General features: G+C 34.8%; 1 protein-coding gene across 1 annotated transcript; it reads right to left on the bottom strand.

Moving 5' to 3' along the window:
* Nucleotides 1–43,285: 43,285 nt before the first annotated feature.
* On the bottom strand, nucleotides 43,286–87,146 carry LOC149565026 (uncharacterized). The gene is made up of 3 exons (XM_089818571.1): nucleotides 86,511–87,146; nucleotides 76,104–76,233; nucleotides 43,286–43,868 (listed from the first exon to the last, which is right to left on the bottom strand). The coding sequence occupies exons 1-3, from the start codon at nucleotides 86,961–86,963 to the stop codon at nucleotides 43,651–43,653; spliced, it is 801 nt and encodes a 266-aa protein (XP_089674697.1). The 5' UTR covers nucleotides 86,964–87,146; the 3' UTR covers nucleotides 43,286–43,650.
* Between the last annotated feature and the right edge of the window lie 57,033 nt (nucleotides 87,147–144,179).

Raw genomic sequence — 144,179 nt, 5'->3', positions numbered from 1 at the left:
TTCTTTACAAAAATTATAATAAATGTCAAATATCTTTATTAAGTCCTAATAAAAATGTGGACCCAATGATTTTTCCCATATAGATCTTTTGCTACTTAATTGTTCATTGGATAGTTTCCCTACTATCTGGTCTATCTTGGCTTAACCAACACACTAGAAGCTTTGACTTCTTCAAGTGGCTAGTGTGGGGCCTAGTGATATTTCATCCACTTCTTACAAATGCATGTGTAAGGGGTTGTTGATTCACAAGAAAAAAAATCTAAAGTTATAATCCTATGAGGAAAAGTTGGGTGGGTACAAGTGTGGAGTAAGCAAGGCATGGTGCTGAGCTAAGGAGTATCCAATGGGGTTATGTCATGTGCTTGGTTCACATAGTTGTGGCATAGGATCCTATCATGGGATGGATCTGAGGTGTATCCAATGGGTTTATGCTACATTATGTTCCATCTAGCATATTTTTGGTGTAGGCATGGTGTGGAACCAAGCTGAGGTGTAACCTGGGGTTGTGTTATGTGATGTTCCCACTAACATGGTTGTGGTGTAGGTGAGGTGTGAAGATGAGCTGAGGTATAACCAAGGAGGGTAAGTGTCAGTGTGCATCAAGGATGGCTTAGGTAGTTGACTTCCCTCAAGAGGGACAAAGAAGAGTAGTCCTTCCCTTTAGTCTCTAGATGAGATAGAGGTGATGCATAGTTCTAGGAGCAACGAAGAGTATCTCTACCTTATCATGATGTGGTGAAGTTTGGGAACAAGACAAGGGTCCCTAACTTAGTGAAGTGGAGTAGTTGAGCCAATCTTGGTGATGACTCAATGGGAGTTGACTAATGTCTAAAAAGTTGCAAAAGCAACGTACCCAGTCTTGTGGTAGGAGGAAAATGTTTTTTTCTAATTAGGAGCATTGGGGGCTTATGGTGAACTATGTGGGGGATGTGTTCTGGAGCCAATTATCTATGTAGAGTGGTGTCAAAGGGGTGTTGCACAAGGCACACATCTAGGTTGCTTGGTTGCTTGGGTTTACATTGGGATTAAACATCTCAAGGACCATGTTGGTCTAGTATGGCGATCGAGATATGGTATTTTGCAAAAGTTCTTGTGGTGATATATGTCATAAGACATATTTGTGTCAAGTGACTAAAGAGGTCATTATGGGACATGGCTTGAAGTGTCATGTCATGAGGGATGGATAAAAGTGATGGCTTGTAGTGCATGATTGAAATGTGTGAAGTGATTCATAGGTGAAGATATGGTGGCATAGTCGAGTTGGAAATGGAGTACAATGTCCAAGGGATCGAGTGGATCATGGAGCCAGGGTTTGGAACTCAAGTAAGTCTTGTATTACAAAGGAATTCATGGGGTGAGTAAGATTTTGTGTGTGCATGAAAGGTTGGTTTGAGTGTAGTGGTTACACAAGGAATAAGATGTTCACTGATGAGGGCACGTAAACATAGATGTGGTGTTGAGGAAGTCAGGTCTTAGTGTGTGGAATCAGTGTTTAGCTAAGGTAGTCAAGGCTTCTAGGTTTATGGTGAGCTAGGAGAGATCAACAAGTGATGGAGTGTCATGGATCCAGAGGCATGTTAAAACATATCATGAGAGTTAGGACTCAAGGACTCTAAGACATTCCAGGGTGCTAAGGTAGTGTTGAGTATTCTTTGGTAGTATGTGTAGTGAGAAAGTGAGGACTCTGTTGTCTAATTCACTCAAGTTGAATGCAATGTTTAGTGAGGGAGACATGGTGGTTCTTGGTATAGTGGTGTAGTTCTTGTCTTGGATAGTTGCCATAGTTGAACTAGGAGAGCTTTGGTAGTTCTGGGCATTTTAAGGAGTTTCATTATGGAGATAAAGGGGTGGTCAAGAGACTTAGGGAGTTGAGATCTAATATGGTTGGTGTTAGAGTAAGGTCATCTTATAAGGGATGTCGAGGCAAAGATACCAAAGGGCTAAGTAGGGGTTTAGGATGGCTTGAATAGAGGTAGAGCCTAGGGCTTGAGGATTTGTGCATGGAGCATCAAAGGAGTAGAACCATGGGGATTCAACATTCGCTTCTATTCCACAAGAGTGTATGTTAAGGTAGTTAGGTGTCTGGGCACTTGATGAAGTTTAAGGGTAAGGTGTAGTCTGGGTGAACGAAAATGGTTGAACCAAAAGGGGAGTTAGAAGTCATGATTGCCAGTGTCATGCATGGTTAGAGATCCTAAGGAAGAAGGCTCAACCTAGGCATGAGCTAAATCTAGCCCCGTGATAGTTGATATCAGAGTATGATCTTGGAGAGATTGGGCTTTGGCTTGCCCCAACTTTGGGAGAGTGGTACCAAAGTGGGATCCAGACAAAGAATGGCTTTTATTTGTTCTAACTTATGGGGAGTAGACATTAAATAAAGATCTTTGGTAGATTGGCTTTGGGTTGTACCACTAATTCTTAGAGTTGGCATCAAGGATATAAAGGAGATGGCCAAACTGATATGCAGCTTGTGGAGAGTTGACATCAACATTGTTAGAGGTGGTTTCATTAATGGAACTTGGCTATGGAATTTGAGATGTTGCATGGTGTCACAAGGACATAATCTAGGAAGATGGAAATTGGGAAACAAGATGTTTTGAGTTTGTTGGAATACAACTTAAGTGAAGTTGACAGTGTCAGGTATATTTAAGATAGATGTGCAGATGGGTTGTTAGAGGCAATGAAGTGTACAATTTTTTTGACACAACTCTAAGGAGTAAAGAAGTTGGGTTGTAGGGTGGCTTTTTTGGTTAGTCTCAATGGAATGTACTAGTGTGTGGGACATTATTTGAGGTGAATTCAAGGGGCTACATGGAGTAGATTGGATAAAGGGTTGTATGGTACAATGAGGTATAGGGAATCATTTGGTATGAGGCCTAAGGAGAAATAGTTTGGGCCACAAGGTGTGATGTGGTGATGTAGGAGCATCTTGGGTTTTTCGGTGGATGCTTTGGAGTTCATGGGAGGAGGCTAGATAGTTTCTTTGGAGGGTGCTTGGACTGATACTCAATTGAAGAAGAGGTGCTCAGTAAAGGTTACTCAGTCATCTCTTGGCAATACTTGGTTGAGAACTTGGTGGATAAATGGACTTGGAAATCTTGGAGATACTTGGTTGTTGAAGTAGCTCAGCATAGCTTGGGGCACTCAATTGTCGTAGGTGCTCACAATGCTTGCAGGAACTTAGCACACACTAGGACCTCGGTAAAGCTTGGTTACAATGTCTCCCAAGTTGCTCGGTCTTTGAAGAAGTTCAGTTGCTAGAGGAATTCGATCTGTGAAGGAGTAGAACTTGGCATATACTAGGGAGCTTGGTTTACTACATGGTTTGATTGTTGTGTTGATTGAGTACCTCGGTCAATGAAGGGGCTTAGTTATGCTTGGTGGAATGGTTGATACTCGGTGTGGTTTCTCTAATGCTTAGTTTGGTCTTGGTTCTGTGTTAACTAAGTTTCTTGTTGGCTAACTTGAGCGTTTAATTTTGGTTGTAGGAATTTAATATATTTTGCAGCTAACTTGTGGCTGGCATGGACATTTAATGTAAGGGTTTATTTAATTTTTAATTGCTAGGCTAACTTGTGGCTTATTTGGGTATGAGTAAGGGGTTCTTCTAGAGTCTTAAGGAATTCATTCAAGGGAGTGAGTCATTATTAAGTGTTGGATCCAACATGGAGAAGATGGAGTAGCTGAGTAAGTGAAGTTTTCCTAACTGTGTGGATAGAGAGCTGAATGTGAGGCATTTTACTCCTGGATCTTGGGTAAAGTTTGAGAAGGGTTAGTAGTTGAGGCTTGGGAAACAAGGAGATTACTTAGTGGGCTTGCGAGCACAATTTTAGATCTTCCTTGGAGGATTCTACTAGAGTGTGGAATAAGGACTAGCTAGTGTTTGGGTTGGATCTTTAGGGATCTTGTAGAACTATTTTTGTAATTGTTATTGTATTTCCTCATAACCAGGAAGGCCTTACAAGCTGAAACATTTCATATAAATAGTTATTTTATGAATAAAGAGTTGTGTTTGGTATCATATTTTGTACCTTTTTGTTTTGTTTCTACTATGTGGTTATTTGTTGGGAGATATGACATCTCCTTTGGGGATTCTTCTTCCTTGCACTACGTCAGATGGTATCAAATCATCATTATTCCTAAGTGTGTAGATAGATTGTTGAAGTTGAGGCAATTTGCACCAAGACGTTGGGTTGGGAGGAGTTGATCTAAGAAGATTTGGATTGTTCTTTCTAGAGGCCTAGATATCTTGGTTGTGAGGTGGTAGATCATGGTTCTCAATTGCAATTGTAGAGGACTTGAAGATGGATCAATGGATACAAAGATGGAAGGTTAATCTTGTTGGAGCATGATAGCAGAGAGTTTGTGTGATGTGTATTGCAGATCTATATTCTTGGACTTTTGATTTTTTCCCGACTGTTCATGTGAGGTGGTTGGTTATGATCTAACTTGCAAACAATTTGGGTTGTCACAAGGTGCATAGGAAATATTTGTTGTAGATGGTTTGCAAATATCTTGGAAGATGTCTCTGAGAAGATTGGACCCTGGGATGATTGTGGAACTCCATAATGTGGTGGAGAAGAGTTTTTCAGAGATGTGAGCTTGGTTTTCAAAGATAGATTGACTGATCAAGTTAAGGAAGGAATGGTTAAGTTTCATAGATGTTTATGGAGATGGAGTCTATCAATCTAGAAGAGAGTTGTTTGGCTAGTTAAAAAACTTGTTCAAGAGAGAAGATGACATAGAAAGGTCAAGGTGGAAGAGGTTAGTTTTTTTTATCATTTTAAGGGGTCTGATGCAGAACCTACAGAGCAAATTGATGTCATTGTTAAGGGTACTCTTAACCTTGTTGATGTTGGTATGGAGATTGGTTTTTATGATTAGTTGGTTAAGTCTGACATAGAAATTGTAGAGCACTATGGATGATCAGATTGTTGTGGATGATGAGTTATATGTTGTAGAGCATCTTATTATGATTAATGAGATTATTGGTGTTGCGAGTTTGGTATGTGTTAATGGAGATCTACATATTTCTATTGATGTGGAGTTTGTTCATGCTAGTGTAGATTCACTAGTTGATGATATGGATGGATGTGATAAAAGTTGCAAGTTGATTGGTTAGTGGTGACTCATATGCTTCTAATGTTTGGATGGCTAAAGCAGATCTAGATGATGTTCAGAATGGTTTTCTTGTCCCTATTGGAGTGGAAGCCTTTTTTGAAGATGAAGATGGTTGTAGATCTTTCTTTGGATATCAAAGTGTGGGACACACATTTTTATTTACCTAGGGAGTCTAATGCAGGAGCATCTTTGGTTTTCTCAGTGGCTACTTTGGTGTTCATGGGAAGTGGCTTCGTAGTTTCTTTGAAAGGTGCTTGGACAGATACTTGATTGAAGAAGACGTGCTCAGTAGAGGTTACTCGCTCATCTCTTGGCATTTCTTGGTTGGGAACTCAATGGATAAATAGACTTGGTGATCCTAGAGGTGCTTAGTTGTTGAAGCATCTTGGCATAGATTGTGGCACTCGATTGTTGAAGGCACTCGGCAATTCTCGTGGAAACTTCGCACACATTGGGAGCTCGGTGAAGCTTGGTTACAGTATTTCCCAATTTTCTCGATCTTTGAAGGATTTTGGATGCTAGAGGAACTCGGTATCTGAAGGAGTAGAACTTGGAATATATTGGGGAGTTTAGTTTACTACATGGTATAGTTATTGTGTTGACCAAGTAGCTCAGTCAATGAAGGGGCTTGGTTGTGCTTGGTGAAGTTATTGATACTTGGCATGGTTTCTCTGATGCTCAGTTTGGTCTTGGTTCTATGTTAACCGAGTTGGCTTTTGGCTGACTTGAGCATTTAATTTGGGTTGTAGGTATTCAATATGTGTTGCAATCAACTTGTGGCTTGCATGGACATTTAATGTAAGGGTTTATTTTATGTGTAATTGCTAGGTCAACTTGTGGTTTAGTTGGGTATAAGTAAGGGGCTCTTGTGGAGTCTAAAGGCATTCATTCAAGGGAGTGAGTCATTATTGAGTGTGGGATCCAGTATGGAGATAATGGATTAGCTGAGTAAGGGAACTTTTCATAACTGTGTGGATAGAGCACCAGATGTGAGGCATTTTACACCTGGATCTTGGGTCAAGTTTGAGAAGGGTTAGTTGATGAGGCTTGGGAAACAAGGATATTGCTTGGTGGTCTTGCAAGAAAAATTTTAGATCTTCCTTGGAGGCTTCTACCAGAGTGTGGAATTACACTAGCTAGTGTTTAGGTTGGTCTTGAGGAATCTTGCAGAACCTTTTTTGTAATTGCTATTGTATTTGGTTGTAATCAAGAAGGCCTTACAACCCAACACATGGCATGCAAATAGTTATTTTATGAATAAAGAGTTGTGTTTGGTATCATATTTTGTATCTTGTTGTTTTGTTTCCACTATGTGGTTATTTTTTGTAGGCTAGGACATCTCTTTTGGGGATTCTCTTGCCTTGTACTGCATCATATGGAGTAGGATCTCTATGGTGTAGATATAAGGTGCAACAATTGGGATTCTTGGAGGTGTAGAACTTGTAGGGTGTGGATTCAAGGAGAATGAAGTAGCTACATGGAGCAGTGAAGTCGGGGCTTACACAAGGTAAGTCTGAAGGTGGTAAATATGGGAGCCATGTGGAATGGTGTGGTGTAGGGTTTTTAACATGGAAATATGAGGAGTATGTTCTCTAATGGTGTGGTAGGTTAGCTTGGAAGCTATGGGAGCAGTCTAGGTAGTACTGTCATATATGAATTAGTGATTTTGGGAGATGTGGTATCGTGTGGTGTAGGTTTATGTGAAATGCATTGTCTGAGGTGTAAAGTTTGGGCTACCAAATAAGTGCATAGAGGTGTAGGGTTGTGGCTTGTAAAAGAATGAGTTGAATCTAAGGACAAGCAACAAGTATTGAGAACTCACAAGATTCTAGAGGTGTATTGGTAGACAAAAGTTGGGTACATTCTTGGTTGAGGTGTTGAGGATGAGTAGATGCAGGGCATACTGAAGGTTGGTCAATAGTTAAGCAGAATGGTGCAGTGGAAGGCCTGGTGCCAAGGTTTAATGTGATGACTTAAGAAAGTGGATTTTGGAGTTGTTAGGTACAGTTTAGTGTAGGATTGTGTTAGGTGCATGATCTGATGAAGGTTTGTATAAGTAATAGGGTTAGCACAATGTTTTGGAGGTGAATTGGTATATGCATGTTGGCAATTATTTTAGGTTGCAATGTTGGAAGCAAGTTGGGTGTAGGGCACACCAAAGGGTTCTTCAACAAGCCTACAAAGTGATACAACAGGAAGTCAAAGAGGCCAAATTTGAACATGTGAACATGGGAAAGCAATGTTGGGGCTTATGCATCGGGGATGTGGAAAGCTTATCTTTTAATGGATGTCAGGAATGGTTCCTAGGGCAGTTGAAGGTGGAAGACAAAATTTGGGCTATCAATGGATGATAAAAGGGTGGTTGAGTGGAGATGAAGCATTTGGGCTGTAGTTATGAAGGTGTCATTTGGTATGGCCAACTTAGTTGGAGTGAGACATGAAATGGATTCATATAAGTGGCTCAGTATTTGGGATGTTGACAACTATTTTGTGGAAATAGAAATGGTGCAAAGAAGTTGTAATGGTGAGGATGACAGTTAGTGTTTGGTACACAAGGGAATATGTAGATCTATTTAACAAGTTGTGGTAGTGGATGTTAGTGTCGAAGAGGTCACCTAATTTAGAGTGGGGTAGGATGTAAGGGGTTGTTGATTCACAAGATGAAACTCTAAGGTTATGGGCCTTTGAGGAAAATCTAGGCACACACAGGTGTGGAGTAGGTGAGGCATGGTACTGAACTGAGGAGTATTCGATGGGGCTATGTCGTGTGTTTGGCACACATAGTTATGGCGTAGGATCCTATCATGGGATGGATTTTAGGTGTATCCAATGGGGTTGTGATATGAGATGTTCCCTTTAGCATAGTTGTAGTGTAGGCACGTTGTGGATCCAATCCAAGGTGTAACTTGGGGATGTGTTGTGTGATGTTCCCACTAGTATGGTTGTGGTGTAGGTGAGGTGTGGAGCCGATCTAAGGCATAACCATGGAGGGTAAGTGTTGGCATACATCAAGGGCAACTTAAGTAGTCGACCTTCCTCAAGAGGGACGAATAAGAGTAGTCCTTCCCTCTCTAAGTCTATGGATGAGATAGAGGTGACACATAATTTTAGGAGTGAAGAAAAGTAGCTCCATCTTATCATGATCTAGTGAGGTTTGGCTACAAGACAAGGGTCCCTAACTTAGTGAAGCGGAGTAGCTGAGACAATCTTGGTGATGACTCAACAGGAGTTGACTAATGTCTAAAAGTTGGAGAAGTGGTAGGAGGGAAATGGTTTGTCTGAGTAGGAGCATTGGGGTCTTATGGTGAGTTGTGTGGGGTATGTGTCGTAGAGCTAGTTATCTATGTAGAGCGGTGTCGAAGGGGTGTCACACTAGATGCACATCCAAGTTGCTTGGTTGGTTGGGTTTGCATTGGGATAAGACATGTCAAGGATCATTGTTGTCTAGTATGGTGATTGGGTATGGTGTTTCGAGGAAGTGTTTGTAGTGAGCTGAGCCATGAGGCAAATCTATGTCAAGTGACTAAAGAGGTCGTTGTGGGACATGGCTTGAAGTGTCACATCATGAGGGATGTCTAAAAGTGATGAGTTGTGGTGCATGACAAAAATGTGTGAAGTGATTCATAGGTGAAGCTATGGTGGCATAGCCAAATTGGAAATGAAGTACAGTGTCCAAGGCATTGGGTGGATCATGGAGCCAGGGTTTGGAACTCAAGTAGGTCTTGTATTGCAAAGGAATCTATAGGTTGAGTAAGATTTTGTGTGTGCATGAAGGGTTGGTTTGAGTGCAGTGGTTTCATGAGGAACAAGGTGTTCACCAACAAGGGCATGCAAACACAAATGTGTTGTTGAGAAAATTGGGTCTTAGTGTGTGGATTTAGTGTTTGGCTAAGGCAATCAACAATTTTGAAGGAACATTGTTGCACTTCAAGGTTCATGGCAAGCTAGGGGACACCAACAAGTGATGGGGTGTCATGGAGACAGAGGCATGTTAAGGTAGCATGCAAGTTTGGACTCGAGAACTCTAAGACATTCCAAGGTGCTAGGGTAGTGTCATGTATGCTTTGGGAGTATGTGTAGTGAGCAAGGGAGGACTCAGTGGTCTAAGTCACTCAAGGTAGATGCAGTGTTCAACAAGGGAGTCATGGTTGTTCTCAATGCAATGGTGTAGTTCTTGGTTGGGGTAGTCAATGTAGTTGAACTAGGAGAGTTATGGTAGTTTTTGGAATTCAAGGAGTGGCGTTATGGAGATCAAGGGGTGGTCAAGAGACCCGGGGAGTTGAGATCACATATGACTGGTGTTGGAGTAAGGTCATCTTATGGGAGACGCTAAGGTAAAGAGACCAAAGGAATAAGTAGGGGTTCAGCATAGGTTGAATAGGGGTAGAGCATGGGGCTTGAGGATGCATGTGTGGAGCAACAAAAGAGTAGAACCATGGGGGTTCAACATGCACTTCTATTATGTAGGAGTGTGTGTTAAGGTAGTTGGGTGTCTAGGCACTTGATGAAGTTTGAGGGTAACCTGCATATTCTGGGTGAATGAAAATGGCTTGACCAAAGAGGGAATCAGAAGTAGTGATCGCCAATGCCATGTGTGGTTGGAGATTCTAAGTGAGAAGGCTCAAGTTGGGCATGAGCTAAAGCCATCCATGTAACAACTTGCATGACTTGTTAGTATGATGCCTATCTTTGTTGTCACCATTATGTATTCTCTTTAAAAATATAATGTGTTTGGGCTAATAAAATTTTTAAAAACAAACAAGTATATTCGTGAGAAGAGAAAGGAAAATAATACCATATCAGTTACAACTAACAGGCAAAGCCTTTCCCAACTTGACCATTTGATTTTCTCATTAATATGGACTTCTATTTTTTTTATTTCTTTTTCTGAATTGTTCTCAGAGTAGTAATAGTAGATGTTTAACCACTATGGTTACAACGGAGGTATTAAAAATAGAGGTATTTATTTTATGTTCATTTTTCCTTATTTTATAATTTTATTTAAAAATATGCTACAAAAAAACCTCGTCCATGGAAATTTAAAAGTAGATTGTTTATTATTATTATTTTTAACAATGTATTATCTAAATTTTCTATAAAATTATCATATTCATTAGCACTTTTTTGTGCAAGAGTGATATAATACACATGTATAAATTCAATATTCATATAAAAATCTAACATCATATTATTCTTTGTTAAGTAAAATAATTTTAAAATTAATTATTATTATTATTATTATCATGTGTTCTAATTAATTATTATTGTTTAGGCAAGAATCTATAATAATTTTAAGATATTTATAATTTTCTTTATAAAAAAAAGGTTTTGGATTCGAATTTATTTAAGATATTTATAATTTTCTTTATATAGAAAATTATTAATCAATTTAAAAAAATGTTAATCTAAATAAATTAAAATTACATTATATAAATGAAAATTGTAAAACTTACTAAATATTTAATTTATCTTAATTATGAATTCATTTAATATAATTAGTTTGCAATAATTATATTTTACGTAGCTTTAGATAATTTTGATAAATAAATAAAACAATTCACTAGAATAGTAAGATGCTTAATATATTACCTTTCTCTACTTACATTTCATGCTTAAAATATCATCATTCCCTAGTTATTACGTTAGTTTAAGGAGAGGGGTTGTATAATTTGTTTAGTATGATTTGAAGGAGAAAGGTTTAAAAAACCTATGTTTAATTTGATTAGTATGATTTGAGTAATATTTAAATATAGACTACATAAATAATTATTTTTATTAGAAATCTTAGAATTAATAAATAAAATAATTCTATTATAAAAATTATATAATTGAAAAATCTATAGAATAAAACATGTTCTGTGATAAAAATTTCATGTAGTTCTTGTGAATTTCTGATTAACAAATACATAGAACAATAAAATAACTAAGGGTCCATTTGTTTGCAGGAATATAAAAATGGGAATAGGAATACCTATTCTGGAATATTTATTCTTGAATAGAAATTGGGGTTATGTATTCTTATTATTGTTTGGTTAATCCAGAATTTGATGCGGAATACACAGACACAAAAATTTATGTTTTCTAAAATTAAAAAAAATTGAAATAGGAATACCTATTTCTATTCCAACTATTTAGGTGGAATAGCAAATCCTCATTTTTGGGCCAAAATTGAAATACGTATTCCAATTTAATTCCTATTCCAATTCTAATTTGATGCATCCAAACAAAGAATTCAAAATTTTAAGAATATACATATGTGTAATCCATTTGTGTACATAAAAATAATTCAAAAGACAAACAACCAAAGTCTAAGAAACCTTTTCCAAACAATAAAGAAATATTCCACAAAAATAGAGGAACGTTGGGTGAGAATGCTCTTGGCAAATCCTCAATCGCCTGTCAAGTGTAAAAGACAAAGACATGGTTTACTTTCCTTGCTCCTCTCATTAACATACTTTTTTATTATTTTTATTTTTATTTATTTTTATTTTATTTGGACATGCATTTAATCTTTAGCGGCAGACCATATATTTGAAGAGAATACATCATGGTGACAGAAGCCATATCGTAGATGAATCCTCAATACATATTGTTCAAGGATTATTATTATTAAATATCACTATGCTGGTTAAGCCAAGCCGTCTGGTCTGAACCATATCAATTATCACCAACTATGTTGATTTGATGTCTTCCTTCTCTTGTTCTCCAACTGTAGTTATTTACTATGACTGTGTTGGGATGTTTTCTTAGTTTCTTTCTACAATTGTGTTTAAGGCAATTTTATTTGATGGATCATACCAGTTTTTAACTATTTAACACCTTTCTCTTTCTTTTTCTTTTTGGCATAAGAATCAAGTTTTAGTATATAATGTTTAAACCATCAGAACTTTTAAGAATAAAGATAATATTACTCCCATATATGAAATATCATTGATGATCAATCTAACCTTTAGAATGATCTTCTTAATTGATATGTCTGATGACCAGTACTATGTGCTGCTATGTATTGATTTAATTAGACCATAGATAATTCCTACTATCAAGAGTCAAATCAATCCATTCTATCCATCTATTAGGGCTTATTTGATTGTTGGAATAGAAATAGGAAATTAGGAATATGTTTTCTATTTTTCCTTTGCGCGTCAGTTGGAATAGGAAATAGGAATACATATTTCTATTTTACCTCTAAAATGAACTTATGTTCATTCCAAAATATAGTTGTTATTTGAATAGTCATTCCTATTTCCAATATGTATTCCTATTCTCAGTTTTTATGCTTGCAAAGTTTCTATACTTGCAACCAAACAAACTCTTAATGATTTGGTCACACCGTGAATCTCATATTGTAAGTAAAATGGAATCTCATATTGTAAGTAGAAGTTTGTCAAATACCTTTGATGTGATATTTTATTCACCGCTAATTCATTGTATACTCTATGCTTTTTCAACTGTAAATTCTCTCCAATAGAATGATCTAAGTAAAGAAGTTATGGTCGGTATCTCCTTGTATGTAGGTCTTCCCTCTCACACATTCTCCCATCTTTTTCCTTTCTTATATTTCTAATGCCACCTTAGGGCTGCTAGCTCTGTGGTGTCCCTTGAAGCTATTGGAATTAATTGCAGTTGATGTTTTCCCCTTGAGCCAAATGCCCACCTACCACCCCTGACAGATTGCAGAACAAACAAAAAACATGAATGTGGTAGGTGAGTTTTCAAATTTGGAAAAGAGGGGGAAAATATTTTGCCAAAGAAAAAAAGGAATATTTGATTCATTCATTCAAAGAGACAGAGAAAAAAAAAGTTCAGCAAAGCAGAGAAGCAATTAGAAGTTGCAGAGAGGAAAAAAGTGATCAGCAGATCTAGTCATCAAAGTGTAGAGATAGAAGGAAGTTCATTTCATGCCTATAGATGCACGTGTTTCTTCTCTAGTCATTCTATAAGTTTATTGTTTGTTGAGTTCGTCCTATTGAAGCAGTGATTTCTTCAAGCATTATTGTATGCAACTATTAGAGTTGCAAGTTTAAAGTTTTTGAAGTATTGAAGTTGTTTAAAGTTTTAGGATTATTTTAGGGTTTTCTGGTTGAATTTGAATGCTCCCAAATTTTGTAATGGTTTAATCAAAGTTGAATAGAAAACAAGGAGGCATACTAGAATACATTGTTCTTCTTCTATTCATTGCATTTGAGAAATTTGTTTGGAAGTTTCAAGTTTTGGTTCTCTAGTTTTAATGGTGGAAAAGTTCACGTTATAGTTCTGTCACTCAGTATTATCTTTGGTAGAAGTCATTTTTTGCAGTGGCTACCGAGTTCACTTAGTACCTTCTTCTATCAAGCTCCACCCTCCAGTGGCTACCGAGTTCACTCGACATCCACACTACCGAGCTCACTCGGCATCCATTGTTGTTGAGTTGTTCTTCATCTACCGAGCTCACTCGGCATTCATTATTGCCAAGTCATTTTTTTTCATCTACCGAGCTCACTCAGTACACTCTTGCCACTCAGTTTATTAAGGTGCCAAGTAAATCTGGCACTCGGCAATAGTTTTTGCCGAGAATTATTTAGGGTTGTGAAATTAATTTTTAGGGTTGGTAATATTGTGAATTTATTGGTAATATATTTATTTACATGGTATCAAAGCTTTGAGGTCCCACATCCAAAGTGAGTTAGGGCAATTTTTTCTTAAGATATTTGACATGGTAGGAGATACAGGAAAGATATGGCAGCAGCCACCACCCTTCAATGGAAAAAATTATGATACATGGGTAAAGAAAATGAAAACCATAATGGTTGCAAATGATTTGTGAAATTTTGTGATTAATGGGTTAAATGATGTGATAGAACCAACTCAGTATGCTGGTCTCACAAATGCACAGAAGACTCGGTTGAAAGAGTCAAGGAGGAAGGATGCTAAGGCATTAAGTTTGATTGAGGCAGCAATGACAGAGACAGTTTTTTCTAAAATTGCAACAGAAAATTATGCAAACGAATCATGGGATATCCTTGAGACAAACTTCAAGGGGACTGATAAAGTTCGTACAGTAAAGCTACAGAATATAAGGAGGGAGTTTGAGAACCTTCAGATGAAGGAAAATGAATCAGTTGCAGATTTTAGTTCAAGGACCTCCAATGTAATTAACCAACTAAAGTCAAATGGAGAAGACTATCAAGAGAAGAGGATAGTGAAAAATATATTGAGGAGTTTACCTCATAAATATGACAATTTGGTCATGACCATAGAAGAGGCAAAAGACCTCATTGTTTTGACAATGGATGAGTTGATGGGTATTCTTCAAACCCATGAACATAGAATCAACAGATCTACATTTTATTCTTCCCAAGATCAAGCATTCAAAGCTCAGTCAAATCCAAGAGGAAGGGGGAGAGGAAGAAATGGCTCAGGAAGAAACTCTAGAGGAAGAGGTTGAGGTAATAGAGGACAAAAGAATGCTGCAGCAAAAAGTTCAGGAAGAGCAGATGGAGCAAGTAGCTCACAAAATACTTCAAGAGGAGGTAAGAAAAACTACAACTCAATTAGGAGTAATGTAGAATGCTACTACTGTCATAAATATGGGCATTATGCAAGTGAATGTTGGAAGAAGCAAAATGATCAATCAAGACAAGAAAATGTGGCTGATTTGAACATGGAAAGTGGAAACAATGTCACTGCCTTCATCATGTGTAATTTTGGTGAAGAAGGAAGCCTTGAGGTTTGGTACCTCAACAGTGGATGTAGCAACCACATGAGTGGTAATGAAACCTTTTTTTCACTCATTAACAAGAGTTACAAATCTGAGATTAAAATGGGTAACAATGGAACCCTACCAGTTGTGGGCAAAGGATCTATTATGGTCCACACCAAGCAAGGTGAGAAGAAGGAAATACAAAATGTGTATTTTGCCGCTGGTATGAAGCACAATCTTATGAGCATTGGTCAGCTCATTCAAAATGGATACAAAGTGTTGATGGAGAATGACAAGTGTGTCATTCATGAAAAGGATGGGAGCAAGAACTTACTTGCAGCAGTTCAAATGACAAAGAACAGAATGTTTCCCTTGAGGATAAAGACATGTTTCTCATCTCAAATTGGTGCTCCACCTCCCACACAATCAACTCTAAGGAGTGTGATTGAAGACCCTTCATGGCTATGGCACCTCAAGTATGGTCATCTTGGCTATGTTGGTTTAAATTTGTTATCAAATAAAAGAATGGTAGAAGGTTTTCCACGAATAGGAAATTCATGTGACAAGTGTGAGGCTTGTATTTTGGGTAAGCAACATAGGCTTCCCTTTAATTCTAAAAATTTTAGGAGGGCTAGATATCCATTAGAGTTAATGCATACTAACTTAGTTAGTCTTATGCAAGTTACTTTCATTAGGGGGAGTACTTATTTCATGACATTTATTGATGATTTCAATCATAGGACATGGGTTTATTTTTTGACGTCTAAATCTGAAGCATTTGATAAGTTTCTTGAGTTCAAAGCCCAGGCTGAAAGAGAATGTGGACACTATATCAAAGTCCTAAGATCATATAGAGGAGGGAAGTATACCTCCAATTCTTTTGTAATTTTTTGTAGAAAACATGGCATAAAGAAAGAGCTCACAACTAGCTATACACCATAGCAGAATGGAGTGGTTGAAAGAAAGAACAAGACCATTGTTGAAATGGCAAGAAGCATGATGAAAGAGAAAGGTCTCTCAAATAAATTTTGGAGAGAGGTTGTGGAAACAACAGTTTACCTAATTAATAGGTGTCCTACAAAGGTAGTCCATGATAGAATTCCAATGGAAGCATGGTCATGAGGAAGATGGACAGTTGAACACCTAAGGGTGTTTGGATGTGTTGTATATGCACATGTGCCTAAAGAGCAAAGGCAAAAATTAGATGAAAAAGGTGTGAAGTGCATCTTCACAGGGTATAGCTCAGAATCAAAAGCATACAGATTGTATGACCCATTGAACAACAAGATGATTCTCTCAAGAGATGTAGAATTTCTTGAAAATCAGTCATGGTATGAAAAAATTGATGAGTCACCAAGCACTTCTAGTAAAGAGCCAATTATGAGGGAAGAGGAAGCTGATGAACAACAAGAACAAGGAGCAGATAGAAGAAAAGGAAAGCAACCTCAGTCATTGCTGAGCTCCTCTAGGCATGACTGAGTGTCAATGCCAAGTAACAGTGTAGACTGAGCTAGTTGGCAAAGTAGCAGCAGTGAAGATTCTGATCCTACACTCTCCTCCCTGTTACCAAGAAAGACCAAAAGTCTTAAGGAGATATACCAAGATGAAAGGTATGAAGATTATGATGAGAGTGTTAATTTTGCATTATTTTTTCATAGTGATCCAATATATTTTGAAGAATTTGTTAAGGAGAAGAAATGGTGTAAGGCCATGGATACGGAGATAGATGTTATAGAAAGGAATGAGACATGGGAGCTAACTGAATTGTCTCCCAAAAGACAAGTGATTGGAGTGAAATGGGTCTATAAGACCAAATGCAATGCTAAAGGCGAGATTGATAAGCATAAGGCAAGGCTAGCAGTCAAGGGCTACAAATAGCAGTATGGCAGAGATTATGATGAGACATATGCCCTGGTTGCAAGAATGGAAACCATGCATGTTGTCATAGCAATTGTAGCTCAGCACAAATGGAAGGTATTTCAAATGGATGTGAAGTTTGCTTTCTTGAATGGTGTATTGAAGGAAGAAGTCTATGTGGAGTAGCCACCTGGTTATGAAATTTTAGGTGAAGAACACAAGGTGTATAGATTGAAGAGAGCTCTTTATGGGTTCAAGCAAGCTCCAAGGGCATGGTACAATAGGATTGACTCATATTTGATGAGCAATGCCTTTAGCAAAAGCAATGGTGAGCCTACTCTCTACATCAAGGCAACAAATGGAAATGTATTGATTGTTCTCTTGTATGTAGATGATTTAATTTTTACTGGTAATGATAAGGCTCTAATTGGTGATTTCAAAGAGGTCATGAAAAATGAATTTGAGATGACAGACCTTGGTCTCTTGAAGTACTTTCTAGGCATAGAAGTAAAATAGATGCATGATGGCATTTTCATCTCTCAAGAAAAATATACAGGGCAGATCTTGGAGAGATTCAAAATGTAGAATAGTAAGCCAGCCCCCACACCAACAGCTATAGGTCTGAAGTTGAGCAAGGAAGACTCTAGCAAGAGAATGGATCCAACAATATACAAGAGCATGGTTGGAAGTCTGATGTATTTGACTGCAACTTGGCCAGACTTGATGCATGCAGTAAATTTGATTTTCAAATTTATGGAAACACCAAAGGATTCTCATTAGCAAGCGAGAAAGAGGATCTTAAGGTATGTAAAAGGTACTAAGGGATTTGGAATTTTGTATACTACAACAAATGCAATAGCATGTGAAGCTATTTGGTTAAGAAGGATCTTGACAAATTTGACTGAAAGGCAAGAGGATGGAACCACAATTTATTGTGACAACATGTCATCTATTGCATTGTCTAAGAATCTAGTCTTCCATGGGAGAAGCAAACATATAGAGATTAGATATCACTTCATCAAAGAGTTGGTGGAGAATGGAGATATCAAAATAGAATTTTGTAAGTTTGAGCAATAGCTAGGAAACATTTTTACCAAGCCATTAGGCATTGAAACTTTTGTACACCTAAGAGAGTGTCCTGGTGTAGTTGATGTGGATCAGCACTAATCCTTGTTTGTTTGGCTCAGGAAAAAAGGGGGAGTGTTGGAATTAATTGCAGTTGACATTTTCCCTTGGAGCCAAATGCCCACCTACCACCCCTGATGGATTGCAGAACAGACAGAAAACATGAATACGGTAGTTGAGTTTTCAAATTTGGAAAAGAGGGGGAAAATATGTTGCCAAAGACAAAAAAGAATTTTTAATTCATTCATTCAAAGAGACAGAGAAAAAAAAAGTTTAGCAGAGCAGAGAAGCGTTTAAAAGTTGCAGAGAGGAAAGAAGTGATCAGCAGATCTAGTTATCAAAGTGCAGAGATAGAAGGAAGTTCATTTTGTGCCTACAGATGCACGTGTTTCTTCTCTGGTCATTCTATAAGTTTATTGTTTGTTGAGTTCATCCTGTTGAAGCAGTGATTGCTCTAGGCATTATTGTATGCAGCCATTAGAGCTGCAAGTTTAAATTTTTTGAAGTATTGAAGTTGTTTAAAGTTTTAGGGTTATTTTAGGGTTTTTTGGTTGAAGCCGAATGCTCCCAAATTTTGTAATGGTTTAATCAAAGTTGAATATAAAACAAGAAGGCATACTAAAATACATTGTTCTTCTTCTATTCATTGTATTTGAGAATTTTGTTTGGAAGTTTCAAATTTTGGTTCTCTAGTTTTAATGGTGGAAAAGTTCATGTTATAGTTTTTTCACTTGGTATTATCTTTGGTAGAAGTCATTTTCTGCAGTGGCTACCAAGTTCACTCGGTACCTTCTTCTACTGAGCTCCACCCTCCAGTGTTCACTCGACATCCACACTACCGAACTCACTCAGCATCCATTCTTTTCGAGTTGTTCTTCATCTATCGAGATCACTCGGCATCCATTGTTGCCAAGTTGTTTTTTTTTCATCTACTGAGCTCACTCGGTACACTCCTGCCACTCGGTTTATTAAGGTGCCAAGTAAATCTAGCACTCGGCAATAGTTTTTGCCGAGCATTATTTAGGGTTGTGAAATTGATTTTTAGGGTTGGTAATATTGTGAATTTATTGGTAATATATTTCTTTATAGAAGCTACTATTAAGCTTGATACAACTGTAATGTCTCTTCTTCTTTTTTCTTAGATTGATCCTAGGTTTTTCATTCTTTTATTTTTATGTATCTTTTTTATATACATATGATCTAATCCCAAAATGAAAATGATCTATATACTGAGAAGAGTAGTGTCTTTTCTATTCATTTTTATATTAAATACATTATCAAAGTTATTTTAATGTTAGATGATTAAATATATAATATTATAATAAAATATTAAATATATTAATTTTTTATATATATTTATATATTGTTAAAAATATATCATAACAGATGAGGCTGAGATGCATGGATGTTCCTTAGTTCTTGACTCTAATATTATTATTATAATAAATAATATTTATTGTTATTTTTTAATTATTATTGTTATAGATTTTAATATTATTATTATAATAAATAATATATTAATATTAATCTTATATTGGTTATTAATTTGTTTGCTTATTTATAAATAACATTTGTACAACACAATGATAAGCTGTAAGTCTCTCATGTTGGAGGTTTTGAGTTCAAGATTGTTCGAAATTAACACAATTAAACTTAATTAGAACAAATAATAATTTTGAAAGGAAAGGCATGACATGTCCACTAAAATAGTGTGTAACTAAGAAGAATATGAAGGCAAGACACATGAAAAATGAGCATGATTTTGGCTTATCTATGATGGGCTAGTTAAATTTAGATCAACCTTTATTTCTATTACTATTTGATGTAAGTCTCTACTTCTAAGGTTAAGAAAATCTTTGGCTTCCATTTGAAATCATAATATAGCATCAAACTTGCCAAGGTCAAAAATTCAATTCTTTAAAAGCTTTAAATTTCTTTGGGATCTACAACAAAAAATATATTCTCCTTTCTGAAAATCGTAAGCTTTAATACCATGTAAAATTTTGTGTTTTTCTACCAAATAGAATTTTACTAATCCTTCAAATATTAGATCTAGCTAAAAAGAAAGAACAAACATGTTGTAAAAGAGGAAGATTTACAATAAAAATAAAAACAATAAACTCTTTCTTATTAATTTGCATATGAATAAAATTACAATATAGATACTTTCTCAAAGAAAAAAGTGGACAAAAAATAGAATAAAATTGAAAATTTAGAAATATTCCTTAGTTAGCTAAAAAAATTAGCAATACCAACTTTATCCAAGAAATCAAGGATAAAACAAGTTTCACAAATAACTATCCTTGAAAGTAGGGATACAAAACCAAAGATTGCTAATTTTACTACACCAATAAACTTATTTTGAAATGAGGGACATCACATCAACTCACATCATTTCAGGGGTTAATAATTTAGATTGTTGACCATGGGTTCAAATATTCGCCCTAAATATTCACATGGATGTTGGGCCTCTAGGCCAACTTTTGGACCCATTCGACTAAGGCATGTCTCCAATGGTGATGTTTCCTTGGGAGAATGATCCCAGATTTGATTTGGGTGCCAAGGATGTAGGATGAGTGGAGGATCCTTTAGATTTCAATTCTTGGTAGAATTAATCATATTTAAACTAACTTGTGAGTATCATCACTAAATACTATTAGAAATTTTGGATAATGCCCATATTTCCCCACATATCAAATCTCATAATGGATGGTAGATTTAATGTTACTTGAGTTTGGAAATGATCTACCTGAGGTTCCCCCATATCTTTATCCATATCAAGATTCTCTAGCCCCAACCTGATCAATTTACTCCTCCCCTGAACCCTAGTGCAAACTCCCTATCCACTACGTAACTTTAATATAGTAGTTCTTATAGACTTATCCACAGATTATTAGTAGTATTAATTATGATCATATTAGAACCAAATTATGTCTTGGTTTTTTGGTTAAAAATATGACTTAGGGTGATCATTTATGGAAACATATACCTTGTATGAAAAGGACAAAACATATTATGAAGTTTTGTAAAATAAGACTTAGAAAATTGTCTAAGGACAAAACATATTATGAAGTTTTGTAAACTAAGACTTAGAAAATTGTCTAAGTGACATGAAGGGAAACCATAAATAGTCACATAGATTGTTTCAAATGGTATGCTTAACTTGAAGCACTTGAGCACATATGCTCTTAGATAGAGATAATGCGGATAGTACAGAGCACATCTTTGAAAGCGCTTAAGAATATGTTTTCTATATCTCAAGTTATAGCCATTTTACCAGGTACAAGTCAGATAGACATAAATGAGTAAAAGGCATAATAGATGCATTTTGGTTAAGGGATTTTTTTGGTTTACCAAAACAATAAATTAATAAGTTTAGGATGACATCCTACATGTTAACCCATACATGGAAAAAGATAACTCAAAAGATTTAGTGAAGTATCAAGCAGCAAGGCCAATACGATGAAAGTTATTTTTTGGTCTAAAGGGAGAAATTTTTGTTTGTAATCAAGTGTGACATTATAATGGAACAAAGACCTATTGGAGACAAAATAGGGATTGCATATGGTGAAGGAGAATCGTCTAAAGGATTTGAAGTTACTGAAGAAGAAGATCTAGTGAATCAAAACTCTAACCAGTAAGAAGATATGAACAAAGAAGTATCTAATCAACCTAAACAACCCAAATAAGTAGAGCAAAAAAATTAATGGAAGATACTTTGCATGTAATCAACTTGGACACATGAAGAAGGACTTTATAGGTAAGTATACTAAACCATTTTCTAGTTATTTTTATAAGTGCTTATGGACATATAAATCTAATGACTATAAGAAACCAGGATATAATAATCATAGAATGTATGGAAGTACTAAACTTGCATCTAGTAGACCTTTTGGACAAATAAATGTCATAATAAATGGAGTTATGTGTTATAAGTTGATGGATACACAAACAAAGACTAGAATGAACACACAAGAAAAGGGAAAAATCTTATTATCAATGAAAAATGCCCTATGGGATTACAATAGTATGATTCTGGAGAAAGAAATCCTCCACACAGTACCTTCTCTCTCACTCCATTGAGAACTACCTTTAGATTACCAGAAGTGTTCTTAAATAAGCCCCAAATGATTTAGGGTTAGGAATACATTCTAGAATATGCCAGTTGGCATCCATTGCCAAAACAAAAGGTTCCAAAAAATCAGGTTAGAAGTTGGTGTAAAATTAGAAGAATTTAGAAACAGTAGTCCAACTTCTAGGAGGCATAACTTTTGAACTATGACTCTGATTGACGAACTGTTTACATTTTTGAAAAGCTCTCAAAGCGCTCTATAGCCCTATGGACCATCTTCCCTCATCCCCCATTTTTTGGCCCTATACAAGGCCATTTAGTGCCCCAAATCTGAATTTGAAGCACTCTTAGGAGGTCTCCAAGAAAATTAAAATTGCAATAACTTTCTAACCGTAAAACCTTTTGACCTGATTCTTTTTTTGGAGCACTTTAAATTATAAATATAATAATCCCTCCAACTTTCACCCTCTAAACCATCATAATTTTGGTTCAATTACAAAATAACTCATTTTCTACATTTACATGTATCCCAAGGTGCTTAAAAATTCTAACCCATAAAACTAATAGTGAGAGTTGGAACCTTTATTTGACCCAAATGGGTATCCAGAAATGAAAACACATTAAGCAGAAACTATCTCGAAGCATTTTTTTTGGGTGATATAGGATATCCCTTACACCACTGGATGCTCCTGCATCAAACACCTAGGGTAAATTGAAAAGTGACCCTGTCACTTTATGGTAGAGGAAAACTCAAATGGGCAACCTCCGCTACTGATATTCAAGTTGAGTCCTCTATTGGTCATCCTTTCCACTTCACCAAGTACTCTTCATATTGCCTATTTCTAGTACTCCTACCCACATGACTATCCAGAATCTCTTCTATCTCCTCCTTCTTAGAAGTAGGAATTGGACATGGCTCCAGCATCAACCCCTCATCTGCACCATCATCATGATATTATGTTAATTTGCAATGTTGAAGATAGGAGAAATGTGAATCCCATCTGGAGACTCCACCTCATATGCATTTTTTGATTCATGTTTCTTCAAAATTTTGCAAGGGCCAAATTTCTTCATCTTCAGCTTGTTGTAAGTACCCACTAGAAACCGTTCCTTCTGTAAGTGTACCATAACTAGATCCCCTACTTGGAACTCCTTATGTCTCCTCCTTTGATCTGCCCTAGCTTTATACTATTGATTCATCTTGGTAATGTGTGCATGGACCTCCTCATGTAGGCTCTTGACATGTTCAGCCAATTCTTCTGCCTCAACACTTGTCATGTCCCCTTGCTCCATCTTCCTTAATTCTGATGCAGTCCTTGGGCTACTCCCATACATAATTTAGAATGGTGATCTACCAGTACTCCTATTTACAAAATTATTGTAAGCAAATTATGCTTGTGGTAAAATCAAATCCCATCCCTTGGGCTTATCTCCCACTAAACACCTTAGCAAATTGCCTAGACTTCTATTTACCACTCCTATTTATCCATCAGTCTATGGATGATGTATAGAACTGAACTTTAATCTTGTCCTCAACTTCTCCCATAAAGTCCTCCAGAAATGCCCCACAAATTTAGTATCTCTGTTGAAAACAATACTCTTAGGGAGGCCATGTAGTCTCACCACCTCTCTAAAAACAAATCTCTGCAATATGCACAGCATCATGTGTCTTGTGGCATGGAATAAAATGTGCCATCTTGAAGAACCTATCAACCACCACAAACACTGAGTCATTACCCCCTTGTTTCCTTAGAAATCGAAGAAAAAAATCCATACTTATGTCCTCCCATGGCTTCGATGGAACAGGCAATGGCTGATAGAGTCCAGTATTGTGACTGAATCCTTTGGTTGCTTAACATACTTGACAACTCCTACAAACTTCTTCACATCATGTGACATTTGAGGCCAAAAATAATGTTCTCTAAGAATGGAAATGGTCTTATCTCGACCAAAGTGTCCTGACATCCCCCCACTGTGTTTCTCCTTAATCAGATTTTTCCTCATGGAACTCCTTGGAAAGCACAATCGACTGCCCTTGAACAACATACCATCTTCAAATAATCTAGCCACCTAGTTCTATCTATAGCAACATGTTCTTTACAAGCCTTCCATGCTTCAACAAAATCAAGATCCTCAGGGTACAGATTCTTGAGTTCATCAAACCCAACCACTTCAACCTGCATTACTGCCAGCAACAATTGTCTCCTACTCAATGCATTTGCAACCCTATTAGACCTTCCACTTCTATGTTTCAACACAAATGTATAGCTCTGCATGAACTCTACCCACTTCAAATGTCTCTGGTTCAATTTACCTTGGCTATTTAGGTACTACAATGCTTGGTGATTAGTATACAAGACAAATTTTTTTGGCAATAAATCATGCCTCCATTTCTTTAAGGCCTGAACGATTGCATAGAACTCTTGATCATAAAAAAAATACTTCTTCTTTGCACCATTCAATTTTTCACTAAAATATGCAATAGGCTTACCTTCTTGGTTCAATATAGCCCTAATAGCACTGCCACTAGCATCACAATCTAGCTGGAACACTTTATTGAAATCAGGAAGCGCCAACACAAGTTGTTCTATCACCTTCTTCTTCAACAATTCAAAACTCCTTATAGCTATTGTAGTCCACTTGAACTCTTTCCTATCCCCCCTTACTATTTTAGTCAGGGGTGCACATATGCCACTAAAATTATTAATGAACTTCTTGTAAAAACTAACTAGACCATGAAATGATCTCACCTTAGTTGCTCAGACCTTGGAGTAGGTCATTCCAAGATGTCTTTTACCTTCTCTAGATCCATTTTGAGACCTTCAGATGATATAACAAACCCCAAGTAGACTAACTGATGATATAAAAAACCCCAAGAAGACTAACTCTTTTTTCACAAAGCTACATTTCTTCAAACTAATCAACATTTTCTCTTCTCTCAACCTTTCAAGGACTCTACATATGTGCAATAAATGTTCATCCAAAGTCTTGCTGAAAATTAAAATATCATCCAAATAGACAATAACAAATTTTCCCAAAAAATTCTTTAGTACCTCATTCATAAGTTGTATGAAGGTGCTTGGCGGGTTGGTCAGTCCAAAGGGCATGACTAACCACTCATATAGACCCTCTTTGGTCTTGAATGTAGTCTTCCACTCATCTCCCTCTCATATCCGTATCTAATGGCAGCCACTCTTGAGATCTATCATTGTGAAGTATTGAGCTCCACTCAAGCAGTCCATAAGATCATCCATTCTTGGCAAAGAGAATTGATACTTGATGGTTATTTTGTTTATAGCTCAAGAGTCTGTGCACATTCTCCACTCTTCATCCCTCTTTGGTGCCAGTATTGTAGGTATTGCACATGGACTCAGGCTCTCTCAAATCAAACCCTTCCGTAATAGCTCCTAAACTTGTATATTTAGCTCCTCAGTTTTAGTAGGAGTCATCCTATGAGTAGCCTTGTTAGGAAAACTAGCTCCAAGGATTAAATCTATCTGATGACTGATCTACCTTACTGGTGGAAACCCTTTTGGAACATTATCAAAGATGACATCTCCATACTCACTTAATAGGCCTGAAACTTCACATGGAATTTCACTATTACCTTCCTTATCTCTTCTAGGAATCAAAGCATAACACATACATTGATGTTTCATATCATCCAAAAAATTTCTTCCATCAACAAGACATATCCTAGCACTACTGCATACCTTTTCACCTCCCTTTACCAAGGGCTTCAATTTGTGGCAAACTCCATCCTTTGTCAGAGAGTATGTATTTGCATGACCATCATGTACAACATGCCTATCAAATTGCCATAGTCTTCCCAACAATAAATGGCAGACATCCATTGGAATAATGTCACAAAGAACTTCATCATGGTAACTCCCAATTTTGAACTTCACTAAACATTGTTCACTGAACAGGACCTTATGATCATCCTTCAGCCAAGCAATCTGATAGGGTTGAGGGTATTTCTCCCTCTTGAGCTTTATCTTAGAGACCATCTCCTTAGACACCAAGTTGTCAGTGTTGCCACCATCAACAATCACATCACAACACTTACCCTCGCACTTGCACCTGGTACGAAAAAAAATCCTCCTCTATCCAGGTTTGGTCTCACCACTTAATAAGACCCTTTCATTTACTAGAACCTCTCCTCTTTCTACATCCTCAGAATGCAATGACTTTGCATCCTCATCCACATGAGCAACCCTTGCTTGACCATCAGCTCTTCTATCTATCCTTCCTTGTTGTTGAGGGCATTCAAATGCATGATGACCTTCTTCATTGCAATGAAAATAGGTACCATAGAAGCTTCCTCTTCTTGATCCTTCTCCATGTCCTCTACCTCTTCCTATCTAATCTCCAAAGTTTTGATCACGGGAGCAGTTGAAACCCTTGTTCCTATGGCTCCTGCTAGTACCCACATCTTCATTTTTCTTTTAAAACTCATTTCGGCCTCCAGATGACCTACTATTGCCCCTTCCTCCTTGACCACGCCCTCTTTGCCTTCCTTCAAACTTTTTATTTAGCTTCTCTTTGACTCATAGGGTAAACTGGTATCCCTCTTCAATGCTAGGTTGTAACCCACTAAGGTAACGAGCAACCTTCTCCTTATTTTCTTTTGCATGCCCTACCCTAATAAGAAGTCGATAAAATTTCTTCATATATTCCTTGAAAAAATTTTCTGCTTGCTTTAATCCTTGCATTTTCTTGTACAAATCAAGCTCGTAATCAATAGGAATGAACTGCTTCTTTAGTTTGTCCACCATGCAATCTTGTCTTGTGATTTTCTCCTTTCCTCTTCTATTTCTTTTCACCTGAATTTCTTCCCACCAGATTTTGGCATGGCCTTTCATTTTGGTCTTCGCAAACTTAACCCTATCTGGATCCCCAATATCCTCATACTCAAAATACTCCTCTAGTTCATTGATCCAGTCGATCAACTCATCCAGGTTTAGATTTCCTAAAAACATATCCACATCAATTTTAGGTCTTTTTTCCAATCTTAGAAATGGCCCTAAGAAGCTCTCCTCTACTTGATTTAGGACTTCCCCTTCATCTTCCCCTTCCTGTCCAATATTTTCTTCTTCTTCATTTTCTTCCTCACTTTCATTGCCTGCGAAAACATTCAGTCCTGTATGGATCTCCTCCTTCAATGCTTGAACTTGTCTCTAGAGGGCTCTAACCTCAAGAGTAACAACTCTGGCCCTTCCACCACGTTCTCTTCATGGAGGCATCTTCTTGTCTCAAACCCACAACCTCATAGTACGGGTGCAAACTACCTCACAGTCGGCACTCTATCTACACACTCAAGAAAACCCTACTCTGATACCACTTGATGGATACAAACAATCTTATTATCAATGAAAAATTCCCTATGGGCTTACAATAGTATGATTCTGGAGAAAGAAATCCTCCGCACAGTACCTTCTTTCTCCCTCCACTGAGAACTGCCTTTACAATGCCAGAAGTGTTCTTAAATAAGCCCCAAACAATTTAGGGTTAGGAATACATTTTAGAATATGTCAGTTGGCATCCACCACCAAAATAGAAGGTTCCAAAAATCACGTTAGAAGTTGGTGTAAAATTAGAAGAATCTAGAAATAGTAGTCCAACTTTTGGGAGGCATAACTTTTGAACTGTGACTCTGATTGATGAACCGTTTACATTTTTGAAAACCTCTTGAAGTGCTCTACAACCCTATGGACCAGCTTCACTCATCCCCCAATTTTTGGCCTTGTACGAGGCTGTTTAGTACCTTGAATTTGACTTTGAAGTGCTCTTAAGAGGTCTCCAAGAAAATTAAAACTATAATAACTTTCTAACCGTAAAACCTTTTGACCTAATTCTTTTTCCAGAGCACTTTAAATTTCAAGTATAATCATCCCTCCAACTTACACCCTCTAACTCATCATAATTTTGGCTCAATTACAAAATAACTCATTTTTGCATTTACACATATCCCAAGGTGCTTAAGGTGCTTAAAAACTCTAACCCAAAAAACTAATAGTGGAACTGTGAGAGTTGGAACCTTTATTTGACCCAAATGGGTATCCAAAAATGAAAACACATTTTTAAAAAACCATCTCTAAGCATTTTTTTTGGGTGATACAGGATTGCCCTTACACCACTAGATGCTCTTGCATCATAAGTGCAACAATTATGGCCATGTTGCTAAAGATTGTAGATTACATACTAATAAATTTGGACTTAGATATGGAAACAATGTTGTAGTATGCTAGATTTGCAACAATTTGGGAAATACAACAAGATTTTGTAGAATGAATGACATGAGAACACCTAATATGAGATCACAGAATATGAACTTTAGAAGGAATGATAACAACATTGTAAGAAGGAATGAGAATGTAAAAAGAAAACAAGTTCAAAATCTTGATAAAATATTTTTTATAGAAGGAACACCTATCATCAATAAGGTATGGGTAGAAAAGACAAAAGACACATCAAAGAATAAGTTAAAATAAGTAGTTGTAGTTGAGAACTCTTTGTTAGTTTGAGAAATCAATTTATTAAGGAAATAGGAGATTATGCATTTGAAAATTCATCAAACCCTTAAATAATAACATAAAATTTTGTGCACTTGGGAAAAGCATGGAAATAATATTAGAAGGCTATGTTTAAAAGTGCATAAAAGAATATTATTGTAAGTGACCGTGAGAAAGAAATTTAGCCTACTAGATACAATATCATCTTTTTGAGTTATGTGTACATGAACAACTGATGCAGATAAGAATAAATGTAGATTTAAGAGTTTAAATCAGATTAATTGATCACCATTTGATTGTTTGGAGCTTCGAGAAACTTGTGAGAGAAATTTTAAGGAATTTTTTAGCAATTTGGAAGTGAATTCAAATAGATTTCTATCAAGCCCTAATTTCATGATATTGAGGTATTTAATCTATCATAGAGGTTAATTTTTGAAGTCAATTTGAGGTTAAGAATGGATCGTTCATTATTGCATGATATTATGGAAAGACCAAGATATAAATTCAAAAGGAATCCAATTGCATATTTGGAATATGACATACCCGATGGAATCTTAATTATGAAAGATTATAGGGCATACATTCACTATAAGTTTGAGACCATAGGATATTTTGACATTATGAGTGAATTTGAAAATGTATATTGTTGAAAATGAAGAGTGTAACTGAGAGGGGAGGGGTGAATTAGTTACCACAAAAATAATTCCTTGTCCCTAGATGTCAAATCAAACTTTTCACTAATAATGCAATATTGTCCAACTTAGTTAACAAAGAAATCTTGTTCCTATAAGTCACTTTTTCTTTAGCTTGAATTAGACATTGTTGATGAGATCAGTACATGTGTGGATGATTTCTCTGCTACTATCACTATCTTTCATTTTAGGCGTTTTTGGCCCTCTCTCTCAGATTTGCATGCCTAGATCTCCAAATTTTGGGAACCAATCATTTCAAATTTAGTTTAGATCTACCTTGTGGCAAGGGTTTTTTTTATTGTGAAATATGCTAATGTTGATGATAGGAATTCCATCCTATTTCATGGTTTCTCTTGGGAGGAATGGTTGCCCCTGATGGCCAAACCTTGGTATCCAGTATTTAACCCAACTACTAAGTCCTTTAATAAAATTCCTCTTTGGGTTAGATTACCAAATCTTTCCCTTCACCTATGGTAGGACTCAGTATTGGAGGCAATGGGGGAATCCCTAGGAGATTTCTTACTAGTTGATTTGATTTCCTCCAATGTCTATAGGATAATGTATGCTTGCATCCTGGTGGAGATGGATATCTCAAAGGTGCTCCCTGCTATGACGAAGTTGGCTTCTTCAAGTGGTTCTTGGATTCAGCTTCTTGATTATGAAGTTATTCCCTTCAAATGTAGGAAATGTCATAATATTGGCCATCTTGTTGCTCAATGCTCCTTTGATAAGGTTAGATTGAAGAAATCACCTTCTTGGTGGTTGGAGGTTTCAGATGATCACTATATAGTTCAAAAAGTTGTTTCGATTGTGGATGGGTTGGATAGCTCTTCTCATACTACTCTCACTTTGGATGAGGATTCTGTTGATGTCTCTAATGTTGTGTATGTTGTCCCTACAACAGTTTTGACTCAAAGTGTTATTGAAGATTTGTCTCCTGTTGACTCTATAGTTCCAGACCATTTGGCAACTTTGAGTCATAATTTTGTCATTGTCCCTTCTGTTGTTGACTCTTTCCAAAAAAATGTTGTGGACTCTTCTACTGCGGAGGTTTTGTGGGTTTGTGGGGATTAGCAGAAAGCTATGGGGAAGGCAAAGGATGGTTGGACTTCAGTTAAAGGGAAAAAAAAGAAAATTCTCTAAACCTTCATTTGATATAGCTTTACGCTCTCGAAAGAATGGACCAAAATGTAAATCTTGATGGTCTGTATTTTCTTGGGTTGTTTGCCCTCTTGTTGGGAACATTAGTGTGTCCCTCTAGTTTGATAGCTGGTTCTCCACGGTTGTTTTAAGATTCTCATTGTTATATCTTTCTTGTCCCTTTGTACAAGGTTTCAAGTCCTTTCAAAACCTATTTTTACTTAATCAAAACAAAGCAATCTTGTGAATATTAATCTATTTTAACCTTTAGTAACTTATTTGTAGAAACATAAAGCATGAACTAAATAACATGAACATAAATGGAAATGATATTTAACGTGGAAACCCAATTTGGGAAAACCACCACACAACTGGTCACAATAATTTTCACTCTTTTGAAGTGAGCCCTATTAGGAGCCAACCCTATTAAAGGTTACAAAACATATTGTTAAGTACGACCTTGTTAGAGGATTTAGATCACCCTATTAGGAGTGGCTTGGTCAAAGGTCTTCAAACACTTAAATCTTGAAATGTCACCTTGTAAGAGGATTTACTATATGATTATTAAGTTAACTCTATTAAGATATGTCTTTACTTCTACAATGGTTAGAAGGTAATAACAATTTGACCTAATTTATGAAGCAACTATATTTCTAGGTTTAGATCTTGATTCTGGCTTGATCTATGGATCCTTACTGATTAGATGTTCTTTGTAGCTTATCTTCCACACTTTCCTTCTCTACCTTTTCTTTCGCTCACATATTCATCTTATTTCATATTCCATTTTGTTTTACATCTTATCCTTACAACTGGACCTTTCTTATTAATCATGATCTAGGACAAGTTGGCTTGAATACCCTTCCAAATAATCAATAAACATCCAAATAGTCAACATCAAACAATTAATTATTTGACAATTGCATTATGTTGTCACTCAATCAATACTAAGATTGAACACTTGGTTAATATTATGAGTCCTTTGATGCCCGACCACTCAGTTAATACTGCAAGTAGGATATCCTTCATTAACCAACTGCTTGGTTAACACTGAAAGTTCTTCTTTATTTGACTTCTCAATCAATACTCAAATATGCAAGGTTAATACTGAAAACTCTTCATTTCTTGGTTAATACTAGCATTTTTGTAACATCAATGACAAAATACATTTGAAGAATTATTTCCAACAAACTCTCTCTTTAGCATTGATGGAAACACAACATTTCAACATAAACTGATAAAAGTATGAGCAATGAGATAATATCCTTAATTTTATTCTAATTCTCATCCATACAAATTCCCTTTGTGATTCTACTTTGATTTGTCTCAACTACATCTAAATGAATTCTCCTTCTTACATTAGTCAACACTCTATTGTGTACTTTAGTCATCTCCTCCCTCTTTGTTGTACATTCCATCATCTACATATTTTCCTTCTTAGATACAAAACTCTCCCTCTTTTTCTTTGACATCAACTCTCTCTTGTTGACACTAAACTCTCCCTCTTTGACATCAAATGCAAAAAGATAAAAACTTTGAAGTTATTATGTACCTTTTGTATTGATTCATATGCAATATGCTTTGTATTTCAAACTTGAAGTGTGGCAATCTGCATCAACTTGATAGATCTTCAATGGGACTTGGTTGATGCTTCACTATATTTTTCTCTAGTGAGCATCAAATAAGGGAATAACCCCTAGTTTACCTCTTAGATACATAAATGCATCCTTAGGTAAAGCCTTAGTAAATATGTCTGCTATCTACTCCTTGGTGTTCACATATTCCAAACTCACCTCTTGTCTACCATATTTTCCCCCTTATTTTTGTTACAAATTCCATAAACATATCTTTACAAGGTTATACCAAAATGATTGAGGAAAATTAAAGACGTAGCTTTATCCCAATTTTCCTTCAATACCTTCAAAATGTGCAATTCAATTTGAAGTTCGGTTGATAACTCCATCATGAGATCTAGAACTGAGAACTTTGTGTCATGAACTAGTGTCTTTGCATGTGCAAGATGTTTTTGCATCACATCCATGTGAGGAAGTATCATAGGAAGGATTTGAGAACCTAGGGAAACTTAAGGTTGCACAATAAATATTTCATCATGAATTTGACAATGAGGAATGGATAAGGATTATTCTGACCTTTGTGTATGACAACAAATTTCGGATTGGAGATGAACCTATTGAAATTACCAGTGACCAATTCTATGAAGTGATAAGACTGAGCAACAAAGGAATAATTCCCATTAATGAAAAGAATGTGAAAAATACTATACAACAAAACACAAAAACATGATGGAATGGAAGAGGAATGATGTTAAGAAAATTTTTTTAAAATGATGTAAAAGTTTATCAGTAAGATTTTGGCATATCAAAAGAAATATATTTCTAGAGATGATGAAGTGTGAGCAAGATTCATCAATGCAACCTATAAGATGTGTGTAGACAAGAAAGAAGTGAATCTTTGTGAGATTTTGAGACAATTACTAGTTGATAATCTTGAGAGGATAAAGAAGAATAAGTTATACATCAGAATTGTTCTGGAATTTGATTGTGTCTAAATTTTTTAGTGCAAGAGAAGAGAAAAATTAAGTAGCAGATTGGAGAAAACATGGAGATATAAATAGAGGAAGAGAGAAAAAAGGGGGGGCACAAAGACCAAGAGGGGAGATGACAAGATAAATAAGGAAATGGGTTTAAACTTAAATCAAAGAAAAGAAAATCAAAAAATGAAAAGCAATTAAAAATAAATAAAAATGGACAAATAGACTAATAACTAAAGAACAAAAAGAGGTGAACAAGCCAAAATAAAAATAAAAGAAAACCAAGAAAAACAACCAAAAATAACAAGTAAAAACCAACATGCCATAATATATATATATATATATGAATAGTGTGTATGCATAGTATGTATATGTATTTTTGTATGAAAATTTTGTGTGTGTGTGTGTGTACAAATATGTATATATGTGTCTGTGTGCAATTTTTTATAAAAAATATATATAAATATGGATGCATTATATGTATGTATGTATGTATGTATAATTATTATTATTATTATTATATTTATATATATATATATATGAAGAAAATAAAAAATAAAAATCAATAAAAAATAACATTTTAAATATTGAACTAAATATAAATATAATGAAAATAAATAACTAAACATAAAAATAATAATAATAATGATCTAAATACGCGAATCTATAAATGAATAAAATGTCAAACACATAGACACATATAAATATATTGAAGAGCAAGGAAACGACAAAATAATCAAAGAAATGGAGCATAGGTGGAGAAAAAGCATAAGCCAAAAAAGGATAGCCTAGGTAGAGAGAGAGAGAGAGAGAGAGAGAGAGAGAAACAAAGACAAGGGAGACCTAGAGAGGGAGAGCAAGACAACAAAGAAAATTAAAAATTGGTCAAGAGAAAGAGAAGCACAACCATCAACCCAAAAACCACCACCAAGGGAGCAAAGACGAACAAAGAGGCAAGGAATGACAAACGAGGAGGGAAGAGCACAAGACTAGGATCATTGGCACTTAGCTAACATAGGAAGCCATGAAAGTTTTAAGGTCCATCCATCATCTCTATTGAGGTTGATGGGGTGACCATTGATTTCTACTGATTCCTTAAGTTTCCTTTTGAAATAGTTATCCTCCTTGGATAAGATATGAGCATCTTCCAGACAAATGTGATGCTTAGTAGCTGACGAGTGCTTAGCTAAGGTTGACTTTTGAACCTATCATGCCTAATGTCAACACTATGCTCCTTGATTCTATTTATATCTCTATATTTTCTCAAGTCTGCTACTTAATTTTTCTATTCTCTTGCACTCTTCATCCTGATGATGGATCACTGTGTGTGATCTGAAACATTGATGCTAAAAAAATTAGACGCAATCAAATTCTAGAATAATTTTGATGTATTGCTAATGGATTGTGGAAATCAAATGGCATTAAAGAATAAGTATGCCACTTTCATATTTTAATCACTACTCACTTATCTATTCTTTCATGTTTTGAAGAGATGTTCTAACATGTCTCAATCTAATTGGAAATTTGACAAGTGCACTATGGAGTTAGTAAGCCACCACTTCAAAAAATATTCAGAGGAATACATGACCACATGTATAATTAATATGATGAAAGCATTTCAGTCAGAGATGAAGAAGAGAGTGAGGTTACTTAAGATTGCAATAGAAAAATACAAAGAAGAAATATGTTTCATGATGGAGACAAACAAAAATTACATGGAGGTTGTAGAGCCTAGAGTGATGTTCATTGAACCTTTAGGTTATGAAGTTACAAAAGATATGATAGATGGATATGAAAAAGAAATTTTCGAATCTGATATGGATGATGGCAATGATAGATGGCGTACAACAGAAGAAAGATAGGTAGAAGTATAGAAGCTACTGATATCTAAAGCAACAAAGAAGAAAGTGGACAAAGTAGTAGAGAAAATGTTTAAGGGCACTCAAATGTCCAAGGAGGAATATGTAGAAGCTAAGCATATAGCATTAGAGATGAAAGCAAGTGGACAAAGTAACATTTTATTAATTCAAGCATTGTTTATGGATCCTTCATCAAACACACCACTTGCAGTTTCACTAGCACCAACTACACTTGCAACACATTTAGCTACAACAAATCAGCTTGTAAAAGAGGTTAGAATTATTGATCAACCTACACCTTCTACAAGAAAGTCTTCAACGACTTCAACTAAAATAGTACTAACACTTAAGGATACAATCAAGAAAGAAAAAGAGGAGGTAGCTACTAAAAGGTCAAAGAGGATTAAAGAAATGGCAACAGGACTAGGTCCTAGAAAGAAACCAAAATTAATAGCGACTAATGTTAGAAAAAAGGATAAATCATAGGAAAAGGAAGAGACGCCAACAAAGAAAATGAGAGGACGCATATCTCCACCATTGGTAGACCCTCAAGCTAAACCTCAACAAGAACAGGGAGGTTAAAAGAAAAAGAGAAGTTGGAAACCAGAGATAGGTAGAATGAACTAGATGATCATAAGGATGGGAACTTGACACAATTAAAAAAATATTATGATTTGTAAGATCCTTTACTGAAAATGCAATGATTAGCTATATGATAGATTTTAAACAACTATTCTTACACTTGCATGGAAACATACCAAATAAATTTTATGAGAGATTGAAAGTAAAGCAGAAGAGAGAAAAAGAAGAGGAAAAGAAGATAAGAGAGAATGTCATACAAAAACTTTGTATTATAGAAAATGAAAATTAACTTGAAGTTATCAAGAAAAAATTGGAGACTTTATTGAGAGAGAAGACAAAATATATACAAATTATGGGAGGCCTATATGAGAACGTGACAAAAGAAATAGAAAAAGTAGTTGTGAAAGTAATGAAAACAATGGATGACACTCTTTCAACAATACAATTAGATAACATAGTTATGGACACCAATGATGCACCAGATGAACAAGATGACAGTATGGTGATAGGGGGAGAAACAATCACAATTGATACTAGTGAGGACCCCTTTGCTAGCACATCTAAGAATCCATTTGTAATACAACAAGATTTCATTGTTGGCAATCTGGTTACCAAAAATATTGTAGATTACTCCAACACTGATGATAAGGATGAGAAAGATGGTAAGGAAAAGAACATTGAAATTGAGAAAAATATTTAGTGCAATGATCAATCAATTCAAGGACCATCTCTAACTTGGCCACAACCAAGTTTGACAACAGTAACACCAACTATTGAGAGTATGGAAACTAGTTCCACACCACATGCAGAGAAGGAAGAAGAAAAGAGAGAAGAGGAGCAAGAAAGGCAAGGTCATATGGATATATAGGCGTCGCAGATGCCAATTGAACAGAGATCTTAGCAAAAGGATGGAATCAATAAGGAAAAACATATAGCAATATTGCACAACAGTAGAGACGACACCTAAAAGTGCTTTAGAGTCACCCTTAAAAGAAAATTTCTCAAATTTTCCACAAGATACAACAAGTATGTTTGAAGGAAGTACAAACATACAAAACTATATTCAATTGTCAACATTCTCAATTGGAAAGATCGCTAAAGAATCAGGAAAGTTGTGCAAGAATGCACAAAATCTATTAGAGATTTCTATTGAGAAATTGCAAAGCACTTTACCTTCATTAGCGCAAATAAATGAGAAAAACATTAGAAGAGAACTGAGAAGGTTATAAAGGCATTTGACAACCATTATGCTACACTTGAAGAGGCAACAAATTCAAAGGCGAAGATTGAGCATGATGCAAACTTGTTTGACATAGTATGTGGTAATATCACAAATGATCTTACTGCATTAGATATATGAATCAAAGAAATAAGAAGTGTGCAATCAAAAGAAAAGGACCTCTATGCAAAGTGTGCTCTTGCACACAAGTACCCAAAAGAGATCTCCAAGGGCATTGAAGATAAAGCAAATGAGTTGGAGAAAGTTGTGAATAAATTAAAGGATCCAAAGGAAAGCAATCTGGACATTAAATAAAAAATTGGTTAGATCAATGATAAGTAGAGGACCCTTGAGCTCAAGAAAGAAAGAATCATAAAAAGATTCTCATTATTGAGGGAAAATCACACACTGAAGCTCAACATTGTGAAGAAATTGTTGGATATTTGCCTCGAAGAAAAATAATCATATTCTATCTTTTCTTGTTTCGACCTTCAATTAGCAGAGGTAGCATATTATGGACAGTGTGCCTTAATAAGCATAGCTAATGTAGTAAAAGATGCATGGGACAAGGAATTTGCCAGCTTGAAAAAGAATTTTGCAAATAGCATCACTTTTCTATCCACCCAATCAGCTTGAAGACATCAACGTAGAAGAAAAATTTTGACATGTATATACCATTGTTTTTACTCACATTTGTTATTGATGTCAAAGGGGGAGTGTTGGACAAAAAAATTGTAAGTATAATCTATTTTCATAATAGTATATAGAGGGATCTATAAGTTAAATAAATATAATCAAGGGGGAGTGTAGTATATAAGATGGTATAACTTTTGAATGTGATCCACAATTTTGAAATTTTCACAAGACCACAAATTTTGAAGATGTTGACACTTAGCTAATTTTTCCATATGTTGCCATCAATGCCAAAAGGGGAGATTGTTGGCAATTTGGCTAAGAAGATGACCTAGGGTTGTCATTTATGGCAATGTATACCTTGTATGAAGAGGGCAAAACATACTATGTAGTTTTGTAAACTATAACTTAGAAATTTGTCTAAGTGACATGAAGGGAAACCATGAATAGTCACAAAGATTGTTTTGGTGCACTTCACTGAAAACACTTGAGCACATGTGCTCTTAGATAGAGATAGTATGTATAGTATAGAGCACATGTTTGAAAACGCTTAAGAATATTTTTTCATATAGCTCGAGCTATAGCCATTTAACCAAGTATAGGTCAAACAAACAGAACTGAATAAAAGGTAGAATAGAGGCATGTTGGTTAAGGGATTGTTTTAGTTTATCAAAATAATGACTTAACAAAGTTCGGATGACATCCTAGATGTTAACCTGTGCATGGAAAAAGATTTAGCAAAGTATCAAGCAACAAGGCCATCAGCATTAAAGTTTTTGAAATAAAGGAAGAATTTTGTGTTTGTAATAAAGTGTGGCATTATAATATAATGTTATAATGTTAATTTTGGCGCACTATATGATTGTAAAGGGTGCAAATTTGATGCTAGAGAAGTGCAAAGATAATAAATGTATATTTTTGTGAAGTGGAACTCAAAGGACAAATTAGAAATTGCAGATATCAACACAGTCATAAAGGTTTTTGTTTACACACCTTTGCATACATATTATATTGTTGTATAAGCATGTTTGGGCAATGGGCTCAACTTGCTCTTTGTATTGTAATATCAACTCCTAACAGGGTTGAGACTTCCAATAGAACCTAGTCCTCTAACAAGGATAGATACACTATATTCATGTAATAGACTCCTAACAATGTCAATATCTTTCACAATATACTTTTGATTAGTAGATCATTTTGTGGGTAGCATCCCCATTGGGGTTTTCCCTTGGCTTAGGTTTCCCTTGTTTAAAAATAATGCTGTTATGAGTTGCATTGTGGTATGGTTATGTTTACTTTTCAGTTTGATCATATACGTTAATTTAAAGATTGCTAATAATATTCATAGTTAGGCAAAAGTTTCAATTTGTTGTGAACATTTTTGGTAGCCCTAGCCAATTCACATTCATGTATGTCTCTTTTGCATTTGTTGTCATCTGATTGTTATTGGGAAGAAGACAAAAAGTGCAACATTTTGATCATTATTGTATTGTCATGTTTTTTGGCTTCTTATGTTGAGGGAGTTACCTAGTTGTGTTAGAGGTATTAACCATTTGTTAATACCATGATTTAAGGTGCATGTATTTTGCATACTTTGTTAGCATGAAGTTAATCAAGTAGTCGGTATAGGTAAGTCTCAATTTTGCTGACCAAATTTATTAAAACATGCAATCCACAATTCTTGTTTAAGCAGTGGTTTGATTTGTATAAAGCATGATCCTAATACTATCAATGATTAATAAAATTCCATTGTTCATCAGCTCTGTTTTATTTATTTTTCTTCTTTTTCTGTAGATAGATCCATGCAGCCATACCTGCCAAATTTTACAAGTTGTGTGCTTGTATGCATATCAGGAGTTCAGTGCTTGTGTGTACATCAAGAGCTCCTTGATTGTTTGTCTATCACAAGCAGCTTCAATATATTTATGTATTTTTTAGTATTACAAAGATTGATATATATTGTAACTATATATAGATTGATGAGTAGGAGATATTTTCCACAAGAAGTCAAATTCTGATATTGCCATCAAGATTTAGATTGTGGTGTGTTTAGCGTATCATTTTTGTAACCATGTTATTCTTAAGAGGCTGACAATTATTTGAAGAAAATTCAAATAATGCTTATTAATTGAGTGAAACATTATTCAATCACATGCAAGTGGTTTTGCTTTATGTGTTCAAAGATTTGAATAAGAGAATAATCTTTTGCAAGCTAGATTGTTTCCCTCAAGAGGGGGGGTTTTCCCATGATAAAGTTTTTGTGTTGTGTTTTAAGTTTATGTTTTTTTAAATTTTTAAAAGACTTTATCGATCTTGTTGATCCAATTGATCCTATAAATACTTCTATTCGTCCAAATAATATTTTAGCTAATAAGAAGAGACCATTGTGGGCTAGGCATACTATAAAGCGGCTTTAAAAATTGCAACCCCTCATGACACTTTTAAAGAGAGAAAAAGACCTCATAAGTTTACAAGATATGTAGCTTTCATGAGTCACATTCTGGCATCTGAGCCTTGTTGTTTTGAAGATGCTTCAAATCAACAAGTGAGGAAGGATGTCGTGTTGAAGGAATATCAATCCATCATAAAAATGATGTGTGGAACATTATTCTTAGGCCCAAAGGTAAACATGTTGTTTCTTCTAAGTGGTTATTCAAAATTAAACATGCAGCTAATGGGAGTGTAAAAATATATAAAGGTAGATTTATAGCTAGACTTTTTTCACAAAAGGAAAGCATATACTATGAAAAGACTTTTGCACCTGTAGCACATTACACTTCTATCAAAACCATTATAGTTGTAACAAATAAGCGTTTGAAACTTCATCAAATGGGTGTGAAAACAACATTCCTGAATGGCATAATTGAAGAGGAAGAATACATTGAACAACCATAGGGTTTTGTTATTCATGATAAGGAGTCACATGCGTGTAGACTGAAAAAAGTATTTGCATGGCCTTAAACAAGCTTCTCATACTTGGTATGAGATAATTGATCATTATCTTTGAGCCTGGCTTTCTAAAAAATGATGTTGATCCACATTCACATTTCAAAGTAAGTAATGATAAAGTGTTGATCTTCCTACTTTATGTTGATGATATGTTTCTCACTGGTGATGATGACCTCGTTATGAAATGTAAGGAGTTAGCTTCTAAATTTGAAATGAAAGATCTTCGTCCCTTAACCCTACTTCTTTGGACTTGATGAGTGGCATAATTGAAGAGGATAATTGAAGAGGAAGAATACATTGAACAACCATAGGGCTTTGTGATTCATGATAAGGAGTCACATGCCTGTAGACTGAAAAAAGTCTTTGCATGGCCTTAAACAAGCTTCTCATACTTGGTATGAGATAATTGATCATTATCTTTGAGCCTGGCTTTCTAAAAATTGATGTTGATCCCCATTCACATTTCAAAGTAAGTAATGATAAAGTGTTGATCTTCCTACTTTATGTTGATGATATGCTTCTCATTGGTGATGATGACCTCGTTATGAAATGTAAGGAGTTAGCTTCTAAATTTGAAATGAAAGATCTTCGTCCCTTAACCCTACTTCTTTGGGCTTGAGGAGTGGCAAAGACCGAACGAAATTATATTGAATCAAGGAAAATATGTTATTGAAATTTTGAAGATTTATTCAGTATGTTAAGAGTGTAAATGTATGGTGAACCTTATGGAAACTAATCTGAAAAAGTTACATGAAGTTGCAGCCACTTCATATTTACTTGATCCTCCCGTATACCAGCAATTAATTGGTTCTTTATTGTATTTGATTAATACAAGTCCTAATGTATATTACGTTGTTAACACTTAAGTGAGTTCATGTGTGAACTAAGACATTCATCTTGAAGCAGCCAAAAGCATACTGAGATATGTTAATGGTATAGTGGGATATAGTTTAAAATATCCTTTTGTGTGGAGGTGAACTTACTGGATAGTCTGAGTCGAACTGGACAGATTTCATGTTTGACAAGAACACTTCAGGATGTTGTTTCAGCCTAAGTTCAGCTATGATTTCTTGGTACAGCAACAAACAATCATGCATTACAGAGTACAGCTAAAGCAGAATATGTTGCAGCTTGTGTGTCTGCAAGAAGAGTTGTGTGACTTCGCAAATTGCTTACAAGATTACTTGGGCAGCCTTAGGAACCTACAATGGTTCTTTGTTATAATCAAAGTTGTGTCAAACTTTTGGCTAATCTTGTTTTCCATGATAGAACTAAATGTGTCAAAATAAAATATCATTACTTAACTTTAAGAGATATGGTTCTAAAGAAAGCAGTTGAGCTCGAGTATATTTCTACAAAGGAGCAAATAGCAGACACTCTCACCAAGTCAATTTCTAGACTGAAGTTCAATTACTTTCGAAATAAGCTTAGTATTATGCAGAATGATGCTCTTGCTGAGAGAGTCTCAGCTACAGTAATATTATGCATATTGTTAATGAGTTCTGTGTCTGATGAAAAGGTTCGAGGTGCAATCTCTTGTTAATGAGTTCTTCTTTACGAGAGAAGTTTGAAGTGAAATCCTTTTAGTGCATTCTTCTCTGTCAAAGAAGTTCGAGGTGAAATTCCTTGTTCCACCCTCTGGGAGCTATGGTGGATCCATGCTCTGGTAGTGGCCAAGGTGGAGGTCATGTATGAGATTCCATGGCTTCGCTTTCTACTTTTTTGTTTCACCGCTGGGAGTAACTATGGTGAATGTTATGCTGAGATAACAATTTTATATTGAGAAAATTTGTGATGAGATTTTTGTTGACATTCTTTTTGGTTCCAGCTATATGGTTTTGTCATGTGATGACATATTAAAGACCTCTCACTTGCTAAATGGGAGTGTTGAAGATGGTAGCAGCATAAGAGATCTCCGGACCTCTGTTGTTTGTCATGTGTTTCTCTACTGGTGGCGTCTTTGTCCAAATGATAATTATTTTTGTGATTGGTTCCTTGTGATAATCAAGTTCTTCATTTATATTGTCCGCTCGAAGAGTTATGTTTTTGGCATCACTTTTGAATGTCTTTGGCGTCATTACCTTGTGTTGCTGAATCACTTCCGACTTGGCATCCAGCTGGGCATCTAGCATGATGACAGTTGATATTCTGCAGTGAACAGATTTGATGTACATATCAATAATGCTCTTAATGGCATCAGCTCTTTCCTAAGTTGCACTGAACAATTTTTCTAACGCTCACCAATTCACATTTGAGTATGTCTCTTTTGCATCTGTTGCCATCTACTGCTATTGGGAAGAAGACAAAAAGTACAGGAATTCCATCATTCTTCGTATTGTTAGATTTTTGGTTTCTTATGCTGAGCGAGCAACCTAGTTGTGTGCATATCTGGAGCTGAGAATTTGTGCGCATCCCCAGAGCTGCCTGATTGTTTGTCAGCCATGGGCAGCTTGAGTGTATTCTCATATTGGTTAGTCTTGCACAGATATCTTTTGATCAATATATATTCAATTCGCATATACACTGTGATGTGCTCTGAGTATCATTTTCCTAAATCTCTTATTCTTAGAAACAGTAATTTGAAGAAAACTCAAATAATGCTTATTGATTAACTGAGTTATTATATAATGCTTACTGATTGACTGGGATATTATTCAATCATAAGCAAGTGGTTTTGTTTTCTGTGTTTGAAGATCTAAATAAAGGAATCATCATTTGTGGGCTGAGTTGTTTCCCTCAAAAGAAAGGTTTTTCCCAGGATAAACATTTTTGTTCCGGTGTTGTGCATTTTTAGTTTCAGTTCATTATTGCATTCTTATACTTTGGTTCATAAATTTAACATCCTGGACTTGTCCCACTTTCAGCTGTAGATTTTTTTTTGAGATCTCTTTTATAGGAGCGAGTAGTATATTCTATGCAATAATGAGCACTGTATTTATCATGATGCATGCTAACTTTGTATTATTATACAAAACGTAGAATTAAATCCAAGTTAGCAAAAGTCAATTGTTCTCTATAATTTTGAAAAAATCTTTAAAATAATTGAGGATTCCAAGATGTTGAAATAGAATTGTTTACTTCAATTGCAGTGCCATTTCAACAACATTGTAAAGATGGTTTCCTTGCATTTAAAATATTAGAAACTAGCAGCTTACAAACCCAAGAAATCTCTCATAACCCATTAAATTACCTGCTTTATAAACTGGAAAATAAAATTTTGACCTTTAAAAAGCATCTTACGAATACAAATTCAAGAAAATTATAGCCAGCCTGGTTTGATTATTACAAAAAAGCTGAAAAAAAAGGGGAAAATAATATTTTGGCCTTCGAAAAGTAACTTGTGAATACAAATTCAAACAAATTATAGCTGGCCTGGTTTGAATGTGACAAAAAACTGTACCCTGTGAGCGAATTGTAAAATGTGTGAAACCCTAGATTGGGACCATTAATTGTCTAGATGCTCAAAAAGTCATGCTTGATTTCAGATAAGTTAGTTTAGGGGAAAATAGAATTTTGCTGACATTGTATCCATGGATATAAATATAATTGTCACTTCCCAAATGATATTTTGCTTGGTAGGGGGTTACTATCATCTACACAACTAACTCTAATGATAGCTCCAGCAGATGCAAACCAACAAGCTACAATCCAGCTTAGGATCACGATTTTAGCGCCTTATACCTTGATCCCATTATTTTACATACAGGTGCACTTCCATCTTGTTGAATTAGCTTTAAAAAAGGATGGACTTTAAGATCGTGCATTAGTATCTTTTGGCCAATATCCAGCTCACTCAAGTCCACGTCAATATATGGAGGAATAAGATCAGGGGGGCAAAGGTACTTCACAGTTCTCTTTATTGTGTTAAGATATCCTCCTGTCATTCAGAAAAAATAATAATAAAAGTGCTGTTATGAAATAAAACCAATGGAAAACATCAAACTCAAACTCAAGACAATCAACTCTCAATTTTAATTGATATTTCATGCATCATAAAATTCATGAAGTTGATCTATTTATAATTTTTGTTGTCCTTAGCCAGGGTCCACCCCACTTGCAAGATACCAAATATATTGCTATGCATATCATTAAATAAACAGAGCAATGCACCTTATTTTAATTGCACGCCCTGTTTGGTGGGATTAAAAGGAACGTTCTGCTGTTTTTGAGGACAAGACTCGTAATGATATAAAATTGCAAACTACTAACATGTTGGCTGAAAATCAGAAGCCAGGTAGTTCAAAATACCTTGGACATGATGAATACTACAACAGAGAAACTATAAGAGATAGTCACAGTATCCTATATAGGCAACATGTGAAACTACACAAACAATGCCAAAACAGTTGATTCATTAGGCCAAACCCCATATCAAAATCCACAGAAAGTTTAAGCATGGCACTTTATATTGAGAGCCATGATGATGCATTTATCACCTGTATGTACTAGACTTGTACATCAATATATTTTACCTTATCCATAAAAATTAAACAATTTTTTTGGGGTTGGTTTTTGTAATCTATTTGGTTCTCTACCTAATTTGGAAGGGAAAAATAAAGAAAGAAAGAAGAAGATTTAGGTTGCTTTTTTATATTGATTTTCAGAGGTGGAAATGTTGAATGATGGGTAACCAAAGGAATGAAAATTAGAACTAATGCTTAACCTAAAGTGTTCACTTAAGAGAGAGTTCAACTTTCTCTCTATTGTACATACAACAGAAACAAAACAGATTACTAATGATGTTCAAACTTGAAACACTCTAACCTGATTTATAACAGCAAGTACAACAGATAGAAACTGGAACTTGAAACTAAAGAATAAAAACTGAAAAATAGGTTCAAGACACCTGTCAGAACAGAGAATGGATACTGGAAATTAACTCAAGAAGTCACAAAGCCCACAGTCAATTTTCAGCGGATTCTGAGCACTTCTGGAATCAAGCACTAGCGACTAAGAAAGATGGGTGTTGCTGCATGATAGGGTCAGTCTTGACTAAAGATACATTTGCATGTGTTAGGTTGACTCCAGCGTATGTTGAGGCAATTGAAAAAAATTATTTATATAATCATATGTGGAAAAAAAATGATAACCGAGCACCATTTTGGGATTTTGGCTTTGACCAGAGATTTTATTGTGAAGTTTCGTGACCAACAGTCCTCCAGAGGATGGCCGTAACTATGGAAATATTTTCCCAACAGTTCTGATCAGTATAGCAGCAAGAATGAATAATATACATGTCAGCATAGATAATGAATCAACAGTCCTACAGATGACACTGCAATGGATACAATATGCCAGCATAAGTGTATGGTAGTGTAAATAATAAATGAACCAGCAGTTCAGGGAATGTCAACAAAATAAAGTTGAACCCAGTCACGCGGATGGCAATCTGACTCAGATATGAGCAGCCCAAGAGTCCCACGAGGGGTGGTGGAAGGACAAGCTTGCAGTCCCATAAGGAGTGTTCACAAGAACCAAATGTAGATATGTGCAGAATGACTTAAATGGATGATGAATTAATTCAAATAGTTATCAGTATTGATTCACTAAAAGGATAATGAATTCAACTCAAATAGTTACTAGTGTTGATTTCACTCAATCTTGTTGTATAGCCAACTGATGGAGAAAAAGCTAGATGTAGTCCCCAATCAGTAATAGATCACATGGGCCCAGAATAAAAATTACAGACATTACAATGAAATCAGAGGCGATTTTTTGTTGTGGAATAAATTAAATTGACACTCTAGACCGAGGGTTTTGAAATTCAGTCAGTGCACACTGTATGCTCTGAGAGATGCCTCCCAGTTAAGGTGGCTAAGGACCCTGTGGCCTTTCTCTCTTGTGCATTGTGAATTTGAAAATCAAGGAACAGTCACCAAAATTAAAGGAACAAGCAGCTATAGAATTTGAGAATTGCCAAAAACAGTGAAATGTCAGACAATAAACCTTGCTGACATATGACCACCAAAAATACGAGCCAACCAGTGTTTTCACCATAAATGGTTCACATATGGTTCATATGAGGATATGCATTAATTAGAAGATAATGCGGCACCCCTTTCATTAAACATTCTCAATTTACTTTTCACATAACAAAGATGTGATGAAAGTATATAAAGCTTTGTGAATGCAACACCTGGATAAGTTACATTGAAAATAATGGATTTTTATTTAAATAAACATGTGATCTTATGTTTTAATAGGTATGTTCTGAAACGGTTTAAGTTATGGTCTAACTACATCTATGGGTCTATGTGGATGCAGGAGATTTCACTACCCTCCACAAGGAGGGGGAGAAAGAGGAAGAGTATGATTGAGGAGAGGGATGCAAACATATGAAGAGGTCAACATTGTCATGGACACAAAAACTTCAATCCCTCAGGAGGTAAGATAACCTTGATAGGGTTTCCATCAATGCCAAAATCCATGCCCTTTTATGATAATGTTAGAATACCTGGAAACTCAAATTAAAGACCAAATAAAACTTCACAATGCAAAGAGAATCGACACAAAGTTTATATTTCATAAGTAGTGAACAATATGAAACGTGATGATATATATTGCACAAGGAACCAAATTTAAACAAGATGCAAAGGGAGATACGGGTACAACCATCACCAACTACCTCAAACAGAAAATCAAAAAATGCACTAACAAAGTACTAGTAACTAATTACTAATTTACTAATAAATGCAAACATGTTGGCAGCCTAAGAAAACATTAAGTAATTACTAATAAATGCAAACTATCTCTTGTGTCATTTCTAGCAACTTTGTTATTCCTTTAATTGTTGTTTATCTTAATTTCCTGTGCAAAACATTTATCTATCTTAACAGCAACAAAGGAGTCTCTTTTGATCTTTAGTCCGTGCATCTATTTCAGTTTTCTATTTCATAGGCAATCTATAAGTGTTGAAATTCTGGTAGCTGCAAGTCAGATTATTCTTCACAACTGTGTTTGATCCTTCTAAGATATATATGTCTGCAAAGAAGATAAGTCAGCATGCATCAAAGACTTTAGTTCTGATTATGGCAAAGTTCTCGTTCTCTGCTGTTATATGTGCCTATAGCTTCACCAACATGTCATGGTTCATATTATCTGGCATCTACGCATAGTTAGATGTGAAAAGTCTCAGTAGTGAACTATTTATTATATGAAATATCACATTCCTTTAAGACTACAAAGAGCCTTTAGCAGACGGAAGTCAATGTCAATATGTGGCAATGGGGGATCAAAGAGTCTGAGGCTTGTGCAACTGTCGGTGGTATTCATTAAAGACAAAGAAGCATTTCATCTCCAGCTCATGGCTCATTATCTGTAATGGCTACCAACTCATGCCATGGTGATTATGGATTAGTTCATGTTACATCAGTTTTCAACTAAGCGTTTTCCTAAGTATCAGTCTCTACTATGGAATTTGAAGAGTCGCCACTATGCAATGAACATTATCCTATAGAGTTGTTTTGGGCATATCATGGTGCCATGTATTGCTAGATGATTTTTTTGCTCCCAATCATAAATTATGCCAGGGTGATGTGATTTTGTTGCTTGCATTTGCAGGCTTTCATTGATTAATGTATATAATCATTTGCAGAGTGTACGATCTGCTTGCTGAGGTAGCAATCATTCTAAGACTAGCGTTTTTTATTTGTGTTGAAGCAGTAGGTTTGGCCAGAACCAAGTCCTGAGATAGCACATGGTATTATACTTCTCTGGCACTAGAAGGTACATACCTGCTTGTCCATTACCTTGAGTTCTCAGCAGAAGATGTTAGGAAATTCTCTGTCGAAATTTTATAATATTGTTGAAGATTTAAGGTCCAGGTCCCTATATCCCTCGCAGCAGTTGCAGGACAAAAACTGCAGGAGCATCAAAAAAAGCACAAACATCTGTGCCTCTGATTCTGACAATAATGAGGACAATCAGTTCTACAATGCCATTGAGGAAGCGTTATCTTCTTATTCTTTATCGAGATGCTATGGAAAAGAAAACATCGACAGTTCTTTTCATGCCTTGTATTGAGCATTTATGTTGTAGTCGTCTTCATGTGATGTTCAGTTACGTCAAAGATTTTTCTTCTTAATGTTCAACTGAGATTGGTCAGAGGCTAGAGTCTGCAGAAATAGCGAATCTGAGATGTTGCCTGGATATTATGATAGGAGAGGAGTTGGAAGGGATAACTGTGATGTAACTTTACAGAAAAGTGGTGCCTAAGATGACTGAGAACTTCCAGGCACTTTGCACCAGAGAGAAGGGCATTAGCTCTCACACTGGACATTCACCCAGTCGTGTTTGAGTTATGGACTCAATACGAAGTCTATCACAGGAGCATAAAGATTCCACAGCTTGCTTTGATCAAGGTTGTCCTACGATTTTGAGACAGCCTACACCTTCTTTGCAAGGACATGTGGACTTATTCTGAACACAATCTTGTTAAGAATGGTGGATGACTATAACTCTATGTTTGGTCTAAGGAATTCTAGAATGGTTTGGTGAATCAGTTATGGAGTTCGAGCATCCCAGCATCTCCGTTAAGTTGGGTCTGTATTTGCAGTAACAATGTCTCCAAACACGATAACTGCTAGACAGCTAGAAAGCCCTGCTCTACATCTGGGCCAAGAGAGGTTAAGTGTGTATCTTTGATAATGGAGCCGGACTTACCAATACATAGCTGGGTGTCAAAGCAACAAGTGCATAGCCCATAGCCCCATACACATCGTGTGTATAGAATGAGTTGAGTGGACATGAGTGGCAATGGGGATGGAGATGGGCACATGCACCACTTGTGAGGGATCATCTTCCTTGGGATGGCCGCTCGGCAAGTCTAACTTGTCTAATTCCGGCTCTTCCACACCACAAAAATATCACTTTTATTGATAATGAAAATGTTCAAGTACAATGCTTTTCACTTGATACAATATATATAAAGAATAGAGAGACTCTTCATTACACAAGTGAAGGTCTCTTTATTCATCTTTATTTCCACTACTCCTTTGTTCATCTTTATTTCCTATGCAAAACATTACTAGAGATAAAAAAAATGCACTAACAAAGTACCATAGTAACACGGAGACATCCCCCCTCTTTTTGCCCCACATCTTGGAGACGGGGACGCACTAGGGACTTGGAGACTCTGTCCCATTGTCCCTGGCGACACCACCAAATTCTACCACCTCTGTTGAGGATGGGGGAACGTCCTACTGTTGACTATTTGTTGAGTTGACTATTTATGTTCAATTTTCGATGTTCCAATTCAACGCAATGTTCAAGTATTTACTCTTTTGCAACTTTATATCTTATATTGCAATACATCTTTTCATAACTAGCGTTTTAAGTACCATATGTATAGTGTATACAACTCCCCTATCCACTGCCAATGTCCCCCTGTCGTCCCCAAATTAAGACCCCTCTATCCCCCCGTCCTAGAAACTTGTCCCCCCACCGTCCCCCTACCCCTCAAGGCAGTGTAACTATGCAAGTACTAGTTACTAAATGCTAATAAAAGCAAACATGGCAATAGCCTAAGTAAACTTAAGCATATACCAACAAATAAATTGACTTGGGTTTATTGTTGTTGGTCTAGTGCCTAGTGTGTAGTATTAGTAACTTGGTGTTTTTAGTGTCACAGCCTTGAACTGAACTATTCGACTCATTTGAAATCATCACCATTTTGTACCAAACATCTTTTAATATATTATGTAATTCAACATGTTACTATTTCATATCTCCTATCATCAATACAAATATGAATAGAAGAGATATGCATATATGCATATGCATGAACTTCCTATATACATGGAATATAGATGCAAGCATGTGTATATACTATATACGTATGTCAATAAAAATGCATATGTATATTGATGATACAAGGAAACAAATATTTCAAATTTAACTAAAAAGAATTTATAATTATTCCTTCTAAATTAATAACTAATAAGAGCTCAACTCTAGACCATAGAGTGTTCAATGACCTATGTATGATTGCCATGAACTGAAATTATAAAAATAGAGAACACACAAATTATCCTATGACAATTACGATAATAGATAATTGTCTATTATTAGTTAATGGTAATCTATTGTAAATATCTAGTTAGCTGTAGTTTTTTTCGCTTTCTCGGTTAGAATAGAATGTTTCTATTCTTTACAATCCTTTCTTAAGGAAACATCATTCCATTCTTTTGTATATGATGACCTCTCGGTCTCTGTTAATAACAAGCAAGTATTTTACCAATTACTTCGTAATAGTGACAAACCCTCCTCGCCAAGGGAAACAACCCAGCCCACCAAACTTGAAATCTTTATTTCAAAATTTCAGTGACAATTACAATATAGATGCTTATGATTGAATTCAACACAATGAATCAATCAATAAGACTGAGAAAAAAAACTTCTTATCAGTTTTTCACAACTTATGACATATGTTAACATATAAAGAATTTCCACAAAAATTCTTCTCAAGAATTACTCGACCAAAATACTATCAAACTCAGACTTATATATGACAAAGTAAAAATTCCAATAAAAGTAACAATTTTGGTATTGTTCTCAATACTTTTTATACTCATCCACTATGCACCAAAATGACATCCTATACTTTGAATGAAGCAAGGAGGAGAAATAGTAATGGGTGGAAGACCAACCAACCGTTGTTACAAAACAAAAACGGCACACATAGTAATGGAAGAGACGGTGACATGAGAAGACCATCATTTATTGCCTTTAAAAAATGAACAATGCTGACAACTATGCAGAGCTGGAGAAATTTCAAAGAATGCCTCGAGATATTGACAGTAAACAATAATATCAGATAGTTTGCAGTGGTGAAGACAGATTTGATCATCATTAAATCATAAGCCAATTGTTCTCAGAAGAGAGTCGATCACCATCATGACTGAATCAAGACCGAACAAAACTGGCAAACAGACACATCCAAGCTGAAGGAAGCTAATGGAAAGAATGGCCGATAATACTTTCAGCAGAAACCAAAAACAACGGTAGACATAAATAACAATAATAAACATTTAGAGAAATAGAAGAGCAATAACGAGGAAAATTAACTCTGAAAATGGAAGAGTGAAGTCTGACTGTAATAATAATACAGAAGCTCGAACACAGTCTCACAAAAACATAATTCTGAGATTTATTTCAGCGACAGAGCAAAGGTACGAAGATCTCTAATGCATCTACCAACTTCAACACTCCCTCTTAGCAAGAGAGAAATCTTCAATATGACATCTCATGGCAAGAGCACATAGCTGAAACAAGAAGAATGTCAACAGTAATATCTTCTCATAAATTTTTTCATATAAAAATTGTTATCTCAGCCTAACAATATTCACCATAGCTACTCCAAGAAGGTGAAATAAAAAAGCAAAAAAATAATGTCATGGAGTCATACGCATGACTTCCACCATGGCTACTCCAGAGGGTGGATCCATCATAGCTACTCCCAGAGGGTGGAACAAGGGATTTCACCTCGAACTTCTCTCACAGAGAAAAACTCATTAACAAGAGATTGCACCTCAAACTTTCACTCACGGAGAAGAACTCGCTAACAAGGGATTGCACCTCAAACTTCTCGCATAGAGAAGAACTGACTAACAAGGGATTGCACCTCAAACTTCTGTCGCAGCGAAGAGCTCATTAACAAGGGATTGCACCTCGAACTTCTTAGGTTCATGGATCTTAGGCAAATGTATATTCAGATTTGATTGAGGCAGATATTACTAATGTTTACTGCAGGTCCAGTCCTCTATATTCAATCTTGGATGATTAATAATATCTCTGCTATGTAATTCGGAGGAAGTTGAATGCTTGGAAGATCAGACTGCTGTATATGTGTGTCATCCAAACTGCATTCACAAACCTTACATATATCCTATCTAGAGGGTATGTCCCTCAAGGGACATAACCCTTGGCATTAACAAACAAATTGTTATCCCCAAGCCAGCGATCTTTAGTAAATAAATTAGTTATGACTAAGTTAACCAATAACAAAATAAGGTATTTGTCTAGAAATCACCGGCACCTTTAGAGACAATATATATTAATTTGAATGCCACTCATTAGGAATATATGTATAGAAAAGCAGGTACAGTCTGTACCATTAGACCTGTAGGTTTATCTAGGTTATATTCTTAACACTCCCTCTTAACTTGATAATCCTACAGAGAGATATCATAACTAGCAACATCAATATAGATGTTTAAGCAAGAATTAATACTCTATATCTGTCTGTCTCTTCTTAGTACGTGATATCATAGAACACATGATACAAAGTCATATTACTAAATCTGTAATATGACAAATAACTGCTACTAGTGATAAGACACATGTTGTGACTCATAGAAACTGGTACTTCTATATCACAATGAGATCCCAAGTTTAAGATCTACCAGAATACAGGATAAACTTGGAGAATTCTAAGATTCTTCCTTTATCCAATTTGTGACCCATGAACATAGCAATGTCAATGTCACAATACGATCTAAAACTCATCTGAATCTTACAGTAAAATCTACTGTTTAGTACATTATCCAAGAGCTCGTCATCTCTCATAATGCCTTTTACACAAGTATTCATTATTTCAGAGATTGTCACCTCTTTAAATAATGATTACACATGGTGGAGCGCACAACAGTCAATAGCCTGATAAAAATAAAATTATCATAAGAATACAAAATAATTCAATCATACCTGGATCTTTCCTGAGATAATCACTCTCAAAGAGGTTTAATAAGAATATCTGCTTTCTAATTTCCAGTACTTAAGGATGTAGTCTAGAGAATAATTAAATTCTCTCTTTATCCAAGTTGTAATGCATAGACATTGAAATGTCTCTTTCACAACACAATCTTGAATCTATTCAAGATTTGTCAGTAGTCCTCTACTGATTTAAAAACACCATAAGATCATTTGCTATCACATCAAATTCGTACTGGAAGATTCTTTTCTATTATTGCAAACTGATGCTACAAGACTGTTTGCTGAAAAATGCTTCCACACCATGATGTTTATAAAGGTAGGCCCATCAGATGGTTGCTCACTTTAGATTTTCAAGACTCCTACTGGATATCAAATCTTCTGAGCTCCTTATTCAAGGTTGCCTTGATGAGATGTTAGACTCCCTTTGAATCCAAAATTCTTTCCTACAAGAACATTCTTCAAAAAAAAAAATCAAGGCATATACTCTTCTTATATAAAAAAAAAATACGAATAAAAGATATTATAGACATAAGGTAAAAGAAGAGCTCAAGTACAATAGATACTTATCTTTCCATCATAACCTTGATGAAAGCTTTTGTACTTTATGAGTGTACACCATCTTGACATGGTACACTCAGTCTGAGTTTGTATAACCTAGATCTTGGGGAGTCAACTCGATCTTCTAGGTACTCTCTCTGACATGTAACCTTCTTATAAGATGATACTTATGATTCATTGCTACAAATTCTTTATTACTCGGGAATCAATAAAGCATGGTCTTACTCCCTCTGAGTCAAGTTTCACCATTGCAGATCATTTAGCTTCTCCTTTTGTCAGGAAGGCATACCATGGTAATGATCTTAGTGTCACAGCATGATGTCACTTTATTCCCTCCTTTCTAAGAGAACCAATACTAATAATCTGAATAGTCATAAGGTTATATAGAATGCATCTTTTCTAAGTCCACAATCATTAACACTCCCTCTTGGACTTGAGGGAAGATCAGAAATGCCTTGAGTAAAATGTTTTGATATCGCATATGATATCATGAGTATTGGCCTCCTAGAATATCAACGATATTCACCAAATACTCTTTGAGTAATGGCCTTCCAGAACGGTAGATAGTCACCAAATATTACAATGAATTTTGCACTTGACTATAGTCTCCAGCAGCCTGATGTAACCTCCTTTAATATTCCCGACCTGACAAAGTCTTAAGCAATGTATCTCCCATCTAGAGATCACAACCTTCATTTCTGGCCAATACCATAGAATTAAATATGCTAGAATCTGATTTAGCTAATTTCAATACTCCCTCTTAGCTAGGGAGGATTCAAAACATTCAAAATATTCACATAATCACTATGGCATTCTCAGAGGGTGATATTGAACATCATGGACTTTCTATGATACCATCTTGCATACTCGCAAAGGATGGATCTACCTAGCATTGCCCACAGAGGGTGGGAGATACAACTAAATGTATCTATGAAGCAGTCTACATATCTCTCATCTTCCCATTGCATTCTTCTTATGAAAAGTAATTGCTCCTTGGTAGAAGAATACTTAGATACATCTGGTACTCTAACCTTGGTGCCATCCTGAAAGCTTTTCACCAAGATTAATAACAATCCAAGAGAAATATCAATGCTTGAATCATTCATGATTCATTATCCAAATAATATAGCATGAATTAATAACAACATGAAGGATTGAAGAACATTATTCAACCATAAAGAATACTTATCTCTTTGTACTTCTTGGTCCGTCCGCAGTCAACAGATATAAGCATTCAGCAACATACAAGTCAGACTAGATCACATGCTTAAGTCCATAGTATATTCTGAAATCCTTTACTCATATTGATCTTGAAGTAATTTCAAGTGCAGACCCATCTCAGTTCATTATGTTTCCATTAAAATGTAAAGTGTTGCTAGTCAAAGTATTCAGACTTCCGAGAATATCGAAGCTACCCCTCATTTGTGACCCCTGCTGCCTATTGACATTCAAAACTTGCAAACTGCTACTATTCTGAGATTGTTTGTGAATTTACAAATGTAACAATCAAAACATATGGGTCAAAGGGTTTCACGTTAGCTGCTTCAAGAGTCTCTAATATTTCATAAGCCAAAGGAATCCTTCCATCCAAATGAATTCAACTTCGAGGTTAATTTGAATCCAGATTGGATCAGGATAGGGGAACCAGAAATTGTTCCTTATCAACCACAAGCAATATTTGGCTTGACTAGTGATTTCTCAAATATAGCTGCCTAGTTATCTAGTCATCTCCAAATATGGAACTTATTCAAAGAAAATTCTCAAGTGCATCATGAATGACCATTCATTGAATGATCTTTTCCTTCAACTTGCTTTCTTTCAACGTGTAATGTGAAAGCCAAGGCACTTTCTCAATACATTTGTATCCCTTACTGAATGATAAAGTCATTCATGTTGGTTTCTTAGGATTGATTGCAGATGTAGCTTTTTTAAAGGCTCATTTCTTAGTTCAAAACTTTCCTTACAACATACCGATGGGACCCATGGTTAATGAATTTCCTTTTATTTTGATGCACAGTAATCACACCCCCATTAACGTCGATGCTTGTGCACATCTTGACCTCTTACTTGATCAATCATGATATATAGGTTTGGTCTTTTCTATCAATATAGCCCTCCTTTCTTTTAATATTGTGCATGTACAAGACCGATCTGTTATATATGGCATGTGGCAGTGACTTAATGTTTAACCTCTATCCACATCACCCTCCTTGCCAATTACCCTCAATAATGTTTTCAATGTACTTTCGGTTCCCTTTTGAAGGTCCATTATGTCTTCTTATCAGTCTAGTTCTTATTCCTTACCTTATTTTAAAAAGGTTAATCGACGTGATGATTTCTTCACCGACCATTATGTGTTTTCAACCTAATTTCAAAAATAAACTTTGCATTTTATTTCTGAACGCACTCTACTCTTTCGTCTTCCCTATACGATGTCCAATTTTCCCGACTTTTCTCAAGCTGCACAGTATGCATTTGCTAGGCACTGCAGTCACTTGGTTCATCATGAATATGGAATCTACAACATCATTCTCTTTCAGAGGGACATGCATAATCCGGTGAGTTTGTTGGATGATGTATTATGGGTACCTCGTGGAAGAAGTTTAAGATATAGCAAGAGCACAAGCTCATTGCATTGATTCCAATGATTCCTAGGTACTTGTCCGCCATATTCCTAGTGGATCAAATTTGGAGGTCTAAGATTCATCTCATTGGGTTCTTCTTCATGCCAATTTTCTTCTTTGCCCTGGACCCAATACAATATCTTTCATTGTGGCCATCAGATTATTTCATGCCTAGCTTCCCTTGACTTGCAACGGTATCTCTGTAGGCGCAATAATTGAAGTAGTTGTCATCATCTATGTCGTCCAACCAGAGGTACTTCACAACTCGGGTGACCTCTCAATTCCCTTCTCTTCGCATTATCATTTTCTCTCTATCTACTTACATTTGCAGTCTCAACCTGGCTCTGATACCATGTTAAGTTCATGGATCTTTGGCAAATGTATATTCAAATTTGATTGAGGTAGATATTACTAATGTTTACTGTAGGTCTAGTCCTCTATATTCGATCTTGGATGATTGATAATATCTCTGCTATGTAATTCGGAGGAAGTTGAATGCTTGGAAGATCAAAGTATTGTATATGTGTGTCATCCAAACTGCATTCACAACCCATACATATATCCTATCTAGAGGGTATGTCTCTCAAGGGACATAACCCTTGGCATTAACAAACAAATTGTTATCCCTAAGTCGGCAATCTTTCGTAAATAAATTAGTTATGACTAACTAAGTCAACCAATAACAAAATAAGGTATTTCTCTAGAAAACACCGGCACCTTTAGAGACAATATATATTAATTTGAATGCCATTCATTAGGAATATTTGTATAGAAGAGCAGGTATGGTCTGTACCATCAAACCTGTAGGTTTATCTAGGTTATATTCTTAACAAAACTTCTCTTGCAGAGAAGAACTCATTAACAAGGGATTGCACCTCGAACTTCTCTGATGGAAAAGAGCTCACTACCAATAAGAAATGAATAACTGGAACTGAGACTCTCTCTCAACAAGAGCATCATTCTCCACAATAAGCTTATCTCGAAAGTAGAAAAACTTCACTCTCGAAAGTGGCTTGGTGAGAATGTTTGTAGTTTGCTCTTCTATAGAAATGTACTTGAGCTCAATTGTTTTCCTTTGAACCATATCCCTCAAGTAGAGATATTCAATTTCTACATGATTGGTTGTGTCATGAAAAACCAAGTTAACCGAAAGCTTCACACAACTTTTGCTATCACACATGATCACAACAGGTTCCAAAGACTACCCAAACAAATCTGCAACTTACAAAGCCGCGCAGCTTCTTTTGCAAGCATACATGTTGCAACATACTCTGCTTCATTTATACTCTGAGTCGCACAAGATTGCTTCCTGCTGCACCAAGAAACCATGGTTGAACCTAGGCTGAAACAACATCCTGAAGTACTCTTCCTATCAAGCACAAACCCTACCCAATCTCAATTAGAAAACCCCTATAAGTTCATCTTTACAAATGAAGAATATTTTAATCCATATGCCACTGTACCACATGTGTGTGTGTGTTTGGTTGCCACACAATGAATTTGTCTTAGCTCACACATGAAGTGACTCAATGTATTAACTGCATAACATATATCAAGCCTTGTATTAACCAAATATATCAAGAAACCAATTAGTTGTCTATACATAGTAGGATCAACTAAATCTTAAGTGGTTGCATCATCATGTTACTTTTTTAGATTTGCTTCCATAAGAGTCACCACAGACTTACACTCCAACATGCCAATTTTTTTCAGAACATCAATTGCATATTTACCTTGACTTAATATGTTTTCAATGATCTTTGCCATACCTCAAGTCCAAGGAAATAGTGAAGCAAAGAGGGAAGATATGTATCATTATATATTTATTATGTAGAATATGAATATGAAAAAACTAATGTAAGAATTATTATATTAATATTTCAAAAAAAATTAAATATGTAAATTGCGTTGATAGATAGATTGCATTCTAATATAATTTAACTAAAATTAAAAATATTTTTAAAAATAATCTTATATGCTGATAGATAAGTAAGAATACTCATTTAAATTATATAATTTTAAAAAAAATTAAACTATTTTTTAAATAATAATAAAAAGTTTAAAATTTAAATATTAAAAAAAAAGTATAAAACATTGAAATGGAAAAATTAGAATAAGAAATTTGTATTAAAATAAAAATAAATAAATAAATAAATATATATATATATAAATTCAATAAAATTTTAATGTAAAATTGATTTCTCTCACATTCTTCTAAATAGATGCATATATGATATCCCCTATATTGGTGAAGGAAAATAACGCACTTGAAATGAGCTGATTATTTGTTCTAGCGGCCCAAAGTATTCCACAAAGGATGCACAATGATCCTATTAATCACATCCATTGATAGTTTACATTTTATTCACTCTAACATCTTTCCAGGCCACTATCATTGATAGTGACAATTTTTTGTAGCATATAAAAATTGTTTGAAATGTGCAAGATCCATTGCTTATTTAGCCCATCTTTACCATTTTATCCATGTCAAATCCCACTCCTATTTCCAATGACCTTCCTTACCAAGTTCAATGTTTCTGATCTTGCAAAACAAGATACATGGATGGCCTTATGGTTATTTGGAATTTTGAACCATAACCACCTCAAAATTATTGGATCTTTTGGTGGGGCAACATGATTGATAGGTGTGTCACTTTCCTTTGTGACTATGGTAGGAGAGCAGCTGCAAAACATCATAGGCTTGAGAAACCACTTAAAGGACAGCTTGAGTATGGGCAGTCACTGTTCGCCTTCAGCCCTTGTAATACCTCCTTACAACAAGATGTGGCCAATGCTGAAGATATGCTCTGAAAATTGGATGTGTATAAGGGTAAAGGAGTGACTAGACTGCAGTGGATCAAGGAGGGTAACCATGGGTCTAAAATTTTCTTTCAATATCTTAATCCCAAGCAAAAAGTGAAACATATAACTGCAATTAAAGTTGTTGATGGTTCACTGCAAACCAACCATTATGGATATCTTTTATGATCACTTCAAAAACCTCTTCAGTAATGACTCGGCCAATGACATTCTCCTCCCCATTCTCGAGGAAGGTATTGCTAGTTGTATTTCTAGAAGAATCGACCCTAAGCATAGTAAATATCTTGATCACCTACTTTTCATAAAAGAAATTGATGTAGGCATCCATTAAATGGCTTTAGATAAAAGCCCTGGCATTGATGGGCTTCTAGTGGAATTTTATCAAGCCCTTTGGCTACATATTCAAGAAGACTTCTATAATGTTTATCTTAAAAAAATTGAAACTGGAACATTGGGAAGTGTGGTGAACCAAGGATTGATGAAACTAATTCCTAAAGGTAAAGAGGAAAACACCATTAACGAATGGCAACCAATTACCCTCCTTAATACTTCATGTATTTCTACATTTGATAATTTTGCGAAATGTTTATAATGTGGGAGTAGTTGCTAGGCTCAAAATATTGTACTATCAATTTGATGATTGATGCCCTTTAACTACTCCTAATTTGGATTTAATCGGCATGTCTCTGACCCCTTATTCCGCTTTGATAAGTAACTTTCTTTTTTGCAATCACATTAATACTAATTGCTTATCATGAATGCTAATTTTCCTATATCTACAGTGTTCAAGTTTTGGCTTCCATCTTAATATACCTATGGTCTCGTCATTTGACTTCTTAATGACTTATATGAATTGCAAGCCTCCATGATCACTGAATACTTGGTCTCTAATCAATTTTGATTCAGAATAAGGTGCTTCAACAATGTGTATAGCTATTGTATAGCTCTATACACCATTGATTGTTTCATCTTCATCAACTTGAATTAAAAAAACAAATTAACTAATTTTGTTAATTTACTGACATTAATTTGGAACTTATACACAGGTAGTGGTCATTTTTTTTTCTAACCCTCCTTGTCTGGACATGGCTACATGTTGGCTAACAGTTTGTCCTCCTATTAGATTTTATAACCTAACTCTTTGATACCCAATGTTTTGGAGAGACAAAAGGATGTTTACCAAGAAATGCGTCAATGTATGTATTCTATCACTGCCTTCTGAATTATTAGGTACAGCTCCCTATGATTTGCAATGATATGCAATGAATATGTTTTTATGAGATCAAAAGTTTTGACATTATAAGCTCTTAATCTAAGAGCAGTAAAGGATAACTGAATTGTTTGTAGGCACAAACAATTCCAACGAGAAGGATTTGAATAACCTATCACACCCAATGGAATGATTGTAGTAGATTATCTTGAGATTTTTGACTCTTACTTCTATTCTAAATGCAAATTAACCATCTAAATGCAGAAGAGGAATGAAGAAGATATGCACATGAGGGCAAATGGAATTGCTTTCACTATCAGCCTTGAATGAAATGGAATCCAACCAATAACTAATAGATTCATACACATTCATCTTTCATTTCCCAATGAAACTATCTAACATGTTATAAAACTAACAAGAGAAGAAACAGAACCATATATGAAGAAAGTAAATGGAATCACTATACTACAAACATCAAAATGAAATGGAATTCATCTGATTATTCACAAAATCATACATGATTGTCTTTCAACTCTTAATGCAGAACTAATCTATGCACGGGCAACAAAACATGACAAGCAAATAGGTTAAAATGGAATTACAAACCAATTCACCATCAAGTTTGCCAACCCTTGTATTATCAAAAGAAATTGCATTTATAGTTTCTTGTCATCCCTCAGTTCTAGTGGAGCAACAATCACAAAATAGAAAGAAAATATGAATAATACATAAAAAATATCTAATCTTCAACATGGTATAGACGCGTGACATCATTCTCAGCAATATCCTCATCCCATGGCACCTCTAAGAACACCTGGAAACTATTCATCTTCATGCGGCTTCAGAAAACCCTGTTAAACTCTTTGTTTCCTTCATATTCTATTATTGGCGCCAAATCCATATAATTTGTATCACAACAATCACAACGATTTTGAATTTTGGCCGTTGATCTTAAAACAACGATCACGATTAAAACCCAATCATTTCCCTTTATGACTTTATCCGCGAGTCCACCTAGGTACACATGTTGAATCATCGTTATGTCGCTATAATTAACGTTCAGGCAACTTTCCATAGCGACATAACGATGAGCTTTGATCTCTTTTTGATCTGACAATGGTGATAAAAGATATTAACCATGGTTACCGGGAGACCCGTCTCCCCCCTAAAAGTCACGTCTCAGAGACCGAGACATGTCTCAGAGACTTTTCACATCTCCGGAGACCTCAAAAAAGGTTGGAGACTTCATGACAAAGTCTCCTAAAGTCTCCCCGTCTCCTAATCCAAAAAGTAAAGTCTCCCGGAAGTCTCCTGATAAAATATAAATGTAAAATATAATATTAAATAATTTTATATATTTTAGCCCTCATTTAAATGTTTTTAATGCAAAAATTAAGACCACCGATAATTTAAATGATTAAATCATTTAAAATATTTTATTTAATAAATTAATAACTTTAAAAACATTAGAAACACTTTTTAAAAATTATTTTTATTCTAAATTCCAAATGAACCAACAATAATTAGAAATATTTGAGAAATAATTAAAACCACTAAGAACAACCAAAAATATTTAAATTTTTAAATTAAAAATGTAGATATTTATGTTGTGATATTTCTATAGAAATTTATGTTTACAAATATCCGATTGAACTTCCAAGATATTTATATTATAATTTATTATATCTCCTACTATTTTGGATTCTATCACGAGGTGATACTCCTGAGTTGCAATCATTTGCAATAAGATTGTTGTCACAAGTGGCTAGTTCTTCAGCTTCTGAGAGGAATTGGAGCACTTATGGTTTTATTCATTCATTGAAGAGGAACCAATTGGGATCAAAGAAAGCAGAGAACTTGGTGTACATTCATAGCACACTCCGCCTTCTCTCTCATGTTGATCCTACATATATGGAAGGTCCCTCAGCGAAATGGGATCAAATTGCACATGATGGAGATGTTGCAGCCATGGTTGAAGAAGCGGTTGACCCAAATGGCCTTAATGATTTGCCCCCAGTTGTACTACCATCAGAGGAACCTGAGTTGGAGAGTGATGATTTTTTGGTGAGCATGATAGCTGAAGACCTTGAGATGGATGATCACAACCTTGTGGAGTAGATGATAGTACCATTGACATACTAATACTAGATATATTTCTGTTTTTTGTTTATTGTATAAAGTGTTCATTTTTGTTTGCATATCGGCAATTCAGCATCAAACTATACTATTTTGAATTTAAAATTTGAATATGTAATGATAATCTCAGCGATTATCAATCTGATATGATGGTGATCATATGCAATATTCAAAAAACAAATGTCTATGAGATACAATATTGTGATCATGTGAGTTTTGAAATCTTTGACTCTATGAATCTATTTTAATTTTTAATGTGACAACACTATTATTATTTACTTTAGTCTTTTAGTCTTATAATCCTACTATTTTCAAGTTTTGTATTTACTTTTAGAATTCGACTCTTTAAGTTTAAACTATTAAAAATTTAATTTAAAAAAAAAAAACAAATTGCGGTCTCCTATTTGAAAAATTGCCGTACCAGTACTGGAGACCTTGAAGTCTCCCCATCTCCCGATGACCTTGATATTAACTCTTGTTTGGTTTGCAATGCAGGTCCACCATTCAACTGTGTACGTCGTGGCAGACAGGTGGCACTATTTCATTGCCTAGAGGATCTGACGTTGACCTAGTTTTACCTCGTGGTTAGGTTCTAACTATACCTCATGGAATGTGATGGCCCCAGTGGGACACATGTTGTCCTGTCATTATGTCGCATAAATTAAAAGTCGAGCAACTTTCCATGGTGATATAACGAAAGTGTTAATTTCAAGTCAGATCTACGATGATGATTCTTTTGGCAATCTTACTCTCAATTGGGTCCCACAGATAGGTGTCAACTCATCGTTATGTCGCCATGATTATCAATCATGCAACTTTTTTAACGATATAGTGATGACCATCGATTGATCCGAAGATCAACGGTGAAAAGAATCTCTTCATAACCCTGACTCTGTCTCGTATAGAACCAATCAAATAAAGACACTTGTCACCTCATCTGACATCGTAGAAGCCGCAAAAGAAAATGACCCACAGGAACATGTGTCGATCTATCGTTATGTCGCTATGATTATCTTTTGTGCAACTCTCCATGGCGACATAATGACGACCGTGGATCTTTGTGAGATCTAACAGCTGAGGAGATGCATCATTGATTACTTATAATTTCATCTTAAAATGTCATTCGTCGATCTGATCTTCATCTGACGATCTAAATTTAATCCCTGAGCCATTTGACTTGTCAACTTAGCTACGTAAACGTGCAGATTAAATATAAGTCATCGATTGGATTGTAACAAGAGTCATACCACCTTTGACCTAGTTCTTCGCCATTTCTACATCTTTCACTGTTCACTCTGCATCGAATTCAACTGATATTGTTTCTGGTTTGTTCTCACAACCTGCATATCATCTTTTAAGCCTCAGTCCTCAATGTTCTCTATTGTCTTTTGTTATGAATATGAGTACAATCTTCCCTTTTGATGCAGGAGCATCTTGGTTGTAAAAGCAATCTTGCATCACCCCAAAAATATTTGTATTTCAGTCTTTTCTATTTTAATAAGGACTAGTAGACAAGGTGGTTACTATTTATGGGAACTTGCTACTTTTAGTAAGTTTGTCATATGAGCTCGGAATGTTCTCATTTTCTACAGGAAGGTTAATTTTAGAGTTGTAAGACTACAATAAAAATCTCATTGCTCAAGCATAAGTTTGAGAGACCTTATTGCAGATTTTCGGTGGAAAAATTTGCTGAAGAATCTATAGGCTCACCGTTGGAGGCCTTAGAGTGCCCAGATGAGGTTTGAAAACTTGACGGAAAAGGCTCAGATCAGGTCTGAAAATTCAATGGAAGGGCACTAGCATTGTTTAGACCCTATAGATCAAGAGCTGGCATTTTCGAAAAGTGGTTATAATAGCCAATCGGAGCAATGGTTTGTGAGTTATGGCCTTCGGAAGTTGGGCTACCGAAATTTCTAAAATAATTTGTCAAGAATGTATTTGGCCGACTCTATGTGTATTGTTAGGGTCTGTTGGCCCTAGGTATTAAGTTTGAGCATCTAGAACCTTCCCGAACGGCATAAAACTGCCTATTTAAGAAAGGCCCGAACATTATCTAGGATAGCTCTGGGTGATAGTTGGCAGCTTGTATTGCAGATTGTTGTAATGAAGACGCCCATGTAGGTTAGCATATTGTACTTATGAATTCTATAATTCCGCATTGCGGTGCAAATAAGAAGTCCATATTATGTTCTCACATTTTCCGTTATTTCTATGTTTTTGTTATGAGTTTATGGAATTAAGGAGAGCTCCCTGCATCAAGTGGTATCAACACTAGAGTTCTTGAGTGTGCAGACAGATCGTCGACTGCGAGGCAGTTCACACCAAGACCGTGGTTTGGGCTGAGTGTGTAGACAAATCAATGATTGTGAGGTAGTTTGCACTAGGGTTTCAGCGAAAGTGCGAAAAAGCCACCACGAAGAGAGCGTGGTAGAAGAGCTGTAGGCGTTACCCCTGAGGGTTTTCAAGCCCTCCAAAGACACATGCAAGCATTGGAAGAACAAATGCGTAGAAGAATGAAACTTCCCATAAGAGATGAAAGCGAGGATGAGGATGAAGTAGAAGAAAATGCCAAAGCAGAGGCAGTTTTAAATCCAGAGGAAGAGAAGCTTTTTAAGGCTATCTCCAAGATTGGAAAAAGACCTAAGTTTGAGGTTACCACATTTTCAAGAAATCTTAACCCAGAGGAGATGATCGATTGGATCAATGAACTAGAGGAGTACTTTGAGTATGAAGATATTGATGATCTTGATAGGGTCAAGTTCGTGAAGGCAAAACTAAAGGGACATGTGAAGATCTGGTGGCAGGAGGTTCAGTTAGAGTGAAATAGAAAGAGAAAGGACAAAATCACCAGATGGGATCGGATGAAAGATAAATTTAAGTGACAATTCATTACCTTGGATTATGAGCTTGATCTATTGAAGAAAATGCAAGGGTTGAAGCAAGCGGGAAACTCTGTTCAAGAGTATACCGAAGAGTTCTACCGAGTTCTCATTAGAATCGGCCATGCAAAAGCTGATATGGAGAAAGTCACCCGTTATCTTAATGGTTAAGGCCAAGCATTCGATATGAGCTAAGTCTAGTTCGAATGAGCAGTATTGAGGAGGCATACCAATTTGCCCTAAGAGTTGAGGAGAAACTAAGCAAGAAGTTTGACAATAAGAATAGTGGAAGAGGTCGTGGTGGAAAATTTGGTGGTCGTAATGATGATCAAAAGAACAAGGATGAGGCCGGAAGTAGCAATTAGAACCAGAGGGGAAACAATTTCAATAATTTCCATGATCAGAACAATAGAGATCAGAGAGGAAGAGGCAGAGGACAAGGATCTAGAAGAGGAGGTTTCCGTGGAAAATGTTTTCACTGCAGAGAAGGGCATAGAGCATTTGAATGTACTCAACGCCAAGGAAGGACAGATCGAAGAACAGAAGGTCAGGCGAGTGTTCCACATGTTGATGAAGATGCCAGATCCTCACATTCTGAAGATGTTGAAAGAGGAGAAGTCCTAGTTAACTAAAGAGTCTTGCTGAGTGGTGAGAATGAACCTAAACAAAGAAGGAGCTAGTTTTGCACAAGGTGCAGATGTGAAGATAAGTGTTGTGATGTGATCATTGATAGTGCAAGTACTGACAATCTAGTGTCAAAAACGATGGTCACCAAGTTGAAGCTGAAAAGGCAGAAACACCCACATCCATATTGTATTGCTTGGGTGCAAGATGACCATAAGGTCACGGTCAATGAGCAATGCTCAATGAAGTTCAAGATTGGAAGCTACTGGAATGAGGTACTATGTGATATCATACCTATGGACATATGTCATATGTTGTTGGGTAGGTTGTGGCAATTTGATAGGCATGTTGTACATGATGCGGAGCAAATACCTACACGAGTGAAACATAAGTTGAAGCCATTGAAGGATAAAGAAGAAAAAGTATGAAGTGCTGCCAGAATATGTTTTGTTGATAGAAAAGAGTTTCTTAAAGGTATGAAGCATGAGCAGATGTGTTTTGCTATAATTCCTAAAGATAGTAAAAAAGTAGAGGAGGTACCTATAGAAGTTGCAGATATTTTGAGAGAGTTTTCTGATATAGTATCAGATAATGTACCTGAAGGAATGCCCCCAGTGAGGAAGATCAATCACCAAATAGATTTGATTCCAGGAGCCAGTTTGCCAAACAAGGCAGCGCACAAAATGACACCAGCAAAAAGTGAAGAGTTGAACACGCAAATTCATGAGTTAATGCAAAAGGGGTTGATTCAAGAGAGTCTGAGTCCATGTGTTGTACCAGTAGTATTAGCACCAAAGAAGAATGGAGAATGGAGGATGTGCACAGATTCTTGCACTATCAACAAGATCACAATAAAGTATAGATTTCCATTGCCAAGGATGGATGATATTATGGACTGTTTAAGTGGAGCTAAGTATTTCACAAAGATAGATTTGAAGAGTGGGTACCATCAGATTCGTATCAAAGAAGGTGATGAGTGAAAGATTGCTTTCAAGAGAAGGGAAGGACTATATGAGTGGTTAGTCATGCCTTTTGGGCTTACCGATGCACCAAGCACTTGCATGAGGCTCATGAATGAGGTACTGAAGGAGTTTTTGGGTAAGTTTGTCATTGTTTACCTAGATGATATATTGATCTTTAGTAAGACATTAAAGGAGCATTTGATTCATATTCGCAAGGTGTTTGATAAGTTGAGGGAAGAAAAGTTGCTGATAAACCTGAAGAAGTGTAGTTTTGTAAAGAAAGAGTTGGTGTACCTGGGATTTGTAGTCTCAGGAGAAGCTCTAAAAATGGACCCACAAAAAGTGAAAGCTATCCTTGAATGGCCTACTCCAAGGAGTGCGACAGAGGTAAGATCTTTTCATGGACTGGCTACATTTTATAGAAAGTTCATTTGAAGTTTTAGCAGTATTTGTGGACCCTCGACTGAAACAATGAGATGGGATAGGAAAGAGTTTAAGTGGACTGTAGGAGCAAATAAGAGTTTTAATTTGTTGAAACAGAAAGTTACTGAGCAACTTGTTTTAGCACTTCCTGATTTTAACAAGGTGTTTCAAGTAGACTCTGATGCTAGTGGAACTGCAATAGGAGTTGTTTTGAGCCAAGAAGGTAGACCTGTTGCTTATTTCAATGAGAAGTTGAATGATGCAAAAAGAAAATATTTTGTTTATGATCAGGAATTTTATGCTATAGTTCAAGCATTGAAGAAGTGGAGACACTATCTTCTTCCTAAGAAGTTTGTTTTGTATACTGATCATCAAGCTTTGCAATATTTGAATAGTCAAGAAAAATTGAACCAAAGGCATTTAAAGTCGGCTGAGTTTTTGCAAAGTTATACATTTGTTTTGAAACACAGGAGTGGGAAGTCTAACAAAGTTGCAGATGCTCTTGGTAGGAGACAACTTTTTCTGACAGAAATGAAGGTAGAGGTGGTTTGGTTCAAGGAACTCAGCACATTGTATCCAGATAATCCTAGTTTTGGTGAAGCGTGGAAGGCTTGTACAGAACCTGTTACACTTAACAAGACAAAATGGTTGGATTTCATAATCCAGGATAATATGTTGTTCAAAGGAAGCCAGTTGTGCATTCCCAAAAGTTCAATGAGAGAGAATCTCATCAAGGAGAAGCATAGTGGAGGATTGGCTGGACATTTTTTGGCAGAGATAAAACCATAGCTTTGGTTGCTGAAAACTATTACTAGCCACAGTTGCAGCAAGATGTGATGAAATTTGTACAAAGTTGCAGAGTATGTCAGATGGCAAAAGGAGTGAAGCAAAATACAGGGTTATATCAGCCATTACCTGTACCAGAGAAGCCGTGGGAGGATATTAGCATGGATTTTGTTCTTGGATTACCAAGGACACAATGCAGTTAGGTTTCTATTTTTGTGGTGGTTGACAAGTTTTCAAAGATGGCACATTTTATTCTTTGCAAGAAGACTAGTGATCTTCTTCATGTAGCAGAGTTGTTTTTCAAAGAAGTGGTGAGATTACATGGTTTGCCAAAGAGTATAGTTTCAAATTAAGATGCCAAACTTGTTGGGTATTTCTGGCGTACATTATGGAAGAAGTTAAAAACAAATTTGAAGTTCAGTTCATCACATCATCTACTGAGTGATGGAGAGACAGAAGTTGTGAATCATAGTTTGGGAAACTTGCTGAGATGCTTGGTTGGAGATAAACCAAAAGGATGGGATATGATTTTACCACAAGCAGAATTTGCATATAATAATTTTGTCAATAGGAGTATTGGTAAATCACCATTCCAGATTGTATATGGGAGTAGTCCTAGAAATGCTTCTGAACTGAGGCAGTTGGATAAAGGAGAGATAAGTAGTGCTGAAGCAGAAGATTTTGTTGAACATTTGAAGAACGTCCATGAGGAGGTGAGGAAGCACATCATAAAGATGAATACATAGTTTAAGGCTAAGACAGATGTGAAAAGGAGATATAAGGAATTTCAGATTGGAGATGAAGTCATGGCTCATTTGAGAAAGGAGCGTTTTCCAGTGGGTACATATAATAAGTTGAAGATGAAGAAGTTTGGACCGTGCAAGATAGTGAAGAGGCATGATTCTGGAAATGCGTATGAAGTGGAGTTGCCTACTGAATTGAATATTTCACCAATTTTTAATATTTTAAATTTGACAAAGTATTATGAAGGAGGTGATGGAGATGTAGTTGCAAAAGCGCAGTGGAGCATTCCAGCAGCTAGTTTGGCTACAAAGGAGATTGAGGAGATACTAGACAGTCGTGTTGGAAAAAGTGCCAGAAACAGAACTTATGACGAATATCTGGTCAAATGGAAAGGGAGACCAATTGAGGATTCCTCATGGCTAGCAAAGGAGGAGGTTAATCGTCTTGGTTTTCCTCTGAAAACCTGAGACGTGACGGGATCACTTCTCAAATTACCCCAATGTCTGATGCAGAGCATCCTAGGTGTAAGAGCAATCTTGCATCACCCCAAAAATATTTGTATTTCAGTCTTTTCTATTTTAATAAGGACTAGTAGATAGGGTGGTTACTATTTATGGTAACTTGCTATTTTTAGTAAGTTTATCATATGAGCTCGGAATGTTCTCATTTTCTATAGGAAGGTTTATTTTAGAGTTGTAAGCCTACCATAAAAATCTCATTGCTCAAGCATAAGTATCGAAGAAGTTATTGCAGATTTTCAGTGGAAAATTTTGTGGAAAAATCTTCAAGCTCACCGTTGGAGGCCTTAGAGTGCCCGGATGAGGTCTGAAAACTCGATGGAAGGCCGCTAGCGTTGTTCCAAGCCCATAGATTAGTAGCTAGCATTTTCGAAAAGTGGTTATAATAGCCAATCAAACCAACGGTTCGTAAGTTGGCTTTCGAGAGTTAGGCTACTGAAATTTCTAAAATAATTTGTCAAAGATGTATTTGGCCGACTCTGTGTATTTTTAGGATTTGTCGGCCCTAGGTATTAAGTTTGAGCATCTAGAACCTTCTCAAGCAGCATAAAATTGCGTATTTAAGAAAGGCCCAAACATTGTCTAGGACAACTCTGGGTGATAGTTGGCAGCTTGTCTTGCAGATTGTTGTAATGAAGGCGCCCAAGTCGATTAGCATATTGTACTTATGAATTCTGTAATTCCGCATTTGTGGTGCAAATAAGAAGTCCATATTTTGTTCTCGCATTTTCTGTTATTTCTATGTTTTTGTTACGAGTTTATGGTATTAAGGGGAGCTCCCTGCATCACCTTTGAATGCATCCTCTCTTCACCATGAACACTTGATTAAAGTATTAGGGTTTCAGAACAAACTTCCTTCTCTTCTTAGGAAATGCATAAACTTACCCTCCGTTATCACCTAATATGAACAAAGGCATTTGATTGCTTTAAAAATGCCGACCTAGGTGTACACAAAGGAATGGATGAGAAGAGAAGTCCCTTAAAGACAATCTAGACACAAACATACATCACATCAACTTAACCCTAACCCTAGAAGTTTAAGAATAGGGGACTAAAATCATAACAACACTACAGTATACCAATAATCTCTAGTAGGTCGCTAGAGATTGAATATATCATTAGAGATTATCCTTTTAGCTATCTAAACCCTCCCAAAGTAGTAGATCGTTGACCAAATGCATCTTCGTATCAATGAATTGTTATCCATTAGTTTGTGGGCTAACTAAAATTCTTTCATCCTCAGATCATTGATCTCCTTAATACAAATCAACTTGTATGTATGGAATTTGTCTCCTTGTTGTCTTTACCAATGTACCATTTCATAACTTGACAAATCTTTGAATATTTCATTATTGGTTAAGGACTATAATTGTTGATGTTTAGTTGGCAGCACTTATCTAATGTTTATGCATAGACATTTCGTTAAGTTGCGGCTTTTATTCACAATAATACAAGTCTATTCCTTTGGATTTGGAGCTCAATTTTGGTGTGAAGATTCTATTTGACGTAGATTTCATTGTTGAGATTCTAATAATGAATATAACTTTTCCTTTCATACCATGATAGCTCTATTATCTGACATGGTTCTTCTTTGAACTTCATGTCTAATTCAAGCTAATACCTTTGTTGTGAGACCTCCTTAAATGGATCCTTGTTTAAGGTGTGAAGATTGTTGAGTTATATTGGTTACTTTGTTTTGCTATGTATGGCTTGATTGTTGTTTATGCATATGATTCATCCTTGTTTGCATATATGTTCTACTACCATTTTCATGATCAAATCACTACCAAGAATATTCAAAACAGTGTTGCTCTGTCCACCAAGTCTCTTCTTATCAAATTGTGTATCACAATATTTAATGAATACAACTGGTCACCATCTATGGAAAGCAATTCGATGTAGATTGTTGTCTTCAACATAGACTGTCAACTCCAATGAAGACTGCGGACTGTTATATATCTAATTACTCTCATATTTTGCCCCCATTTAGAGTTATCAATTGCCATATGGTGATTTGAGAAATGTCAATTATAAATTTGGATGAGAAACTACCATAAACTGTTCAACGGCATTAGTACTCCCACAGCAACATACATGATGCATCTCTGGATCTGATATTAACCATCCTAGTAATTAGATTCATTCCTCCCAAAATTCATACACAATCATATAATCTGATGAATGTATCTTCATCAAGTCAATACTCTATTTCTCTGCTAATGGGGAAAAGAAATTCCAATCCTTCGATAGCTATAATCTTTTTCATATTTCCTGGGTGTCATACATAATCCTTCTCCATGTTGTCTAGGTTGATCGCCGTTGTTGATTAGGATGTTTATTCAAGTTCACAGGCTGGTAAGAACATGCTCTGATACCACTGCAATGTCCCTGCTCTCTATCTCAGTTTGATAAGAGAAAATCCAATAAGAAATGATAATAATTCTTTGATGATGTTCAAAGAAAAAAATTTGATATGCCTGTCCATGACTGATTGCCTCCAAAATGGACATGTCTCTTCTTTAATTATACCTCCTCAACATTAAAAATATGTAATATTCCTTTTATTTTTTCATTTATTCTTTTATTTATTGTATATTTAGCTTTCCAATATTGTTGATGTTTGGTACCTTCAGTCGGATAAACCTATGAATATATATAATTATATATGAGATATAATTTATATATATGTGTTCATTAGATTTTAGATATATGTTTATTATTATATGAGAGAAATTATTATAATAATGATATATATATACACCCACACACAGACACACATATAGCAATAATTAAATTTGTTACTATATTAATTATCTAATTAACAAATAGACATGTCCCTTCATTGGACATGTCTCGTCATGGCTTATGCTCATTACAAATAGAAGATGTTGCTACATTTGGAAAACACATACCAAATAGACAGTGTTTAATACATTTGCAGTTAATCCTAAAAAATAACATAGTATTCGAGCCAAGCTGCAAATAAAGACTGCAAAGACCAATATTCACGCAAGGATCATTATATATGAGGTTCAGGGAACAACCAACACAAATAACTTCAGATTGAGCGTCTGCGTTTTGTATGCTTGAGAGTAAATGAAAACTAGCAGGTAGGTGAAACCAGGCCAGCCAAGAGTCAGCATACAGAGTGTGTCAATGCACAGTTATGTGAGGGGGGGACGAGTCCACAATTACGTAGCAGGTTGTGGGTTCACAATCTGCGAACCACAAAAGACAGATACACCCCCAAATCATCAAGCACATATCAAACCAAGTTATAGCAGGTGGGGCCAGACTTTGCAATGGAGTATAGACGCCAGGAAAAGCATCGAATCAGATGGAAGAAATAATAAATCAAAGGTAAAGCAAAAGAAAGGCTGAACTGTTTTTGGGCCACCCCATTTACTGCACAGGAGAAAGTCTACATAATTCAAAGAGTATATAAAAGAAACACCACATACATGAAATAAGAGGGAAAATATGTTGATTGTTCATCGTCATTAAAGTAGTGAAACATAGCTATCACCTGCCAATATGGAGGTGCCTTCGAAGGTGCAACTAGGGCAGAAGTCAGACCTTTCATCCCAGCCCCTGTGCATGATTTGACCCAAGCCTCAAGCATTCATAGTAAATTGCAAATCAGATCTAACAATGCCATCAATAGCGTTGGTGCAAGTCGAGTGAGACAACATTCAAGCTTCCATTCACAGAAGACTCTGCACAAAAGATGAGAAACACATTACCGCTGACTGGTGACGTGGATGCCACGAGGGTATAAAACATTTCTAAGTGCAAAGTTAGGAAGAAGAGTATATAAGCATAAGAGTGCTGACGAGCAGGAGTTTTGAGAAAAACAAGTGAAAGGGACTCTATTATCCAAAATATACGAAAAGAAAGAAAAATTATATTTAAAGGGATGCCTACGTGGATTAGGCGGTGGAGGTGCTAGTAAAGTACAACCCTCTATGAATCGTGTGCATAGGGATTAAAGAAGGTAAGTATAAATTTGTCCATTCCATAATGAATATAAGCCAATATTAATTGGGGGAAACTTGCCACCCTAGATTATTATATGTAATATTAATAAAGCAATAATATGTGAAAACATGGTTAAAGATATATACATAGCAGATGGAGTGTGCACATACTATATATATTCAAAGTATATATTTTAATTACATATTTATCTATATTGTATTGGAATGATCTTTATTCTTGAGTATTATTGTAATCTCTCTTATTTCTATTTCCAATATATACTATAAGAGCTACGTGCCTTGATCTTTTTATCTGAGAATGTTATTGCAAGAAAAGGGATTAATGTGAGGTTCAGAGGGAGTCTGCCACATCCGTCTGAAGGAGCTAATAAAGGATATGTTTTAATTGATATTTGAAGATCTTGATCATATCAAAATCATAAAAAATTTTGACTTCATGTAAACTTTTGGTATCATGCCTGTGACTACATGATTTAATGGGCCTATCCCTTGTGTACATCATGAGAAACTGGTGACTTCCAAATGATCATCACTTGTATTTGCGAAAATTATTGGAAGGTGACGATCTTACAATAACTTAAGTCATGATATACATTTTATGTAAATGTTGAAACAAATCATGATGGATTATATCTTGTAAATCAACAACTAAGTGTTAGATGTCATCCACTTGACGATGTATGAGTTATTTGTATAGATTTATAATAGGTATTTGGTGAATATCATGTGTTGATATTCTAATAAACCAATACTCATGATATCAAATGTGATATCAAAATGGCGGATACCTTCTGATCGACGTTATCCTTAAAATTTGTCATTTCTAATTAAATCAATGGTGTAATATTTGTCTTGTGTTTATCCTCCCTAGCTAAGAGGGAGTGTTGATGTTTGGTAGCTTCAGTCGAATAAACCTATGAATATCTATAATTATATATGAGATATAATTTACAACGTGTGTTCATTATATTTGGGACATAAGTTTATTATTATATCGGCTCAAGCAATTTTTCGCCACAAATCGCCAATTCATGTGATTCATGGAAAAATCGCCTGAATTGGCTCCATGAATCGACCATGTGGCAGGCCATAAAATGGACTTAATTTTTTAATAAAACACATTTTTTTGGTTTTCTTTTTGGCCTTTCCTCTTTGTTTTAACCCTGAAAGGTCATCTAATTGTTAAGCATGAGTAGAAAAAAGGAAAAGTGAGAGAGAAGAAGAAAAAAGAAAAACCATAGGCTTCCAACCAGCAAGAAGGAAGAGCACCAAAGAGATCAGAAGTCCATTTGGGGAGGCCATAAATTGAATTGGGATCTTATGGATCTTCATCTTACATACATGATTTGATGTCTTATGGATCTTCATCTTACATACATTCTATGATTTGAATCATTATGATCACATGATTTCTATTTACTTCAACTAGCCTACAATTTACATTTTACATGTAACATAGTTACGTATGTGATGGATTTATCATTTATTTTCCATGTTTATGCAAGTTAAGTTTTACCTTCTATTTAAAGGGTGCATGAAATAAGTTTTAAATTGTTAAAATCTCTAAATTTAAAAGGTTTTTTTTAATTTGCCAATTCCGATTCTTGTTACTTACAATTAAATTTGTTATTATATTAATTATCTAATTAATGAATAGACATGTCTCATGGATGTCTCTTCATGGCTTATGCTCATTACAAATGCAATAGGTTGTTGCATTTGGAAAACACATACCAAATAGGTAGTGCTTAGTACATTAGCAGCAATCCTGAAAAAAAACAAATATTATATTCCTATTTTAATAATATATTATAGATTACTTTATGTTTAGTAATTTAAAAATATATTATTAATATTATATTATTCACCCTTATTATGTTAATATTATAATATATTAATAATATATCATTAAATATTGTTATATCATTATTTTAATATTGAATAGGGGATTATATTATGCTATTATTTTACTATTTCTTTATTATTATATTGGATTATCATTCTATTATGACTTAGTTACCATATTCGTGCCGTAGAGGCTAGACTTAGATTCAGATCCGATCCGGATCTATGGCTGGATTCGTCTGAATTTTTTGAAAAAAAAAATTCTGAGTTTTTTTTTTTCAATTTTCGATTATTTTCTTATAATCATTATGGATTTGATCCATAGATTCATATTGTGAAATGATTTAGAATCATAGATTCATACTATGAAATGATTTAGAATCGTAGATTCATACTTTGAAATGATTTAGTTTTAGAATTATGTATATTTCTCTCATTTTTTAGTATATATAATGTGTGTGTGTGTGTATATATACACGAATCATAATTGGGAAAAAAAATCACGAATCCACAGATCCGATTCACGTGTCCGAATCGGATTCATTTCACGAATCGGTAACTAAAATTATTGATTATATTATTTATCTTTATATTTAAATATTATTATTATAATGTAACATATTATATGATGTTATAATATGATTAATATATTCTATTATAATTATATTATTCTTATTCGCTAATTATTATTTTATATTTCAATTGTATGATTTAATTTGTATTTCTTATTAAATCTTGTTTTGACAGGGATATCACAATTAAATAATATTAAATTATATAACTATTATTATATTTATAATTATATGAAAGGTGGTGTCCCTTGGTTAGGGGGACACCACCATCATATATGTAGGAAGATTGAGTCTTGCCTTAACTGTGAGATTGAAAAATATATACACACTAAATGTTTAACACCTCTGACTGTACTAAACAAGCAACACCATTCCTGCTCCACCAAAAATGAAACCTCAAAATAAAGCAGTCTGTTTTATACTATTATTATTTATACAGTATGTGCCTAAAGTAGTCTATTACAAAGGGAAGTCTTATTGTGTTTGTTTTGCTATGTCTGACCAAGTGGCAATTTGAACTTTGAAGTAAATACACTGCTTATTTTCTTCATTACTTTTCTTGCCATTTTTTGTTTGTTTTGCTTTGATATCTAGCATCCTCCACGAGTTGGTTGTCCCTGCATGAAGCTTTAGAAATCATAACAAAAATTAAATTGACATTATCAAGGAATATACTGGCATCATCAAGTACTATGTTATTACCTTTTCTAATTCCTGTGCACGCATCCTCTCCTCTATACAGAAGAGGTATGTCAACCTTGAGCATAGCATCTGAAGGGGCTCTAATAAACGTGACATTAACAATCTCATCAGTTGCTCTATTAATGTGAACCTGCACAATCATAATGTATGTGTTTATTAGCTACACTCGATAAAAACAAAGATGAAACATAGATGCTAAATGTTTGAACAGATTTTTTTCAAGTTTTACATGTTTTACATAATCTGTAATTGCTTGCAGATTCCTCTATAAGAAAGAGAGAGTGAATTACACCAAAAAAATGCATTTACTAATCAGCAAAGTAACATGGAAACCCATACCCAACATAAGCTAAAATGGGTGTGTTGTGAGGTTTTCACACATCGCCCCAAAATCTTGGGGACCCCCTTTTTAATCGCCTTTAGGGCCAGTGGAGAAGGTTAGATGTATTTTTCACCCGGTTTCAACTTGATTTTCCAGAGCTATCAGTTCTATCCTTAGGCCGAATAAGTTCAAAATTGATTTCAACTTGGCAGGATAAGATTGTGAATTTTGTACTTAGACGATTTCTTTTGAAAATTTGGATTTAATTGTAAATTTGAATGATTTTCAAATAAGGAAATTTTTCGTTAGACTTAGGTTCTTGGAAAATCTTTTTTTTTTTTTTTTGGTGAAATAGAATTTAATTTTGTAAGATGAAGTTAAATTGCAAAATCGATTTTTACTCTAGAGGCAATTTTATTTTTTGTCATAAAATTTTAATTATTTAGCAAAATCGATTTAGAGGAAAATTGCAAAAATTGGCTTAAATAGATTAAATTTGCCTTGAAAGCTTTTGGTATTTAATGAAATTGGTAAATTAATATTAAGAAATGGCTTTTGGTTAGCCAAAATTCAACTTCAAGGATGTATTAATTAGCAAACCCTCATTAAATAGAAATTTTTAGCATCCCCAAGGCACCATTCAATTTCGTTTTGCAATTTGTGGTTAATTAGTAAATTAAAAGTGCAGTTTTCATTTTAGAAAATTAAAATTTTGGCAAAGTATTTAAAGTGGGCCACTAACTTAGCTTTAATTTTGGTTTTTTTTCCTCTATAGGACCAAGTCGGCCAGCCTGGGAGGAAGGTGAAAGCTGCTATAAAGGGAGTCCCCTCCCATTTCATTTTCATCAATTCATTTGCTCCTCATGCTTGGGCGAATTTGAAGCAAGGGCAGATTTCCAGACTTGGGCGAAATTGGTGGAAGGCAGTTTTTTGGTGATTTTTGGGCAATTTCTCCATTGCCATTGTTGGGCGATTTGTCTAAGGGCCAGATTTTTTGCGTTTTTGGGGGTTTTTGTTCCACTTTGTGGGCTGTGATTTGTGCCCTAGGTGGCAGATTTTACAGATTTTGCTCCTTTGCTTGGGCGAATTTTGTGGAAGGGCAGATTTTTTTTCATGCTTAGCCGAATTTTGTGGGAGCCGAATTTTGTGGGGGTCGAAATTTGTGGAAGACAAAATTCTGATTTTCTAGAGGGGCTACAATTTTTTATATCAGATTTGGGCAATTTTGTTGGGAGAAGAGATACATATGAAAGTTTGATTTTTGCATAGAAGGCAAGTGTTGGATAAGCTTAGAGGCTTTGTTTTCTAATTTGCAAAGGGATTTGTAATTCTTTGATGTCATATCCCGGGTTCCGAAAAGTTGCTGTAAGATTATTAGTTAAGGTGAAAGTCATCATCTAGAGTTGCAAGGAGTGCTTAAGCTGACATCCATTCTTTCGCTCTTTTCTAAGAATTGCACTACTTGGTTCTTCTTGCCTTTTGGTCCACCACTCTACCATCCCGTAATAGGGCGACGAGCATGGAGGATGATAGTGCAAGTAAGAATCCCAAGCGGCCAAACGCTAAGAAAGACAAAGAGGATATGACGCCCAAAACTTCCTCCTCCTCGAAAATGAAGAAAATAACCGATACTAATATCGCTACAGTGGACATGATACGGATGAGGGACAAACTAAAGGAAAGACAATCCCCCTTGGCAAAGAGGATATACAAGAGCGGAATTGTACATGCAGCAGCTTTTCCTCCTACTTTGCCTTGTCCGGAATTGATTATGGAGTGTGCATCCAAATTTGATCTAGACAGTAAATCCATCATTTTTGGCGAAGGGAAGAGAGTGTTGGCCAACATTGGCGAACGAGCAATTGAAGAGACATTTAATATTCCTCAGAGCAAGGGCATGACAGTTGTAATGGTGGATCAGGCGGCCAAATCATTTCAAGGTAACCAAGAGGCCTACTTCTCACATCTAAAGCGGAATTGGATACACGAAGGAAGGAAAGGAGTTAACAAATCAACAAGGCTTACAGTGGCAGATTTCAAGCCGGAATATGGCGATCTCATTGTTCTTCTCAGCCGGATCATGGGCCTAGCTCAAGCTATGCAATTCGAAAACTGGATGCACTTCTTCATTGATGAAATTGAAAAGGGAAAAGGAAAATTTGATTGGGCTAGGATCATAAGTGAAAATTTAGAGTTGCAACTTAGAACAGTTCAAAACCAAAGGCAATTCTACATGGGATCCTATCTGTTTTACTTAATTGCTAGATTGTATGAGAGTCCGGGACTTAGGGCCTTAGGAGAGATTGGTAATGGGCTGGGGCAATATTTGGTGCACGAATGCTATCCGCAGCTTCATTTGCACAATAACAAGGATTACAAGATGTTTTGCGATGCATTCGCCATGAAGACAGTAAGGGTATTACAAGGGGCGCCTGCTAAGAGACTTTCATTGGAAGCAGAAGCAAGGATTAAGAAGTTTGGGAGTTGGTTCATCCAATTCCCGCAATTCACATACATTAGAGTGGCAGGAAGTACAGTTTGTCCCAAGAGGCTTCCAAGATACCCGCCCGACAAGGTAGTTTTGATGGAATTGGCTAGGCAGCTTGAGCACTATGATAGAGTAATGAGGAATGAGGGGAAAACAGGCGTTTCCTTCTCAATTATAATTGGCAATGATAGTTGCCCAAATCGGGCCACCTTTGAGGCTGCGGAAAAGGAATTGGAGTGGTATCATCTAGGATGGTACAGAGCAAGGCAAGGATTCGACCCTGTTGGTCTTATCAAGGCATCTCATGGAAGCGAATTTAAGCATGTTCCCACTATAGAGGACTTTTGGGCCAATGCAAAGGATGATTTTCACGTGAGAAAGCTAGCTTTCTCGAGATTGTCGGTGAACATGATGAGAGATATCAGATGGAGAGGCCTTGATATTCCCGATCAATTGGAGGATGATCGTAGTGTGTTGAGAGAAGACTATGAGACAGTAGTTGGAACAGAGTTGAATCCAGTGGATTGGGACGATCATCAGGATCCTTCCTTGGAGGCAGTCACAAGGACAGTAGATTTGCATACGGAGTCGTGGTATAATGCCAAGTTGAGAAAGCTACAAAGACAAAAGGTTCTCCTTACTTATGAGATGATGAAACCGAAGGAAGGTCTAGTAGAATCAATCGGACAGAAGGGTGAAGGAAGTGGCCGGCAATCGAAGGCAATTAGAAATAGCAAGAAGAGGGCTTTGGAGGTAGAGAAAAGCCAAGAACGTTCGGAACCTCTAGCCAAGAGACAACGGGCAGCGCCGTCAAGGGAGAGTATAACTAAGGCTAGAAGCCAAGAGGTCAATTCGAGTGATAAAGGGGCCGCAGTGGAGGTGAGCTCTGAGAGGAGGATGTCGGTGAGACAGGATTTGGATCGAGATTGGATGAGTTAGGAAAGGCTACCGTCAAAAGGAAACATCTGAACACCCTTTCCTCACTCAATGCTTTTATTGGGTTTGCAAAGGAATATGAGAAGGATCACGAAAGGATACTACAAGCAGCAAACAGCGTGGCAAAGTCAGCAGAACTCCGAGCGAAGCACACACCTTGTCCTCCTATGGAAGAAGTTAACGAAAGGCTAGCTAAGTTCATTGCCTTAGCTAAAAGAACAAAAGAAAAAGGAAGAATTATATTAGAAGATCATCTTATGTAAGCCCAAGTGGCAACTTTCTCTTTCTTCTAGAATAGGACAAGTGTTTGTTTCTGATTGGCCACCATTTTGGTGCCTTCTCATTGGTTGCCACTTTTGCACTTTTTTCATTGGTCCATTGATGAGGTGGCATCTTCTCATTGGCCGATGGGGTGGCAACCCTAATTAGGGTTTTTGGATCCAATCTGGATCGTCGATCTTGTTTTGATCTCTACCGTCCATTGTATTTTGGACCTCTATATAAGGCCATTGGCTCTCATTTGTAAAAGGGGGGGGTTGGAGAAATTGTTGCGAAAATAATACCAAAGTGCTCTCTTTTTCATTGCATGTTGACTAAGAACATTGGGTGTTATTGCATGTTTTCTACTTCCACATAGTTAAATTTTCTTTTCAAGTTGAAGCAATTTCATTTCAAGTTGTTAGAGTAAGAGTAAAATAAAATGGATTGTTGCATGGTAGCTTTGGTAGATGTTTGATAGGGGTCAACACTAGGCCACTAGCATCCTAGCGGCTGGTTGGGAGGCTTTGTGTGGTGATCTAGTTTACTTTCCTTTGAAGCGTTGCATCTATGGAGGTAGGGCCGCTGGTTAGCCTTCATTAGATTCGATCCCCGTCCATCTGCTAACCTTCCATTCTTAGGAGTAGGAGTAGTTGAGCAGCCAAATTTCATGCTTAGAAGAGGTTAGTTAGAGAAGTCAACCAAAACATCGGCATTCTCACCTTCTATCGCCATTCACCCTACATTGCCATCATCGCGCCATCAACATCATCTAGCATTCACACCGAACCACCATCTCCATTTTCTCACCAAGATCCAAATTTTTCTCAAACAAGAAAACGTAAGGCCGCCTATGTGATTACCAGCAAATCACATTGATAAAACTGAGCGAGTATCCAACGGTGTAAGGAACATTGGAGTTATACTCATGTCCCATGAGAGATAACTTTTCAAGAGAGGAATTGTGTATTTGATATTCTGTATCAAGCATCCAATTACTAATATGTTATGTAGTGACACAAAACTCGCATCAACAGGGTGGAATCTGAAACTTTTGCCCAAGAGAATGCAAGTCTAGTGATAAAAAGACATATGTAAGCCAGATAAAGAGATTATGTTAAAATCTACAGATGAAAAGGCGGACTCGACAGCAAAGCTGAGTAAACATAATTAGGAATTATATGTAAAAGAGCACAAGGAATCTTCTAAATGCCATTAAATCCACAGAAGACAGCACTGCCTGTGTAGGAACTCAAGTAGTTTATCTCTTTCCTTGCATCAACTGTGACCTTTATTTCTTTTTAATGAAATGTATCATGTATTACACAAAAAGACAGCACTGCCTGTGTAGGAACTCAAGCAGTTTATCTCTTTCCTTGCATCAACTGTGACCTTTATTTCTTTTTAATGAAATGTATCATGCATTACACAAAAACTACTACATACATACATACATATATGTATATGTATTTATCTCGGTAGGTAGGTAGGTATATGTGTGTATGTATAAACGTGTGTGTGTGTGTAATAGCAGAGTTATATGGAAACCCAAGCCATTAATGTATGTATGTATGTATGCACGTATGAATGAACATATGAATGTATGTATGCACATATCAATGTATGTATGTGTGTGTATCAGCAGAGTTACATGGAAACTCAAGTCAAATGTAAGATAAAATGGGCAAAATCTGAAACTTCTCTCAAGAGGTTAATAGCCTAACCCAACCCAAATGTAAGCTAAAATGAGCAAAATCTGCACCTTTTCTCCAAGTGGCTAAAATCCTAATACTTAAAAGAGCCATGTGAGCCAGACAGAGAAGTTAAAATATGCAGATGAAAATATCGGCTCAAGGGCAGAACTCGATAAACAAGATTTGGAGTGATATGGTGAAGAGCATGAGCAATCTTCTAAATTCAATGAAATCCACTGAAGATACCACTGCCTGTATACCGACTCAAACAGTTTATCTCCTTTCTTTCTGTACCTTCGTCAAAGGTGCCTAGCATGTTTGCTTTAAGAGATTATTATTCTGAGATGCAGATGTTTATGCTTGACTACTACACAGCTGTCATGGACAGTATATATTTCCTTCATCTCTCTTTCAGTGAATTGAGACTGGTTTGCCTTTGCTATTGTTAAGATTATAGCTACAGTCAGATTGATTTAATCATAAGATACAATGTTGATATAATAAATCATATATATATAATATTATAATTATACTACATATATATATATATATATATATGTCATATTGTGATTTATATTGTTAATATATAATTACTAGTAATGATTAATCATAGAGACACGTCTCTTCATGAGACATGTCTCCTACTCTCCTATTTATAAGAGATTGGGATCTGCATTTGGAACACACCTATAACAATGGCACTGTAATTAAATTTGCGCAAACCAATCCAAGTTACTTAACAGCTATATCTGTTGTTCTTTGATAGTAATAATAACTTATGCTAGTGCAATTTACTGTTTCCCAAGCTTATTCTTTCTGATAGGAATACCCTATTTTTACTGGTGTGTGTTGTTCCCTTGTGATCCTCTCAGTAAGATAAATTGCTTAGTAATGGAAGTTAAAATGTGTTTTGCATTGGCCATCAAAGACCTCAAATTTTCGTTTGCATTTAGTTCATATTCTGTGAGAATAAAATCTCTTAGATGGTTATCGTTTCAGGGTAGGTAACTGTTAGAATCTCTTGATCAAAGCTTCACTCCTTTGAGGAGCTATTAGTTTAATAGTTTTAGTAGCACTTCACAATCTTTATTAAGGAATATTACGTTTAGTGTATTGATGTAACCCCTTAGATGGTCTGAAGTCCCTGCAAGTAGCAAATTCTAAGTTTTTGTATGATCAGAAAGTTTATTTGAGTCAATAATTTCTCTGCCCTAGTCAGCTATCTTTGGGTGTGGATAAACTTTTTCCTTGTCTCTCTTCTTGAATGCTGGACATAGGTTGCATTTAATATATCAATGGAAGCTTAGATGGTGTGAAGTCACTGCAAGCAGTATTTTCCAAATATTTGTGTGACCAGAAAGTTGAATGGATGAAATTCTTTTTCTTCCCGAATAAGTTGTCTATATGTGTGATTGAACTTTTTCATTAGCTCTCTCCTTCTAGTCATGACAATATGACTGAGCAGACCCAACTGGTAATCTGAAATTTAGTTGATAACAAGTTCTTCGAAGCTATCTAAATCTTGTGCTGTTTCAAAATCTTATGTTCAGATTCCTTCATTAGGTATCTTTATTATATCTGCTGCTATATTATCTCTTGTTAACAACTGCATAAGTCTGATCCGGCTTTTGAACTGTTTCTGCTCAGTGGATATAGAAAATAGTTTTTCAAGTGGTAAAAGAGCAGCAATCTTGGCTGCTATTTGGTGTCAGTATAGCTGTCAGGGTCAATGACAGCTTATGGCAATTGAACTCTTAGAGGTAGAAGTCTACACTTTTTCCCACCTGTAAAATATTGTTTATAGCAATATTCTTGCAGTTTTCAGCAACCCTTCAGTTGTATCGCCATATTACTGTCTGAAACAGCTGGGGTCACAATCTTTATGAGCATTTGCCTTTGGCACTCACAAGAGTCGATGTGTTCAGAAACATGTGATTGCCAATTTAGTGACGCTTAAGATGTCTTTCATCAGATACCTATCTCTTAGACAATAGCATATAGGTCACCAGTAGCTTCCCATTCACCCCTGATTTTCAAGTACAGACCATACTCCTATTAAAGTTATATTTATTCTGATCCATCTTGTGGAGGTAACTGAAATGACAACTGCAACCTGTTATACCCCTGCAGTCCCAGCTTTCATTCACTAAACTAAAAATCCTAGCCAAACCTTACACTCGCCCTGAATGTTGACAGCAATATACAACAATATAAAACAATTGTATGACAGAATACACCAAGGCTGAAAGCATTCCCAGAAAGGAGAATTGAGGGAGAACAGCAGAATAAAAGTGGCCAACCATTAGAAAAAGTCCAGAGGCACATGCTGCTTGGACACCAGTTCTCAAGCATTGCCATGCAACAACTAAGAATGTTTTAAACTGCTCGTGGATGGTTGGCTCTCAGAGTTCAAAGCTAATATACAAATTGAAGATACATGACCTCCAGCAACATGTCAGATCTTAGTGATAAGCAATACATGACATCCTTCTGATGAGAGTAGCTAGAATCTCTAAGGAAGATGTAATTTAAGATGGTTAATCAATTTGGACAAGGATCTTACATGTGATCAATAGTATGATCCTCTTATTCAATTATTCCAAGCAAACATCCACCTTAACTTTCTGCCATATAACTACCTATATGCCCAACTGAGTAAAATTGAACAAATTACCTAGGCAATTCTTAATGCAAGCATCATTTGCCCCAGTCAAAGAGCTTTCTTAGCTCGTGTGGTCATGGCATGAAAAAAAGAGTTTCCCAATAGATAGAGTACTCTACCCCAAATTCTTGTCATGGGAGATGGACCCAACAACTCAACAAATTACTCTAAAATTGCAAGGCCACCAAAATGCACAAAGAAAACCAATTACCTAAGTCACTAAAGACTAGCTATACTTGTGACAGAATTCACAAGTAGAGCATAAATGGTTCATAGACTTAATGCTTTGCCTTTTGACAATCCACTAGTTCCTCAAACCTAATCAGGCCTCCTTAAGAAACTATCAAGTAAGCATCCAAAAGTTTTGTAGCATAGTGCATAACCCATCAGTACAATATAACTGACAAATCAGCATAATTCTTACAACACGGATTCACAATGGACCTTCTCAGACCTAAAAGGGCAATGGTAGCATTTGTAGCATATTAATAGTTATCAAAAGAAGGATTGATTTCACTTTGCGGCCGCTGTTCAATGGGGCTTCCAATCTGAAGTAGATGTCTGGATACAGAAAAAGAGGATAAGGTGGTATGTAACATATACTAGCAAGCTTTGGCAGAACTGAAAATGAAATTTCCTAAGAAATACAGCCTTCTGTGACAGATCTACTAGTTTTGCAGCCAGCAGTTTAATTCTAAGAACAAGAAGCAGTTATGCCTGTGCCAGGAAAGCTATTTGTCCTTCGCAAACATGCTGTGGCATTCCAGTATCTTTTGTCTGTTCAATTTACTAAGTTGCCTTCTTTGTTGTAAGGCTCTGGTAAGACATCTAGACTAGAATTGCAGTTTTCTTATGCATTTGATGGCACATAAAGGGGATTGGGAGTAGCTGTATGCATTTTCTAATTTTCCAAGCAACTGTGCTATGCAAGTAGTAGGACAGTGAGATTATGAGAGTTCTACACGAGGCCATAAGAGCTGAATCAGGGTGAGGATTTAAGTGAGTGGATAAATGAGCGGACACCCCTCCATCTGATAGAGTTTCCTCCCATCTGTGGGTTTCTCCAGGGTAAGAAACGTTCAAATCTATTGGTATTGTTTGTTTTCCCATTTAATTGCAATTTTGGTTGCAATTGTGCTTGGATAATTGCAGTCTTTTTTTCCTTCTAATTTAATCTGTAAATTGATGATTACTATAAAGACTAATCTTAGTTTATAGATCAACTGGCATTAAAGTGGTTTCTTTCCATTGTAGAAGTTGTTGAGTGTTTTGCAAGTCCATCCCACGACAGGGTCGTGTGGGAGAGATATGTTTACCTTACCAGAAATATAATGAATCCTATAGGTAGAGAAGAGAATTAAGAAGCATGGAAAGAAGAGAAGCGTGATACGATGCAGGACCATAATTCTCTAAAATGAAAGCCAACGTTGCAAGCCATTCTTAATAAGAAAACTCTTGTGAAAAGTAGTGGAGATACTCATGGAAAAATATGAGAAAAAAGCTGGACAAGCCTAATATCAAATTGGATATAGTATTATGTAGGATTTAAAGTAACTTGAAACCTCTACCATAATCTGGACAATTAATTTATTAAACAAATTTCTACTAGTTTTATAGGCACTATCAAGTTTAGCCAAAACTATAAGAATCTCACAAGCATAAAAGCACTAAGAAAAGCGAACGTGCCCAAACTTGATATGCAAAATACCACGACATTTCAGCCGCTAAAATATTGTAGGTGTTCTCAACATTTGTCATTCTTGTAAAATCCTTGTATGTGCCCAGTACAAACAAAAATACATGCACATAAGCTAAAACAAATTTTCATGTTTGTGTTGTTAATGTCTTACTGTTCTCCTGTCAGATTTTTGTGATCTACATTGTATGTGGGCATGTCCCCCTTCTTTTGACATTTGAGTCTCCTAAACAATTGTGGATGCCTTCAAAACCTTGCCAACAAAATAAAGCCAAAGCACAAAAATGTACACAATACAAAAACAAACAGACCTGCTTCACTTCAAGCTTAAAACGAAAAATAAATACGCACCAGGCGAGGCAAGACTCTTCCCTTCTCCACGACATCTTCGGAATCAGACGCAGCACGAACCTCAATATCATATACTCTTGACAGAAAAAAACTCTCGCCCATTTTCCTTAACAGGTTTCTAATCTGCTTAGTCTCCACAGAAATAAGCCTCTTGTTCCCACCTTGCTGCCCATTCTCGCATTCAAAAACAATACTGGGAATCCTTCCTGCTTTCCTGAGCTGTTTGGCTGCATGTTTCTTTGTTTTCAACCTGGGAAGGGCCCTTAAGATCTCTGCGAATTTCGGGTCTGGTTTTGGGTATTCATCTTTCACTCCAAGCCTGACATTATCTTCTTCTACGTCTAGTAATGCTGCAGAAGAAAATGGGACTCGATCAAGGACAATTGGAATCCTTGCATACCTCTGTACAATTGATTTGTATAAGGTTACAGTATTGTACTGCCTACCCAACATTGGTTAGAATTCAGGCTATCCAGAAATTTAGTTGCCAAACAGAATCAATGAGATTGAAAACTTTTTTAGCTTTTTAATGATACACGACTGAAAATTGTTCTCGCCCCCTCGACGAAAAAAATTCATTCCATTTTTTTAAAATGTTGCTCGCCGTTTTCTGTCGAGGTGATTTTGCCCGCACGTGCTTTAGCTTTTTTAACTTTTGTCTTTTTTAAATTAATTTAATTGCAATAGGGGAGACTACTTAGTACCAGCCCAATGAGTGTTAGCTAGTCTAGTCACTAGTGTTATTGATAATAGTTCTTGATTACACATGTATTAGTAGTTAATCTTTTTTTTAATCTTTTTTGGTTGCTGATTGGTTTATTTGTGTCAAAAGTACAATTTTCCTAAGGGGGCTATTGAGGGTAAAAATAATAGATTTTAGACAAATGTTTTTAAAATAGCACTTTTAGACCACCTCACACTCTACGAGTTCTACAACGAACTTGTAAATGTGGAAAAGTCAAAATGTTAGCTTCAAGCTCTACACTCACCTATAGAAATTCACCGAAAAATCGACGAATTTCGGTGTATGGATCAGGAGTTCTAGATACCTGAAGTTAGATTAAACAACTACTAGATCGTCTCCCCTATATAAATAAAAAATAAGATACAAATATATTTTTTTATTATTTTATTGTGTTTTTTTAATTTTTTTGAATATATACATTATATGATATATAAATAAAAATAAATCATTTATTATATTTTTAATTTTTAATAACATATATATAATTTTTATAATGTTATTATTTAATTGTTCAAAATGTATATAGGTAAATAATAACAAGCTTTAAATAATTATACATAATTTGTAGCTATCTATTAACTTAATAGATCAACTTAATATTTGGTTTTATCATATTTTGATTTTTCATTATTTAATTTGATTTTTATTTTTTACTATTTAGAAAGAGGGAAGATGTATATTATTATATATTCTATATTTCACAAAACATGATTATTAAAAATTTAATGTAAGAATTATTATATTAACATAATAAAGAAATTTATGAATGTTGAATCTAGAGTTGTGGTAAAAGAATTTAGTTCTGCAAAATGGTGAACAAATTGAATTATCAAAGAAGGATTGCTTAGGTTCATTCAGCAAAACATTAGAATGATTTTATAGATAATAATCAACAAGATTAATCATGATTTGGCAATAGATTTCTCGCATTGAGGAATATGTTATCGCATTCAAAGAAAGAGGTTAGACTTCCAAGAGCTTCTATGTTATGAAATCAAAGGAAGAATCATTTGGCAAAATTTTCATTTGTCTATCAAATTCAAAATGTTTGGGATTGGAACCCTAGCTTTAATCAAAAGGATTCAACAAATAATGGTTGGCAGATGGTATCAAGGAGAAGAAAAGTGAGGTCTAAAATGACTAAGGTATCCACTAACATTAAAAGTAGCCAAGAACGAAGGATGTGGGTGATCCCTCTAACTTCCAAATTACCACAATTCACAATTGCATCCAATAGAATTGCCCTACGTTCAAAGAAAAATCCAAATCATGAGGCCAACTCCAATCAAAATATTATAGTGATCAAACATTTTCAACCTCCCAATCCAATAAGAATCATTAATCGGAACAAGGAAAAATCATATAGATTAGGGTAAGTCCTACCTTTTTATACTCATGCTAAAAAGTATTCAAGGGTTATGGATATTTTGTCTCATGGCAGTTCCTACTCTCATAGCAGCAATAACAAATAACATCTACACAAAAGGTTTATGGGATTACTACAAAAGAATTGACTTATTTGCAAAATGTTGTGGAAATGGACTACCCATGAATGATATTGTTTGTTCATTTAAGGGGGGCTTTAGGAACTAGGTAAGTATTACTACCTTATCAAAAAATTGTTTATTTATAGATTGTAAAACAATATCACTAATGAACACAAAGTTAATACATAAAATAAATTTCTTTGAAGAAATTAACCTAAAATTTATAGATTGTCAACCTAATTTTGAACCTTCTAAATTAAATAAGATTAGAATAATCATCCCTAATTTACAAATAGACTTGTTACACAATAAAATTATGTCTACGATATGAGATTGCATAGGAGAATTAGTAGGTTTAGAAGAGTACTTTACAAATTTGGCAAATGTTAAATTGCTAATAAACATGGAACTTGACATTGATAATACTAGGCCAATAAAATTTATTACAAATCAATCAATTTACAATCTCAAACTAGAAATTTATAAGGACAAATTAATTATAATCTACCAATCTTCTTAGAAAAATAATGGATCAACATGGAGATTAAGTAGAATTACTAGATCATTTCCCCAATACTACACACTTACAACAAGAATATATATTAGAAAAGAAAAGAAAAAAGTATATATATATATATATACATATATATATATATATACATACATATACATATATGTATATATATATACATACATATACATATATATATATACATACATATACATATATGCATATACATATATATATATATACACATACATATACATATATATATATACATATATATACATATATATATATGTATATGTATGTATATATATATATATGTATATACATATATGTATATGTATGTATATATATATATATACATATATACATATATATATATATGTATATATATATATACATACATATACATATATATATATACATATATATATATATATACATACATATACATATGTATATATATATATATATGTATATATATATATATATATATATATACACATACATATATATATATATATATATGTATGTATGTATGTATGTATACATATATACATATATATACATACATATCTATATACATATATATACATATATATATACATACATATATATGTATATATATATATATATATGTATATATATGTATATATGTACATATACATATGTATATATGTACATATACATATATGTATATACATATACATATATGTATACATATACATATATGTATATACATATACATATATGTATACATATACATATATGTATATACATATACATATATGTATACATATACATATATGTATACATGTATACATATATGTGTGTGTATATATATATATATATATATATATATATATATATATATATATATATATATATATATAACCTAAACAAGGATCAAGGAAGATTCATTATCTGTAATGCCCCTCCAAAGGGAACCCAAAAAAAAAGGTCAAAGTTGATAAGTTATTAATCATAGATGAAGTCCTATTCCAGTTCCATTAGCATTCATTATTTACTACTTAATTTATTCCATGCATCATAGTTCTTAAGTATAAAATAAAAATGTCATAGCATCATCATAATTGACTAATCTAATCTTATAACGAAGATAATCAAGCACAACAATATAACATAAGTAATCATCATCATACATATTTACCAAGATGAATTTTATATAAGAGATACAACTTTCGTACATTTACTTCTCAAGAACCAACTTCTTTCTTATTTACCCAACCCTTATACATGCCCTTTCCTTAAAATGTATCAATCTAAAATCCCCCTTTTTATGGTTCATTATATTATATTTTTTATATTAATGCAAGTAACATGAACATCCTTAAGGATCTTTAAGAATCATCCAAACATATCTCCAAGAAAGAACTCCAATGCAAGCCACAGAAAAGCTTCTTATTTTGTCACCCAACTATAAGAAACCACTCCCTTGAGCGAGGAGACAAATCCGTGATCCACCTAGGCTTTAAGGTAGTCTAAGTCTTATACCGAAAATCCTAAGGCCAAATAGAAGCATAAAGCCTGAAAATGAAATCACAAAGAAAATGGACAACGAGAGGCATAATCAGAGTGATGGATTCAACTGCATCTATGTGAGTGTCATTATACAATCCCATAATGTTGGGATCATTCCCCTGAGCCAAGGACCATCATGCCGTACAGAATGTCCTTTCCCCGGGTACTCTAGAAGGATATGTATGGACTAGTAATATTGGGATCCTTCACTTGAGTCAAGGACCATATTCTGTACAGATTATCCCCTCTCCATGTTCTCCAACAATACTCGATCTTAATATTTATTAATGTGTGAAATCCCAAACCATCCCATAGATTTTTATTAAATTATCACTTGTTATCCAATTCACTTATAGAGCCAGCCTATATAGGGCACTGGTCTCTAAGCATAGGATCCTTTGGTAGCCACTTTTGGGCCCCAACACTTATGGCGAGTCACTCACCTAAGGTTTCCTACCCTACTCTAGATCCAATACACAAGCCATGCAAAGTTACATAAGTTAGGGCATCTTAGAGAAGTCACATAATAGAAACAAGGCCAATTAGGATCAACCAATAGAGAAAACTGACTATAGGATATCACTTGGTGAATCATGCTAAGAAAATAACAAATCTATGCAATTGTTTCTTATAACCATGCATTTGTTTAATGTTGATGCACATTCGTTCAATGTTGACACACATTCATTCAATTATACCACACATATATCAAGCAGAATTGCACATTTGTTCAATATAACCATGCATTTGTTCAATATAACCAGACATTTATCATGTAGAGGTGCATTTGTACTAGTAGGTGGACAAAAGGGGTTAAATGCAGGGTTACACATATGTTTAGGATAACTATGCATATGTGTAGTCTACCTGCACGTTCATCCTAGAGAACTCAAAAAATATATAAAGAAGGCTATGAATTGAATTCCAAGAGGAGGTAAGGTGGAGGAGGGTTTTCCAGTGCTATCTGGTTGAGATCCTAGGCTGAAACCCCTACAACTAATTTTGATCAAAAAGGATTCAACTCTTAACATTCTTGTGACAAGACTCCCATGTTAGAAATATAAGAGTAGTAACTAAGAGGAGAGGGGTGAATCAATTACTATAAAATAATTCCCAAATCCCTTAGATGTTAGTACAAAACAATCTCTGTAAAAACTCAACTTTGTTGGAACTCGGTAAACACACAAAAAATGTTGTAACTCGATAAATACTTGACATGAAAATATTAAGATATTATTTGTGATTAATATTAATTTAACTTAGTTGCATACACATAAAAGAAATAACATGAACACAATTGACACCAATATTTAATGTGAAAACCCAATTTGGGAAAAACCACCAATTGCAACTAGTTACTGATTTCCACTCTTCTGAAGTGAGCCCTATTAGGAGCCAACCCTGGTAATGGTTACAAAACACATTGTTAGGTGTAACCCTATTAGAGGATTTAATCACCCTATTAGGAGTGGCCTTGTTAGAGGTCTTTAGACAATTCAATAGAAATGCCACTTTGTTAAAGGATTTACAAATAACTGTTAAGCCAACTCTATTAAGAGATTTAGATCACTGCTATAATGATTAGAGAGTAACCATGAGATGAATTGATTCCTGATGCAACTAAATTGCTGATTACAAATCTCAATTCTAGATTATATACTGGATCATTCTTGATCAAATGCATCTTTGCATCTCAACAAGGATATTATGCTTATCCTTCTAATTTGCTTCCTTTCGGCATCATCAAATCTTCAATTATGTTCCACTATGCTTCATCTTCTAATCCTCAACTTAACCTTATATTTACATCTTTCATATTGTCAAGTTGGCTTGAATACAACTTAGAATAACTAATATTAATCTTCTCAGTTGGCTAGAACCAATAGACAAATCAATTGAACTCAATATGCCAAAATAAGAAAATCCTTCATTAGCCGACCCTGCTCGGTAGACACTAACTTGAAAATGATTTTCCTATGTTAACCAAGTGAACTTGGTTAACACTATATATTCACAAAGTTCCTTTGGTAACTGAGTGAGCTCTATTAACACTGGTTCCATCCAACATTTCCTTCATTAACTGAGTGAGCTCGGTTAACACTCAACTTTTGCAAACTTTCCTTTGACGCTCGAGTAAACTCAGTAGACACTATCTTCTGAACTCAACAAACTCTGGAATGTTCGATAGACATAGGAAACTTTCTTTAATGCCTGAGTGAGCTCGACATACACTAACTAGCAATGATATGAAATTTTGTGTAACATCAAAGACAATACACAATTAATCAATTGTATTCAACAATCTCCCTCTTTGGCATTTATGGCAACACAACATGTCATAATACAATAAAAAAAATTTTAGTAAGAATAAAGTAAGAAACATATCCTTAGTTTCATTCTGATTCTCATCCATGAGAACTCCCTTTAACATTGTGAACTCCTTCTAGCTTCAGTTTCTCCCTCTATTATCAGTGTGAACTTCTTATGCCTTCAGTTTCTCCCTTATTGACATCACTTTCTTTGTTTCTTTATAAAATTTATATGAGATATGATAGTAAACTTCTCCCTCTTTGAGATCTCATGCCAAAGACAATATTTAGTGAATATTAATGTACCTTATGTATTGATTCATTTGCAATATGCCTTTTGCCAATACTGCACCAATTGATTGATTTTCAACATACTCTAGTCGATGCATCCCTAAACTTCAGTTAGTGAGCTTTAGATAGGGGAATGAACCCTAGCTTACCTCTTAGATACAAAAATGTATCCTTAGGTAATGGTTTGATGAATATATCTATAATTTGTTCTTTAGTATTCACATATTCCAATCTAACTTCTTTATCTTTTAGCAATTCTCTCAAAAAATGATATTTTATAGAAATTTGTTTTATTTTGGTATGCATCACTAGATTCTTTGATATATTAATTGCATTGGTGTTATCACAGTATATAACCACTGGATCCTTGATTTCTATCTTCATACTTGCCAATAGTTGTTTGAACCAAACAATATTAGAACAATTAACTATTCTTGCCACATATTCTACCTCTATTGTGGACTAATAAATATAGTTATGTTTCGTTCTTGTCCAAGACACTAGTCTTTTATCAAGAAAGAATGCTCCACCACTGGTGCTTTTTTGTCATATACTTCCTGCCAATCAGCATCTATGAATACTTTTAAATTCAAATTGTCTCCTATTTTGTACCATAAACCATAGTCTTCAGTACCTCTATCATGTAATTTTCTTTGGCATTTGTTGAGAATCTTGCCACCATACTGACTACTAATGCAATATCAGGCCTTGTATGTACTACATACTGCAATTTTCCAATCATTGATCTGAATGTGGTCTGATCTACCTCTTTGAAATCATTATTTTTAGGAAGTTTATGTCCAGTAGACATAAGGGTTCTAACTCATCTTGAGTCTTCCATTCCAAATTTCTTTAGTATCTCCTTGATATTTTTAGATTAAGTAATGTAGATACCATCTTTCTTCTACTAAATCTGCAACTCAACAAAGAATTTTATCTCTCCAAACATAGACATCTCAAATTCTTTACTCATTTTTTCTGAAAATGCCTTGCACAAGTCATCATTCCCCGTAAATAAAGTGTCATCCATGAATATTTGTGCCAACACAATCTTCTTATATAGTCCTTCTTTGATATATAGACTCATGTTATCATTTGCTCTTTGAAAATCAATCTACATCAAGTAGTTATGAAGTCTTTCATACCAAGCACTAGGAGCTTGCTTGAGACTATATAATGCTTTGTGTAATTTGTAGACCATATAATGCTCTGATACCAAATGTTGGAAATATAAGAGGATTAGTTGAGAGTGGAGGGGTGAATCAGTTACTACAAAATAATTCCTAGATCCTTTAGATGTCAGTACAAAACAATCTCTGTAAAAACTGAACTCTACTAGAACTCGATAAAAACACAGAAAAATGTTGTAACTCTGTAAATACTTAACATGAAAATTTTAAAATATTATCTATGATTAATATTACTTTAACACATGAAATAAATAGCATGAACACACTTGACACCAAGATTTAACATGGAAATCCAATTTGGGAAAAACTACCAATTGCAACTACTTACTAATTTTCACTCTTCTAAAGTGAGCCCTGTTAGGAGCCAACCCTGTAAAAGGTTACAAAATAGACTGTTAGGTGTGACCCTATTAGAGGATTTAATCACCCTATTAGGAGTGACCTTGTTAGAGGTCTTTAGACAATTCAATATAAATATCATCTCATTAGAAGATTTACAAATACCTATTAAGCCACCTCTATTAAGAGATTTAGATCACTACTACAATGGTTAGAGAGTAACAATGAGATGATCTAATTCCTAATGCAACTGAATTGCTAAGTATAGATCTCAATTTTGGCTTGTAGACTTGATCTTTCTTGATCGAATGTATCTTTTTATCTAAACAAGGATATTTTTCTTATCCTTCTAATTTGCTTCCTCTCGGCATCATCAAATCTTTAATTATGTTCCACTATGCTTCATCTTCTAATCCTCAACTTGACCTTATATTTATATCTTTTATACTATCAAGTTGGCTTGAATACAACTTAAAATAACTAATACTCAACTTCTTAGCCAGCTAGAACCAACAGACAAATCAATTAAACTCAATATGCCAAAACAAGAAAATCCTTTGTTAGTCGACCCTACTTGATAGACACTGACTCATAAATGATTTTCATGTGTTAACCAAGTGAACTCAGTTAACACTGCATATTCACAAAGTTCCTTTGGTAACCAAGTGAGCTTGATTAACATTGGTTCCATCCAACATTTCCTTCATTAATTGAGTGAGCTTAGTTTACACTTAACTTTTACAAACTTTCATTTGACACCTGAGTGAACTTGATAGACATTTTCTTCTAGACTCGACAAACTTTAGAATACTCAACAGACATAGGAAACTGTCTTCTGTACTCGAGTGAGCTCGACATACATTGACTGACAATGATATGACATTTTGTGTAACATGAAAGACAATACACAATTAATCGATTGTATTCAACATCCCATACTCACTCCATCATAGATGACCAAAGAAATACAAACACGTCTAATTTGGATACAACAAGAAGAGGCACAGATATCTATATATTTTCACTATATAACGTAGTGCATTAGTTTTATTTTTCTTATCCTAAGTCACAACATGTTAAATAAAATGGGATATTAAGGCCTACTTGTTTTCTTGTGTTGCTATGAAGCTAGGCTTGAGTTTGTGAATGATGAAAGCTTCCTCCCTCTAACCAGGCCCTGGTTTTTGTTTCCTTCCTAAAAATTAGTCTAGATATCCTCTAGTTTTGTGTAGACAATGGTCTTCAATATTTCCCTTTGACTATAGTTTTTCCAATAAAATTTTCCTATGTTTTATTTTGATATTTCCCCTTAATTATAGGTAGAAAGTGTCATTTCTAAAAGGTTATGCCTGTGTGCTTAAAATGTGAGCACACTTCTTTGAGTCATTATATTCAAGATTGATCAAGAATGAAGTCTCAAATGATGGCTCCAACGTCTCTATTCATGGAGTGCAAGGGTTTGTAATGAAGGCCCTCAGTTTTGACCTAGTTTGTGCCCATGCAAGCACACCATAAAATGAGAGATTCAAAAATTCAAAATGCATGCAAATGGAGATGAAAGCTAATCTATATGATAACAATGCAAAATAATGCAAGATCTAATCTATCAATACAAGATCTAAGCTAATATGAAAATGCATGGATGAGATATGATAATGGAAACTATGGATGCATGAGAGAAGAAGACTAGAAGATAAAAGTTCTACACAAAAAGCTTTAGTATTCAAACTTCTTCTTCAAAAATCTCTCTCCAAACCTTAGCATAGAGTTTGTGGGTCTATAAAATGAGGAGAGGGCTCTCCTTTATAAAGAAGTTTGGACGATCAAGATTAAGAGGCAAAAAGATTTAATCAAGGGTAGAGAAAGAATGATTTGTGTAAAATAAAGATCCACCAATGAGAAAATAGGAAAAGAATTAAATGAAATCCCACTTAGAAATCTGTGCATTTAAGTGTAGAGGAATTTTTAATTTTTATTTATTTTATTTCCTCTTTAAGTGGGGATTTATTTAATTAAAAGGGAGCAAGTTCTTTTTAATAAAATAAGAAATATTTAATTAAATTAAAAGAAGGGTTTTTCTCTTAATTAATTAAATGTAGATGAATTTTTTAATTAAAAGAGAGATTTTCTTTTAATTAAATGGGGGTTTATTTTATTTAATTAAAAGGAAGATTTTTTTAATTAAATAAGACTTCAGATAAAATGATCAACTTTAGAAAATATTGAAATAATTGAATTTGATCAAGGAAATTGATTTGAATTGATTTAATAAAATATTGCAAACCATTGATTCAGAAAATTGATAAATTGAATAATGGGGGCCCATAGTCTAGATGACCATTTTATACATTTTCCCCTCTTTGACTAATGTGTGGTTGACTTGGGAACACATGTAGTCAAAGAAAGAAATTGAAGTGTGAGATCGATTCAGGATCACAAAACAACCTAGATGTGTGGTCGATTCAGGAACACATCAGGACAAAGAATACAAATAAATTTTGACTTGAAAAAGTTGAGGATAAAATTGATAAAACTAAATCAAGGATTGAAGTTTGATAAGTACTGCCCCTCGTGATCGAAATCAAAATGAGATAGAGGAGAAAAAACAAATTGATAAAAAATTGATCAAATCTAAGGTTCTTCGTGTAAGATGAAAGATATAAGAATCAAAGAATCAAGGTAGATCATCAAGCATGAAATATTATGCCCTAAAGTTGAATTAGAAGAAAAGATGTGGGGTGAAAGTAAATGGAAGATATAAATTTGGAAGAGATGGAAAGAAATGAAAAGAAGAAAGACAATTTGTCTAAGAAAGAGAATATTCCAAAATCAATCAACTATTTAAGATGGAAAATTTTGATTGAGATCATGAAAAAAGATAAGGAAATGAAGATCAAAACATGATCACAATTGATTAAAAGTCCACAAGAAAGATGAAGGGAAAACCCTTTCAAACTCATAATGCAACCTAAAAATGCAAACTAACATGAAGCCTAACAATGCAAGCTACATGAAAATGCAAAAGGTGTACTTGCAATAGAACAACTATAACATAGGATTTTGTGTTCACCATTCATTAGAGAATGTTAAAGGAAATTATTTTCATCATTGGACCATTATTAACAGACATTAGAAAATCACAAAATCATCATTATTCATAAGTGCAACTATGAAGATATGAATGTGATTTATATCGGATTGGAATGTGGAAAGATTGTAACATAAGCATCAAAGACATACAGGTCAGGATGACTTCGATGTTAGCTTACCCAATTTAATGTAGCAAATAAAACATATGCCTCATGCCCCAAGTCCTCTAGCTATGCATCCGAGAGAGACTTAGGAACAATGACACTCAACGAAAATCAATAACGATCAGTACACAAAGAAAAGATCATGACATAACTCAACATTAAGTGTTTATGTTTAAAATTTTAAGTGTGTTAATCGATATCAAGTTTTGAGGATAAGGATTGAATGCTTGAAAATATGTAAGATTACATGACAAAATTGGGTAAGACCAAACCAATAAGTGTTGAAAAATACTCGATGTCAGGGGTTGTATTAAAAATACAATTGGGGTGGTGTTAAAAAACATCATTTGCGAGGTGTCCTAAAGACTAATGCATCCAAGAGACCGAAGCTAACACATTTATGCCCCCTAGACAAAGACCAATTCCAAACCAAAGCAACAAGGACAAGGCATGATGGAGAAAGGCTAAGCTTCAAGGACGTGCGCTAAGAAATAGGGGTGCAAAGGCCTCAAGTAGCGCCCATTTCTAGGTTTTCACCCTTGGATTTTTATTTTTATTTTTAAAAAAATTAGGAATTTTTATAATTTTTTTGTATTTTTGCTACCAAGGTGCATGTTTCCACATTTCCACCAAGGCAACTTTTCTATTTTTTTTGAATTTTTGAATTTTTAAATTTTTTTTGTATTTTTGGAATTTATAATTTTTTTTAGAGTTACATCAAAGCACCTATTGCTATTGCTAGGTTTTCACTAAGATGATCATTTTTTTAGGACATTTTCCAATTTTTAGAATTTTCACAATATATCATTTTTTTGGATTTTTTGAAATATATGTGTGTGTGTGTGTGTGTGTGTGTGTGTGTGTGTGTGTGTGTGTGTGTGTGTGTGTGTGTGTGTGTGTGTGTGTGTGTTTTTAGGACCAATAAATATATACAAATAATATAAAATACCTCAAGACAAAACATACATCATGGGTAGAACTTCTTCAGGTGCAAGTCATTGATAGGATTAGGGAGTTGCTCTCCATCTGTTGTAGATAGTAAATAGGCACCAGACCCAAAATTTGTTGTAATAATGTAAGGTCCAAGCCAATTAGGTTCAAACTTACTCTTTTGATCTCTATTTTGTTGATTCTTAGGATTCACATGTAGGACAATATCTCCCACCTAGAATTCTCGAGGGTGAACCTTTTTGTTAAATGCTTTTGACATGCACTTTTGATAGACCCTCATATGGTCAAATGATGTTTGATGTTTCTCATCTAGAATTTCTAACTCTTGAAGTCTCATGGTGCAATAATCTTCATCTATAACTAGACCTTTGAGAGAAACTCTAAGTGAAGGAATCTCAACCTCTAAAGGTAACACTACTTTAGCACCATATGTAAGGGCAAAAGGAGTAGCCCTAGTAAGAGTGTAGATACTCGTTCTATAGGCCCACAAAGTTAGATTTATGTATAAGTGCCAATCTCTACCATTCTTATAAATAGAGGACCAATGTTGTTTTATCTTAAATTTCTTATAGAGTTACTTAATGTCCTTATTTTTAAACTGGCCTCCATTGTCAGTAATAATCTTGGAAGGCACTCCATATCTACATATAATATGATTCAAAATAAATAGAGAAACTGTCTTGCTCGAGGCAACAGAAAGTGGGACAACTTCTACCCATTTAGTGAAATAATCAGTAGCAGTGATAATAAACTTGTGTCCACATGATGAGTTAGGATGAATCTGCCCAACAAGATCAAAGACCAAACACTAAAACAACCAATGAGAAATAGAAGGAATGAGCTCCCTACCTGGAGCATGTATCAAGTTACCATGTTTTTGACATTGATGTAGGAACACACACCTATACCAACTCACAACCAAAATAACAACAAGATGGAGACAAGAGATGACAAAATGCTTCATAAAGCATCCATTAATATTTGAAATTCATTACAATATTCTCCAAATAGAAAAACTCCAAACTCTTATAATATAAGAGAGATTCCTCATTAAGGGCTTCCAACTAGAAGAGCTTACAACAAAGAGCTTGTTCGCTACACCTTGAGAGCTTCCTTACAAGAGATTACATTTGAAGAGCTTCTACTTCCCCAACTTCTACTGCTCGAGCTTCCTTACAAGAGATTACATTTGAAGATCTTCACTACAAGAGCTTACACTTGAAGAGCTTGATTACAAATGAACATAAGCCTTCCTTAAATAGGCACTTACCACCCAATGCATGATTTATCCACAACATTCTAGAATTTCCACAACTTTCTACAATATCTACAACCTTCTAGAATTTCCACCTAAATACAACTAAGCACTACCATGTGGCCCAATTAGAAAATTACATTTCCTTTATGGATCACAACAAATATTAAATGCATGATTTAAAGAACTTTCCACAAACTTCTTAAGATGCCACCTACACACCTCAATTAAATGGAATGACACTATATATATTTTTATTTTCTATTTATGCCACCGATGCACCTTGAAAATAGAAATTCCTCTTTTCTCCTTTTTTCCTTTTTTTCAATTTTTTATTATTTTCTTTCTATTTTTGTCACTTTCTCTCTCCTCCAAAATTTTTTTGTTTTGTTTTTGTTTTTTAATAATAAATTTTTGCAAGATGCTCCTGCATCAGACTCCCCCGGTAGATAAAAAAGTGTGTCCCACACTTTGATGCCAAAAGAAAGATATACAACCATCTTCACCACAAGCTTCCACCTCAATAGGGACAAGAAAACCAACATGCAAATCTTCCACATTTTTTTCCTGATGCATGATGCTCCTGCATCCAACTCCCATGGTAGGAAAAATTTTGTGAGTATGGATTCACAAAATGAAGTAGCCAATATTGACATTTTTTTTTTCTCTTCTTCCAACACATAGCTGGAACAAGTATTTGGTGCCAATATATTTCCTTCTTTCTTCTTTTCCAACACCTAGTTGGAACAAGAGTTTGTTGCTGAAATCTCTCTTCTACAATGAACTCTATCCAAGTATAACTCTCATCCTCATTCAATCTTGTTGAATTAATCACACCTGTAATAAACCCTGCAACACCATACCAATCTTTCTTTGCATACCAAACAAGACTAACAAGATCCTCATGCAAACCATTTGTTGGTGTTTGAAAATGCTAGAGGGTTTTCAATTATCCCCATGAGAATATGACACATCTAGGGTCAGCTAACTCCCATTATTAACATATTATTTCAGACACAGGGCCAACTATAAGGCATGATCCTTCTTCCACTTCAGGCTCTACAAAACCTAGGTGGGTAGACCTATAGATTCTTTATATGGTACCAATTATCAAAGCATACACTGAATCTATTATGAAGCAGATAAAACCCTTATTTTTCCTGATAACTCATGAAATAACATCAATCTACAGTAGCTAAATGCAGATCTAGGAACCTCAGAAGTTGAGTGAGAGCATTATATTATAGCTCTTCAACATGAAAGGGGAAAATCGTTTGATTATTGATGTTGAATTTCAACAAATCCTCAAACATGTAGCAATATAACAAGTGATCCTATAACTGACTAGTGCCTAATCCATTGGGCAATTCCATGAATTCAAAACATACATCTGTGACATCAGGACATATTCTGTATACCCAGACATCAAATCTATCTAATCACCTTGTGATTTAGACATCGGTGTTCATTCAGATCTCATTCTCACAAAATATCCTTCTCAACATAACCAGTAACCCTGTCAAACACATCAAGCATTTACTTGGCAGTTTGTTCCAACAACAAAATATATCAGACATACAACCTGAAGGCAAAGCAAATGGATCTTAGCTCTTTGTTCCAAGACCACATAAGACTACAGATTACTAAGACAGGAGATAAGAACCAGAATGAAACTAGTGAAATTACTGCTCATATGTATTCATTTCCTTGAAACTATACATTTAGATGCATAAAATTAAAACATGAAACAACCTAACATCTCAGAACTATCTGTATTATCTGCACTACTGCTCACATGAGAGAAAAATGCTGAAGAATGGAGATGGAATCATAGTTATGAATCCAAAGAAATGGTCTCACAGAATGACTACAAATTTCCTACCAACAATGGTTTCTCAATAACAAAAAATTGGAACCTCTAGAAAGAATGAAAAATAGAAAGATATAGCAAAGGAAAGAATCTCAGATCTGATCTTCAAGTTACAAGTGTCCATTTGAAATGCAATCCTTTGTAACTGAATAACTTCTTCCTTCCATCTCCCATTCTAATCTGATCTTGTTTCATCATTACACTCTAACTAATTGGAAAATATCTTTGTTCAAATGATGAAAGCCTTTTGATTCACTAAAATATCTGATTTGCCTCAATGAAATACTGATGAAATTGAGATTCAACTGATTTGAAAATGGTTAAAATCACCTCAAACCTCATTTTCATTGCCTTTTAACTGTATTTAGGTCATTTCCATGCTAGAAATCAAATCTAAACTTCCATACCTGAATATTGTTGCAATTTAAGTACCTGAGAAAAATTCTCCTATAGCTCAAACAGACTACTACCTGTGCAAAAACCGACCTCATATTTGGAAAATTTAGATCTTTTCAATTTTGGCAGTATATTGGAGTGCATATCTAGCCTCCCGAAAATGCCCAGAAAGTTGATTTGAAAAAAGCTCCTTTGCTAGAAAACCATGGTCTACACATCTTTTTTTTTTAAATTTAATTTTTAAAATTTTAAAAAACTCTAAAGTTAAAACTTTAGAAATAATATCCCCTTTTGAAATTCAAAAAACCTGACGTGCATTTAAAATGATTAAAAATCATTTTGTAAACAAATCTTTATAGTAAAAGTAAAATTTTTTACTCTGCACTATTTCCTCACCCTCCAAATTTGGGGTCAAACTGGGTTTGATTGAGTGACACGTGTCACTCACTGATTCATCCACCTCTGCTTCATCTGCCACATCAGCACCACTGGGATCACTTGCCACATGGCGCAATCCCACTTTCCCGCATTTTTTATCGACCTTGCAACTTCTTATTGCGAGGAAGTGGGCACCATCGGATTGCGACACGTGTTGTGATCTGATGCCTTCATTTGAAACTGCACATCACTACACTCAGAGCTCAACGTCACCATGTGGCGCTTGCCCGCTTTTGCACATTATTTAACTTGGGCGCAACTTGATAATGCGAGCAAGTGAGCACCACCGAATCTGACATGTGTCATCATCTTGTTTACTCTCCCTCTTTGGTGCCACATCATCGTGCACGCATCTCTGTCTAAAATTTTGCATAGACCCCACATCTTTCTAATGTCATCCATGGGTATAGGGCCCCCACCATCGATTGCTGCCTTTACAAAAGGCCTTTGTCTTAAGACGATGTTCTTGTTGTAAGCTATTGTATTTAAACATTTGAAAAGTCACCACATATACAATGTGGGATAAATTGCTTTCACTATAATGCCCTCCCCCCGCCTTGTTTGGACCGCGGCTTCTCTCTTTTGACTGCACATTCTCTGAAGGTGCTTGCCAATGCCTCTTGCGTGGATCTTTCATATGCTAACTACAGTTGTTCTTTTTTTTTAAATGGCACGAATTTCCTTTAACAAGGCGTGAGCTTCTCTTAGCAAGCGGCGCCTGCTTCTCTTTTCAAACCGTGGAGTCTCCTTCCTTGCCTCTAAACTCAAGGGTGTCCCCTGTCTCCTTCAACGAAACCGATCTTCCTAGGGGTCTTCCCCTTGGTTGTTTAGGTTGGTCTAAAGGTTCTGCCTTAACCAATAACACTTCTGGTTCAGCGCTTCCCACTTTTCTTTTCCTTGTGCTAAGACTGCAAGGCATTTTCTAAAATGTATATCCTTAAGACTAGTGTGGGTCTTCTTAGGCAGAAACAAGTCTTTCCTCTGCGAGTTTCATTACATGGGCGACTTGCTTCTATGCCCGATTCCTTCCTCTTTTTCATTCCAAACATGCCTCTCTTCTGTGTTAAAATGTGGACGCCCCCTGTTGAAATTGCAACCTCCTCTTTTATGGGTTGCTCCTTTGTCTTTTTTGACTCCTTTGCTTGTGTGGATGACCTTTGGTTTCAGCATGGATGTCAATAAGCTCACACCTCTGAATGCTTTTGTTTTAATGCTATCCTCTATCTTTGACTACGTGAATTTCTCCTTTTATGTGCTTGAGGCTACCTTCTCCTTTGTTCACTGACGAATCTTACCTTGCACGTGTTGCTTTTAATGAAGATGGGTTTTCATTATGAATGGGGTTTCTATTTTAATATGTGAGCTATTCATTTTTTGTTGTTGGTGACTTCGAATCGTGCTCATAAACTTCCTCTTTGTAATTGACAATTCTTAAAAATTATCAATACCCCTTGAAAAATTCTACAAATCAAGAGGAAAGTAGGGATGTTTCAGGCAGAAAAGATCATAGCTATGTATGGAGAACTCCCATGTCCGGATCCCAAACTAAGGTGGTGTGGTAGCTAGCCCCTCAAATTCTATAGACACTTTGCTGCGATGAAGGCTATAAGATGACTATGGGTTGTGGATGTAATTCCCCTACCGCTGACTTCTTCCATTATGCATTGCAACTTTGATAGTAAATCTTCTACATGGCCTTTTGACATTTCTAATTGGCTTGTCCCATGTAATTGATCCCGTGCATGTAGTCTTAACAAATCTTTCATCACCACAAATCCATCACTTCTAACATTTAATCCTTATAAAAAGACAGGAATTCTTTTGGACTTGTTTCAACACTTCGAGGAGGACGTTCACATCTATACCCCTTAGGGTATGTTATCATTGCTTAATGCAATTCATGACATCTTCAACCTTCAACATTAGTTAGCAACCCATCTTTTGGAGCAATTAGTCGGACCCTAAAGTGGGTCCGTCTAAATTTTTTTTCCATTTCCATACAACTAAAGTCTCAAACTGACATACTAATCATTTAGAACTGATTATAATTAAATTTGATCACTGACCGATCGTTAAAAATTTAATTTATCACCTTTTGCCAACTGTCAAATTTGATGTTAGAGGGTCCCTTGACTGGCTTTGAAAACTGACCCGAACCTCTGACCGAGCTTTGAAAATTTGCACATTAAATATTTTCTCCACAATCTTGCACCCTGCCAAATCTCGTCTCATGAAAAATTCCCAGTCAAAAGATATTCGCCATCAAAGTTGACCTCTCAAAATCACCTGCAGATAAACAAGTTAGAAAACAACAAATTGGGTTTGGATTTGGCTTTGAAAATTGGGCAAATGAGCACATGGGGAAACAAAAACTGGGGCATTGGTTCTCTGTCATGAGGAGAATATAAATTTGTGAATTGGGCTCATGATGAATCATGGGATGAATTTCACAATCAGTCAAAGTGGGCTACTTAGAATTTTGAAGATTGGACATGCTGACAGAAAGTATTTTTTGCTAATGGAATTGACCTGGAAAAGTGTGCAGACAGATTCATCACGACTTATAAACTGACACACTTATAGTACTTTTAGAGGACAACACAATGGTACAATCTATTCAATCTCACCAATCATGGATTATGAGTTATGACATCACGAACAAGGGTTATAATAAATCTGCAATTACTGACACCAGTTAAAAGTTATAAATTGCATTTGGAATCACGCTTGAAAACTGACCAAACAGATTTGTCATAAGCTGAAACTTGGAACATAACAATTCTCTGACGTCTATAATGCAACACAAAAGGAATTTTAGCATTTAGATCAATTGGTCAAAAGTTACAACCTATCAAATAGGGCTTCCCAGAATTTTGAATATTTTGCAAATGTGTGAAAACAGTAAACTACCAACTTTGAGGGATTCAAAACCTAGTCAAACAGACTTGAAATTTGAAACATAGGCTCTCGGGTGTGGACACTAGATATTCCCAAAGTGGTGAGTCATGACACAATTTTGGGTGCGAGATATTCAATAGCAAACACAACCTCCTGTCGCTGTTTGAAACTTAGGTGAAAATGCAGATTTGACATTTGCTTCAAAACAAGACTTCGCCAAACAACTCAGAATGATGATTTATCTTCATGGAATATGTAAACGAGATGAATAGAAGGTGTTAGAAACAATGAACACCTTTTAGGCCTCATACTGACAACCAAGTACAAACTCATCAAAAAGCGTTTATAGGGCTCAATTTATTCAATGGTGCTCAAAATTGACCATGCAATTTTTAGCGCCAACACCATTATCAATATCTTTCAAACTCATCTCAAAGAAAACATCCCATGATTCATAAGAATTTACCTATTTGACATATTCATCTTCACTTGCCTCTTTCATGTTGTCAACAATGCATGTAACTACTCCACTTGCTTGATCTCCAATGAAGGCACTATACTTTTCCTCCATTGCTGCAATCTTCAAATCATCTTGATCTATTTTAAGTTCGTAAATCATGTCATCTTGATGCTCTTCCTCTTCTCTTTCATCTTCTTCAACTTTAGGTTCGCAAATGATTTCGTCAGCATCCTCTTGCTCTTCCACTGGATCATCTTTCTTTTCTACATCCAATTAATTATCAACGTCTCTTTTCTGGTAATGTGCTCTTCATTTGCGCAACTCAGCTTCTAATTCATTCACTTGCTTTTGCAAATCCAAAAATATTTCTTCTTGCATTCTCCTTCTAAATCTCTCAAGTCTAGGAATCCTTAGAATCCATCTAATCACAAAAGTCATCTTCTTCTTTCTCTTCTCCATACTCAAGTCTATATAAGACAAATCTTGTGCAACACAAGCACCTCGTGCAAACTACCTCATAGTTTGTGATCTATCTACAAAATCATGAACTTCTTGACAAACTTCACCCAACCCAAGGTCCTAGTGCAACTACCTCACGTTCGACAATTTGTCCGCACGCTCAAGAACTCCCGCTTTGATACCACTGATGTAGGTACACTCTACTACCACTGACAATGGTATGCTTTGATACCACTGATGAAGGGCTAGACCACCCTTACAAACTCACAACCAAAATGCAATAAAATGGAGGCAGAGAGATGACAAAATGCTTCATAAAGCATCCATTAATATTTGAAATTCATTACAATATTCTCCAAATGGAAAAACTCCAAACTCTTATAATATAAGAGAGATTCCTCACTAAGGGCTTCCAACTAGAAGAGCTTACAACAAAGAGCTTGTTCGCTACACCTTGAGAGCTTCCTTACAAGATATTACATTTGAAGAGCTTCTACTTCCCCAACTTCTACTTCTCGAGCTTCCTTACAAGAGATTACATTTGAAGAGCTTCACTACAAGAGCTTACACTTGAAGAGCTTGATTACAAATGAACATAAGCCTTCCTTAAATAGGCACTTACCACCCAATGCATGATTTATCCACAACATTCTAGAATTTCCACAACCTTCTACAATATCTACAACCTTCTAGAATTTCCACCTAAATACAACTAAGCACCACCATGTGGCCCAATTAGAAAATTTCATTTCCTTTTTGGATCACAACAAATATTAAATGCATGATTTAAAGAACTTTCCACAAACTTCTTAAGATGCCACCTACACACCTCGATTAAATGGAATGACACTATATATATTTTTATTTTCTATTTATGCCACCTATGCACCTTGAAAATAGAAATTCCTCTTTTCTCCTTTTTTCCTTTTTTTCAATTTTTTATTATTTTCTTTCTATTTTTGTCACTTTCTCTCTCCTCCACGATTTTTTTTTTTTTTTTTTTGCATCCAGAGGTATAAGGGCAATCTTGTGTCAAAAAAAAAAAAATGTAATTAGACTTAGTTTTTGTTTCATGTGTTTTCATTTTTGGATACCCATTTGGGTCAAATAAAGGTTCCAACTCTCATATTTCCACTATCAGTGTTCTAGGATAGAGTATTTGAACACCTTGGAATACGTGTAAATGCAAGAAAAATAGGAGTATATAATTGAGCCATCATTTTGGTGAACTAGAAGGTGTAAATTGGTCAGAAGATTGTAATTGTAATTTAGAGCATTCCAAAAAAAGAATTAGGTCGAAAGGCCCCACAGTTTGAAAGTTATTGCAATTTTTTAGTTTTTGGAGACCTCCTAAGAATTCTTCAAAGTCAAGTTAGGGGCATTAAATGACCTTGAACAGGGACAAAAAATGGGGGATGAGCATAGCTTGTCCATAAGGCTATAGAGCGCGTCGAGATCTTTTCGAAAATGTAAACAATTCGTCAATCGGAGCTACGGTTCAAAAGTTATGCCTCCCAGAAGTTCAATTACCGTTTCTGGATTCTTCTAATTTTGTGCCGACTTCTAATGTGACTTCTAGAGCCTTCTATTTGGTCAGTGGATGCCAACTAGCACTTTCTAGAATGTATTCCTAATCTTTAACCGTCCGGGGTCTATTTAAGAACATTTCTTTCATTGTAGAAGGCAGTTCGGAGTGGAGTTTAAGAGGATGTACTAAAAGGAGAAATTATCTCCAGACTTATACTGTTGTAAGCCCTTAGAACATGTTTTGAAGTCTATTTTTTCTATACTGAATGTAATAGCATATTTACACAGTTAATACAATTTTCCCTTTCCTATTGTGTCAATTCTATGCTTGGGTCGTGTCCTTATCAAACACTTTTTACATGACTTTGCAAAAGATATTGCATTAGTTTGCATTGTGGGCTAATATGCCCCGCCCTAAGCAACCTTTGGGCAATGGAAAGACCATTAGAATGTCCCCCATAGATACTGTCATGGATGTCAACTAACACTTGATCAGATTCTTCCCTTTCTAAGCACCTAAGAAGTGTTCCATCTAGACCCCTCCTATATAAATCACCAGAGATAAGGGAATGGTAAGAGGTATTTCAAATAAGGTTTTTGTGTTCATATCAGTTAAAGGCTTTAGGTATAATTCCATCATGAAGGTATGAGTAAATAACACCATAATGGGATGACTCACAACCAATAATTGTACAAATGACATGATTTTCTTGGGAATCATAGATAGGGTGATGTAGCTCTTCCACCAAGAATTCAAATTTTGATTCATGTTGCTCTAATTGAAGAAGTGAAGCAAGTGTAGCCATAGCATCAACTGCTTTATTTTCTACTCAAGGGATTTGTTGAAATGAGACAAATGTGAAGTAGAGTCTCAAGGAATCCACCATTTTCTTGTAAGGTACTAATTTCTCATTTTTTGTTAGATAATCATCATTGACTTGGTTGATTATCAGTTGTGAATCTCCATAGATGTGTAACTCCATAATTCTCCATTCTATTGCCATCTTAAATTCATTTGTTAAAGCTTCATATTCAACAATTTTGTTTGTACTCTTTTTCTTTTCTTTTCTCTTTATTTTGCAACTAAGGTACTTGATGTCTGGCTTTATCATATTGGTAGCTGGTTCATTGGTGGAAGAGACTACAAGTTCAATGGCATTTAGATAACATGCTATTTCATAGTCATTTTGAAAATTTAAGAGCTTAGGCCCTTGATTGCGTTGGGACCGATCAATTAGGTCAGGATGAACAAGGGGTAAATTAATGACCGATTCAAGGTTGTGAATATGAATGATATCTTTGGTGACTGAAGATTCAGAGTCCATCAAGTAACTACCCAAATCAGAATTCTTCCTCACAAGTGAAGAATCATCCACTAAGGCAACATGCGAGTTCAAATCCTCTAGTCCTACGTGTGACTTGTTAATTAACTCAAGTTGAGAACTATATGTATGAACAACATCAACATCTATATCAACTATGGAAGGTTCCGAGAAAGAGTCCCATTCATACTCATGTGAATCTATTTTTGAATCTAGACTAGGATGCTTACACCATGAAGGCTTTGGATGCTTGGACGTGGATTCCTCAATGTTGTTAAGGGTTACACTCTCATGTTCTAAATTTGCAACTATCTCATGAGTGGCTGAATTATCTGAATCTCCCCAAAGGAGATTAGTGCAAGGGACCCAATCTACACACATCTTGCTGATTTTCCAAATTAGGCATATATTCAGTCTCTTCTTCACTTTCTAACTTATCAAGCATAGGAGCAACATTCTTACTATGATTCACATATCCTAGGCCAACCAGCTTCTTAGACTTGCGTCCAAAAAGACCATGATCAAGGGATTCGGCTCTAGCATCCAATCTATTACTAAGAGGACCATGTCTAGGATAGCCCATTATCTTGACAAGAGCATACCCTCTTCCATAAGCATTAGGAGAAGAAGTGAAATTCTCATTGTGCATATACTTCTCTATAAATCCAATCTCTAACAGCCACACCTTCTTTCTCATCTTGAATAAGTATCGACGACTGTACAAATGTGTCAAATAATGTCATAGCTGAAGAGGAAGGTTTCATCTCTTGTGAAGGTTTACCATAAGACCTAGGTGAAACTGGTAATGCTGTGAGGGAGTTAAGTTGATATCCCCCCATGCCAAGGTCTATGGACTTAAACTTGTCTTTGCAGTAAGCTAAAACTGCATTAATATCATCTTCTTCTCTATTGAGGGAAACATGAGTACTTGCTAAAATTGAGTTAATAGACAAAGTGTCATCCCTAGGAATCCAAATGTCTATTCTATTGTAAGGAAACTTAACACACTGATGGTAGGTAGATGACACTGCTTGCATATCATGAATCCATGGTCTACTAAGTAAAATGTTGTATGCAAGGGGTCCAACGTCAACTATTTGGAATAAAACATCTTTTTCAACAAGGCCAATCCTAACAGGAAGGATGACCAACCCCTTTGAACTTCTCTCTACCTCATCATAGGCTTTGATAGTAATCTTTCTTCTGGTATCAATAACTTGTTTAGAATAATCCAATGTATGTAAGAGTTTCAAAGAACAAATATTAAGCCTAGCACCCCCATCTATCAACATGCACCTAACACAAGTTTTATGGATCATGACCTCAATATGAAAGGCAAGATTGAATGGATGGCTCAAAGGCTTATCATCTTCCTTTGAAAAGGAAAGGTAAATAGGGCTAGCAATATGATTAACCATGTTCTAGAATTGATCGATGTCTGAATTGGTGGGGATATTTTCCATGCACAAAGCATCCTCAAGGACTTGCTTGTTTCTTGGAGACAACTCTAAAATCTCAAAGATTGAAATCTGAGTAGGGGTTCTTTGTAATTGGTCTACAAGATTATAATTTGACTTAGGATTAACTGCTAGTTGTGAAGGAATATTCTTGGATTGCACTTGTTTTGGTTTACTTGGTTGGCTTGAACTAGGTCCTTTGATGATAAGGGGACCTTGACTTCATGTAAAAACATTGAGATTTTGGGAGGACACTTGCTTAGGTTTACTTGACTAGCTTGAATTGGGTCCTTTAATGACAAGGGGACCTAGAGATGACTCTTTAGGGTAAGCACCCCTTAGCATCAAAATAGGTTTGTTACCTTGGATAGGAGAGCTCATGTTCAAATCATGACCATGGGGATCTTTATCTTCCATCATGTTAACACTTTCTTCTACAATCTCAAGCATATTAACAATGTTTTCTACATTTGCATAAATGTAATTGATTGCAACCTTGCTATTCTTGGGTTGAGAAGCCTCCCCTTTCTCATACTTGGGCAAAGGCTCTTTGAAGGCTGTATGATCAGCATTGGTATTTAATCCATCTATCTCAAGTTTTTTATTCTCAATAAGATCTTGAACAACATGCTTAAATCGACCACAGTTCTCAATATAATGTCCAATACCATTGTGAAGTTTGTAATAGGCCTTCTCATCCCACCACCATGGCTTACTTCAAGTATGCAAAACTTTGTGACATCATAAGGGTGCACCAAATTACAAGCAAGGAGCTTTGTGAATATCTCTTCATATGACTTACCCAACTATGCAAAATTGTGTTTCTCTCCTTTAGGCCTTTCTCAATATCTTGGTTTGTTATTTTGTTGATTGGCACTAGCCAAATGGAGAACAACTTGATCTTTAGGCTTAGAGGAATCCACAACTCCATCATTAACCACTTGTCTGTTCTTATTCCAATACATGTTCTTTCTTTTATTCTTGTTATCCCTCAGTTTTGACCTAGTTTGTGCCTATGCAAGTACACCATAAAATGAGAGATTCAAAAATCCAATATGCATGCAAATGGAGATGAAAGCTAATCTATCTGATAACAATGCAAAACAATGCGAGATCTAAGCTAATATGAAAATGCATGGATGAGATATGATAATGGAAACTATGGATGCATGAGAGAAGAAGACTAGAAGATAAAAGTTCTCCACAAAAAGCTTTAGTATTCAAACTCCTTCAAAAATCGCTCTTCAAATTTGCAACATAACAATAGCATAGAGTGTGTGTCTGTGAAATGAGGAGAGGGCTCTCCCTTAATAAGAAGATTGGACGATCAAGATTAAAAGGCAAAAATATTTAATCAAGGTTGGAGAAAGAATGATCTATGTGAAATAAAGATCCACCAATGAGAAAATAGGCAAAGAATTAAATGGAATCCCACTTAGAAATATGTGCATTTAAGTGTAGAGGAATTAATAATTTTTATTTATTTTATTTCCTCTTTAAGTGAGGATTTATTTAATTAAAAGGGAGAAATTTGTTTTAATTAAATAGGAAATATTTAATTAAATTAAAAGAGGGGTTTTCTCTTAATTAATTAAATGTGGATGAATTATTTAATTAAAAGAGAGGTTTTCTTTTAATTAAATGGGGACTTATTTTATTTAATTAAAAGGGATATTTTCTTTTAATTAAATAAGACTTAGGATAAAATGATCAACCTTAGAAAATATTGAAATAATTGAATTTGATCAAGGAAATTGATTTGAATTGATTTAATAAAATATTGCAAACCATTGATTCAGGAAATTGATAAATTGATAAATTGAATAATGGGAGCCCATAGTCTAGGTGACCATTTTAGGGTGCATACAATGTCCATTGTAGCTGAAACCCTCTATAAGGTTTGATTAAATAAAACCACTTTTAATTAATTATTATTATTGTTTTATTAAACTTTTAGATTAACTACTAGGTTATCTATGTTGTAACAAGATACTTAAAGGACTCATATGGCAAAATGTTTAAGTCTTTATGATCTTCCCTCATGAGGTCAAGGGTTTAATTCTTACAACCTTTTGTGATATCTAAGTTTTTACTAAGATAAGGGTTACAATCTATTTCCTATTCAATGATTTATGAGGAGCATTGTGGGTGAGTTAGCAGAGGGTGATATTGAAAGGTAGAATATTCTAGGTTCCAAACTCTAAAACATTTTAAATTCTCTTTTATTTTTTTTATTTCCTCTATCATTTTTTGTTATAACATATTACAACATGATTATGCAAAAAAATGACATCCAACCTCTAATATTCATGCACGCACACACGCGTACACACACACACACACACACACATATTTAGGTATATATGTTTGCACCCATATATACTCGGATAACCACACACACACACACACACACACACACACACACATTTATTTAGGTATATATGTGTGTACCCATATATACTTAGATAACCATACATTGAGACTTCCAAAGATAAAACTAAAATCACAATAAAGTCAAATATCATCAAAACAAACAAGAATAAAAATCCCCAAGTTCCCCAAATTGTGTAGTTGACCCCCTAATAGGACTTCTAGGTTTAGGGTGCCTAAATGAATCATGATTCCATATCTAAATCAATAGATATTTTGGAGGCTTTTAATACTTGTTCCTGTACACACATGCATCACCAACCAACACAACATGTATATAGAAACATATTAATCATAATTTAGGTGTTAGATGGGTTAATGGGGTTAGAAGTTCATAATAATCTATACTGCCTAATCCACATTTAAAAACATATGAAATGAATCATAGGAAGCATAAAAAATGTACATAAAGTATCATCTAACCTCCTACCATACTCATAATGCTTAAGAACCTAACATCCCAAAATAAATATTAAATCAGGTTGCTAGGGAAGCATTCCATCCTCCACCCCTAAAATTTGACTTACTCCTCGAAGTCAATTAATTGAACTCATTCATATTTTATTAGATATTTTATGACTATGTTGGAGAACCTAAAATGAGAACAATTCTAAGGTCTCATTATCAATTTTTCATATAATAGTAAAATACATGACATGGATAGAAGGTTTTTATTAGATTATATTCCTAATATTACATGGATACAAATGATTGGAAACATACAAACCTAATATATTTTAAACCATGAAGCTATTAGAATAATAGATACACAAACATGTTTTCATTGGATATTACCTTTTCTTATAACAAAGAAACTTATTCTTCTTATTATAATTTTGAGAAAGAGGGAGAAGAGAAAAAAGATTTTCACCAAGACTAAATTTTTTTCCAAAATGATCGTTAGGACTAATTTATAACATATGCAGATATTCACACACAACAACACCAAATATGTTAACTAGGGAAACCCTTGCTTAGAGGGAAAATGCTGATGGGGATGGTACCCACAAAATTATGTAGTGATATGCAGGTTCCTTGTAAGAGGATGAAATCTATTAGGAGCCAATGAAATACATTCAATAAATATCAATCTTTGTTAGGAGACTTTGAATCCTTTTGAGGAGGTTCCAACCCTGTTAGGACTCGTGCCAAACTTGTTAGGAGTTGTAGAAGGTAGAAGGACTCACTATACAAAAAACTTCAGGGGCAAGATCACTGAACTCATTGACTAACTAGCCTTTGTATTATTCCTTTTAGAATAATGGAAATGCAACTAATTTTAGCAACTCAATACTTTCTCTATCCTCTTACCATGCCACTACCACACCAAAACACTTCTCAACTCTCAATACCAAATCTTCAACTTCACATCAAAATGATCCCTTTGATCGCTTACTCGCATTTACCAATTTTCTTCTCTTATCGCATTCACAAATGACTTTCATTTAATACATACCTCATCATAAATAAAATATATTTCCTTTATATCATGTCCTCAAGATAATTCATTGAGTTGACCTTCAAGATTTTTCAATTAATTACAATAGCACTTCATTAAGATAATATAATACATTACATGTTTTCATAATTACAAAATAAAGTCAGCTCACAATCTCCATGACTTCTCACATGTACGACCTCCAACTTTGAGTACTTGATGATATCATGATTAGGCTATGTCTATCTAACTTCTCTCATCCATATGTTAGGAGATATAATATCATGATTAGGCTATGTCTATCTAACTTCTCTCATCCATATGTTAGGAGATGTAATTTGAACACCAAAAACCACTTCTCAAGTACCCTATCTGCAAACTATCTTCTATAAATCACAAATAACTACTACCAGTTTTAAAATTTTTACACATGCTCTTAACCATGTCATCAGGACAAACTATAGAATATGTCCCCAACTACACTTGACCTCATCTTCAATGCTTGATCCATATGACCTTATTCTTTATTTGCTACTCTGTCAACCTTTACAATATGTTGACATCAATGACAAACATAGTCATGAATACAACACACAGTCATGTTGTCAATCTCTCCAATGTTCCAACATTGCTAGAATACTCCCCCATAGGGATATCATCATAATTCATGCTAAAAATTGACCCCTTTGGCATTGATGGAAACATAGATGAAAAATATCTAAGTTCCAAGAATGCCAAATATAGATGCTTTGTTGTTGCTCTCATCTTTTCAAATCCTCTTCATCATTGAAATCTAAAAATCTTAGGAACAATTATTGCTACCACTGATATACTTCTCTCGTTGAAATATTTCTCCCCCATTGATATCAATCAATCTTTTTTTCATAACTCTCCCCCATTTACAGGAGATTATCCCATATGCACTCACTTCTCCCCCTTTTACAGGAGCTATTTTTCATGCACTCACTTCTCTCCCATTAACATTAATGATAAAGGAATCATTATGTTAATCAACTACTCACTGTCTCCCCTCAATGTCTCCAACCAGCTCAAGTGTCCAAAGACACTAGTCAATACAATCTGCTAAGAGTTCTTCATGATTTTGATCAATCATAAACACTCTCCCATAAAGGAAGCATCAACAATCAATCCAGATAAATAATAATGCTTTGTACCACTAGACTAATTCAATCTCTGCACCGTCCACTTTGAAGTAGATAGGGGCATAACCCTAAGAATACGTCACAAATACTCACATGTATCCTTAGGAAAATGCGCTATAAATATATCTATAATGTACTCCTTTGTATTAACATACTCCAATTTGATCTCTTTCTCTATAATTTTCTCTCTCAAAATATGATATTTTAATCGATATGTGCCTTGTCATAGAATGTAACATAGGATTCTTAGACATACTTATTATACTTTTGTAATTGCAATGTATGATAATAGGTTCTGAAAACTCTACACCAACATCCTTCAGCATCTATTTCATCCATTTGATTTGGTTGAAATTGTTTTTTGTTGCTACATACTGTGCTTCTATTGTACTTTGTGAAATACAATCTTGTTTCTTTCTTAGCCAAGAAACCAATCTTCCTCTAAGGAAAAATGCTTCACTACTTATACTTTTTCTGTCATCCATACTACCTATCTAGTCTACATCAGTTTATGCACATGGAGTAAATTCATTTGATCTATCATACCACAACCTAAAATTAGGTGTACCCTTCAAATATTTGAATATCCTTTTTATTGTTGCATAGTGTGATTCCTTAGGATTAGCTTGAAATCTTGCTACTATACCAACTGCATTTTCTATATTTGATCTTGTGTGAGTCAAATATTGCAAACCTCCAATCATGGATCTATAATTCTTTTGCTCAACTATAGGTGTCTCATCTTTACTATATAACTTGTGACCAATTATCCTAGGAGTACCAATAGGCTTACATTTTTATAAGCCAAATCTCTTCAACAAGTATTTCAAATACTTAGTCTAAGATAGGAAAATACCATTACTTTTTTGCATAATCTTTAAATGCAAGAAATATTTCATCTCACCAATCATGCTCATTTCAAATTCTTTTTTCATCTCATCACTGAATTTGTCACTTTCTTCATCATTACCTCCTAAGATTATATCATCCACAAATATCACAATAATCAATAAACTATTCTCAATTTCTTTCAAGTATAAGTTACTATCTATAGCACCTTTAGAAAATCCCAATTGTGCCAAATACTTAACCAGCCTTGCATACAAGGTTCTAGGTACTTTCTTTAATCCATATAATTCTTTCTTCAACTTACATAGCATATATCTTACTTTTGTTGAAGGAAATCCTTCAGGCTACTCAATGTAGACTTCTTCAAGTTCTCTATTTAGAAATGTTGACTTCACATCCATCTGATACACTTTGAACTTCTTGTTTATTTCATAAGCCAAGAACATTCTTACTACTTCAAGTTTTAAAATAGTTGCAAATGTCTCTTCATAGTCTATACCTTCTTGCTATGAATATCCTTTGCATACCATTCTAGCTTTGTTTATCAAAACCTCTCCTTGTCCATTCATCTAATTTCTAAAAACCCACTTAGTTCCTATAACATTTTTGTCCTTTGGTCTAGGGACTAATTCCCATGTCTCATTCTTCACAATCTGATGTAGTTCTTCCTTTATTGCATGAATTCAATTATCATCCTTACATGCTTCATCTGCACTCTTTCAACTTGAGAACACAAACATGATTCTTCATGTACTCTATTTCTTGTCATAATTACTTTGTCTTTGCTTCCAATAATATATCAACAGGGTGATTCTCTATCAAATTCTTGTTTTGTGTTGGTGTCACTATCTCAACTCTTACTTCTGGTCTATGTTCAAATCTTGGTTCCTCTCTTTGTTCTACAACTTGAATGTCATTCTACAAATCATTGTTAGTCTCATGAAGCAACTCAACATTTCATGATTAGTTAGCAGGAATACGACGTCCCTTTATATTTATGTTGGGATAAATTATGTTTGCCAAAGAAAGGAACATTTTTATGGATAACATAAAAAAAGGGGATTATAACAAGAAATGATTTAGAAAATTGGGATATGAAGGACCTTCAAGGCATGTTTTGTGAATGTTAGAAAGGATAAGTAGACCATATTCTATTAAAATGTCCATATGTGGCTAATTATTTGTAATGGTAATTAAAAAAACTTCATTGCAAGACAATATTAAGAAACAACATAATAGTTCACCTTAAAGCTTAGTCAAGCATTTGTAGTAAAAGCTTATACAACCCAACATAGAAGATTGTGCCTATAATTATAGTGTTGGAATTATGGAAAGAGAGAAATAAGAGGATATTACAAGAGAAGAGGATGAATGAAAAGGGTATTATCAACAAAATTGAAGCTAGTATTCTACAAATAGTCAACAAAGAATTATGCAATAAGTCCCATTTAGGAGGTACCTTCTCCTATTGGGATTGTAGGATTCAAAAATACATGTATGGAATCATTATCCCCCCCAGAGTTTGATAAAGGGGGGAAGGATAATAGAAAGGAAAGGAAAACTAATGAATGGAGAGCCCCAAAGTACTGTTGGTATAGATTAAACCTTGATGGGGCATCAAGGGGAAACCCTGATAATGCAAGAATTAGATCTGTATAACTTATATGGTATGGTGGTTATTGTTGAAAATTTTCAAAAACAATAGGATATGTTATTAATAAAATTTAAAAATTGGAAGCATTAATAAAAGGATTACTCCTAGATCTAGGTATACAAAAGTTAGAAATAGAATGTAACTCTCACATTGTTATTAATGATCTATGAGTAGGCAGTACACCTAATAAAAAAGTGAATTTGAAGCCTTCAAAGATAAATGTGGATATTCTATTGTTCTTAGAAAATCAAAATCAATCATATATATAGAGAAGGAAAAAAAGTGGAAGATAAGCTTGTTAATATGGGAGAAAATATCTTATTCATTGAAAGAGTAGGAGATCAATAAATGGTCTATGTAATTAAAACTCATTTAAATTTTAAATAATAATGGGCCCTATTATTTAACATGATTTTTCAAACAATCTAATAAAATTGAGTATCCTTATTTTATTCAATTGGTGACTCCTTTGAAGAGAAAATAAGTGATATCTACTCTCTTAGTCCTACAAATTATCTCCCTTTATTACTTAATGCACATTTTCATCATATTTATTAATATATGGTATTAAATAATATAATTTGTAGTGGTCTTACTTTAGATATTTTAATTAATACTTTAAAAAGTTTTTATAATGATTTCACCTCGAACTTGGTCCCCTTGTTGGAGGGGAGGGGGTTGGTAATTTCTAATTTGGTGAGTTTGGGAGGGTGAGCTTGTGTTGTTTCTAATGGGTTGGTTCATTTTTGTATTACAACAGAGAAATCACAAATTGAACTCCTAACTCCATATTGATCTGATTACTAGGATCTAGGACTATTACAGAGGAATGTTAACCAATTACATAAAGTTAATTTAAAACATTTAATGAATCAAATTAATGTAATTGCAATAAAAGAACAACATAGAATAAAATGATAGAAGGAGAAAAGAGAGATAGAGACAAAACGCATTTGATTTTAGAGTTCATCCAGTATGGACTATGTCTCTAGGTCTAGCTCTAATAGGGGGATCGATTTGATTAACTCCTAGAAATCAATTACAAGTGATTTAAAATAATTCCCTTCAAGAACATGTAACAATATTCTCCAATGTGCAGTAATAATCACCACATCTCCAAAATCACAGTCTCCTTCTCATCATCTAGTTGTTTAGAATAATTTTCATGCCTTGAAAATGGCCTCCTACCCCCCTTTTATACATAAAATTAGCCTAAAATAGGATAAAACAAAAAATATATAATAATAGGGTCTTTACCTTCACAATATCCCCTTTTTCCATTTTACATTTTTGGTACTTATCAATTTTTGGGGCTTAGCATAACTGCAAAACCTTATTTAATAGGGTGACTGACTATTTGGTATAACTTAAATACCAACTTCCACCCTTATATATCAAGGTGACGCTTTGGTGTAACAGTGACATGTCTTTTGTAAAGGCCCACTGATCAGAAGTTCTAACTCTGTTGATGGCCTTTAGCCAAGGCTAGGCGGTGGTTGAAGTTTAAGTATTAAATTTGTTATATTGGTTACAAAGATCGCCAATGGTGCAACAACCACTAGCTGGACTTTTGAGGTCGATGGTTGCGGGTTCAACCCCCGACACCACTGATAATAATTTTTTTTTAATTTTTTAATTTTTTAAAAAATGTCATTTTATTATTATTATTTTTCCACCTCATCATCCCCAACTTTGATTGGGTGTACCTTTCGCATACAAGCTTCGTTTTCAACAAAAAGAACATCATTAGAAAGCTCTTGATGAGACCTTCAATTTGATGCCAAATTTGACTAATTTTGGGGAGTTTGAATTTTTTCCATTTTGACAGCCTCTAGATCAGGGTTTGACCAACCTTTGACTGGCCATAACTTTTGCGTATGGACTTCATTTTCAATGAAACGAACATCATCAAAAAGCTCTTGATGAGAACTTCAATTTGATGTCGACTTTGACTAATTTTGAGGAGTTTGAAATTTTGCCATTTTGACAGCCTCTAGATTAGGGTTTGACCAACCTTTGACTGGGCATAACTTTTACATATAGACTTCATTTTCGTTTATTTGCATTGCGTTAGATCTAGAATTTTGAGAACTTTAACTTTGTACTGAATATTGGAGTTTTGGAGATGCTTCAATTTTTGATGAAAATATCCTTTAGATCACATATAATTATGTATTAGGGAGAAAATAAATATGGATTTATCCAAGGGAAAAAGGTTGCATGGGATATGTAAATGAATATATTCCCACACCTACTAATGTTAATGCTCTTCAAGCATTTGAGATCAGTTTTCAGAAAGATTTTGGTTATATTTTTTCATTAGTCTCTTTTGATTTACAATTTCATCTTGAAATATTCAAGACATCTAAAGAGGCTTGGGATGCTCTTAAAACTTTGTATGGTAAAACTAAAAAGATTACGGGTTATCATATTGATAATGATGAATCTTGATCCAAAAAGTTTTAATAAAATCTAATATTGAACAATTAGGAACAAAGCTAAAGGGCTACAAAATAATTAAGGAAGATATACAGTTGATTCTCAATGTGTTATTGATGAAGGGTACTCCCCTTAATACCACAATAAACAACAAAAATAGAGAACAACACAAATTGAGAGAGAAAATTATGGGCTTCTTATTACCACTATAAATAGAGAATTATAGACATACAATATGGAAACCCTCATGGGCACCTCCCTTACGACTGTCTACAAGATAGAGCTACAACTATCACCTACAATTTCCCTAGGTAACCTATGACCCTTCCTTATATAGGCACTTTTTACCACTTGGGAAGGTTCTAGACACTAAACCCTAGCCCTTGAGGCTGACCAACCTCATATTATATCATTTCATTACACTTTATTACATAAGATTGACTCAAGATAATTTACAAATTACATTTTTGGATGGGTCCACTTCTAGAGACCATAACTAGCAAATCATTGACCTGATGGGTTATTATGACTCCATTTCAAAATCCTTAGCCAAAAAACTACAACACCTAATTGTGCAAGCATTCATAAACTAAGGTTTCACCTCATTTTAGAGCCATCTAGGCCATCACTACTGGACCTAAAGTTTGGATAGCCAAAATTCAGATAAAAAATATGTAATGACTACACCAATACACATGATATGGAAATAAAATTCAACTAGTAGGCTGATATGTCAAAGATGAACCTTCATATATGAGATTAGAATAATCTAAGCATGTGATACCAACTTACTAAAGCTAGGAATCTCCCACAAGTAGTAACTTGGTATAGGAATATACCTTATTAAAAACAAAAAAATAAGAAATACAAATATTTTTTGGGTGATGCAAGATTGCCCTTACATCAAAGATGCTCCTACATCAAACACCTGGGGTAATTTGAGAAGTGGCCCTGTCATGTCTCAGATAGTTAGAATAAAACCATTATGGTCTAACTCCTCCCACGCTAACTATGATGAATCCTCATGTGGTCTCTCATTCCATTTGACCATATACTCTTCATACACTTTATTCCTTGTGCTCTTTCCCACATAGCTATCCAATATCTCCTCAATCTCCTTTGTAGCTAAAGTAAATTCGAGAATGCTCCACATTGCTTCTGAAAATTCATCTCTATCACCTACTTCATAATATTCTATAAAATATGAAATGTTTAGGTGAAATATTTAGCTCACCTAGAAACTCTACTTCATAAATATTTCCATAATCACGTCTTTTTACTATCTTACATGGTCCAAAATTCTTCATTTTTAGCTTATTATATGTAAATACTAGAAATATCCCCTTCCTTAAATGAACCATGACTTCATCTCCAATATGAAACTTCTTATATGTCCTTTTCACATAAGCCTTGGCCTTATATTTTGTATTTATCTTTGTAATGTGTTTCCTCACCTTCTCATGGATGTTCTTCAAATGTTCATCAAAATCTTATGGTTCAACACTACTTATTTCCCCTTTATCCAACTGTCTCAATTTAGAAGCATTTCTAGGATTGCTCCCATATAAAATCTAGAATGGTGATTTACTAGTACTCCTGCTATCAGAATTATTATATGAAAATTTTGCACGTGGTAAAATTAGATCCCAACCTTTTGGCTTATCTCCAACCAAGCATCTCAGTAAATTCCCCAAACTTGAGTTCATGAATTATGGTTGTCTATCAATCTATGGATGATAGGATGAACTAAACTTTGAATCTTTCTTGAATTTCTTCCACAACGTATGATAGAAATTATACCCAACAAACTTGGTATCATGATAAAACACTTTACTCTTCAACAAACCATGTAGTATATGTTAGAAAGTAAAGTCCACCAATATAACTAAGTGGGGGGGGGGGGGGGGGGGGGTGGGTGAATTAGTTATGAAACTATTAGAAAAATTATCAACCTTCTTAATCCTTCACCATATAAGACATATAATTAGTAAGTATAACAAGATACTCATACACAACAACACCAGATATGTTAACTAGGGAAACCCTTGATCAAAGGGAAAACCCTAGTGGGTATGGTACCCACATAATGATGTACTGATATAAATATTCCTTGTTAGAGGATATACCTTATTAGTATTCAATGAAATACATTAAATACATATCAATCCCTGTTAGGAGATTCCAAGCTTGTTAGGAGTTGTGCCAACCCTATTAGGAGTTGTAGAAGGCAGATGGGCCCACTATCCAAATAACTTCAGGGGCAAGATCACCGAACTCATTGTCCAAATGATCTCTATACTATTCCTTGTAGAATAATAGAAATGAAGTGTACTTGTACTCCCTTTTCCTCTATCCTATCAATCAATTTTCAGCTCCTTTTGATCTCAATACTAGATCACAAACTTTGCATCCAATAATCCCTAAGATCACTTACTCACATTTACCAAATACTTTGCTCTTGTTCACATAATTCACTTCCTTAATCAACTTCCAAACAAGGAAAATAGCCTCCCTTTATACCATATCCTCAAAAAATTTCCTTGAGTTGGCCTTGAGGCTTTCCCAATTAATTATAATAGGGATACATTAAGATAATTAAATATATTACAATTACATAACACTGTCGGCTCACAATCTTTACAACTTCTCACATGTGTGACTCTAGACCTTGTGCACTCACTGATGTCATCATCAGGCTATCTTTTGACATTATTTAAATTTTTATATTCATATTCTACCTTGGTAAAGAGATAAAAATAAGACATAAAAAACTACTTATTAGTTACTTTGTCTGCATACTAACTATAAATCAAGCATACCTTCTGCATATCTTTGAACCTTTGTCTGCACACTTAACCATGTCATTAGGACACCATTTCAAACACATCCTTAACTATACTTGACCTTACCATCAATTCTCTATCCATATGATCTCATTCTCTATGTGCTACTTTATGAGTCTTCACAAAAATACTACTATGTTGACATCAATGAAAACATACTCATGAATGCAACATGTCAATCATGCTAACAATCTCCATATGCTCTGCTAGTACTTGAGATACTCCCCCAAAGGAATACCATCATCATTTATGCTAAATATCTCCCCCTTTGGCATTGATGGTAACAAAGATGAAAAACATCTAAGTACCAAGAATACCAAAACAACACTCTATTGTTGTTGTTCTCATCTTTTCAAATCCTCTTCATCAATAAAATCTAAAATCCTTTGGAACACTACTCTATTCTACATCTCTTTCTTTTGGATTGGCATCAGTTGTTTACACACTAAACAACTCTCAACTTCTCCCCCATTCAATGTATCTCCCCATTGAAACCTTATACATTGGAGATCTCAATCTCCCCACCATTAATCAATCTCTTCCCCATTAGAGGATCTTCTTCCTCATACATGATGCTTCCTATTCATACTCTCCCCCATAATACTAAGGAGATGTTTTCATGCATATTGTCCCCAATTGACATCAATGACAAAAGCTTTATTATGTCAATCATCTGCTCCAAGTCTTCAATCAACTCAAGTGTCCAAAGACATTGTTCTAGACCAACTAACAAGAGTCCTAGATGACTTTTCTCATCTAAGATACTCCCCCATATAGGAAGCATCAATATTCAGTCCAGTCAAACAATAGTGCTCAGTACCACTGGATTGGTGCAATCTCTACATCATCTACTCAAAAGTAGGCAGGGGCATAACCCCAAGCATACCTTGCAAGAACTCAAATGTATCTCTAGGCAAAGGCCTTGTAAAGATATCTACAATATGATCTTTTGTACTAAAATTCTCCAATATGATCTCTTTCTCTGTGACTTTCTCTCTCAAAACATGATACTTAATAGATATACACTTAGTCTTAGAATGCAATACATGATTCTTAGACATACTCACTGTACTTGTATTATCATAATGTATGATAATAGGTTCTAAAAACTCTATCCCAATATCCTTCACCATCTTCTTCATCCACATGATATGATTACAATTTTTTACTACTACCACATACTCTACTTCTACTACACTCTGTGAAATGCAATCTTGTTTCTTGGTCAACAAAGAAACCAATCTTCCTCCAAGGAAACACTCTCCACCACTAGTGCTCTTTCTATCATCCATACTGCCCACCCAACCCGCATCAGTATAAGCACATAAAGTGAAATCACTTGATCGATCATACCATAATCCATAATTAGGTCTACCCTTCAAATATCTAAATATCTTTTTTACTACTGCATAATGAGACCCCTTAGGATTACCTTGAAATCTTGCTACTATCCCAACTGCATTTGTTATATTTGGTCTTGTGTGATTTAGATATTGCAAACCTCCAATCATTGATTTGTACTTCTTCTCAACTGTAGGTTTCTCATCTTTGCTAAATAACTTATGACCAGTTACCATTGGTGTACCAATAAGCTTACAACTTTCCAAACCAAATATTTTCAACAAGTCTTATAAATACTTAGCTTGTGAAATGAAATTACAATCACTATTTTGCATAATTTGTAAAACTAAGAAGAGCTTTATCTCACTAATCATATTAATTTGAAATTCATTCTTCATCTCTTTAGAAAACTTATTTCTTGCTTCATTATTACCTCTAAAGATTATGCGATCAACAAATATCACAATGATTAACAAAGCATTTTCAATTTCTTTCAAATACAAGTTACTATTTGTTGTACCTTTAGCAAATCCAAGTTTTTCCAAATACTTATCCAATCTTGCAGACTAGGTTCTAGGTTTTTCCTTTAGACCATACAATGCTTTCTTTGATCTACATGTCATGTCTTTTTCTTCTGGCAAAGGATATCCTTTAGGTTGCTCAATATAGAATTCTTCTTCAAGTTCTCTATTTTGAAAGGCTAACTTGACATCGGTCTAATACACTTTAAACTTCCCATTTTCTGCATAAGCCAAGAATATTCTTACTTCTTCCATTCTGGCTACAGGGGAAAATGTTTCTTTATAATCTATACCTTCTTGTTGTAAGTATCCTTTGCATACCAATTTAGCATTTTTCCTCACAAATTCACCTTGTTCATTCATCTTGCTTCTATATATCCATTTAGTTCCTATAAAAAAATTGTCTTTGGGCCTAGGAACCAATTCCCATGTTTCATTATTCATGATGTGATCTAGTTCTTCCTTTACTGTTTAAATCCAATGATCATCCTTGCATGCATCATCTACACTCTTAGGGTAAACCTGATTTCTCATGCACTATGCTTCTTGTCATTACTCCTTTTTCTTTGCTTCCAATAATCTATTCTATGGGGTTTTTCTTTGCCAAATTCCTGTCAGGTGTGGGAATTTCTATCTCAACTCTTTTCTCTTCTTTTAGTTCAACTCTTTGTTCTCATCTTTTCTCAATAATTTGTACATCATTCTACAAGTCATTATTAGTCTCAAAGAAAACTTCTATATTCTCTCTAAAAAATCTACAATTGTCTTCTTCCTCATCAGAATTATAATCTATCATCCTCTTTTTAACTCCAAAATTTTCATCCACTTTCACAATTGCACACTCAACAATTATCTTAGTTCTATGATTAAAACATCTATAATCTTTATTTTTAATGAATAACCAAGGAACATACCTTCATCACTTCTTGGATCAAACTTACCAATATCATCATCTCTCTTTGTGTAACACTTTCTTCCAAAAATTCTAAAATACTTCACTGAGGGTGTATGACCAAATCATAATTCATAAGAAGTCTTGTTTGTACCTTTTCTAATTTGAACTTTATCCATGGTGTATACTATTGCATTAACTGCTTCTCTCCAAAATGTCTTGGATACATCATTCTAAAACATCATTCTTTTTTTGCCTCATATGCTGAGTTGTTTCTCCTTTCTGCTATCCCATTTTTCTTAGGGGTTTTGGGCGATGATAATTGTCTCTTAATTCCATTTTCTTCACAAAACATGTTAAACTCTCTAGAAGTAAATTCTCTACCTTTATAAGATCTCAAACATTTAATCTTTGCACTAGATTTATTCTCAACTCTATTCTTAAATATCTTGAACTTCTCAAATGCTTCATAATTTTTCTTAAGAAATTCTACCCAAGTCATTCAAGTAAAATCATCAACAAAAATCATAAAGTACCTTTCTCCATAGAATCCTCTTGTTCTAATGGGGCCACTCATATCTATATGAACAATCTCCAACTTCTTTGTAGTAGTGAACTTCTTGCTAGGAAATGATACCTTCTTTTATTTAGCCATGATACATTCTTTGCAAACAACATTAGCAGGCTTCATGATTCTAGGAAAATCTCTAATTGCAAATGTACTACTTGCCTTCATAATGTTATCAAAGTTTATATGATGGAACCTTCTATGCCATAACCAACTATTATCTACCCTTTCAATAAAACATGTCATCTTAGTAGGATTCAATTGAAATACATGATCTCTACATCTTGTACCTATTTCAATCAGCTTACCATCCTTATCTTTGATAATACAAGTCTTCTGTATAAACTGCAATTGATAACTTTTATCCACTAGCTATCCAACATTCAACAAATTATGCTTTAAACCATCAACAAAATAAACATCATCAGTGTTAGTCTTTCCATCAAGAGTAATAGATCATATCCCTATGATGTGACATGTTGCATTTTTGCTAACTTTGATAATAACTCCATCATTATTTATGAATTTAACAAACTTGTTCATATCACCAGTCATGTGATGTGAGAAACCACTATCTATAATCCAATTAGATTTCTTTTCAACTTGAGAAACTAGATAATTTTTCTTCTCTAATTTCAATTTTATAACTTTCTTCTTTTATGGCCACAAATCCTAATTCATCATCACTTTCACTTTGAACTATTTTCTCAAATTCATTATCTTCATTTACATACAAGCAATCTCCAAGTCTTCTAGGCTTGAAATTTTTCTTATACTTTTTCTCTCTTTTAGGAAACTTAGAAGCATAGTGACCAAATTCATTACAAGTCCAACATTTAAAGATTTTCTTACCATTTGGTTCTCTTCTCACAAGCAAGGCTATAACTTCTTCAATTTTTCTATCTTCTTTAGATTGGGATCTACTGTTGCTAGCATAATCTCTATGGGTATGTGCACTTCTAGATAAAGAGGGATGAATAATCAAGGCACTAAAAATTGTCTCCACTCTTATCAATATTCTGGACTGTCTCAAACTTGATTATGCTACTATTGGAATTCTTTAAAATAATTGAGAAGGGGGTTGGGGGGGGGGGTGGGTGGGTGTGAATCAGTTATCCAAGGTTCAGATATACAAATAAAACTTTTCATAGCTTAGTGAACCCATATCCATAAAATATATTCATTATGCATGCATCCATTAGATCATACAATTACTAAACTTGTATGTTACTATCAAATCAACTTTGCACAAATGTAAGCATGACACATAATAGATCCAATAGCACATTTGACACAATGATTTTATGTGGAAACCTAAATTGGGAAAAACCACTAGAACATGCCACTAATTCTCACTCTTCTGAAGTGATGCCCTATGAAAGACCAACCCTTTTAAAGGTTACAATGCACATTGTTAAATGTGACTTGGTTAGAGGATTTCAATCACCCTGTTAGGAATGAGCCTTATTAGAGGACTTTAGATCATTCACTTGGAATGTCATCTGGTTAAAGGATTTACAAATGACTATTAGGTCAACCTTAATCTAAAGGATTTACCCTAGACTGATACAATGATTAGAAAGTAATAGTAAGATTTGATCTAATAACAACTTACAACTCCATTTTTTAGATTACAAATCTCTATTTCAGTCCTCCATTCTGTTTGGCTTTCACACACTTTAGCTCAGATAACTTTTCCACCCTTCAAGCATCCATACCCTTAAGCCTTCTTGCTTTTCTTGCCAATAGAAGTCTCTTCTCTTTGGTCACTAAATGAATCGGTACCTTAGATTCCTTGTCTTCCTTAGGTTCTCGCACATGACAACCTTTGCTTTTGACCAACCATCTCTATAAATAAAAAATTTAGATCTTTTATTGTTAATCCTTTATCATCCATTTTAGGGTTAGGTAGGATTAGGTAGGATTCAATGAATCTACCCATCTTTTCATTTTATTCCCTTCTAGAAACTTCTCCTTCAATCCTCTTTGAATTTGCCTAAAAAATGGTTCATCTTGAATTCTGTGTCACCGGCTCATCAAGCTTATCTTCCACATGGTTCATACAATCCAAGAAATCAAACTTGTCGGCTTAGATTCATCGATTTCATGATATTTCTTGTAATGTTGACACTCAACATTAACTTTCTAATGCTTGACACATATTGCATTGCTCAACATCCACTATCAAATCACTCAGCACTAACTAAAGTTTACTAGTGCTCGGCATCAGCTTTTACTTGGCTAACACTGTATCACTTGACATACACTGGAATTTGACTTTGCTTTTCTCTAACTAACTTTTTGCTCATCTTACGTTGACTTTGCTTGGCACCTACTATGTAGATTATTAAGCTTGGTAGACACAATTCATTTTACTTGTTCTTCTAAACTTAATCAGTGTATCCATCCTTTGCAACCTTAAGTAGATAATCAACGCACTATAATATCACTATCTTAACTAATCTTTGTACTCCTTTTCCATATCATAAACCTTTCCTCTATGTGCTATTTTAACCTCATTTGATCAAATCCTCTTCATTAATCAAACAAATGATAGTACTCAAATCATCTAAGCAATTGTCTACTAGCAATTAGTAGGTTTGACATCAGTGACAAAACAATGATTGAAACACATTCTCATACTTGTATCAATATGTTTTCAACAATCTCCCTCTTTGGCATATGTGTCAAACCAAACTTAATTTGTAAAACCAACAATAATACCAAAAAGAAAATAATTCCTTTTCTTGAAGTCTCTCCCTTTATCAACAACTTTCATCTTCTATATAAAGTACAAAATTCTATTTTGATCAATAGACAATCAACTCATCCTTATGAATCCCTCTTGATCACTTCTTATAACTCCTTTATCACTATCTACTATCACCCTCTAAGTAGATATTGCATGCTTCTCTCCCTTTATTTCTCTCTTTCTTTGTCTTTATTCCTCTTTGACAACAATGCCAAAGACTTGTCATCTTAATATGTAGATATGACCATTTTTACTTTCTCCCTTTGTCACTTAGCTTATGACTAATTTGTAGTTCTAGCTCTTTGATTACTTTAGGTAGCTCCTAAAGTAAGATCCACTACATCAATGTGTAAAATATGTCAATCATCTTGTTTGATGTAGAGCATTTCTCATGGTTTTGAAATAGCCTTGGATAGGAGTATTGCCCCTAATTTACCTCTTCGATACTCATGAGCATCCTTAGGTTATGCTTTCTGAAGATATCAACAATTTTCTCTTTTGTGTTAACATATTCCATCTTTACCTCTTTATCTTCAACTAAATCTCTCAAGTAATGATGATTACAATGTGCTTAGTCTTTGTATGCATCACATGATTCTTTAATATATTTATAGCACTTGTATTATCACAATAAACTATCACAGGTTCAGTGATTTCCTCCTTCATACCTTTGAGTAGTTGTTTGATCCATACAATGTTTTTACAATTTACTACATTAACAACATAGTTAGTTTCAATAGTAGATTGAGATATGTAGTTTTGTTTCTTGTCAGTCCATGTAACTAGCCATTTTTCTAAGAAAAATGCTCCTCTACTAGTGCTCTTTTTGTCATCAATATTTCCATCCCAATCAACATCAGTGTATGCTCTCAATTCAATTTTTTTAATTTTATTATGGTATAGACCATATTCTTCTGTGCCTTTCAACCATAGTCTTCTGTAACTTTCATTTTTATTATGGTATAGAGCATAGTCTTCTGTGTCTCATTATTCTTGTAATAGCCATCAAATGATCCTCCTTAGGATTAGCAAAGAATCTTGCAACTATCCCAAAAGATAATGTAATATCACATCTATTGTGTACTACATATTGTAATTTATCATTCATAAACTCGTAGAATGTTTGATTCACCTCAGCCAAATCATCATTCTTTGACAATTTATGTCCTATCACCATAGGTATGTTTATTGGCTTGGAATCTTCCAATCCAAAAGTTTTTAGTATTTCTTTTACATATTTTGACTGAGTGATGTATATACCATATTTCATCAGATGTACTTGTGAACCCACAAAAACCTTGATCTCTCCAAACATAGACATTTCAAATTCTTTCTTCATTTCATTTGCAAAAGCCTTAAATAAAGTATCTTGAACTCCAAATATGATATCATCAACAAAAATTTTAGATAGTAAAATACATTTGCCTTTCTCTATCTTCAAGTATAGATTGTTGTTATCATTAGTTGTAGTGCCTCTTGTGTTTGTAGTCTATACCTTGTCTATTCTAATTTGAGAGATACTTGATACTCTTCTTATATGTACCTTGTGATGACCCAAAAGTCAAATGTTATACCTTGATTCAGTATCATAGATGCTATATTGCTATGCTATTTAGTTTATCATATTTGTATATTGATGCCACTTTGCGATGATAGTAGATCTATGATGATATCTGATTATCTAGTATTTGGACATTTTTTTTATTATGTTATGTGATGGACATTATGCTATGGTGATTTACTTCATTCTTGTCTCTTTATACTTTATGTGAACATGAGTGTTTTAAGTGGATTAATTAGGTATTTAATGCATTATTACTTTGACTATGATATTATATGCAATTGAACTTGATCGTGTATTTTAGTGTACATAAATTATATCCTTGGCAGTGGCACATGGAGTTAGTGATTCAACTATTCATATTTTACCAATGGCATCCCTATATGGTTGACGTATCCTTATTTTACTTATTTACAATAAAAAATTCCAGTGATTATTAAATCTAAACTCATCTGCATTATGTGATTAGACCAGTGAGCATGTTTGTGCATTTAGAAGTTCACACTATTGCGAAAGTTGTTTAGTGATTTCTGTGATTTTGGGTTTTCAAGCTTTAAATCTTCTCAAATTTAATTTCTACCAGCTTTGCCTTAGGTGAATTCTCATTACAAGGAATAACCTATTTTCATTTGGGTTGATTCAGAGTCTAGCTAGTCTAACTGGCTATTTGCCCCAATCAACTGTTCACTCGAAAAGTGAATAAGTATTGAAAAAGGGATTTTATTATTCACTTCTCACTTTTTGAAAATAGAAATTTGAGAGCTTTTCTAAAATCCTCCTTTTGAAGGATTTGTTTTCTGCTCATTTTGAGAGTTGTGAGCGTAAGATCTTCACAAGGTCATCTTTTTGGATCCGACTCAGGTGGACCTTGCTTTGCCATGATTTTTGATAGCTTCGGCGGGCATTTTATTTTATTGTGTAGGTTTTGGCTTCGACCCCTTTTGTTGTCAGGTAGGACCTTCTCCTTTTATTTTTTTAGTTTTCTTTCAAGTTTTTTTTTTGGTAGCCATTTGTCTGGAGGTTGAGAACTAGTGTTCCCCTTTGTTTCTGTTTGCTAGTTCTGCCCTCAGGTATGAATGCTTTTCCTACTTTTGGGATGGGGGTTTGGGGTTTCACACCTTTATGTTGGTCATTTTTCATATGGTGTCCAAATCCAAATATTATTATATTTTTGGAGGTTTTGTACCCAAAGGTCAAATGGGTTTTAATTTTGAAGTTTCCCAAATTTTGGGGTTTTTACCTCATTTTGTGTGCCACCTTGTTTTCTCAAGTTTTCTTGGCATGATGTAGGTCAAGGACCTAGATGATCTATTTGGATGTTAGTCAAATCACTATTATAATTTTATGTTGCATTGGGATGCATGCCACATCCGTCATCTCGATTCTATTTTTAGTTGAGTGACTTTTTGCTTTGAGTTCTCATCTAGTCCTTGTGTTATGATCTTCATGATGGTGGTGCACCACACATGAGTATGTGCACATACATTTGTTAGGTGACTTGTGAGGCTTGATCTTTCATGGTACTGTCAAAAGTTATGATCATTGTGGTTGGGTTGAGAATTTGTATGCCTATGGGAACTCATCGATAGATGAGCATGGGTAGGGTAGGGTAGCATATGGAGGGGGATTCTATCTCATATCCTAGTGATCATGGCACCATATGTTAGTAGAGGGAGATTTAATTAAGTGATAACTTAAATAACACACTAGGTGGTAATTAAACTTAAGATAATAAAATGGTTTATGATGTGCTCCTTCCGTTGGGAAGTCTGAGTTGCCACTACTAGCTTGGGCTTGTCAATGCCAAGCAACTCTCCATGATGTCAACCCCAAATTAGTATCCCTTTGATTATCTAACCAGGACCTATAGTTTATGCATTATTTATGTCTTGGTTTTAGTCATCATACTGTCTAGCATGTGTGTTAGCGATGGATGTTTGCTTTGTGTCTGTTTGTGGTTGGATCATTATCTCCATCAGCATGGGTAGAGTGGACCTACGGGTGCCACATGGTTGGGAGGCATTGCTACCCATACCACTACTAGGGACGAATTTACAAAGATGGTCTATTGTTCTAGCATGATCATTGCTGGATGTTTTCACTTGGTACTTCGAGTTTCAGAGTATGCTTTCTTGTGATTTATGCTTTCATTGGGATGCTTGTATGTCATATTTAAATAATGTTAGTTATTGCCACATTTCCTTATTATGATGATTAGCATATGATAGATGATGTTATTCATATTTGTAGGATTATTTTATGCTTTACTCCTAGCATGTTAGATTTCCTTATGCTTATGTTGTAGCATATTTTAGTAGTCATGTCCCTATATGATAGTACTAATGATCTAATCAGTAGCTTGGGATGTTACGCATGGGGATGGCTAGGGTCTATGATGGCCTTATGATTTTATTATGGTTGGGAGGAATCACATACTTAGTTTAGTTGTACTGCTCATTACAATGTTAATTTCTGTTTATTGCGATGTTGCTTTAGTACTCTATGATGTTCCCTTCTATTCTTTCCCTTTGTTATTTGATTAGATGGTTAGATGCAATTTTTGGATATTCATCTTTTAGGTTTTTTTTTGGAGTGTTCTTGCCTCAAAATGTGGATCTGGTACTCCTTGATGTGTAGAAAATTCATTTCTAAGTCTCTTTGTGTTTTTGTTTCTTGCATGCTATCTTGGAATCTTGTGCAAAATTGCACTTTCTCATGTGAGGATGCAAGATCTCATGTGGTTCTTTGGGTCTCTTCACATGACCTTTAGCATTTTCTAGCATGAAACCCAACATCAATTGGCTATTTGGCCAAGTACCTTCTCACATGGTGTTTTGCACATCCTCACATAGAAGGCATGTTCTCGCATGGTGTATTGCACATCTTTGCATGAGTACCTATTATTCTGTGGTCCTCACATGAAAAATAGGGGCCATCTCCACTAGTTTTTAGGGATCATTTTTTGGTGAATTTAGTTCCCTTTGGGTTTACTTAAATTACCATGCTTTGACAGATCTTAGATTCCTTGTATTATTGTCATTTCGGATTTCAACTTCTAGTTGTGTGTGTGTCAATTCGGCTAGTGGTATTTGGAGATTCGTTGGTTGTTGGGATGGTGGTTAAGTCTTTCATTGTGATCTATGTGATCGATGTATGATGTTATCATGTGGACTAATACTATATTAAAAAAAAAAAAAAATCTTGCCTTGTATTTCATTGCATAGGATCTCCGGGTAGGGCATTACATCAGCCATTTCAAATCCAATCTTTACAAGATAATTACAAAGCCTTTCATACCATGCTCTTGGTGCTTGCTTCAAACCATATAAAACTTCGTGTAATCTATATATCATGTTTTTATTGTTAACATCAAAAAATCCTTTTGGTTGTTCCATATAAACCTACTTTTCTAATATACCATTCAGAAATATAGATTTAACATCCATTTGATAAACTTTGAAACCTTTCTATGTAGAGTAAGCAAGCAAAGTTCTTACTCCTTTCAATCTTGCAACAAGAGCAAATGTTTCTCCACAATCTATCCCTTCTTCTTGTGCATATCCTTTATAAACTAATATTGCCTTGTTTCTTATGACTTCACCATTTTCATCTAACTTGTTTCTATACACCCACTTGGTGTCAATCACATTTTAATCTTTTGGTCTAAGAACTAGAGTCCATGTCTTATTTTTCTCAATTTGTTCAATCACTTCTTTCATGGCTCTACTCTAGTTTACATCTTCTAAGGCATCTTTCACTATTTTAGGTTCATGCATGCTAAAAAAACATGTATCATTTTTCAATGTGTTCCTTGTCATTGGTCTTGCATCTTTATCTCCAATAATTTGTGTTACAAGGTGATGTCTCTTGACATACTTTGACAATCTTGGTTCTATTATGTTTTTCTCATTTGGTTTCTCAACTTCTAAATCATTATGTGCATCTCTATCAGGTAGTTCAACATCTCTTTCATGTACACTAATCTTAGAATCAAAATGTGCCTCAACTTCGTTCTATCACTCAACACTTGAATGTAGCTCAGTTGCTGAATGCAACTCGATATTCATAGTATATAATTTGATGGTTACTGAAACTTGTTGTTGATTATGAACTTGATTTACAACATCTTCATTAGCAAGAATACCTTCATAAAAATATACAAATGATTTGTATTCCTATGGTTCCTTCATAGGTTCAACCTCATGTACTTTTGTATATTCATCAAATTTCACATTTGCACTTTCCACAACTTTGTTAATGTTAGTATTTAAACACTTATAAGCTTTGCATCTTGTGGAATAGCCAAGGGATATACCTTCTTCACTTTTTGCATCAAGTTTACCATTCCTAAAATCCTTGAGAATATAACACTTGCTTCCAAATACCTTAAAATATTTTTCATTGGGTGAGTATCCATACCATAGTTCAAAGGTGTTGAATGAGAACCTTTCTTGACTTGCACATGGTTCAAGGTATAGACAATTACACTTACAACTTCTCTCTAGTATTTCAAAGCAACATTCTTCTCCATCGTGAGTTTCTTAGCACAGTCTATTACAAATCTATTCCTCCTTTCAACAACTCGATTTTGTAGAGGGGTCCTAGGGGTAGATGTATGTCTTTTGATTCCTTTGTCATTGCAAAACATTTCAAATGCATTTGATGTAAATTCTCCTCCTCTATTAGATCTCAAACATTTTAGACTTTTATTTGTTTCATTTTGAAATCTTTCTAAGTACCACTTAAACATTTGGAAAGTATCAGATTTCTATTTTAAAAATATAATTGTCATCATTCTAGAATAATCATAAAAAAAAGCATAATGTACTTATCTCCTTTGTAGCTTTGCACATCAATTAGTCCACACAAGTCAATATGAAAAATCTCTAATATTCTTTAGAGGTATGGGTCTTACTCTTAAAACTTGACTTTGTCATTTTCCCTAACTAACATTGTTTTCAAATTATATTGTTAGGTTTCTTCGACTAAGGAAAACCTCTAACTCTTCTCATGTTACTGATAATAACCAAGTTATCAAAATTAACATGACATAATCTCTTGTTCCATAGTCAAACATCATCAAATTCTACAACTAAATAAATAAAATCCTCCATATCAAGGTAGAATATATTACCTCTAGTTTGATCATCCTTTCCAATTAGTTTTCCATCAATATCATATATCTTAGCAATCTTGTTCTCAAACTCAACCTTACAACCTGAACTATTCAATTGTGACACACTCAAAAAATTATAGTTAAGTCCTTCAACATAATAAATATTGTCACATAAAATCTTTTATGTGAGTTTGGTAGAACCATTTGTTGGAATTACAATAGGAAAGATAGACTTCTGAGAGGGGGGGTGAATTAGTACTTCAAATTTTGACCCATAAAATATTCACCACACATCCATCTCTCATATTCAATAAGTAAACTGAAATACCATGTAAAGCATGTACATCTAAAGCATGTAAACAAGTAAGCATTCACACATATGAAACAAGATATGATTACCCATGAACCCTCTAATGAGAAGGTAAAATTGGGGTGGGGATGATACCCACAAATCTTTTCTACTACAATAATAAAGTGTATCTAATGAAGGTTACAATGTTTGATCATGAAACATGATCTACCCTATGAAATGTCTACCTTGTTAAAGGTTTACAAAGATAGTTAGGTCTTACCCTATTAAAGGATTTCAAAATCCTGTTAAAAGTGTTCCTTGTTAAAGGACTTTAACTCACAATTAAGTAAGCACCTTGTTCGAGGATTTCAATATAACTTGTTAGGACTACTCTATTAAGAGACTTAACTAATTCACCTATTAGAATGACTCAGCATTGATTCCATGATTAACACTTTATTTCTTGATGACAGATCACCTCTAAACTGATGTATACTTGATCCTTCTTGATCAAATGTCTCTCTACTATTCACTATTTGCTTCCTCTATTCTCCTTTAACTGATTATGTAATGCAATTTCAGATCATAATACATTGGTCACCATGAATGTCCTAGTTTGTGCATGCAAAATATCCTTGATCATTCATACATTTCCTTTCACTGTATAAAAATTTATGGTTTGTCATCCTTAAGAAGACCTAGGTGACTTAGGGTTAGGTATGAACTAATGACTGTGATTCACCCATTTTGTTGCTTAAACCTTCCCTTTACTTGATTAGATGCATGTAATACATAGGGATTCCAACTTAAGGTTTGTCCTTATCACCAAAATATTGTAATTCAATCTTTAAGTTGGCTAAAAAATGGTTTACATAGTAGTTTGTGCCAAAAAAACAACTAAGACAAAATAGTGTTACTCGAAAACTATAGTCCCTGATGCTCAGCATATACTGATTTCAATACTGTGACTCAGCATTTGAATGACTCAACATGCACTAATTGCTTGGCTCCTAAATCACTCGACATATACTATCTACTCAACACTTGAGTGACTCTGCATATGAGTGACTTGACACTCACTATTGACTTGACATGCTCTAACTTATACATGTTGTACTCGGCATATACTACTCGTTCGACATGAACTAAGTAAATGAATTAAGTGTATAGAGACTCACTTGTCAAAACCAATTTGAGATGAATAATCCCCCCCTTTGACATGAGCGTAAAAACCACTTGGTCATGCATTAATACTTTTATTCTTATGAGCATAACATATGATAACTATTTGGCTTTTGTAAAAAAATTTCAAAATATCAAAATTTTGCAAAATCTTATTCCTCAAAAATGTTATAACTCCCCTTGAGTTGTTCTATCTATTTTGTTCTATATTTTGTAACAAAATTTCTCCCAACGGGTAGATTTGCCTCAACTGATACTCCTTTTCTAGCTCTTTCTACTCAGACTCCCCCTTTTCTCTTGTTCTCCCATGCTTGGTCCCTCATGCTTGCTCCCCCATGCTCTTACTCTTCTTATGCTCTTACTCCCCCTTTTTGACACCGATGTCAATGGGTTATACACTGATAGTGTGTTTGTCCAAGAAAAATTTATGGATCTCAAGAATAATCTTAAGAGTGGCATCCTATTTGTCACAAGCTACCTCCAAAGACTTAATTTGGATGGCCAACTCAACAACAAGGTGGACTAGGCCATCTAATGTAGAAATATTGGCATCTTTCTTCATAAGAGTTTGTGCATAGCCTAATTCCTTATGTAAAATCTCCATGTGAGGAGTCAATGTAGTCTAGATGCTTATCACTTTGGCCCTTATGTTGGCTTCATCTACAGATAGTGTTGCTAACTGACTCTGGGTTTGCAATAGGGTCTTGAAGTGTTTCTCACTCTTAGCTAGAGTCATGGGTAATTTAGCTCCGAATGACTACATTTGACTTTCCAAGCTCAAGATGTGATTCCTTATTTCTTGTGTGAAGAGTGTGGGATTACATAGATTGTTGTACAAAGAGAAAATATTCTCAAGTACCTTCTTCACACTATCTATCTTAGTTTCCAATGCAACTTGTGTAAGTGCTATCTCACTAGATATCTTCTCATTCACTTTATTTTGAGACTTCTTTTTAGACCATTCTAATAACTTTGCATTAGTATCAAGGTTTGCATCACTTACCTTTTCCACTATGTTGGTCAATTGTTCAAGAATTGGCTTGGTTTTATCTAGAGTAGGTAGACTGAATGCATCTAAGAAGATGTCTTTAATATCAAGAAAAACTTGCTTCTACCTATGCTCCCTTTTAAGTAGTTCTTGATGTTTCTTTCTTGCTAGGGCTTCTTGAAGTATACCCATTTGATCAATTGTGATTTTTTCATAATCATATTTGGGAAAAATAATTTCTTCATCTAGGCTTACATCTCCATATGTTATTACCTCTTTTGCCTTTGATGAACTAGGACTCAACACTAAGAATTGCAAAGGTGTTGCATCTATGCTCGGCCTTTGAAGAGTGTGACTAGAAGGAGTTCTAGATACTGGTAGTGTTACTAATGCTTGAATTTTTGCTTGCTCCTTCAACTTGGGTATCAAATTAGTCTCTTCAAGCTTGTCCATTTCTGCCTCATTGCTTTGAATTGCACCTTAAACTTGTGTTGCAGGTGCAAAAGAATCTATTTGACCCCTTTGACTCTATGTCTCCACCTTATCTTCTCCAATTGTCTGAATCTTATTTGTTGCATCCTTGGTTATAGATTTTGAGATTGGAGTGGCACCTATGTGTGTACTAACACTAGTGACTTACTAAGTTATGGTAGGTGGTTCTTGTCTTTTCATCTCCTCCCTTGTAGTTCTAGTCACTAATTTCAAAATTTCATCTACACTCACCAATACAGGGTTGTTACACAATTTAGCCTATAGTGTAGATTGGTCAAGTATCTTTTTGAAGTCTTCATTTGTTAGGAGATTAATGTTCTAAATAGTGAGATTAGAAACATCCTTTACTATGATAGTTTTAGTACTTACACTTATTATCTATAGAGGGCTGACATTCAACATTTGTGTATCTTATACACTCTACTCTTGTTGCTGCTCTTTCTCAGCTATTGCTTGATTAGCTACATTCATTTTAGTAGCTCCCTCAACTATGCCTTCATTATTATCATCATCTTTAACCTCAATAGGCTCTTTCTCTCCTACTTTACCTATAGCTAGCCCATATGTAATTTTCCACATTTGTGTGGTCTTCTTTACAACATCTTCTATGTTGTTCTATAATATGTTGAATGCTCTATATTTAGGAACAAATATAATAACATATTTCTTTATGGTTTTAGCTATCTGTGCCTTACTAAGTTCAAATATAACTTGAGTGAGGGATGTCTCCCTAGTTTTCCTTTCTACGTTCAAACAATAATGTTATTTTGTTCAACTCTTTCATATAAAATTTTAGGCATGTAGTTAACAATCTCTAGAGGGGCTTTCTTAAAATTGGTCATCATGGCATATATTGCCTCCTCCACTTGATTCTTTTCAACTTTTTCGAGATTTTCAAAATCAATGTTAGAAAATCTTGATAAATCTGCATTATTTCTAACATTCTCACTTAATTTTTCTAGATCTGAGGATGGATTATGACTCACCACTTGGAATTTGCTATTGTCGTTAGATTCAATTCTTTCCTCATCAATTTTAGCCTAAGAAATATATTTTATCCTTGGTATTTTCTATGCTCCACCTTCTTGCTTTATATGCTTGGCTTTCTCTTTAGCCTTTTGTGTAATGACACGTGTGCTGGCCCTGGTGATAGGTGTTGTAGGTCTGGGATGGCTTAGTTTAGCAACCTTCTTAGGTCTTGTCACTGCTTATGCCTTAGCCTTTCTTTTCCTTTGATCAATAGGAATAGGTGCTTCCTTGGCTTGTTCTTCCTTGACACCTTCTGCAATCTCTATTTCTTCCTCTTTTTGATCCTCACCCTAACCTTGTGTCAATGGAAATGGTGCTTGAATTTGAGTGTCTTCTTTCTCTTCATCCTCATCCTCTTTATCTTCCTACTTGACACCTTTACCAAATTTTGATTTTAATTTCTTTACCAGTTTCTCCTTCTTTTTGATGATAAAGGCAACCTTCAACTCCATAGTTATCTTTGATTTGGCTATCTCATAGTTACCAAAAGCTTTGGCATCTTTGTCTACTTCTTCTACAAGTAATATTGTTATTGCTACAGAGGCCTCATCAACATTAATTTCATAACCTAATGGCCTTAGCCATCTTACTCTAGGAATTGTTGCCTAAACAAATGTGTGATCAACATCAACTAGGAAACAAACATCATCATAATATCTTTCCACTAATGATACTAGAATCCTTAATCTCTTCTTCATGGATTGTTTGAAATCCTCAAAATAACTAGTCATTACTAACTCAAAATTTTCACCTAACTATTCAATGAACTCTCCTATTTGAACTACAATAGACTAATTTGTCTTCCATACAAAGTACCAAATGTAGGAAATGTGTTATGAACATAAAAGAAGAGACATATCAAAATAGATCTAAATTTACACCAAGCACTCTTTATTTTCCTTATTGCTTCTAGGCTTTCATGATCCTTCTTCACAATTACTACAATGTAGGGTACACTGTTCAATCTACTTGATTGATAAGATCTATGTGCAATTACCCTTACTACAAAATCTATTAGAGGATCTGTGATGGTGTCTATGGTAATTCCTCTCTTTTTCTACATAGCTCCCATGTTCTTTTCAATGACTTCTTTGGACTCACTTCTCATAGTCTTTGGCCAATCTAAGGTTGGATACCTTATCACCCTATGTATTATTCTCTTTGTGATTCTAATTGGCCCATTATCTAGCCACACTAAACTATCATGAATTCTACTCAAAACAATCCTAGTCCATTCAGTTTTGAAAACGTTAGGGAAATCTAGGGCATGAGTTTATCCTTTCTTTTTTGCAATCATGATTTCTTCCCTTAACACACCATTTCACATAGTTTTCCATATGCTTCTTTGATTTCCATGCCACCAATACTACTAATCTTACAATTATAACAATTTATGACATCTTGAATCATAGATAGTGCACCAAAGGGATCTTTTTTGTATGCTATGTCTAGAATGGCCTTGAAAATAGGTTGTTTTACCTTGTTGCTAACCAACTAAACATTTAAAACTTCTTTTCCCTCCACTTTTTGAACTAGATGCCATTTTACAAATTTAGGGTACACAATATTTGAAATAACGTAGCTCGACACACAATAAATACCTTGCAAAATCTGATGAAATTATGTCAAATAGCTATTCAAAACTCATGCAAATGCTTTAGAAAAAAATTCTAGATCATCTCTAGCTCTTCTTGCTTTCTCTCAATTTTGAATGATATTGAATGAGTAGAAATCAATCAAATACCCATTTAAAATGATGTAATTAATGTTAAGTGTTTACATAGTTGTAAGCTCAACATCAACTAATTTTTGGCTCATTCAACATCCACTTGTTCTTTCCATTCATTTGAAAACCATTACAAGCTTAGTAACAACTAGCTAGTCTATTAGCTCAACATTCACTTGAATTTCACTTGGTAACTATGGGAAACTTTTCATGCTTCGCAGTAACATGAAAATTTGACAAAACTTAAAGATTTTTTTTTTTTGATTCCTGATAACACCTTGTTTTATTCATGCTTATGTAATATTTTCATAACTAAATCTTTTAGATCTGATGTATGATATAACTTTTGAATATCAATCCCACATACCTCTTGATTGCTTGGTTTGATTAGGTGTGATCACCTGACCCATTGGGCGAAATGATCCCTTCTCTAGTTAACGTGTTTGAATCCTCCTTTCTCTTCCATGTCTTGTTCATTTCATTTATGAAATTTTCAATATCTACTTTGCCTTTGCCTTTATTGAACTCACAACTTGGTGCCTTTGACCTTGTTGGGCAATATTAGCTGATGTGACCAGTCTTCAAATAGCTAAAACATGTGGTTTGACTCAACCACCTTTTGTAGTCACTTCTAAAGTGTTTTCTAATATAGTTCCCAAGAATATGTCCATACTCTTGATAGTAATGACAACTATATCTTGTATCATAGTCCCAATTGTAAAAGTTGCCATTGTTCTTTACCTTTGTATGCTTGTTTGATGACCATATTAGGCTGGATTTGCACTCAAAAGCTCTATGTCCATACTTTTGATAATTGTAACAATATCCTTCAAATATTTGAGTGTGCATGGTCTTGGTTTTGCATTCATGTTCCTAATGACCTTGTTTGTGGCACATATGGTAGTGACCCATGCTCTTCTACATATCATTTCGATTTATAGTTTTGCTCCTACACACATTGGTAGTATGTCCTTTCTTACCACAATTATGACAAGTAGGTTTGGAATACTTACCTTTATTTCTCCTTTCTTCATCACTTTATTCTCCTTCCTCAGTACTTGTGTATTCCATTCTAGATGTATCATTGTTAGATCTAGGGGATCTCATTAATTGTTCAAAGTACTTGATGGCTTCACTAGGTTTATTGAAACTTTTAGCAAACTACTTTTCTCTTTTTAGGTCATTTCTCAACTATTCATTCTGCAAATTCAATGTTGTTATTTCAATGTCCTTGCTATTTAGTTCATGGCTGGCATTCATCAGTTGACCCAAAGTTTCTAAGTGCATGTTAGCAATCTTGGTTGCCTTTGATGATCTCTCTTCCAATCTACTAATCAAAACTCTTTTGTCATCTTCAATTATGGTTTTGTCTTCCACTACTTAGTTTTTCTATTCAGTCACCTCATATAGTAATATGGCTTGTGATTCTTTCTCTAATTTGAGGTTTTTGATTTCTTCTACTTGGGCTTTATTATTTTCCATTAGATCTACAATTGCTGCATCAAATTCATTTGAGTCTCCATTTGCAAATAGCTTAGTAGTGTCCATCTCTCTGTATTGTGTGTCATTCTTCTCAATGACAATTTCCTTCCTTCTCTTCAGTGATTTCTTTAGATCATCTCTTGCTTCATTTAGTTGATGTAGAATGAGTTGTATTTCAATTCCCTGATTCTAAATGATATTTCCCAACTTGTA

Source organism: Cupressus sempervirens, chromosome 3 (genome assembly GCF_028749045.1).
Source record: "Cupressus sempervirens isolate cs-2001-9-10 chromosome 3, ASM2874904v1, whole genome shotgun sequence".
Taxonomy (NCBI): domain Eukaryota; kingdom Viridiplantae; phylum Streptophyta; class Pinopsida; order Cupressales; family Cupressaceae; genus Cupressus; species Cupressus sempervirens.
The sequence above is the reverse complement of the archived record's forward strand: the minus strand, read 5'-3'. Positions and strand labels throughout refer to the sequence as shown.

Coding starts and splice junctions, on each gene's coding strand:
- LOC149565026 (XM_089818571.1), bottom strand. CDS start 86,963: ATGTTGGGTAGGCAGTACAATACTGTAACCTTATACAAATCAATTGTA. Junction 76,234..86,510: donor GAAGAGTCTTGCCTCGCCTG/GTGCGTATTTAT, acceptor ATGATTGTGCAG/GTTCACATTAATAGAGCAAC. Junction 43,869..76,103: donor GTGCACAGGAATTAGAAAAG/GTAATAACATAG, acceptor TCTGAATGACAG/GAGGATATCTTAACACAATA.